General features: G+C 39.7%; 1 long non-coding RNA gene across 3 annotated transcripts; it reads right to left on the bottom strand.

Moving 5' to 3' along the window:
• Positions 1 to 5778: 5778 nt before the first annotated feature.
• LOC141278558 (uncharacterized) lies at positions 5779 to 98050 on the bottom strand. 3 transcript variants are annotated; one of them, XR_012331393.1, is made up of 4 exons: positions 98002 to 98050; positions 72258 to 72367; positions 50157 to 50285; positions 5779 to 5814 (listed from the first exon to the last, which is right to left on the bottom strand). It is a non-coding gene; the product is annotated as an uncharacterized lncRNA (long non-coding RNA). The 3 variants fall into 3 exon arrangements; XR_012331392.1 differs by lacking the exon at positions 5779 to 5814 and having other exon boundaries at positions 40498 to 50285; XR_012331394.1 differs by lacking the exons at positions 5779 to 5814; positions 98002 to 98050 and adding an exon at positions 73811 to 73906 and having other exon boundaries at positions 40498 to 50285.
• Positions 98051 to 123871: the final 25821 nt, after the last annotated feature.

Raw genomic sequence — 123871 nt, 5'->3', positions numbered from 1 at the left:
TCTAGACACTAGTGATGTCTAGATACCTAGACACCTGGGCAGCCATGCTTGAAGGCAGATACCCTTGGCCTTTTCAGTAAGGTGTGAACCAATACATTTCTTTTTTAATTTGTCAGTAGGAACTGGGTTCTTTTATCTGCAACAGGAAGACTTCTGATTACTACAGGCAATAGAAGTTTGTGAGCAGGGTTTTATGAAGATTAATCGAATGGCAAACAAAGTAGAGAAATCAAGATGCTGGTAGTGGAAATAGGAAGGAGAGAAAAGTACAGAGGAAGAATTCAGAGGGCTTGTTGACTAGAACAGGAAGAGGAAGCAAAAATGACTGGAATTTGGAGACTAAGTGAAATGATGGAACCATGTTCCCCCCTACACCCTCAGGAGTAAGTACATTTATCCTTCGGCTTTCAGTTTGAGGTGATGACAGGGAAATCAAGTGGAAATATTTAGCACTTGGTTAAAATGTAGAATTAAACCTCAGGAGAAAACTCAGGATCCAAGATATAATAAGTATATGTGTTGGCAAGATGGAACAATGTGATGATCTGAGGGGAGAGGGAAGTCTGTAATAGTAGATTGAGAAACGGGTTGATGGACAGGAATGTCAAGAAATACAAGGCTAGGAATGAATCAGGCCCTTTTCCCCTGCCAGACATCTAGTCTCCACCTGCTGCAATTCAGGGAGCAAAGTCTGTGAAAATGAGGACATGCCACTCGGGTAGGCACAGCTGCTTCAAAGTGCCTTGCAAGGCGAGAATTGAGTGAGTGTGGGTGAGATTTCTGGAGGAGTGGTTGTGGAGAAGAGAGTGATGAAGAGCAAAAGAAACAGAGATGGGAGGATGATTAGAAAACTCTCTTGGAATTCAAAGAAAGAGAACCTCTCAAAAAATGGATAGTCAGCTGTGGAGAGATGAGGTGAAGATCACAGGAGATTGTAGATTCGCTGGGCTCTAGAGGTGGAACTAGATTAAAGTGAGTGGTTAATATAAAAGTGGAAACGGTGGGTGGAGACCAGGAGTTTGGCAGAGAAAGGAAGGAGAGGGGCAGGGTAGCTTACTAATGAAGCGGCTTAGCCAAGGCTTTTTGTTTGCTTTGTTTTATATCTAGGACAGAGGAGGCTTGTTTCAGAGGGTAGACAGAAGAAAGGGCCAGTGGATTAGTAGGGGGTGAAGAAGATAGAGAGAGAGGATTCAACTGAACAGGGAAGGAGGTAAGACAGACAGTGGTGGAAAGAGCAGATGGGAAAGGAAGCAATACATTCCCCATCTGAGACTGGTGGGGAGGCTGAGAGAAAGAGTGTAAAGAGAGATGCTTGGAGGAAGAATGGAGAGAAGACGAGGCATCTATCATGTGTGTCCAGGATCGATAAGACAGTAACATGAGGTGTCTGCTGCATTCAACAGAGTCTGTGAATCAAGTTACAGTGGGGATGTCCAAATTGCTTTTCTCCCCAGGAGACTTCACAGAAGATTATATTACTGTAAACTGATGTGTGAGCTAGGGAAAAAACAAAAAGGGATACAGAGTCTGTATCTTAGCTTTGTAGCTTCCAGTGAAAATGGGGTAATTGTCTGTCTTGTCATGACAAGAAGTAGATAATGCAACCTCATCATGACACAATACAGACAACTTGTCATCAGTTATACGAGGTAAAAGTACAGATGTAATTGGAGGTGACATAAATTTTATAACTGTGCTGTGGAATATATACTCCTTTCTCTGAGAGGATCCCAGACAAGCCAAATAACAAGTTTGGTGGCTGTGACTTATTGTGGTGAGTAATAAACTCATCAAAAGAAGAAGAAAAACTTGCTCTGAATCAGAGGCAGAGCCATGAGGTAGTCTATCTTTGGTTCTTACTATCAGATCAAAGTACCCAGTGCCAGAAGAACCTGAGAAACCTGCAGGGGAGGAGCGAGTCATCGTGTCTTGTTGGATAAAGTTTGCTGCATTCTGTCTGTCCGTCTCTCTCTCTCTGACAAAACTGGACTATTCTTCAAGGCAATGGCTTTTGCCGTGAAAAGGTAGTGTGTGCCAATGGTGTGATGGTGATGATGGCCCTTACTCAGATCTTCCTTTTTTGAACCAGTCCTGTGGCATGCAAGCCACTCTAACCCAGCCTCTTCCTGGCACCCTCTGTGCTCCTGGGCACACCCCTCCTTGGGTCTATATAAGGAAATAAACAGCACAAGTGGTGGCAGAACTGGGCGGGCAGGTGAGCGAAACAGGGCAGGACTCTCTCATTAAGACCTTCTTACTTAATGACAATTACTTCAGAGAAGTGTGGGCCTAAGGGACTTGGCCAAAAAGTCCAAGCAGTTGCTTGTAGGGGAAAAGAGTGTGGGAAAACATAATTATTTCTTGCAGAATAAGTAGCTAGAACCATGTCAGTATCATGGACTTGTGATGACATAGTTGCATTAGGCCATATGACTGTAATAGACAAGATTCCCTTGAGTCAAGGGGCCCTAATAAACGCACAATTCGTGGATCTCTGCTAGGGTGGGTCAATGCTCCCCAAGGGGTGTTTGGAAATGTGAGGGGGTGTTTCTGGTTGTCACAATGATTAGGATGAGACTGGTGTTTAGTGGGGGTGGGGTACAGTGATGCTTACCATCCTGCACTGACTGCCCAGAGAGCGCAGCACAGGGAAGAATGGCCCCACCGAACATGCTGACATCACCCTGATGAAAAACACCAAGTTACAGGTACCAGAGAATGCTCCCTGGTGGAACTAGACTGTATAGCTTTTGATTTAATGAATCAAATTCTTTGAAAACAAAATCCAATTAAGTTGAATGTTTTGGACATTGATTAATTTCACTGCCATTTTCAAATATAAAGGATAAATACCAAGGGATGAAGCCTAAGTTTGTGGAGAATGAATAAAGTTGTTTGGATCTATGTTCAAGATACAGTATAAATGGGAGAGGGAGATGGGGAATTAGTGTTTAATGGTTAGTGTCAGTTTTGCAAGATGATAAACCAGAGATCTGTTGGCACAACAATGTGAATATACTTAACACTGCTGCACTGTACACTTAGAAACGGTTAAGATGGTACCCAGAGTCATAGAAAACAAACTATGGTTACTAAAGGGGAAAGTGGAGGGGGAGGGATGAACTAGGAATTTGGGATTAATAGCCACACACGACTATATATAAAAGAAACAGGGAACTATATTCGATATCTTATAATAAACTATAATGGAAAATAACCTAAAAAGGAATATATAGGTCTTCCTTGGTGGCGCAGTGGTTGAGAATCTGCCTGCCAATGCAGGGGACACGGGTTCAAGCCCTGGTCTGGGAAGATCCCACATGCCACGGAGCAACTAGGCCCGTGAGCCACAACTACCGAGCCTGCGCATCTGGAGCCTGTGCTCCGCAACGAGAGGCCGCGATAGTGAGAGGCCCGCGCACCGTGATGAAGAGTGGCCCCCGCTTGCCGCAACTAGAGAAAACCCTCGCACAGAAACGAAGACTCAACACAGCCAAAAAATAAATTAATTAATTTAAAAAAAGGAATATATATATAATATAGATGTATATATTATATGTATATATAAAACTATATCACTTTTCTGTACACTTGAAACTAACACAACATTGTAATTCAGCTATACTTCAATTTTAAAAAAAGGTTAAGATGGTAAATTTAATGTTATGTGTTTTTTTTCCATTAGAATAATCAGCAAAATAATAAAATTTAAAAAAGATATAAATGGCTTGAGAACTGGACAGACCCCTCATTTTAAACCTTTGGAACAGAATTTCCGTATAGGAGGGACAGACCTAGGGAAATCATGGAGAACTTCGTATTTAGGGTCCTTGATCATCAACCTTTTTGTTCCTCTCTCTCTTTCTCAGCAGGAATCCTCTCTGTCATCCCTCCAGGAAGCCATAATCTAATGATAATCCCTTAGCTTGCTACAGCTGAGCAATCCTTTTCACATATGTTGTCTCATGTGTCATCCTTGATTCCCCCCCTTTCCCTCGTCTGTCCCATCTCTCCGCCCCAATCCAGCCTTGCCCAGGATTCCAGCAGTAGCCTTCAACCCAGTCTCCTGCATCCCTGCTAGCCCTTCCCTCCACCCCCAATTCATTCCCCACACACCAGCCATAAAGATCTCTTTTAAACATTATTCAGATCATGTCACTCCTTAGCTTCAAACAAGTTAATACCCTCCTTTGCGCTAAAACTGAAAGCAACCTTCTTACACGCCTCTCTCCTTCCTTGTTTCAACCTCTGGCCCCTTGCTCACTGTGCTCTAGCCACACTGGCCTTTCTTCCCTTCCTCACCTTCCTCAAATGTGCTCAGCTTGTTGCCACCTTGGGAACTTTGCACTTGTTCCCTCTTCCTGGAATGCTCTTTAGATGGCTAGCTGTTTCTTATGCTTTACAAGTAGCTAAAGATGTCACCTTTTCCAGATTCCTTCTTGGTCCTCCCCCACCCCTACCCTCATCTCCATCCTCATCTAAAGTTGCCTCCCTCCTGCAATTATAATATTTATCTCAATCTGAAATCATCATCAATCATTTATTTGTTCACTTTCATTGTTTGTTTGTTTTCCTCTATTAGGATATAAGCTCCATGAGGACAAGGTTTTGCCTATTTTGTTCACCATTTTTTTTTTTTTTTTGTGGTACGCGGGCCTCTCACTGTTGTGGCCTCTCCCGTTGCGGAGCACAGGCTCCGGACGCGCAGGCTCAGCGGCCATGGCTCACGGGCCCAGCCGCTCCGCGGCATGTGGGATCTTCCCGGACCGGGGCATGAACCCGTGTCCCCTGCATCAGCAGGCGGACTCTCAACCACTGCGCCACCAGAGAAGCCCCTTGTTCACCATTTTATTACCAGCATCCAGAACAACACCTTTCACAGAATAGGCACACAACAAATATTTGTTCAATGACAACCTAAATGGGAAAAGAATTTGAAAAAGAAGAGATACATGTAGGTGTATACTGAATCACTTTGCTGTATGCCTGAAACTATCACAACATTGTTAATCAACTATACTCCAATATAAAATAAAAAGTTAAAAGACAAACATGAAAAACTGCAAGCTTAAACCTCCCTCCAACTAACTAGGCTAGCCTCTCACTCTCCTAAATAAAAAACAAAACCAAATATTTGTTCAATGAATGAATAGGTGAAAGAATGAATTTGATTTTCGTAACGGTCCTGCGAGACAGAGAAAACATTCTCAGTCCTATTTTACCAACATATTTTACAGAGTAACTGTATTGCCAAAATCACATAAGTGATTTTGTCTTCTAAGTCCTCTATGCTGTACTCTATTTGATGGCTCAGAAGCAGTTAATCTTAGCCATCTTAGAGGATGGAAGAGGAAGGAAGTGGGGCACTTGAAGAGATTACAAGTCATATTACATACACATTCTTATTCATAAAATTGTAGCCACAGATAGAGAAGGAGATGGGGTCCTACCTCCTCCATCTCTCTAGTGAACCCATGCATAGCACAGCTGGATGAGCAGGAGAATGTGGTGGTTCATTGCAGGCGCTCGGAGGGAGATAGACCTGGGTTCCACTTTTAATTCTACTACTTACTGGCTGTGTCTTTACATAAGTTAGTTATCTTTTTCTGAGACTCAATCTCCTTTCTTGTAAAATGAGAATAACACCATTGACCTTTTAAAGTTCTCTGGGGGATTATTAAATGAGAGAATATCTGATGTTTGGTGTATGGTAAGTGCAGGATAAAGAATAAAGAATACGGTGTCAGAGTGTTATAAAGATGGGATTGAACAGGCTTACCAGAAATTTAGCTTTCCAACACCACTCTCTTCCACCTACAGACACAGAAGGGAAGTTAATTTCTAGCACTTAGAACTGACAAGCTGTCGATAATCATTGGATGATCCAAAATCATCCATAATTTTGCACTCTGAAGAAACTCAGGGTCAGAAGGTGATGACCGGCCTGGGTGCCCTAGGCCACTAGCAATGGAATTGGAGATGGAAGAGGAACCTGAATGAACTGACTCCTGTTTGTGACTCTCTCTACTCACTGTTGATAGCACAAGGCATGGACATCTCCATCTGTTCCCTTCCTTGGCCAACGTACACAACTGAAGCCAGGAGGGTCCCCTTAGGGCAGATAGGATCATACAGATAGGGGCAGGGGCTGAGGAGTCTTGGTGCTTTCTCCAAAGCCCAATTACTGGCTGTGTGACTTGGGCAGTCACGTCCTTTCACTGAGTCTTAGTTCCATCCTCTACAAAATAGGGATGATAATAGTACCTCTTAGGATTGCCATAAAAATTAAATAAAACAACCCATGTAAAACTGCCTGCAACACAGGAAACAATAATAGATCTATTTCTAAACTTGTATTAAAAGTGATTTAAAAGTGCCTGTTGTGGGAACTTCCCTGGTGGTCCAGTGGTCAGGAATCCACCTTCCAATGCTGGGGACGTGGGTTCAATCCTTGGTCGGGGAACTAGGATCCCACATGTCATGGGGCAACTAAGCCCGCGTGCCGCACCTACTGAGCCCACGTGCTCTAGAGCCCGTGCACCACAACTAGAAAGCCCGCACGCCTCAACTACGGCGCCTGCGTGCTCTGGAGTCCACACGCCACAACTAGAGAACAGCCTACGTGCTGCAACGACAGATCCCACGTGCCAGACCCGATGCAGCCAAATAAATAAATATATATATTTAAAAAAAAGTGCTTGTTGACGGGGGAAAATATAGTTTTGTTCATATGATGCAATATACAATATATGATAATTTTCCACTAACCTTGGAAAAATATAAAATACATCGTTCTAAAGAAATATATTGATTATCACTGAATATTGGTGACTAGAAGAAAATAAAACATCACAAACTGACTGGTACATTAAGCCCCCTACCCTACACATCATACTGTAAAAGCAAATAATGAGACTGTATTTTATTAAATGTTGGTACCAATAAGTGAGTTACAACATGAAATACATTAGAATAAATTTCTGCATAGTCTATATGGACAGAGTAAATATATCAGTAAAAATGGGCACAAAGCAAGCAGCAACATAAATCTGAATGAATTTCTATACAGGGAGTCGCAGCACATGTAGCTAAACAAACATTCCACTAAACACTAGCACAAAATACAGGAGCAGATTATCGCACTGGAAGGTATGTCAATATCACAGTTATGTGGGCAGTTAAATCAAGTAATTCACAGAAAATTAGTAAACAGAAAGCAACAAAGAAACAAACTGAATTCCAGCAGAAATCATGTGATATCCCCATTAACAATGAGCAGAAACAAGACAAAAAGGCATCATAGAGGTTTACTTTTTATCTTCAGAACCTACGAAGCCTTCTCCTTTAATTCCCACCAAACATCAAACCCAAACCCTCTGCCACTGCTGCATCCTGATGGGTCTTTTCATCATTAGGTGTCACTACACTAAAAGTAAAGCCAACGTCCTTCAACAAATCAGTAAATCCACATTTTTAGACTGATTTCACCATTATCTGTTGCTCTGTAACAGTGTGTTTACTATCAACCCAATGCTTCTCTCCTTGTTTTCAAGTTTTTGTAATTTTCTTGGTTGTCGCAAGATCTGAATAGCACCTGGCAACACTATTATGGTCTTTTCTCTCTAAGTCTTAAAACATTAAGCCTGACTCTAATGTTAGAGAAAAGTTTGTATTGCTTTTGAGTCATGAATTATTTTTAAAAAGAGAAAAGTATAATGTGAAATAGAAATTATTACAGGAATAATATAAACTCTACACCCATCAATTTGGGGACCTATGACATACTTTTTTAAGGTAACTCCTAAAGGGTGCTGCACCCCACCAATAGGAGAGAATCATAATTGCTATTGCTTGGTCATCCGTTATATTCCTTGCCTCCTAGTTTTGAACTTTTTATTGGTAGCACTTAATTCAACATGGGATGATTTTTAGATAACTCTTTCAGTGGGAAAAATACATAGCATACATTAACTAATATGATCATTTAAATCATTTATGCACATATACATCATTTAAATCTCAGAAAACTATGTTTCCAGTAGTAGCCTAGTAGCCTGAGCACTGCTATAACGTATTTCAGTGCTTCTTAAAATGTGGTCCATGGACCACCTGCATCAGAATCCTTTAGGGTGTTTGTTTAAAATGCAGATTCATAGTCTCTGTCCCTTGTTTTCCCCCAAAGTCTACTGAATTAGATTCTCATTTTTAACAAGGTTCCCATGTGATCCTGGGTCCAGTAAAGTTTGCCAGCCCGGGCATTTCACCTTGGAGTTGGTCTTCTTGCCCCCATGTCTCAGTGAGCATGTAAAAGCTAGCTGAAGGGAACAGCCCTCCTCTCTCAGGTATTTGCCCAGGTGGCAGTTACAGCTTTGCTGGAATTCACAGGCTCTTTAAGCTTGGATTTGAACTGTGACTTGTGATATTTACTGCAGACCCTCTTCTTTGTTTGATTACCTCCTTGAACAGTCCTCTCTAGATAATCACCCTTTTCCTCCCCCCATTCTCGTACCCTCAAGGCCACACACACAGCACCGGCTGCTTTGCCCAGTATGTTGGGTTCATTCTGACCCATCTGTGGTCCAGGAGAAAGAAATCCCTGTTAGTGGGGTCATGCTACCAGGACAGCCTCTCTCCTTGGCTCAGACAAGCCACAGAGAATGGGAAATTTACAGACATTATAGAGAGCCATCTCACTCAGGGAGGTAGGCTTTAGACATTCTACAGGACAGACAAACCTAAAGGTACTTGTTCCTGAAAGAAAACATAAATTAGACTTAATGAGGCAGAGGGTTGGATGCACTTTGTGACTGAATGATTTCCTATAAATTCAGGGCACCCTTCCCCAAATTCAGCACAAGTTCTTTAAAACCAAAGTTTAAGCGAAAGTCTGAGTTCCTATGGTATATTCTTCAATTCAGCACTTTTTTTTTTTTTTTGCAGTATGCGGCCCTCTCACTGTTGTGACCCCTCCCGTTGCAGAGCACAGGCTCCGGATGCGCAGGCTCAGCGGCCATGGCTCACGGGCCCAGCCGCTCCGCGGCATGTGGGATCTTCCCGGACCGGGGCACGAACCCATGTCCCCTGCATCGGCAGGCGGACTCTCAACCACTGCGCCACCAGGGAAGCCCCAGGACCACTTTTAAACACACTAGCTATGGGAATCAGAACATTTAGGGAAGAGCTAGGCAAATGTTCCCCGGGGATCAGAGTGCCACCTGGGCAGGAAGGGACGTGGGATTCTGTTTGGCCATGTGGAAGAGGCTGTAGAGTCTCCTGAATATTTTGTCTACAGACGCAGTAATCTTTCATAATAGGCCATTCTAATCATTGCTGGCGTTTTCTTAGATGTTGATAAATGAGTCTGGGTATACACCAGTGGGTCTGTATCGTAACCGTAACTGCACATGACAGTGGTCTTCCAGGTGGACTGTTCATACAGGAATGATGCAAGCTGACTCATTCAAATATGGAAAGAAAATATTAGAGCTTCTAACTGTAAAATATTGCATTATAAATGTTTACGTGTGTGTGTGTGTGTGTGTGTGTGTGTGTGTGTGTGTTCTTCCGCGCCTGCGCAGCTTGTAGGGTCTTAGTTTTCCGACCAGGGATTGAACCTAGGCTCTCGGTAGTGAAAGCTCAGAGTCCTAACCACTGGACCACCAGGGGAATTCCCTGTGGGCTTTTTCTATGAATAGTTCCTGTATACAGTTTATAAAAATAAATATACATTTATTGAAGGTGTGTGCTCAATAACTTTTTATTGACTAGGATGCATAATCAAAAAAATTGGAGGGCTTCCCTGGTGGCGCAGTGGTTGAGAGTCCGCCTGCCGATGCAGGGGACACGGGTTCGTGCCCCGGTCTGGGAGGATCCCACATGCCGCAGAGCGGCTGGGCCCGTGAGCCATGGCCGCTGAGTCTGCGCATCCGGAGCCTGTGCTCCGCAACAGGAGAGGCCACAACAGTGAGAGGCCCGCATACCACAAAAAAAAAAGAAAAAAAAAAAAAAGTTAAAAAAATTGGAGATCACTGTCCCACAGGCAACCGGTTAGGTGTACAAAGCAGAATAATATTTGATTTTAGTTTGCTGAGCAATTTCTCAGTTGTGTGCTACTTACTTGTCATTTAGCCACTGATTTGGTAGCTAGGATTGTAACTAGGGAATAATCTGCTGCTGGTAATTAAGGAACTCCAGAACAAACCACTGAGTCGTGGCTATGGTCAGTCTCTGCTTCCCACTGTACTGTTTCCCATTGTTTTCCCACTGTACCCCTCCTCTCCTTCCCTTAGGTGGAGGAGTACAGTGGGAAAACAATGGTTTGGGCGTCAAACACACCCGTCTGACTAGTATGACTCTAAACATTGCCTCTTATTAACTTTATGATTTTGAGAAAGTAAATCAACCTTTAAACTAGTTGAGCCCCAATTTCCTCACTTGCATGATGTGTTTGTTATAAAAACAAAATGAAATGACATAAGCTAGCAGAGTGCCTGGCACATAATAAGCACTCAACAAATGTTGGTTCCCATGCTTCTCGAATCTCTTGCTTGTAGACCAAATCACATATACTGAGAGAATTGCCAAGTCTATAAAGTAGGGCCAAGTGAAATACGTGAACAACATGGCCTGGGAATTACATGACATAGACTTGCCAAACTAAAGAAAAAAATCCACCCTGCCAATACTAATGACAGGGCACCATGCCAGATGGTACTATCTAAACAGGAGCTCCTTATCTACACAGAGGGCCTGGTATCCCACCCCTAGCCAAGGGAGAAGAGAGTGTGTAGTCCCAACCTTTGGTGCTAGCCTTGGCGGGCCTCCAGGTCTGTACTCCAGAGGAAAGAAACACCTCCCATGCCTCTGCTGGAGTTCTACTGCCTGCCTGCACACTTGGCATTTGCAAAGAGCCCCACCTGGGCAGGCAAGGCACAGGTGACAGAGCAACACTTGCAGAGATTCTGATGGATCAGCAGCCTTTCCCAGGCTTCATGAAGACCACAGCTATGGCAGGGTGGCAGGCGAAGCTTCCCTTCTTGGCTTGTAGTAGCCAGGATAGGGTTATCTTCCTATTCTGTTGGTTGTAACCCAGGGTGAAATAGGCTATGGGAGAGCCTGGGTGTCAGGGACAATTTATTTTCAATAGACTTGATGATTTTAAAAGTCACTGGAGGGTGGGAGGGAGGGAGACGCAAGAGGGAAGAGATATGGGAACATATGTATATGTATAACTGATTCACTTTGTTATAAAGCAGAAACTAACACACCATTGTAAAGCAATTATACCCCAATAAAGATGTTAAAAAAAAAAAAAAGTCACTGGACTCTCCTCCGTCTCCAAAGCATAATTTGTAGATAAAACCTGTGGTAAACTGAACAATGGTGCCAAAGACAGCCTAATCTCTGGACTGTGCAAATGTTATTTTATATGGTAAGAAAGACTTTGCAGGTGTGAATAAAAGATCTTGAGATAGGAGATTATCCAGGTGAGCCCTGAATGCAATCACAGGTGTCTCTCTCTCTCTCTCTCTCTCTGTTTTTAAAATTGAAGTACAGTTGATGTACATTATATAAGTTACAGGTGTACAATATAGTGAGTTACAATTTTTAAAGGTTCATAGGTGTCTTTTTAAGAAAGAGGCAAAGGAAACAACAAGGTACTACTGTATAGCACAGGGAACTATATTCAATATCCTGTAACAAACCATAATGGGAAAGAATATGAAAAAGAATAAATGAGTCACTTTGCTAGACAGAAGAAATTAACGCAACATTGTAAATCAACTATACTTCAATAAAATCTAAAAAAAAAAAAAAGAAAAAGAGGCAGAGAGAGATCTGACATAGAAGAAGAAGGCAAGTGGACACTGAATCAAAACGCCACCCTGTAGGCTTTGAGGACGAAAGAAGGGGCCATGAAATGGAATGCAGCCTCAAAGTTTGTAGCAATTTGTTACAGCAGCCAAAGGAAACTAATACAGAACCTTATATGCAATGAAGTTTTGGGTTTTTTTTGGAAGCTTTTCTGTACACATAATCTCATTGGATCCTTACAATGATTCTATGGCTTATAGCCATAGTTCTGTAGATGGGGAAATTGAGGTTCAGAGAGGTTAAGTAATGAATGGCCCAAGCTCATCGAGCTAATAAGTAGGGGGGCATTGGGATTTGAACCCAGTTCTTCTCATGTTAGAGATTCTGTCCTGTTAACGACCGTGCACTTTTGCATATTGTTATGTATTTTAGGGTTGAGAAACAAAGAAGTTAGCAGTTGCCTGATGACATAAGCAAATAACAGGGCTACAGGTAGAAGTTAAGTCACTGATTATTTTCTAGTGTCTTAACCAGCATATGCAGAGTAAGGAGAGTAAGGAGAGAACATGGGAACTAATTTCCTTTCCTCGAATTGTTCTATTTCCGAAAATCAGTCACCTCAGTCTTGTAGGTTGTTGTGGGGTGGTGGATTCCAAGTTTTTTCTGTCTCCAAGTTTCAGTTTTCGTGTTTGAGTCATAGACCAAAATCAGGGGTGACTCCTTTCTCTGGGCTGCTGATAGTTTGTAAGCATTAGGTGGAAACTTCAGAGCACAGAGTGAATCAGGCCAAGGGTTATTTGCCACTCGAGGGTCCATTTAAACCAATGCCCAACAATGGTATGATATTGTGTTTTAAAGCCCCTGCTTGTGAGACCTTGTTTTTTTTTTTTCTCCTCCTCCTTCTTCTGAATGTTTGAGAAGTTTTAATCCTCAATTTTGGGGTCTGAGTGGAGAGAGGGCTGGGTACTCTCTAAGAAGCTGTTTTGGAGAAGGGAGCTCTTCCTCCTCTCTCACTTCCCTTTGGGAAGACATGATTGGCAATGTTGACATTCAATCCTGATCCACTCCCTCAATGCAGAGGTCCTTCTGAGTATTTTAGGAACAACACGAACATAAATGCTTCTGGCCCAGGTAGGTAGCCCTGCCTCCCCCTCCTCCCTGCCATCAACAGACACTCTGAATCACCACAATATTGGCGGGGGAGGGGTCCAATGCTCCATGTGTGGACTTTCAACCAATTCTGTTTTCAGACTTCCGTAGCATCTCCCACCTTCTGTGGCTCCTGATACCACCAAATCCTTAGCTGCCCAATGGTTCTGCAGGGCACACTGGTTTGCTCTCCACGGGAGCCCCTTCTACGGACAATTTTCATAGCTCTCTCCCCTTTTCTAATGAAACCGAGATCCCCTAGAACCGACTTCCCCTGCCAAGTTTCTGATCAACCTCTCTATCCAAAACTTTATTTCCTTTCTTGTCCTGCACCTGTTCCCTTCAGGATTGAGGAGTATCAAAGAAAATGGGGGATTGAAACTAAGCAGGACCCTCCGGCGCCCTCCAGGGTAAAATAGCCTCTCTGAGCGCTTCCCTGGTGGCGCAGTGGTTGAGAGTCCGCCTGCCGATGCAGGGGACACGGGTTCGTGCCCCGGTCTGGGAGGATCCCACATGCCTCGGAGCGGCTGGGCCCGTGAGTCATGGCTGCTGAGCCTGCGCGTCCGGAGCCTGTGCTCCGCAATGGGAGATGCCTCAGCAGTGAGAGGCCCGCGTAAAGCAAAAAAAAAAAAAAAAAAAAAAAAAAAAAAGCCTCTCTGTGTCCCCCATTTCTTGTTTGTAGAAAAAGGCTTTAGTCTTTTAGGCGTCCCTAAGTTCCAAAGAGCAGGCCCAGGCAGTTACTAATTAGGGAAGTGAAGAAAACTCCTTCAGAAACAAAGAAAAAGCAGTTAAACAACAAAAGTAACGACAATACTTCAGTGATAAAGCAGAGTCCTAGTTCCTCCTCAAGGGATACACATAACAATCTGATGTGTATCTTTGAAGTTGTTCTTCAGGAAATAAAACCCTCACTCAGGCAGAGGATGGTGACTACTGCTGAACATAAGCACTAGACCCATACTGGATGGAACCAGAAGGTTAATGATTGAGATTCCTGAAACATCACCGTTACCTCACCACTGACCCATCAGAAGAAAAAAGTTATGAATCCTCCAGCCCCTGCACCCAAATGTTGTCTTTTTTTTTTTTTTGTGGTACGCGTGCCTCTCACTGTTGTGGCCTCTCCCGTTGTGGAGCACAGGCTCCGGACGTGCAGGCTTAGTGGCCATGGCTCACGGGCCCAGCCGCTCCGCGGCACGTGGGATCTTCCCAGACCGGGGCACGACCCCGTGTCCCCTGCATCGGCAGGCAGAATCTCAACCACTGTGCCACCAGGGAAGCCCCAAATGTTGTCTTTAAAGCCACTTCCCTGCAAACCATCAAGGAGTTTAGGCCTTTTGAGCATGAGCCGCCCACACTCTTTGCTGGACACTGCAATAAGCGCTGTACTTTCCTTCACCACAACTGGTATCAGTAAATTGGCTTTTCTGTGTGGTGGGTATGTTGCAGGAAAGAAAGTGGGGTGCAAAAGGATGGTCATGTCCCAGGTCTCAGGTGAGTCCTTGGGACAGCCACCAAGTGTGGGTTCTTGGCTTTGTGCAGGAAAGCAAGAGTGAGCCATACTAAAGTGAAAGAAGGTTTATTCAGGGAGATACACACTCCATAGACAGAGTGTGGGCCATCTCAGAAGGCAAGAGAAGCACCAGGGTACGGGGTTGTCAGTTTTTATAGGAGTGGGTAATTTCACAGGCTAATGAATGGGAGGAATATTCCAGTGATTTTGGGGAAGAGGTGGGGATTTCCAGGAATTGGGCCACCGCCCACTTTTTGACCTTTATGGTTGGCCTTGGAACTGTCATGACACCTGTAGACGTGTCATTTAGCTTGCTGATGTGTTACAATGAGCATATACTGAGGCTCAAGTTCTAGTGGAAGTTGACTCTTCGCCATCTTGGACCTAGTTGGTTCTAATCAGTTTATGTCATTCCTTTAAAGGTTGTGCCCTGCCCCCTTCCTGTCTCAGGCAAGCAGACCCAAGTTTGGTTTGGTAACAATAAGACAATCTACTTTTTGTGTCATAAAATTTTGTTACATTTACTGATATCTCTTCTTCTATTCTCTTTGTTATAATAGAATTATACCTTTTTCTCACGGACGTTTTGGTGAGGACTTGAATTGGAAAGGATATGTGATCAGTCTATTTGTTTAACTAGAAATCAGCCTTTACATTGAGTGGTTCAATTTGTTTTCAGTCATGTCTCTTCAGGGCAACAAATGATGGAATTAAAAAATCTTTTCCAAAAAAAAAAAAATCCTTTCTGTGATCCTTTTAATTTTAAAAGGCAAGTTTTGCAACAGGGAAGAACAAAATCTGACTCCATGTTGGATCTGTTTCTTTTACTTTGACTTTGCTTTCCATTGCTTTTATTCTGTCTATAGCTATAGGCATACATAATGGCCTGCCTTGGGGAACCCTGCCCCTCTGCCTGAATGTTAAACTAAAGTGCCTTTATTCAGCTCACAGGGAAACATCCTGACCCTGCCCACCTGTGAATGGCTGCAGGAAAGAAGAAAATAACACATCCCATTCCTGAGGCTGGCCAAAACCAGGAGATATTTTGCAAGACTTATGGCCTTTTTACTTTACTTCCTCATCTCCTCCCCCTTTCTGTTCTGTAAAAGAAACTAGCATTCAGACCCTGATAAGATGGTACTCTAGGACACTAGTCCACCATCTTCTCGGATGCCCAGCTTTCCAAATAAAGTTGCTATTCCTCGCCTCGTTACCTTTTCTTCCAATTTATTGGCCTGTTGTACAGTGAGCAGAGTGAGCTTGGACTCAGTAACAGTTTAGAGCTTGGACTCAGTAACAGTTTAGTTCTTTTAATGTCTTCATTGGTACATTTATACATTGTTTTCTACTGAATCCTTTTGGTTATGCCATTTCTACAGCACATTTTAAAGTCTTCACTTAATTCCATGTAGATGTTACCGAACACAAATTCATGTGTCCAATGCACAGTGAGGCCAACAAACTGAAACGTCCAAGTTTGGAGCAGAGAAAGGTTTATTGCAAGGTCAAGCAAGGAGAACAGGTGGCTCATGCTCAAAAAATCCCAAACTGTCCAATGGTTTCCAGGGAGAAGTTTTTTAGGCAAAATTTGGGGTGAGGGCTGCAGAGTGTGTGACTTTCTTCTAGTTGGCTGGTGGTGAGGTAACAAGGCAGTGCTCCAGGAATCTTGTGCTCTGCCTGAAGTTACCATCCTCCACCTGGGTGGGGGCTTTAGTTCCTACAGAAGACTCGAAGATATTGTTATGTATATTCCTTGAGGAGGAACCAGGACCCTGTCCCATGGCTGTACTATTGTTTCTTGACTATTCCTCCCCTGTTTTTTCATTCCCTCCCTTCCCTGATTAGCAACTGTTTGAATCTGCCTTTTGGAACTCATGGAAGGTCAAGGAGGTTGAATGAAGTCCATTTCCTACAAACAAGAAATGAGGGACATGGAAAGGATTTGTACCTGGGAGGGCCCCACAGGATCCTGCTCTGTTTAATAGATGACTATCAAATGTTTTAAATCCAGTTCTTTAGCTTTAGTCTTCTAAATGCTTTTATTCCATAACCCCGAATTTGAGTTAATTATCTTTAAGCCCTCCCTGGGGGGCTTGTCAGTATTTTCCAGTTGGCTAAATTCAACTTTGAGGCATTTGATCCTTCCTAACAAAAACAGTAATAATATCCATCTGGAAATTTATTGTTTTAAAAATATCTTCATGCATACCATACAATTTTCTTCTCCCAATAACCTGTAAGGGAGGCAGTGAAGATAGTTTCCAAATTGACAACAGAGGAATAACCAGGGGTTGGGAGGGGTGACTTAGTGACTCATCTAAGTCCCCACAGCTAGTGGAGTTGAAACAGGAGGGAAGGGGGCAGGGCACAACCTTTGAAAGAATGACATAGCCCGAGGACATGACATAAACTGATTAGAACCAAATGGGTCCAAGATGGCGGACAAGTTGACTTCCACTAGACCTTGAGCCTCAGTATGTGCTCACTGTAACACATCAGAAGCTAAATGACACACCCACAGGCACCATGACAGTTCCAAGACCGACCATAAGGATCAAAAACTGGGTGGTAGCCCAATTTCTGGGAATCCCCGCTCCTTCCTGAAATAGCTGGAATATTCCTCCCACTATTAGCCTATGAAATTACATACCCCTATAAAAACTGACAACCCCATACCCTGCTGCCTTTCTCACCCTCTGAGATGGCCCACACTCTGTCTGTGGAGTGTGTTTCTCTCTAAATAAATCCACTTCTTACCTATCACTTTGTCTCTCACTGAATTCTTTCTGCAATGAGACGTCAAGAACCTGAGCTTCATTAAGTCCTAAGTGATCTCAGTTGGAAGACTGCAGGTTTTGGCCAGGTTCGAGTCCCAGCAGCATGGGTTCAAGTCCCAATTTGAGGTGCACGGTTTCAGAGTCACAGCCAGTCCCAAGTCACCCCGCTCTTTAAGGTGCTCTTTCCAATTCTAAACCTGCTGACATTCATTTCTCATGATAACGAATTAATATCTCACACACATTATTCCCTACTGTACTACCACAAGCCAAACCCTTGAAACCTCAAGTTCAGTTTACTGACAGTCTTTCTTCTGTCCCCCTTCCCCCACTCTACATCAACACATTGAACTTCTTTTTTTAAAATTAATTAATTAATTAATTAATGTGGTTGTGCCAGGTCTTAGTTGCGGCTCGCTGGCTCCTTAGTTGTGGCGGCAGGCTCCTTAGTTGTGGCATGTGAACTCTTAGTTGCAGCATGCATGTGGGATCTAGTTCCTGGGCCCCCTGCATTGGGAGCTCGGGGTGTTAACCACTGAGCCACCAGGGAAGTCCCCAACACATTGAACTTCTATTGTGCTTTTGCCTTTGTCCTACCTTCCTAAGTATATCTCCTTGTTACTTACCACTCAAACTTAGACTGATTTTCAAAGCCTTCCAAAATCTAACAGCTACCATTATCTGGTGCTTCCTGTATGTCAAGTACCATACTAAAAGCTTCACACATACTAATTCATTTAATTTAGTTACCAATTCAGTGGGGTAAGCACTACTATTATATTACCATTCTCACTTTACAAAGGGGGATAGTGGGGGTACATAAAGATGAAGTAATTTGCAAAGCTAGCCACACACCCAGTGAGTGCTGGAGTCAGGGTTTGAAACCAGGCAGTCGACCTCTGGAGCTTCGCAGATTCCATAATCTCACTTTGGGATGACTTCTAGCTGTTAAAGCCCATCATACAAAAACTCCGTCTCCACCCCAGCCTGAAATCCAGCTGGCAAAAAGCAACTAGTTCACTTTTTTCCCCCACATCTTAGACATCCAGTAATTCTTGTGGGTGCCAAAGGCTGACCTAGGATTTTCCACTTTTTGCTCACCATCTGACTTCCTAAGGAAGTGCTCAGGGCTGTTTGGACCCTGCGGCCAAGTCGTCGCAGAAGTTGAGATTGAGGTTAAAGTTCTACTCTTACCTTCTCCATCTATCTTGCCCTCTTGTTATTCACAGCACTAGGCATGTTGTGTCCCTTGGAGCACATGCTCAGTGAGTCCCAAAGTCACACGTTTCTAATTTATTTCCTTAGCATGAGCTTGATTATTGGTCCATTTCCTACTGCCTCTCTATACTATAGACAGGACTTCTTAAATTAATTTGAAGTAAATGCATCAAAATGTTGATGGTTAAATATTTTTGTTTGTATTTTTTCTTTTTAAAAATTAAAAACAATTTAATTGTAGTAAAAAACTCATAACATAAAATTTACCATCTTAGCTATTTTTAAGTGTATAGTTCAGTAGTGCTAAGTATATTCACATTGTTGTGCAACATATCAATAGTTAAAACACTTCTAAAACAATAAAATTCTAGGTGGATATTATTGTTTTTGTTAGGGAAGGATAAAATACCTCAAATATTGTGAAGGTAGCCAGCTGGAAAATATTGGTACTTGATAGAAATAGGAAATTTGGGAGGCTGAAATCTGGGGGAAGAGTTAATGGTTATCTCTGGGTTGTGGTATTATACATGATTATTTTCTTCTTAGTATCTGAAATTTGATGGTTTTCCTACACTGTGCATGTGTTACTTTTTGTTGTTGCTGTTACTTTTTTTTTTTCACGAATGAAACAAAAGAAACAAAGGAAAAACAGCACAGCTTCCTGGCAGGTGTCAAACATGTATGCCCCAGTTTGATATCAGTATATTGGAAGGCTACTTTTAGGCATACTTTTGTAGGGGAACTTTCCTGGTCTTACCCAAGATGAAACAATTTCAGAAGTCTGGGCATAGAAGGTTGAAGGAAGCTGCTGATAGCTGGGGCTCCTTGGGATGCCCAAGTTAAATTGGAAGTTCTTGCTGTATTCTCAGACTTTCTGATTAGATTGGAGCATTTTGTCCAGTGCATAAAACCACAGATTAAAACATCCTTTGGCGCCACCTTATGCTAAATTGAACGAATTGCACCTATTTAGACCGGTTTCACTGTATAGTTTCAGTAGCTAGACTCTCCATGAATTGGAGAGATAAGGAACTTAGAGAGATAAGGAACTTATTTTTGCAACTATACACTGTTAATTTCTTTCCTTTTTCCAAATTTACTCTTATGTGATGTGATACTTGAATTGCTTGATACTAGGATTCACGATTCAGTTAAACATCTGTTTGGACAAATATCTGTGTGGAATTTATACATGTTTGTATCAGGTTCTCCTTCTGCTTGTGTCACAAAGATGTCCTAAGACTGGCTTGGGATGATGTACCTGAGGTCACTTCATATATGATATGATTGCCAGGGGAGGACAGAGCTAGGAGTCATGGCTAAATTGAAGGAGGAAAGTGCTTTATAATTATGGCAAGATCGGTCATTAACAACAATGACAGTCAACATGCATATGGTGCTTTTGGTGCCAGGCCCTGATCTAAGCACTTTTTATGTATTAACTCACTTAACCTTCCCAACAACCCTACGAGGTAGGTCCAATCACTATCTCTCCATTTTAAAGACCAAGAAATGGGGGCACACAGAAATTTAGTAACTTACTCAAAGGTCACACAGTTAAGTAAGTAGCCAAGCCGAGATTTGAACTCTGAACTTATGCATTTTGGCTGCAGAGTCCATAGTCATTAGGGAACACTGTCTCCAACATTAAGATGCTAGAAGTTACAGCTCCCACCTTTTCAGCAACTACTGAAACTGAGCAGGACCCTGTGGGGCTCCAGGGCACAGAAGCCTTTCTGTCCCCCATTTCCTGTTTGTAGGGAATAGACTCCAGCCTCCACGACCTTCCCTGAGTCCCAAAGGGCAGATTTGAACAGTTGATAATCAGGGAAGGGAGGGCATGCAGAGAAAAGGGAGAAGCAGCCAGGAAACAATAGTGCAGCCTTCCTCCTCAAGGGATACACAGAACAGTATCTTTGACCTCTTCTGGAGAACTAAAACCCCCAACAAATGGAAGATGTTAATGATTTGATGAAGCATTCTTCATTCCAGAGAGAAGGTCACAGTTTGATAACCTTGAGAACCACAGAAGCTCATCAGGAGACCACCTGAGGCCAGATTAAATGAATGCAGGCCCTGCACACTCCCTGATCCTTATCAGTAACCCCACCCTTGAACCATTGCTATAAAAATCCTCACCAAATCCCCCCTGGTACGGACACACAGTTTTGAAGGCATGAGCCTGCTGTGTCCCCCTTTACCTGGCAAAGCAATAAAGCTATTTTTTTCTACTTAACCCCAAACTCTGTCTCTGAGATTTGATTTGGCACTGGTGTACAGAGGCCGAGTTTTCAGCATCATTGGCTTATTATAAAAGGATATAACTCAGGAAGAGCCAGATGAAAGAGATGCACAGGGCAAGAAAGGCATAGGGCAAGGTATGCATATGGCAAGGTTAGGGTACAGAGCTTCCATGCCCTCTCCAAGGCCACTTTCACAGCACCTCCATATGCTCACCAACCCAGAAGCCCTCTGAGCCACGTCCTTTGGGGTTTTTGTGAGGCTTCATTCCATAGGCATGACTGAATTAATCGTTGGCAGTTGGCAAATGATTCAACCTCCAGCCCCCTCCCGGGAGGTCAAGGGTGGGACTGAAAGTTCTGACCCTCTAATCACTTGGTTGGTTACATTCTTTCCAAAAGTCACCTCATTAACCTAACAAAAGACACCTTTGTTGCTCTCATCACTTAGGAAATTCCAAGAGTTTTAGGAGCTCTGCGCCAGAAATGGGCACGAGGACCAAATATATCAGCAAAGCTGATCTACTGACACTGACCTGTAGTGAAAGAAAGTACAGTGTTTATTGCTGGGTGCTAAGCAAGGGAGAGGAAGACAAGGCTCAGAGTCATTCCAACTTGGTCTTTGAGTTAGGACTTTTTTTTTAAGGGGAAGAACAAAGAGGCTGGAATTAATCACTGTCTTGTGACATTTCTTAATCATAGTTTTGGGCGTCAGGATGTCTCTGGTTTATGATTCTCTGGCCTGGTGGTCCATGGCTCAGGGGTCTGTTAGTCTGTCTTGCCCTGGGGAAACAACCTGAGTTTGTACGTTGGTGATGATATATACAATAGCAATTGTAGTCATCTGACTCTGGTTGAGTAGTGCTCAATTAGCACAGGATTGAGGTCACAGGGGACAAGAAAGGGAATAAAGTTTTGGATAGAGAGATTAATCATAAACTTGGTAAGGGAACTTGGTTTTAGTGGGACTCAGTTTCAGTATTACTTGATCACTTTTGTTGCTGATTCAGTGAAGGCAGCCATGAGGCTGAGCTGAGCTCTCACTGAGTTAGGGGGTGTCAGAATTGGAATCCAGGCATGCAAAGGGTGTTCATCCCGATAAATGTACTACCACAAGCCAAACCCTTGAAACCTCAAGTTCTTTCTGTCCCCCATTTCCTGTTTGTAGGGAATAGACTCCAGCCTCCACGACCCCCTACTCCTTGGACTGGGAACATGGCAATAAAAAGGAACTGGAAGTAAATCAGATCTTGTACAGTCTACACCTTCCCAGTTGTATGGAAAGCCCGCCTAATCGCAAACAAGGTGATCCTGATTGCTACTGCCTCCAGGTGCCTGAATGAAGCAAATAAAAATGACATCTGGAAGATTAAAGTCCTACAGTTGGTTTTCAATTATTTCTACACATTTTTATGTCTAATCCATTTTGTAAACTGTAGGGTAATCACTAAAACAAACAAACAAACAAACAAAATAAACACCTAAAAAGAGTGTATATCTTTCAAGCTAATAGGGAAATGGCACATGCAAACAAGAATCACTACACAGAGGGCAAGAGAGGAGAGAAAAATGAAAGAGTTGGTAGACAAATAGAAAGCATGTGGTAAGATGGTAAATATAATCCCCAAACAACAGTATTACGTTAACCAGAAATGGACTAAATGCCCCAGTTAAAAAGCTGTATGTGTATAATGTATAATGGGAGATCTATCTATCTATCTATCTCGCTGCACCAGGCGGCTTGGGGGATCTTAGTTCCCTGACCAGGGATTTAACCCCAGGCCCTAGGCAATGGAAGCACAGAGTCCTAACCACCGGACTGCCAGGGAATTCCCTATGTATATTATTTTTTTTTAAAAATTTATTTTCAAGCAATATACCTAAATGAGAAAGATGATAAAGATATAGAAAGACAGTAAGGAAAATATTAACCTCCTGTCCAGTTTGTTTTAACATTGGAGCAGATACGTTAATATCAGATAAAACAGAATTTAGGAAAGAAGCATTATTAGAGTTAAAGGGCTTTACTTCATAATGATGAAAGGTTAAACTCACCAGGAAGATACGGAAATTCTATATTTGCATGCTTTTAATATGAGAACAGCAACACATATAGAGCAAACTCAGGCAGAACTACAGGAAAAACAAATTCACCAACATAGGGAAGACATGATACACTATACTGAGCTGTAAAGAAAGTCTTAACAAGTTTAAAGAACTGAAATCATATAGACTATGTTCTCTAACAGAGTGTGTTTATGCTAGGAAGCAATACAGAGATAAATAAAGAATCCCCATATGTTTACAATTTAATCAGTATGCATCTAAACAACACATAAGTTTAAGAAAAAAATCACAATGGAAATTAGAAAATATTTTTATCTGTATAACAGTGAAAATGCTACAAATTACATCTCTTAAGAGAGGGTTACAATGCTCAAGGGATCAATCCAAGAAGAAGATATAAAAATTGTAAATATTTAGGCACCCAACATAGGAGCACCTCAATACATACGACAAATGCTAACAGCCATAAAAGGGGAAATCGACAGTAACACAATCATAGTAGGGGACTTTAACACCCCACTTTCACCAATGGACACATCATCCAAAACGAAAACAAATAAGGAAACACAAGCTGTAAATGCTACATTAAACAAGATGGATTTAATTGATATTTATAGGACACTCCATCCCAAAACAAGAAAATACACTTTCTTCTCAAGTGCTCATGGAACATTCTCCAGAATAGATCGTATCTTGGGTCACAAATCAAGCCTCGGTAAATTTAAGAAAACTGAAATCATATCAAGTATCTTTTCCAACCACAGTGCTATGAGACTAGATATCAATTACAGGAAAAAATCTGTAAAAGACACAAACAAATGGAGACTAAACAATACACTACTAAATAATCAAGAGATCACTGAAGAAATCACAGAGGAAATCAAAAAATACATAGAAACAAATGACAATGAAAACACGACGACCCAAAACCTATGGGATTCAGCAAAAGCAGTTCTAAGAGGGACGTTTATAACAATACAATCCTACCTCAAGAAACAAGAAAAATCTCCAATAAACAACCTAACTTTATACCCAAAGCAATTAGAGAAAGAAGAACAAAAAAACCCAAAGCTAGCAGAAGGAAAGAAATCATAAAGATCAGATCAGAAATAAATGAAAAAGAAATAGGGACTTCCCTGGTGGTCCAGTGGTTAGGACTCTGTGCTTTCACTGTGGCAGCCTGGGTTCAATCCCTGGTTGGAGAGCTAAGATCTCACAAGCCACGGGGTGCACCCCCCCAAAAAATTAGAAAAAACAGAAAAGTAAATCCACATAAATTAGAAGGCAGGAAATAAAACAAATGATAACATGAACTAATGAAATAGAAATCAAACATTCAATAGAAAAGATTAACAAAAACCAAAATGCAGTTATTTGAAAAGACTAATGAAATTGATTAACTTCTGGTGAACGTATCAAAAAAAGAGAGAAGGAACAAATAATAAATAATCAATACATGAAAAGATTATAAGAGAATAATATGAACAACCTTAGGTACCCAAACTGAAGATTTAGATGAAATATTTAGATTCCTAGAAAAAGAGCAAACTTACCAAAACTGACATAAGAAAACACAGAAAACCTAAATACTCTATAACTATTAAGGAAATAAAGACCCTTATTAAAGAGCATCCTGGGACTTCCCTGGTGGTCCTGTGGTTAAGACTCCGAGCTCCCATTGCAGAGGGCCCAGGTTCGATCCCTGGTCAGGGAGCTAGATCCCGCAGGCTGCAACTAACAGCCCACGCGCCACGACGAAGATCCCGCGTGCTGCCACTAAGACTGGCACAGCCAAATAAGTTAAAAAAAAAAAAAAAAAGCATCCTGAAAAGACAATTTATGGTCTGATTGGCTCAACTGGAGAGTTCTACAAAACAAGGGGGGAAATGCCAACAATTTTATGGTCTTTTTTTTCTTCGGTTAATTTCAGAAGGCTAGCATAATCTTGTACTAATATAATAGATACTGCACACACACAAGGAAAAATACAAATTTCATTTACGAATATAGTTGCAAAAATTCTAACAAAATGTTAATAAACCAAATCCAATAATACATAAAAAAGAACACATCATGACCAAATTGGGTTTATTCTGGGAAGTAAAAATATAGCTTAACATCAAAAGTTCAATAAATGTAAATATTCATATTGACAGATTATATGAGGAAAGTCATATAATCATCTCAATTGATTCAGGAAAAACATCTGATAAAATTCAACATCTGTTTATAACTAGGAAAAAGTACTGTTGGCAAACTAGGGATTGATGATATTTTTAAGGATAAAGGACATCTACAAAAACAAAACAAAACAGGGAACTAATGGAACATTCGAAGCTTTCTCTTTGAGATCAGTGTATTAATCATGTTTTATGTTTTCTGTATCTTATGATGTTTTGACCTCTTAAAAATCTTAATGGTCGAGCAGAGGCTGGCTTCCCAGGGCTAACCAATTCCTAAAATTAGTAAATACTTTACTTGAGAGCATGTCTCTCACATGCAAGCCAATCACCTCCTTTATCTAATGCTTACATACTAAGTCAATATTTCCCCTGGCTAAGTCATCCCAGGGCCAGAACCAGGTAGCTAGAGAGGAATCCATAGCCCAAAGCCCACCATTTGTTATTCAAATTAGCTAATCCTAAACTGTTTACTCTGCCCTGCCTTTCCCACAGAAACTCTAATAAGGGCTCTGGGTTTAGGCTTTTCCCTCCCTCCTGTTCTGCCCCCTGACCACACTTGCTGCTCCTCATGTGGTCTGTATGATGTGATGTGGCCTCTTCTCTAGGAGATGTAAGCAATAAATTCTTATTTCAATGGCATTAACCTTTGTGTCATCACTTAGTCACCTCCATAAGTTAAAATCCCACAGTTGCAAATCAGACAATCAGGAAAAATACAAGGATGTCCATTATCACTATTTTCACTCAGAATTTTAGCTGAGACCCAGTCAGAGCCATTAGATAAGAAAAAGAAATAAGAATTATAAGGATTGGAAAGGAAGACACAAAACTGTCACTGTTTAAAGATGACATGATTATGACAAAATCCAAAATCACCTGTGAATACAGTATTAGTTTATAACCAAATGGAGCAGTGGATACAAAATCAATATAAAAATTAATTGTATTTCTATATATCAGCAGCCAATAGTTAGAAAAGGAAATAAAAGATAACCATTCAAAGTAGCTTAAAAAGTCATGTCCCAAGGTATTAAAAAAAAATGTGTAAGACTTTTGTGAAGAAAACTGTAAAACTTAATGGAAGAAAATAAAGGCAACTTAGGGACTTCTCTGGTGGTCCAGTGCCTAAGACTCTGCACACCCAGTGCAGGGGGCCCAGGTTGCACCCCTGGTTAGGGAACTAGATCCCACATGCCGCAACTAAGAGTTCTCATGCTGCAACGAAGATCTCGAGTGCAGCAACTAAGACCCCGTGCAGCCAAATAAATAAATAAATAATTAAAAAAAAAAAGAAAATAAAGGCAACTTAAATGTACCATGTTTATGGATCTGATGACCCAACAGCAACAAAAAGAAAAAGGAGGAGGAAAGGAAAAGAAAGAAAAAAAGGAGAGAAATTGGACCCATAATCAACAACATGACAAGTCAATTTTAGGTAGAAAATAGATCTCAATGTCAAACACAAAACTATAAAGATTTTTGAAGATAATCTAGGAGAATATCCTTATGCTCATGGGCTAGAGAAAGATATTTTAAAATAAACTATAGGAAATAATGATTGCTAAATTTTGCTACATGTGTCAGACGACACATTAAGACACATTAAGAGAAGGAAAAGGAAAGTCACGGAGAGGAGAAAAAACACTTGCAGTACATCTAACAAGAGGCTCACATGCAAATATAAAAAGATTCTACAATTCAATAAGAAAAAGACAAATAACCAGATAGCTCAATAGAAAAATGGAAAAGACTTGAATTGACAATTCACAAAAGAGGATGCCTAAATGGCCAATAAACATATCTAAAGACATCCAGACTCATTGGCAATCAAGATCACGCAAATTAAAACCACAGTGAGAGGGCTTCCCTGGTGGCGCAGTGGTTGAGAGTCCGCCTGCCAATGCAGGGGACTCGGGTTTGTGCCCCAGTCCGGGAAGATCCCACATGCCGCGGAGCGGTTGGGCCCGTGAGCCATGGCCACTGAGCCTGCGCGTCCGGAGCCTGTGCTCCGCAACGGGAGAGGCCACAACAGTGAGAGGCCTGCGTACCACAAAAAAAAAAAAAAAAAAAAAAAAAAACCCACAGTGAGGTACAACTACCTATCACATTGGGTAAAATCTAAATTCTAACCATAAGAAGTGATGGCAAAGATGTGGAACAATAGGAAATTTCATATACTGTTAGTCAGGTAGCAGGTGGTAAACTGTTTCAACCATTGCATAAAACTGACTTTATCCAATAAAGTTATAGATTTACATGTCCCTTGACACAGAAATTCCTCTCCTAAGTAATAAACCCTAAAAAGTGTGTGCCTATGTTCACAAGGATACGTGTACAAGAATATTTAGAGCAGGATTAATTGAAATAGCTCCAAATTGAAAAACTATAAAGTAAAGCAGGGGGATAATTACTATAAAATTCAAGAGAGTTGTTAAGGAAGGGGTAAGTGATGGGGTCAGGGCATTCCTCGGATTTGGCCAGGGTCAAGAAGGTAGCTAGCTACAAAGTTTATTTGCATCCACACCTACATTGATGATTACAACAGTGTGACAACTCTAAGGGTTATGGAATGTAATTCTCTTTTGCAACATAAAGTAAAACGCTGAGGCAATGAGATTCAGGGCAGGTAGGGAAAGAAGGATGAGTGGAAATAATCTGGAGCAGAAAAGGATCTCTCTTGGGAGGCAAAGGGCAGCTGAAGGAGAGGCTCTGTCCAGTCAAAGGATGACATAAGGGTCTCGAAGGGACACAAAAAAGGGAGCCATGGTGTAGCCATGGCACTGGATAAAACATTATGCATCTCATAATTTCTCCTCAGACTCATCTTACATAGGAAGTAATCATACAACCTAGATATTTTAGGATACCGTGGATTCCAAGTGTTCATGTGTTACCTGAAACAGATATATCACTCACTGAATTGTATAGTTATTTTGTATTTCTCTTCATACAATTTACAGTCATTAAATGTACATATAAATGACATTTATTTGTATCCCTGGAATAATTTCCATGTAAATAAATTCACACTTGAGAGAAAACTCTTTGACAGATCATGGCATTCTGATTGTTGGTTCAGGGACTTTGATCAACCATCACCACAGCCCTGAGGGTCGTGGCTTTGGTCTCTTCAGGCGGAACAATTTCCTCAGCTTCAGTGAAACCGGAGCCCTGTATGACCTCTTCCTAGCCACAAGAGCGCACAAGTCATGCACATGAAATTTTTGAACCTGCACCTGTGCTGTCCACAACCTGAGACTTAATGAAAGGGTTAAATCAAAGCCAAGGGCGACATGTATGGGAAACGACTTTAGTTTGGCCACAAGGCTTACGGGATCTCACTTCCCCGACCAGGGATTGAACCTGGGCCACGGCAGTGAAAGCGCCAAGTCCTAACCACTGGACCGCCAAGGAATTCCCGGTAAACAACTATTTAAAAGAACTTTTTGGTTATAAGTTTTGAAGAAGATACCTCATCAATGTTGCTAAAATAACTGGCATTTTCTTTTCATTTTCTCTTTTACTGATTTTTCTCCTTAGTTTCCCCAAGGCCTATAATATCCTGGGGGCTTCAGAACAAATAGTAAGAAACAATTTGGCGCCGCTTGGGTGGGTGGGTGGGTGGGTGTGACGCTGTGGATGTGAGAGGGAAGAAGAAAACGCTCACCTGGATATGGCTATTGCTGCAGCTCAACTCAGAAACGATGACAGAAATAATGAGGAAAATAATAGTGGTTTTAAAAACGATTTGGCAGCAATTTTATTTGTTGTGCAAAAAAATGGTTGGCCTGTGGCTGTATACGTAGGTTTAGAATAAACTTTCAAAGCATGCTCAGGAGGTATGCACAGTAATCCTATTAACTGATAACAGGATTTGTGCACATACCTCCCACATGCAGCATCAGTAACCCACCCTTTTAGTATGCTGTGAAATGCAATTTGTGTGCAGATGAAAAGTTTACAGAACATGGGCCCATGCCATGAAGCTCAACAAGGCTAGCACACTGTGTGGCAAGGTTCCTGAACCCAACCTCTGTTGCTCCTGCTGTCTCCCTCCTTATTGATTTCTGTCCCTTGGCCAAGCAGGCTTTGTGATGGTCTGCATCGACCCTGAAACTTGCAAAATGAGCTAATCAAATAGGTGCAGCAGAAACCAATCCTGAATTTCTGGGAGGCTTTGGAGTCACGCCATACATGGGAGGTGAAGAAATGACTGGGTCAAACAAATGGTGGCAGAATGTATGGGGTGAGGCATGAATTTTGGTTAATCATTTTTACAGAAACATCCACAGAAATAGGTAAAGCAAAAATTAGAGGGTAATGCTTGATGGACTAAGTCTTAGTCTGCTAGAGCTGCCGTAACAAAATAGCACAGACTGGGCGGCTTAAACAACAGGAATTTATTTTGTCACAGTTCTGGAGGCTGGAAGTCCAAGATCAAGGTATCAGCAGATTTGGTTTCTCCTGAGACCTCTCTCCCTGGCTTGCAGACAGATGCCTTCTGGCTGTGTCCTCACATGGACTTTTCTCACCAGACCCCTTGGTGTCTCTTCCTCTTCTAATGAGGACACTGGTCATATTGGCTTTGCGCCCCACCCTTATTATCTCATTTAACCTTAATTACCTTTTTAAAGAACCTATCTCCAAATACAGTCACAGGGAGGGTTTCAACATATGAATTTTGGGAGAACACAATTTGGTTATCACAGAAAATGACATAAGTAGTGCTTTAAAAATAAGCTCTTGCCATACACATGGCCAATAAGCATATGAAAAGATGCTCAACATTGCTAATTATTAGAGAAATGCAAATCAAAACTACAACGAGGTATCACCTCACACCGGTCAGAATGACAATCATTAAAAAGTCTACAAACAACAAATGCTGGAGAGGGTACAGAGAAAATGGAACCCGCCTACCCCGTTGGTGGGAATGTAAATTAGTGCAGCTACTATGGAAAAAAGTATGGAGGCTCCTCAGAAAACTAAAAATAGAGTTGCCATATGATCTAGCAATCCCACTCCTGGGCATATATACAAAGAAAACTCTAATTCAAAAACATACATGCACCCCAATGTTCATAGCAGCACTATTTACAATAGTCAACACATGGAAGCAACCTAAATGTCCACTGACAGGTGAATGGATAAAGAAACTGTGGTAGGGACTTCCCTGGTGGCGCAGTGGTTAAGAATCCTCCTGTCAATGCAGGGGACATGGGTTCCATCCCTGGTCCAGGAAGATCCCACATGCTGCAGAGCAACTAAGCCCATGAGCCACAACTACTGAGCCTATGCTGTACAGCCCATGAGCCACAACTACAAGGCCCGCGTGCTGCAACTGCTGAGCCCACATGCTGCAACTACTGAAGCCTGTGCGCCTAGAGCCTGTCCTTCACAAGAGAAGCCAACACAAATGAGAAGCCCACACACAGTAACGGAGAGTAGCCCCCACTTGTTGCAACTAGAGAAAGCCTGCACACAGCAATGAAGACTCAATGCAGCCAAAAAAAAAGATGTGGTACATATATACAATGGAATATTAGCCCTAAAAAAATAAATAATGCCATTTACAGCAACATGGATGGACCTAGAAATTATCATACTAAGTGAAGTCAGAAAAAGACAAATACCATATGATATCACTTATATGTGGAATCTAAACTATGACACAAATGAACTTATTTACAAAACAGAAACAGACTCACAGACATAGAAAACAAACTTATGGTTGCCAAAGGGGAAGGGGGAGGGATAAATTAGGAGATTGGGTTTAGCAGATACAAACTACTACATATAAAATACATAAACAACAAGGTCCTACTATATAGCTCAGAGAAATATACTCAGTATCCTGTAAAAACCATAATGGAAAAGAAAAAAAAAGGTCTTGCTAGTCATATTTTAAGGTTTTTGTTCAACATGTTCTACCTATCTTCCTGATGAAGCTTATAATAACTGGTGTATATTTTCATGTGAACATCATATAAAGAGCAGCAGATGTTAGTAACAGAAGCTGCTGTGAAAAATATGGAAAAGAATAGACTCATTACTTCCACTGCTTATGAATGAGAAAATACAGATTCACACTTTTATTTTCTTAACAAATGATTATACAGTAAATTCACATATTGGTATATGAATTTCTTCATTCTTCCCAACAAGCTAATTGAGAAGGGAAAGTTATTTTAATAAAATGTATTTATGTTAACCATTGCTCTTAATATACTGTGACTGCATATGGTTTAAAGAATGTATAATCATTCAATATACAATAGATTAAACAATGAGTACAAATAGGACAAATAGATTTAGTTGGGGGAAAGTTCTAAACCATTAAATAGTATGAAATTTGGATATAGGGACTCTGCTGGTGGCTGGTGAGGAAATAGGTTATTCTAGGTCTTTTCTTTTCCATATAAATTTGGAATCAGCTAATCTATTTCTACAAAAAAGCCTGCTGGGATATTGATTGGGAATGTGTTGAATCTATAGATCCATTTGGCAAGAATTGATATCATAATAATACTGAATATTCTGGCCTGTGAGCTCAGTACATTTCTTTAATTTTTCTTAGCACTGTTTTATACTTTTCAGAGTTTACGGCTTTTGCACTATTTTGCTAGATTTATTCCTAAACATTTCAAGTTTTTGATGCTATTGTAAATAATTCTGCATTTAAATTTAAATTTCCAATTGTTTTCTACTAGTATATAGAGTTACAATTGACATTTTTTAGATTGATTTTATATCTTTCAATCTTACAAAACCCATAGTTCCATCTTTTTTTTTTTTTGGTATATTCTTTAGAATTTACTACACAGAAAATTATGTCTTCTGCAAATAAGGGAAGGCTTATTTCCAATATGTATGCCTTTTATTTCTTTTTCTTGCTTTATTCCATTGGATTTCCATTATGATGTAGAATAGCGAAATGATAGTGGACATCCTTGTCTCGTTTCTGATCTTGGGGGAAAGCATTCAGTCCTTTATCACTATGGATGATATTAAATGTAAGTTTTTTTGTGGATGTCCTTTATCAGCTCCTTCCTTAAGAAACCAGAAAAAGAGGCAAAAATCAAGCCCAAAGTAAGGAGAATAAGGGGGAAAAAATAAACATAGCAGAAATCAGTGAAATAGGAAACAGAAAACAATAGAGAAAAATCAATTAAATCAAAACTGGTTATTTGAGGAGATCAGTAAAATTGATAAACCTCCAGTTAGACAGAGAAAAGCAGAGAGAAGACACAAATTAACAATGTATGGTGTGAAAAAGTGGCATAAATACCAACCTTAGGTGGTTACTCAAGAGATAACAGTTACTTGAAACATTAAATTTCTATGTAACTTAGTAGTTCTCAAACTTATGCACGCATTCAAACTTGAGAGTATGGATTCAGAATTGCCTTGAGCATTTATTAAAACACAGATTGCTAGGTCCTGGGTTTCCGATTTAGCAGGTCTGGGGTGAGGCCTGAGAATCTGCATTTCTAACAATTTACTAAGATGTTAATGATGCTGACCTAAGAGGTACACTTTGAGAACCACTGTCTTAGATACAAAGGTTTTAGAACACTTTGACTCTGTTTTTCTCGACTTCTGCACTATTTCTGCAATGTATCAATTTAACACCCATAAGGCAATGTTCTTCTTGCTTACATAGAAAATATTCATTTATATTTATCCACACATTATCCTCTCTGTTGTTCTTCATTTTTTTTTCCTCATCTTTAAGCATCCATCTGGGACTATTTGCTTTTCTGCCTGAAGAACTGCCATTGACATTTCCTTTAATGCAGGTCGGCTAGGGATGAATTCACCCAATTTTGGTATGTCTGAATCTAAATTTATTTTGCTTTCATCTCTGAAGGATATTTTTGGTCAATATAAAACTCTAAGTTATTGTTATTCTCTTTTAGCACATTATCTTCTGACTTTTACAGTTTCTGTTAAGAAGATGGTTGTTCATCTTACTGTTGCTCCTTTGCAGAGAATGCCTTTTCTTTCTGCCTGCTTTTATTTTATTAATTTAGTGTTTGTGAAACTACTGTTTGTCTTTTTTTCTATTTTATTTGTTTTGTTTTCTTTGCGGTATGTGGGCCTCTCACTGTTGTGGCCTCTCCCGTTGCAGAGCACAGGCTCCAGATGCGCAGGCTCAGCGGCCACGGCTCACGGGCCCAGCCGCTCCGCAGCATGTGGGACCTTCCCGGACCAGGGCACGAACCCATGTCCCCTGCATCAGCAGGCGGACTCTCAACCACTGCACCACCAGGGAAGCCCTCTATTTTATTTTTTAACTAAGGTATAATTGACATTCAACATTATTTTAATTTTAGTTGTACAACATATTGTTTTGACATTTATGCATATTTTTAACATCTTTATTGGAGTATAATTGCTTTACGATGGTTAGTTTCTGCTTTATAACAAACTGAATCAGCTATACATATACATATATCTCCATATCTCCTCCCTCTAGCATCTCCCTCCCTCCCCCCCTCCCTATACCATGCCTCTAGGTGGACACAAAGCACCAAGCTGATCTCCCTGTGCTATGTGGATGCTTCCCACTAGCTATCTATTTTACATTTGGTAGTGTATATACGTCCATGCCACTCTCTCACTTCGTCCCAGCTTACACTTCCCCATCCCAGTGTCCTCAAGTCCATTCTCTATGTCTGTGTCTTTATTCCTGACCTGCCCCTACGGTTCTTCAGAACCATTTTTTTTTTTTTTAGATTCCATATATATGTGTTAGCATATGGTATTTGTTTTTCTCTTTCTGACTTACTTCACTCTGTATGACAGTCTCTAGATCCATCCACCTCACTACAAAAAATTCAATTTCATTTCTTTTTATGGCTGAGTAATATTCCATTGTATATATATGCTACATCTTCTTTATCCATTCATTTGTCGATGGACACTTAGGTTGCTTCCATGTCCTGGCTATTGTAAATAGTGCTGCAATGAACATTGTGGTACATGACTCTTTTTGAATTATGGTTTTCTCAGGGTATATGCCCAGTAGTGGGATTGCTGGGTCGTATGGTAGTTCTATTTGTAGTTTTTTAAGGAACCTCTATACTGTTCTCCACAGTGGCTGTAATCAATTTACATTCCCACCAACAGTGCAAGAGGGTTCCCTTTTCTCCACACCTTCTCCAGCATTTATTGTTTGTGGATTTTTTGATGATGGCCATTCTGACTGGTGTGAGGTGATACCTCATTGTAGTTTTGATTTGCATTTTTCTAATGATTAGTGATGTTGAGCATCCTTTCCTGTGTTTGTTGGCAATCTATATCTTCTTTGGAGAAATGTCTATTTAGGTCCTCTGCCCATTTTTGAATTGGTTTGTTTTTTTGGTATTGAGCTGCATGAGCTGCTTGTAAATTTTGCAGATTAATCCTTTGTTAGTTGCTTCGTTTGCAAATATTTTCTCCCATTCTGAGGGTTGTCTTTTCATCTTGTTTATGGTTTCCTTTGCTGTGCAAAAGCTTTTAAGCTTCATTAGGTCCCATTTGTTTATTTTTGTTTTTATTTCCATTTCTCTAGGAGGTGGGTCAAAAAGGATCTTGCTGTAATTTATGCCATAGAGTGTTCTGCCAATGTTTTCCTCTAAGAGTTTTACAGTGTCTGGCCTCACATTTAGGTCTTTAATCAGGTTTGAGTTTATTTTTCTGTATGGTGTTAGGGAGTGTTCTTATTTTATTCTTTTACATGTAGCTGTCCTGTTTTCCCAGCACCACTTATTGAGGAGGCTATTTTTTCTCCATTGTATATTCTTGCCTCCTTTATCAAAGATAAGGTGAACATAAGTGCATGGGTATGTCTCTGGGCTTTCTATCCTGTTCCATTGACATATATTTCTTTGTTTTCTGAATTTTTGAACTTTATTTATTTTTTATACCACAGGTTCTTATTAGTTACCTATTTTATACATATTAGTGTATATATGTCAATCCAAATCTCCCAATTCATCCCACCACCCCCTTCCCTGCTTTCCCCTCTTGGTGTCAATACGTTTGTTCTCTACATCTGTGTCTCTATCTCTGCCCTGAAAACGTGTTCATCTTTACCATTTTTCTAGGTTCCACATATATGCATTAATATACGATATATGTTTTTCTCTTTCTGACTTACTTCACTCTGTATGACAGTCTCTAGATCCACCCATGTCTCTACAAATGACCGAATTTCATTCCTTTTTATGGCTGAGTAATATTCCATTAAATATACGTAGCACATCTTCTTTATCTATTAGTCTGTTGATGGGCATTTAGGGTGCTTCCATGACCTGGCAATGAACATCGGGGTGCATGCGTCTTTTAGAATTATGGTTTTCTCTGGGTATATGCCCAGTACTGGGATTGCTGGGTCATATGGTAATTCTATTTTTAGGTTTTTTTTTTTTTTTTTTTTTGGCACGGTACATGGGCCTCTCACTGTTGTGGCCTCTCCCGTTGTGGAGCACAGGCTCCAGACATGCAGGCTCAGTGGTCATGGCTCATGGGCCTAGCCGCTCCACGGCATGTGGGACCCTCCCGGTCCGGGGCATGAACCCATGTTCCCTGCACTGGCAGGCAGACTTTCAACCACTCGCCACCAGGGGAGCCCTCTCATTGTAGTTTTGATTTGCATTTCTCTAATAATTAGTGGTGTTGAGCAGCTTTTCATGTGCTTCTTGGCCATCTGTATGTCTTCTTTGGAGAAATGTCTATTTAGGTCTTCTGCCCATTTTTGATTCGGTTGTTTGTTTTTTTAATATTGAGCTGTTTATGTATTTTGAAGATTAATCCTTTTTCCATTGATTCATTTGCAAATATTTTCTCCCATTCTGAGGGTTGTCTTTTCATCTTGTTTGTTGTTTCCTTTGCTTTGCAAAAGTTTTTAATGTTTCATTAGGTCCCATTTGTTTATTTTTGTTTTTATTTCCATTACTCTAGGAAGTGGATCAAAAAAGATCTTGCTGTGATTTATGCCAAAGAGTGTTCTTCCTATGTTTTCCTCTAGGAGTGTTATTTTGCCCAGTTTTACATTTAGGTCTCTAATCCATTTTGAGTTTATTTTTCTGTATGGTGTTGGAGTGTTCTAATTTCATTCTTTTACATGTAGCTGTCCAGTTTGCCCAGCACCACTTATTGAAGAGACTGTCTTTTCTCCATTGTATATCCTTGCCTCCTTTGTTATAGATTAGTTGACCATAGTTGCGTGGGTTCATCTCTGGGCTTTCTATCCTGTTCCATTGATGTATATTTCTGTTTTTGTGCCAGTATCATATTGTCTTCATTCCTGTAGCTTTGTAGTATAGTCTCAAGTCAGGGAGTCTGATTATTCCAGCTCAGTTTTTTTCCCTCAAGACTGCTTTGGCTATTCGGGGTCTTTTGTGTCTCCATATTCATTTTAAGATTTTTTGTTCTAGTTCTGTAAAAAATGCCACTGGTAATTTGATAGGGATTGCATTGAATCTGCACATTGCTTTGGGTAGTATAGTCATTTTCAAAATAGATTCTTCCAATCCAAGAACATAGTATAGCTCTCCATCTGTTTGTGTCATCTTTGATTTCTTTAATCAGTGCCTTATAGTTTTCTGAGTAGGGTCTTTTACCTCCTTAGGTAGGTTTATTCCAAGTATTTTATTCTTTTTGTTGCAATGGTGAATGGGATTGTTTTCTTAATTTCTCTTTCTGATCTTTCATTGTTAGTGTATAGGAATGCAAGAGGTTTCTCTGCATTAATTTTGTATCCTGCAATTTTACCAAATTCATTGATTAGCTCTAGTAGTTTCCTGGTGGCATTTTTTGGATACTCTATGTATAGTATCATGTCATCTGCAAACAGTGACAGTTTTACTTCTTCTTTTCTGATTTGGATTCCTTTTATTTCTTTTTCTTCTCTGATTGCCTTGGCTGAAACTTCCATAACTATGTTGAATAATAGTGGTGAGAGTGGACATCCTTATCTTGTTCCTGATCTTAGAGGAAATGCTTTCAGTTTTTCACCATTGAGAATGATGTTTGCTGTGGGTTTGTCGTATATGGCCTTTATTATGTTGAGGTAGGTTCCCTCTATGCCCACTTTCTGGAGAGTTTTTATCATAAATGGGTGTTGAATTTTGTCAAAAGCTTTCTCTGCATCTATTGAGATGATCATATGGCTTTTCTTCATTAATTTGTTAAAATGGTGTATCACATTGATTGATTTGAGTATATTGAAGAATCCTTGCATCAGTGGGATAAATCCCACTTGATCATGGTGTATGATCTGTTTAATATGTTGTTGGATTCTGTTTGCCAGTATTTTGTTGAGGATTTTTGCATCTATATTCATCAGTGATACATTGGTCTGTAATTTTCTTTTTTTGTAGTATCTTATTCTGGTTTTGGTCAGGGTGATGGTGGCCTCATAGAGCGAGTTTGGGAGTGTTCCTCCCTCTGCAATTTTTTGGAAGAGTTTGAGAAGGATGGGTGTTAGCTATTTTCTAAATGTTTGATAGAATTCACCTGTGAAACCATCTGGAAGATTGTTAGTTGGAAGATTTTTAATCACAGTTTCAATTTCATTACTTGTGATTGGTCTGTTTATATTTTCTATTTATTCCTGGTTCAGTCTTGGAAGGTTGTATCTTTCTAAGAATTTGTCTATTTCTTCCAGGTTGTCCATTTTATTGGCATAGAGTTGCTTGTGGTAGTCTCTTAGGATGCTTTGTATTTATGCAGTGTCTGTTGTAACTTCTCGTTTTTCATTTGTAATTTTATTGATTTGAGTCCTCTCCCTGATTTTCCTGATGAGTCTGGCTAAAGGTTTATCAATTTTGCTTATCTTCTCAAAGTACCAGGTTTTAGTTTTATTAATCTTTGCTATTGTTTTGTTTCTATTTCATTTATTTCTGCACTGATCTTTATGATTTCTTTCCTTCCACTAACTTTGGATTTTGTTTGTTCTTCTTTCTCTAGTTCCTTTAGGTGTAAGGTTAGATTGTTTGAGATGTTTCTTGAGGTAGGCTTGTATTGCTATAAACTTCCCTCTTAGAACTGCTTTTGCTGCATCCCATAGGTTTTGGATTGTTGTGTTTTCATTGTAATTTGTCTCTAGGTATTTTTAAATTTCCTCTTTGAGTTTTTCAGTGATCTCTTGGTTATTTAGTAATGTATTGTTTAGCTGCCATGTGTTTGCATTTTTTACATATTTTTTCCTATAATTGATATCTAGTCTCACAGCATTGTGGTCGGAAAAGATACTTGATATAATTTCAATTTTCTTGAATTTACCAAGGCTTGATTGTGACCCAAGATGTGATCTATCCTGGAGTATGTTCCATGAGCACTTGAGAAGAAAGTGTATTCTGTTGTTTGTGGATGGAATGTCCTATAAATATTAAGTCCATCTTGTTTAATGTATCACTTAAAGCTTGTGTTTCCTTATTTATTTTCATTTTGGATGATCTGTCCATTGGTGAAAGTGGGGTGTTAAAGTCCCCCACTATTATTGTGTTACTGTCGATTTCCCCTTTTATGTGTTAGCATTTGCCTTCTGTATTGAGGTGTTCCTATGTTCGATGCATAAATATTTACAATTGTTATATCTTTTTCCTGGATTGATCCTTTGATCAATATGTAGTGTCCTTCTTTGTCTCTTGTAATAGTCTTTATTTTAAAGTCTATTTTGTCTGATATGAGAATTCCTACCCCAGCTTTCTTTTGCTTTCCATTTGCATGGAATATCTTTTTCCATCCCCTCACTTTCAGTCTGTATGTGTCCCTAGGTCTGAAGTGGGTTTCTTGTAGACAGCATATATATGGGTCTTGTTTTTGTATCCATTCAGCCAGTCTATGTGTTTTGGTGAAAGCATTTACATTTAAGCATTTACCTTTAAGGTAATTATCGATATGTATGTTCCTATGACCATTTTCTTAATTGTTTTGGGTTTGTTATTGTAGGTCTTTTCCTTCTCTTGTGTTTCCTGCCTAGAGAAGTTCCTTTAACATTTGTTGTAAAGCTGGTTTCGTGGTACTGAATTCTCTTAGCTTTTGCTTGTCTATAAAGGTTTTAATTTCTCCATCGCATCTGAATGAGATCCTTGCTGCGTAGACTAATCATGGTTGTAGGCTTTTCCCTTGCTGCTTTTAATATTTTTCTTTGTATTTAAGTTTTGATAGTTTGATTAATATGTGTTTTGACATGTTTCTCCTTGGATTTATGCTGTATGGGACACTCTGCACTTCCGGGACTTGACTGACTATTTCCTTTCCCATATTCGGGAATTTTTCAACTATAATGTCTTCAAATATTTTCCCAGTCCCTTTTTTGTTTCTTTTTCTTCTGGGACCCCTATAAATCGAATGTTGGTGTGTTTAATGTTGTCCCAGAGGTCTCTGAGATTGTCCTCAGTTCTTTTCATTCTTTTTTCTTTATTCTCCTCTGTGGTAGTTATTTACACTATTTTATTTTCCAGGTCACTTATCCATTCTTCTGCCTCAGTTATTCTGCTTTTGATTCCTTCTAGAGAACTGTAAATTTCATTTATTGTGCTGTTCATTTTTTTTTTTTTTTTTTTTTTGCTCTTTAGTTCTTCTACGTCCTTGTTAAATGTTTCTTGTATTTTCTCCTTTGTCTTTCCAAGATTTCCGATCATCTTTACTGTCATTACTCTGAATTATTTTTCAGGTAGACTGCTATTTTCTCATTTGTTTTGTCTGGTGGGTTTTAACCTTGCTCCTTCACCTGCTGTGTATTTCTCTGTCTTCTCATTTTGCTTAACTTACTGTGTTTTGGGGTCTCCTTTTCACAGGCTGCAGGTTCGTAGTTCCCATTGTTTTTGGTGTCTGCCCCCAGTGGCTAAGGTTGGTTCAGTGGGTTGTGTAAGCTTCCTGGTGGAGGGGACTGGTGTCTGTGTTCTGGTGGATGAGACTGGATCTGTTCTTTCTGGTGGGTAGGACCATGTCTGGTGGTGTGTTTTGGGGCGTCTGTGACATTATGATTTTAGGCAGCCTCTCTGCTAATGGGTGGGGTTGTGTTCCTGCCTTGCTAGTTGTTTGGCATAGGATGTCCAGCACTGTAGCTTTCCGGTTGTTGAGAGGAGCTGGGTCTTAGTATTGAGATGGAGATCTCTGGGAGAACTTTCGCCGTTTGATATTACGTGGAGATGGGAGGTCTCTGGTGGTCCAACGTCCTGAACTCGGCTCTGCCACCTCAGAGGCTCAGCCCTGACACGTGGCCGGAGCACCAAGACCCTGTCAGCCACATGGCTCAGAAGAAAAAGGAGGGAAAAAAAAGAAAGAAAAAATAAAGTAAAATAAATTTTAAAATAAAAAAAATTATTAAAAATGAAAAAGTAATTTAAAAAAAGAAAAAAAAAAAGAAAAGAGCAACCAAACCAAAAAACAAATTCACCAATGATAACAAGCACTAAAACCTATACTAACAAAGACAAAAAAACACAAAACAAAAATGGACAGACAGAACCCTAGGCCAAATGATAAAAGCAAATCTATACAGACAAAATCACACAAAGAAGCATACACATACACACTCACAAAAAGAAAAAAATATATATATTTAAAAAAAGAGAGCAATGAAATCAATAAACAAATCTACCAATGATAATAAGCTTTAAATACTAAACTAAGATAAATATAAAACCAGAAACAAATTGGATGTAGAAAGCAAACCCCAAACCTACATTTGCTCCCAAAGTCCACCACTTCAATTTTGGGAAGATTCGTTGTCTATTCAGGTATTCCACAGGTGCAGCGTACATCAAGTTGATTGTGGAGATTTAATTCGCTGCTTCTGAGGATGCTGGGAGAAATTTCCCTTTCTCTTCTTTGTTCGCAAAGCTCCTGGGGTTCAGCTTTGTATTTGGCCTCGCCTCTGCATGTAGGTTGCTGAGGGCATCTGTCCCCCACCCAGACATGACGGAATTAAAGTAGAAGCTGATTAGGGGGCTCTGGCTCTCTCAGGCCGGAGGGAGTGTGGGGTACAGAATGCAGGGTGAGCCTGCAGTGGCAGAGGCCAGCAGGACGTTGCAATAACCTGAGGTGCACCGTGTATCCTCCTGGGGAAGTTGTCCCTGGATCACAGGACCCTGGCAGTGGCAGGCTGCACAGGTTCCTGGGAGGGGAGATGTGGATAGTGACCTGTGCTTGCACACAGGCTTCTTGGTGGCTGCAGCAGCAGTGTTAGCATTTCATGCCCGGCTCTGATGTCCATGCAGCTCATACCTGTCTCTGGAGTTCATTTAGGTGGTGCTCTGAATTCCCTCTCTTTGTGCACCCTGAAACAATGGTCTCTTGTCTCTTCGGCAGGTCCAGAGTTTTTCCCAGACTCCCTCTCGGCTAACAGTGGCACACTAGCCCCCTTCAGGCTGTGTTCACTCAGCCAACCCCAGTCCTCTCCTTGGGATCTGAGCTCCAAAGCCCAGCTTCCAGCTGCCACCCGCCCTGGTGGGTGAGCAGACAAGCCTCTCAGGCTGGTGAGTGCTGGTCGGCACCGATCTTCTGTGTGGGAATCTCTCCGCTTTGCCCTCTGCACCCCTGTTGCTGCGCTCTCCTCTGTGGCTCCTAAGCTTCCCCCCCACCCAACCCCCATCTCCACCAGTGAAGGGGCTTCCTAGTGTGTGGAAACTTTTCCTCCTTCACAGCTCCCTCCCAGAGCTGCAGGTCCTGTCCCTATTCTTTTGTCTCTCTTTTTTCTGTTTTCTTTTGCCCTACCCAGGTACGTGGGGATTTTCTTGCCTTTTGGGAAGTCTGAGGTCTTCTGCCAGCGTTCAGTAGGTGTTCTGTAGGAGTTGTTCCTCACGTAGTTGTAGTGATATATCTGTGGGGAGGAAGGGGATCTCCACGTCTTACTCCTCGACCATCTTGAAGGTCTCTCTCTGCCTGGTTTTAAAATTTGCTCCTTGTCTTTTGTTTTTAGATCTTTTGCTCTGATATGCTGGTTATGCTTTTCTTTGTAGTTACTCTGATTAGGATTCATAGGACTTCTTGAAGGTGTGATTTGAAGTCTTCCATCAAGTTTGTATTATGGTCCCATATCTTTTCAACTGTATTGTTGCCAGAGAATATGGTCTTTATGATACTGATTCTTTGAGATGTGTTGAGACTTGTGTTATGGCTGAGTGTGGATTTTTAGAAATACTGCTGGTGAGCTTAGAAGAATGTGTATTCTCTACTTGTTAGATGTGTAATTTTAAATGTTAATTATAGAATTTTTATTATATTTGTTCTTTATTCTTTATCCAAATTAATTTGTTGTCTTCTAGACCACCAATAATTACTAGAGGTGTGCTAACATATGCTATGATGATTTTGAGGCAATTTTATTCTGTGCATCCAAGTTTAAAGTTGTTATAATCATATAGTGAATTGAAAACTTTTATTATTATATAGTAATATTCTCTATTCCCAATAATGCTCTTTGTCTTATATTTTATTTTATCTAATATTAGTATAGTGATCTCTGCATTGTTTTGGTATTTTTCTGCTATTTCTTTTTTAATCTTTGTTCTTTTAAACTTTCTACATTTTAATATTTTAGATGTGACAATTATAAATGGTTTAGCTAGATTTAAAAAATGGACTTTTTCTTTTAACCTGTATTTAATTCATTTATATTTATTGTCATTATTGTTATATTTGGACTTGCTTCTATCAATGTAAATTTTCCTGTTTCACTTGCTTCTTTCCTTCCTTTGCCTTTTTAAGATTAATTCATTTTTTAGTTTAAATTTTTTCTTAACCATTTCCCCCCTCAACCAGTTAAAAATAATATATCATATTCTTTTAGTAATTAATATTGAAATTTTATCATACATATGAAATTTAAGTTTAAAGTAAGTTAATATGTTAAATGAACTCCTGAACAATGCAGGGATCTTAGAACACTTTCCATAAGCTACTCACTTCTGATTAGTGAATTAAAACCAAAATTTGGAGACTGATGAATCTCCAAATGCTACTGAAGGCAAGAACTTTAGTTCTATACTTTATTGTTTAAACACTGTAAATTAGAATACCTCCTCCCCTTCCTCCTTTCTTTCTAATCTTCTTCCTCCTTGCCCCTTTCTTTCTCTTTTTTATGCCTATGATGTCATTTAAAATTATCTACAACTTTACCAATTTGTTCACTATTAATTTGCCTTTCAGACTTTCCTTTAGCAATAATTTTCTTTCTTACTGAAACACATTCTTTAGAAGTTCCTATGGTGAATATCTGTTGACAAACTCTCTAGGTTTTTGTTCAGCTGAAAATGTCTTCATTTTATCATTATTTCTGAAAATATAGTTTTGCTGAATACATAATTTAAAGTTGACAGTTCATTTTTCTCAATTAGGAAGTTATTATTTCCTGTCTTTTTGCTTTCTATTGTTACTGTTGAGAATCTAAACATCATTGCTTTTCTTTCAGGTTGCTTTCAAAATCTTTTTGTTCTTTGTGATCTGCAATTTCATTACAATGTATCTTTGTGGGTTTCTTTTTATTTATCTTGCTTATTATATACTGACTTTCTTTACTTAGGAGCTTATGTATCTCATCAGTTTTGGAAAATTCTTGATCATTTTCTCTTCAAATATTGCAGTTCCTCCATTCTATTTTTTTCCTTAGGATTCTGACTGGATGTATTTTAAAGTTTTTCATTTTATCCTCCGCAACTTTCAATCTCTACCTTAACTTTTATCTCCTTTTTTCTCTAAACTGGATCCTGGATATTCTTTCCGATGTATCTTCCAGTTCATCAATTCTCTCTTCATTCACATCTAATCTGCAATCTAAACCATCCATTAAGTTTTTTTTAATTGTTAATTAATTTTATTTATTTTTGGCTGTGTTGGGTCTTCGTTGCTGCATGCGGGCTTTCTCTAGTTGCAGTGAGTGGGGGCTACTCTTCATTGTGGTGCACAGCCTTCTCATTGTGGTGGCTTCTCTTGTTGCAGAGCACGGGCTCTAGGGCACGCAGGCTTCAGTAGTTGTGGCACGTAGGCTCAGTAGTTGTGGCGCGCGCGCTCTAGAGCGCAGGCTCAGTAGTTGTGGCGCATGGGCTTAGTTGCTCCGTGGCATGTAGGATCTTCCTGGACCAGGGCTCGAACCCATGTCCCCTGCATTGGCAGGCAAGATTCTTACCCACTACACCACCAGGGAAGCCCTCCATTATTAAGTTTTCTTTTTCAACAATTACATTTTTTATTTCCAAAAGTTCCTTTTGTTTTTATTTTTTCAAATCTGTGGAATATTTTTGATAGTCCCTTAACAATTACTTGTTCTGTGAAAACATCTTTAATTATCTGAACAGATTATATACAGAAATATTATATTCTGTATCTGACATTGCCAAAATATGAATTCCCTGGGGACTTGAATCTGTTTGTAGTTAGTGATGACTTGCAATAATAGTGTCTTCTTTCCACATGTACTTTCTGATTTTGATTTTGAGCTCATAACTGCTTGCTCTTAATCTGTGGGAATCTTTTGGTAATACAGTGGGGTGGTTTTCTTCAGAAAACATTTATTTGTACTTTTGCTAGGAAACAGGGAGAGTATTGACCTGGAACATTTTACCTTCCTTTAAGAAATGTCAGCTTAATGTGGGACTCTCAAGTTCAACTTTTGTACTTACTTCTAGCCCAAGACTTAGTTCAGCTACCTCAGCTCTAATATTGGCTTGTGCCTTTAGGCCACTCTATCTTTCCCTTATTATTACTGCTCATCAGTCTGCATTTTTGAAATTTATTTTTGGAGAGAGTATCCTGAAAAATTACCCTTTTTCTTATGCTTTCAGACATGCAATAAAGAATGTTTTATCAGGATCTATCTGTTTTTGTGGTGGGAGGACTTTTCAGAATATTTAGTTCCTCTTACTTCCAGAAAAGGAAATCTGATACCTTTTTTTCAAGTGTCTCTTTAATAAGGTTTAAAATATTTACAACTAGATCTTCAGCTGAGTTTAAAAAAAGTAATTCAGACATCAAAACCTATCTTATTCACCATGATCAAGCAGTGTTCCTCACAGCTCCAGTTTTATGATCTTCCTATTCACTTTGTCTTGCATGTGGAATGTAAACTTGCCATGGAAGGTTTGATTTAGAATGTTCAAATGAGCAATTATCTTTTAACACCAACACAAGTCATGCATATAATTTGGCAGAGTGAAGATTACATACAGAAAAGACTTGGCATTTCTTACAAAACAAATAGAAGAGTGAGAACATTTCTGAGTGAAGGCCAGTGAGCTCCATCTCTCTAAAAAGATAGATAAAACAGCAAAGAGATCGATGGCTTGATATTAATGAGATTGACAGTCTTTAAAATTTTATAAAATTTTTCTCTTAAATCTTCATACATATCCAGAGCAGTCACTGTTTTTCTGTGAATGCAGCAGTGTGTAAATTTGACTATGTAGAAGTTTCACAGGTATCTCTGAATCATATACTTAAAGTTAAAAATGTACTGTTTAAGGTAGACTACCACTGATAAATCAACTATAGTCTTATTCTGAACAATAATCTTGGTGAAATCATGAGCTTGATATACCAGTTATATTTTTCTACAATATACAATGTATCCTTTGATGTATGTGTATCTCAATTCAGAAAACACCATTTTAAGGCAAGAAGAAGCTGTGAGTAGCAGATTGAAGTGAGCTTACTTTCTGAAATTGCACCACAGAGTCTTCATGGGCAGGGTAGGCAGGGGCAAGTTGGGCTGGAGTGGTGGAAGCTCTGGGTAAGACTTTGATTTTCAGGTGCTATTTGTTGACAAATAAACAAGTGTGGGCATGCAGAGGCTTGATCCTCCTTCACATTTTAAAGTGTCTCTTCAACTCTCATAAAATGAAATTTGTGTTCATCCCCATCTCTGGGTCTTAGTTAGTTCCCCAGTACACTAAAGAGGCAAGACCAAGTGTTCTCTAAGGTTTCTCCTAGCACTATCAGTCTGGTGTAATATGTGAAGGTGGGGTACATGTTAGTATTCACCACAACCTCCTCTCACTACCACACTAAATAGTGTGCAGTAGATAAAGGGAGGACATTAGCCACAGCAATTAGACAAGAAAAATAAATAAAGGTATCCAAACTGGAAGGGAAGAGGTAAAACTGTCACTACTTGCAGATGACATGATACTCTATATAGAGAACCCTAAAGACTCCACACAAAAACTATTAGAACTAATAAATGCATTCAACAAGGTATTAAAATACAAGATTAATATACAGAAATCTGTTGCATTCCTTTACACTAACAATGAAATGCCACAAAAAACAACCCATTAAAAATAACATCAAAAAAACAACAACAACAAAAAACAGCCTAGGAATAAACTTAACCAAGGAGGTGAAAGACCTATACACTGAAAACTACAAAACACTGATACAGAAATGGAAAGACACCCCATGCTATTGTATTGGAATAAATAATACTTTTAAAATGGCCATACTGCCCAAAGCAATCTACAGATTTAATGTGATCCCTATCAAAATACCCATGATATTTTTCATAGAACTAGTACAAATAATCCTAAAATTTATATGGAATCACAAAAGATCCAGAATTGCCAAAGTAATACTGAGGAAAAAGAACAAAGCTGGAGGCATAACTCTTCCAGACTTCAAACAATACTGAAAAGCTACAGTAATCAAAACAGCATGGTATTACCACAAAACAGGCATATAGATCAATGAAACAGAATACAGAGCTCAGAAATAAACCCACACACCTACAGTCAATTAATCTTCAATAAAGGAGGCAAGAATATACAATGGAGAAAAGACAGTCTCTTCAACACGTGGTGTTGGTAAAGCTGGACAGCTATATGTAAATCAATGGAATTAGAACAGTCTCTCACACTATGTACAAAAATAAACTCAAAATGGTTTAAAGACCAAAATATACAAAATGACACCATAAAATTCCTAGAAGAGAACACAGACAAAACATTCTCAGACACAAATTATATCAGTATATTCTTAGGTTAGTCTCCCAAGGCAAAAGAAATAAAAGCAAAAATAAACAAATGGGACCTAATAAAACTTAAAAGCTTCTGCACATTCAAAGGAAACCATCAACAAAATGAAAAGATGATCTACAGAGTGGGAGAAAATGTCTGTAAGTGATGTGACTGACAAGGGGTTAATATCCAAAATATACAAACAGCTCATACAATTCAATATCAAAAAAAAACCCAATCCAATCCAAAAATGGGCAGAAGACCTAAACAGACATTTCTCTAAAGAAGACATACAGATGGACAACATGAAAACATGCCTGACATCACTAATTATCAGAGAAATGCAAATCACAATCACAATGAGGTATTACCTCACACCGGTCAAAATAGCTATCATCAAAAAGTCTACAGATAATAAATGCTGGAGAGGGTATGGAGAAAAATGAACTCTCCTACACTGTTGTTGGAAATGTAAATTGGTGCAGCCAGTATGGAAAACAGTATGGAGTTTTCATAAAAAACTACAACTAGAGCTACCATATGATCCTGCAATCCCACTCCTGGGCATATACACAGAAAAGACAAAAGCTCTAATTTGAAAAGATAATGTACCCCAATGTTCATAGCAGCATTATTTACAATAGCCAAGACATGGAAACAACACAAATGCCCAACAACTGATGATTGGTTTAAGAAGATGTTGTATATATATACAATGGGATATTACTCAGCCATAAAAAAGAACAAAATAATGCCATTTGCAGCAACATGGATGGACCTAGAGATTATCATACTAAGAGAAGTCAGACAGAGAAAGAGAAATATTACATGATATCACTTATATGTGGAATCAAAAAATAATACAAATTAATCTATATATAAAACAGAAACAAACTCACAGACATAGAAAACAAACTTACAGTTACCAAAGGGGAAGCGTGGGGGGGAGGATAAATTAGGAGTATGGGATTAACAGATACAAACTACTATACAAAAAGTAGATAAGCAGTAATAATTTACTGTATAGCACAGGGAACTATATTCAATATCTTGTAATAACTTATAAGGGAAAATAATCTGAAAATAATGTAACTCAACTACTTTACTGTACACATGAAGCTAACACAATATTGCAAATCAACTATATTTCAATAAAAAAAAAGAAAAGAAAAAGAAAAAGGGAGGACAGTTTCCTCCATCATGGACCTAAACAGGCTCTCAACAAAGTTGTTTTCCTTAAACACTGTTTAATCTGTAGATTATTTCATGAAAAAATATCTTGATTCAAACAACTTTGTTACTTTATCTCTTATTCCTTCTTAGAGAACATTGAGTTACCTCCTTCACATAGCTATGATAATGTTGGTGATTTCATTAATTCACTTCACTGTCCTTAACATGAAGACAGTACCTGTCAAGATAAAGCAGAAAAATGGAAAGAAACTAACAGTTTGGTGACACTATTAGAGCCGCTGGATTAACCCTTGCTTAAAGCTTGAACTGGAATTTTCAGTTATATGAACCAATGCATCATCTTCATTGTATAAGACAGATGTGGGTTTTGGTTACTTGCAGTTAAAAGCGTCCTAATGAAAATATCTCCATTTAGAGTATAACTTGAAAATATGACTCAGATAAAGGTTCATTACCTCTGAGGGAAACCAAAGTTCTAGGTCACACTTTCTGCTTTAAGAAAACCAACTCTACCAAAATCCAGATTTATAAAACAGTAAATTATTTGCATTTTAAAAGGAGTTTAAAAATTCTTATAGGAGGCTCACTACAAGGTTTCATTATTTAGCCATTCTCTCCAGTGAATTTAAAATGTGATTTCCCTGATGTATCACCTAATGTATACTTTTTCAGGGACATATAGACTGTGTAAAGTAGAAGCATGCTGGTTCCAAGGTTCTGGGTAATTAAGTGTCATCTCTGTACTCAACCTCTGACGGTACAGTAGTAGGCAATCTTCTGGGCAGATATCTCAGTTTCCTCCAGGAGTTAGTTGGAAGCTTGCAAAGAGTCTGGGATTAGTCATTAAACATTTCTGCTGTCAAGCAAATAAGAGTGATGACCAGGCAGCACATACAGTTTCTGAAGATTTACTGAGGGGAATTCATGGAGCTGTGAGCTTAGCAGGTGTGTGGTTACCCAGTTGCTCACCACATTCTAGGAGTACACAGTGACCCTGGCCCTTGAACTTTAGGGTTTACAAGTAGGGTGACTACAAGTTCTGATTTGCCCAGGACAGCCCCAGTTTATGCCACCATGATTATTAATACCCGCCTCTACCAGATCCTACTTATAAGCTGCATGACTAGGGGAACACCAGCACAGAGAGGCACATAGATCAAAGTAGTTTGAGGAATAGAACATCACAAGAAGGACTGAACAGGTCAGCATCTGGAAAACCAGGGTAGAGGCTACAGCAATAATTATGTAGGGAGAGCTTTTTAATTATTATCACATAAATAAAAATGAGGTTTATTGTTTGGCAGGGTAAACAGTAAATATACTGTTTTGTTTTTGAGATGAAAACAAAGACTGACATAGGCTAAATAAACTCAGTGACCATTAGCCAATGGCTAGCAGTGTTATAGATCAGTTATACAGGTTTCAGCTCCTAAGGCAGAGAGTGATTAACTTCCTTTTTGCATCATGCTCACGCATCACATCACCCTTCCTTTTGAGCCAGCACCTGGCCTCAGACTCCTTCTGTGGCAGCCACTGCCAATTGTTGAGAGCTGCGACACGAGATCACACCTATTTGTGCTCCTTGTCATTTCATTCTACCTGCTCCGAAATGTCATAATGGGTACTAACACAGCTCTGGGTTTTGCAAGAAAATAAATGCAAAGCTTTTGGAAGAGAGACCAAAGGATTCATTCGTCCATTCATTCCTTTTTATAAACATTTTTTGACATGCACCATTTTTAAAGTCTTTATTGAACTTGTTACAATATTGCTTCTGTTTTATGTTTTGGTTTTTTGGCCGGGAGGCATGTGGGATCTTAGCTCCCCTGACCAGGGATCAAACCCGCACCCCCTGCATTGGAAGGGGAAGTCTTAACCACTGGACTGCCAGGGAAGTCCCCGTCCATTCATTCTTTTCAACAAATATTTATGTTTCATGGAAGAAAAGGAGTGAGACTGAATTCACAGATGTTAACAGTAAAGTAACATCCGACCTCATGGTGGGCAGAGGTGAAGAACTATAAGGTTTCCAAATCAGCAGCCAACTATAAACTCACCTGGAAGAAAGAAATTGTAGTGCACATCTCCTTCCACAGCGGGGCACTCCAAGCTCATCACTGAAAACGCCCGCAGTGTTGCTTCAGCGAGCGGTTGGAGAACAAGTGCTTCCCGTCTTTTCTCCATACCTATAGGGATTATTAAGTGGGTAAAATTAAAAGTACATTGGCAGGGCCCTGTGTGAATGAGGCGAAACCATTTTAACATCAATCCCTATGGTTCCAGCAACTTATTCTAAATTAATTCATGTTTAAAAATCTGACAGAAATGTGTTAAATTTGAGAACAAATTGGACTTCAGATCTGTTTGGGTCTCCATTATACAAAGATGAAATAATTATATAAAAGATGGAAAAATTTGGGGGCAAAATAATTCTCATTCAAAGCTTTATTATGGTTTATCAGAAAACTACAGTCAGCTTCACCTCAAACGCTCATGCCTTCACCAGAATGGGCAATATAGAATTCAAATTACATTTGGATAAGCAGAATTTTAGATAAATATGAGTCAGGTCTCAACACTTATTCAATATCTTTATCCCTGTGTCTGGGACAAAAATCTTTCAATATTTCCAAAGGCCCGATAGCATTTCCAAATCAGCAGTGGATCAAGCTGGGACCGCGCGGCTCTGATGATGCAAATACAAGTGTATGGGGTGGCCCTTATAACTTGTTTTTCGCATTACAAAATGAAACCATTAAAGGGGCGACCCTTACCTTTTCTAGTAAATAAAAGATTTTGCGGCCCAAATCCTGGAAGGCTGGCATCAATGACGCCGGGCGTGCTGACCCCCTTCCGAGCAGCGAGCGCGGCGCCCGGGAGCCCACGAGTTTCCGCCGGAGAGGGGCGCGCTGAGCGCTCCCCACCGCTCGCCCGGGCAAACGGAAAGGGCTAATTGGTTTGCAACTGAGCAGCGTATTTAAAAGGCAGCATTAAAAGCCCAAGGGAGCAGAAGCCCAGACTGTGGAGCCGGCAGAGCGGCGGGCTTTGAGGGTCCCCGGGGCGAAAGAGGAAGGGACGGCGCGCCCGGCCGCGGGCAGATGGATCCCGGGCTCCCGCGGCCCGCGCCCGGGGGTCGGCGGCCGCATCAACATCTTCCCACTTGGTTTAAGTTTATTCTGGGCCGCCGCGAGCTGGAACAGGAAATGTTCAGTCTTTCATGTCCGTTGGCGGGTTGCACTTTTGCACCTCCCGGCGAGTACTGATTAGTCAGTTGAGTTCTACCGCGTTTGAAGTTCACCATTTATTATTAAAGAGAAGTGGCAGTGATTAGTTCTGAGTCCTCGGAGAGCTAAATAAGTATTTACCAAATAACAAGATTCAGCCCTACAAAACCAGCTCGAACAGGTTTCTGAAATCCCGGCGAGGGCCCGAAGTTCCTCCCACAGGCAGGAAGTGGAGCTGCGGCCTTCCGGGCAGAGGCAGCCCTCTGCAGAAGTGCCAGTCGCTGGAGACCTTTGAGAGTCCTGGCAAAACGGAGAAAATCCCAGTCCTAAGTCCAACTCGGTGGTCTGAGGTTTTAAATGATTTTAGGCATGACCCTCCCTGGTGGCGCAGTGGTTAAAAATCCGCCTGCCAATGCAGGGGACACAGGTTGGAGCCCTGGTCGCGGAAGATCCCACATGTCGGCGGAGCAACTAAGCCCGTGCGCCAAAACTACTGAGCCTACGCTCTAGAGCCCACGAGCCACAAGTACTGAAGCCGGGGCGCCTAGAGCCTGTGCTCCGCAACAAGAGAAGCCACTGCAATGAGAAGCCTGCGCACCGCAAGGAAGAGTAGCCCCCACTACTACAGAAAGCTGGTGCGCAGCAACGGAGACCCGATGCAGCCAAAAATAAATAAATAAATAAATAACATGCATAAAAATGATTTTATAGGCTGTGTTTCTCTTATAAAGGCAGAGGTGAATGTCAAGCTAAACTTTGAACTTTCCTTTTAAAACAATTTAAACAATGAAGTAGCATTTTATTGCTCAATTAAGAGGGTTGATTTCTATTGCTTCCAATATTAGGATTTTCTTAGCCCCAGTGAGACAGGCTGGGAACTGGGACCCTTTGCTGGGACCTGGGCCCCTTTGCTGCAATGCTTGCCCTGGACACACTGCTCCTCCAGCCACAAAATACAAAGAAACTGTATGGGACTAAAAATAACTGCATGCATGCCCAATTAGGGCAAATTCTGGACCCAAAATATAGAAAGAGACCAAAAAACCCAACTGCCACTTATGAAGAGCCTGGAGCAAAAGCAGGGTGTTGGGAGAAAAAGCAGCGCACTGAGCATACCTCCTGCACACACCACCACCAGAGGGGTGGGCAAAACATCTAAGCCACCCCTCCAGCAGGACCCCTGGACACACCCCTATCCTCACCCCATATAAAGAACAAGATTGCGCCCCTCCAGGAGCAACCAAGCAAGGGAACCTGTTGTTTGTTCTCACTCTCCGCTGCTGCAGCAGGGGCCCCAATAAAGCCTTGCCTGAATTTCTTGTCTGGCCTCTAGTCAATTTGTATTGATTCAGAAGGGCCAAGTGCCGTGGTCGGTAACACCAGTATGCTCCAAAATATATTCAGATTGTGAGCATTGAAAAGAGCGTATTTAGACGGCTTATTTGGCAAACAACTTACAAGATGGCATCGTTGTCAAAAGCATTCATGGTGGTTATCTTTAAAACCTTTTTTTCCTTTAGTATTAGACGAATACTTTCGAGCATGTAGAATATGCATGTATTCACGCATCAATATCATGCTATCGGTATCTCCAGTTTTGTATCATGATTTTTTCAGCCACACTTTTTTCGTCAGAATTTTCTATTGACACTAAAAATTTCTAGAAAACATTACTAATTGTTGAACATTAAGGTGGTTCCCAGATTCCACTATTCTAAATAGCACAATTAACATAGTTATACATAAGTCTGTTTGCATCTTTCTGATTAGTCCGTTAGGAAAAATGCTCAGGTATGGAATTACCAAGACAAGCATATGAAAAAATTTAAGCTTCTTAGTGTATCTTGCCGAATTTATAGAATGTAAATTGAAGGCATTTAATAGATAAAAAACCATTTTAATTTGAATATCTTTGGTTATGAGTTGGGTTTAATATACTATGAGTTCTTTCAGAACAGGGCCATTTTTTGCTCATCACTGTATACCTGGTGTCTTGTGTAATACCAGGTACATACTTGGTACTCAATAAATATTTGTTGATTGAATAAGTAAAAGATGAATAAATGTTAGCAGGATATTTGAGTTTCTTTTTTTGTCAATTTCTTTTTCATATTGTTCAGTTATCGATTATTGTGACAGTTGTCTTTTTCTTATTAATTTAAACTGTGTTTTACATAATTAGGATTTAATCTTTTGTCACATATGTGGCAAATCATGTGCCCTCCCCAAAGCATAAATACGTGTGTTTGTGTGGGTGTGTGTTTGAGTACTTTTTGATTTCCAGAAGTTAAAAAAAATATAATGTCATAAGTATTTGTGACACCTGTTTTTTAAAAAAATTAATTTAAAATTTTTGGCTATGTTGGGTCTTCATTGCAGTGCGCGGACTTCTTATTGTCGTGGCTTCTCTTGTTGTGGAGCACAGGCTCTAGGCGTGCAGGCTTCAGTAGTTGTGGCACGTGAGCTCAGTAGTTTTGGCTTGCGGGCTCTAGAGCTCAGGCTCAGTAGTTGTGGCTCATGGGCTTAGTTGCTCCGTGGCATGTGGGATCTTTCCGGACCAGGGCTCGAACCTGTGTCCCTTGCACTGGCAGGCAGATTCTTAACCACTTTGCCACCAGGGAAGCCCGACACCCTTTTTTTTAAAAAAAAATTTGTTTATTTATTTGGCTGTGCTGGGTCTTAGTCGCGGCATGTGGGATCTAGTTCCCTGACCAGGGATCGAACCCGGGACCCCTGCATTGGGAGCGAGGAGTCTCAGCCACTGGACCACCAGGGAAGTCCCTGTGACACTCTTTATCACATACACAAATTAATTTGCTATAGCTGTGCAATCTAAGATTTGAGGCAGTTTTATATATTTTAGGCAGCACATTCTCCTTGTTTACCAAGTTTTTCCTTGGCCTTGAAGTTTTTTCCAGGACATAATGCGTCAAGTAAAAGGGCATTGCAATTTTAGTCTTAGTCTGACAAACGCTAGGCTCAAGACCTGTTGTCATACCAGGGAAAGATCTGTCAACTCCTTAGTTCCCAAACAACTATCTAATAAATGCTTCTTACTGCTCTTCCATTTGCCCTTCTGTTTTCTTGTTCATTATTATTAAAGACATGAATAGAAAAAGGATCTTTGCTTCTTAAGGGGTTTTCTGCACATATCTCATTCCAAATGAACATGTAATCCCCTTTGTTATTCCACCTGGTTGTGGTTGAAATGACATAGTGTCAGGGACCGTGGGATGGAAACGGGTTGCAATTATTCCAAGTAGTAATGATTTAAAACTTTGGGAGTATGGATATTTAATGGAGAGAGACATTAAGCCTGAGATTTCTTTTCTTTGCTAAGCATTTCCAGAAATAAAAGCATGATATAGGAGCCAAAAACTTGTCTAAGGCAAACACTACAGTATTTAAGTCACAAAAGCTGACAAGATTGCATATTCTATGTACTTTTGTAAAGTTAGGCTTGAGGCTTAGAGATGGGAAAGGAGCTCACTTGGAGTAGATTTTTTTCTTCTTCTTCTTACATCAGCACCAGTTTGGGTTACCTGAAGCTCTGTTTCATTTTGTCTTTACTCTAGACATAGAGCAGTTTCTACCTGAGACACTGCTGGCCTGAACTAGAAAAACTTCTGTGAACCCAACGCTTGGGTTCAAAGGATACACACCATGTGGGATTGTTTAAAAATAGTTATTCAACAAGCATTTAGCATGTGCTTTCTGGGTTGCTTGTTTGACTTTTTCAGATGCTGAAGGATGTAGGCTTTAGTGGGAAAGACAGTGAAGGAGAATTAACCTGATCAGATTCTGAGTGGTTTACCGCTATCTGTCCTTCGAGGCCCCTTGAGTTCCTGGAGTCTTCTTGGACTCTATAGTCAACACTGACATGTTCCTTTCTGTCTACCTTTCATTCAAAAATATTGAAGCCAAGTATGTATAGTGAACAACAACACGGGCATGGTTTTTATTTTCATACAGTTGACTTTCCAGCAGGAGGAAACAGGCAATAAATAAGGACACAAGAAAACATGGCAATTTCAGATGGTGAAAAGCGCTGTGAAGAAAACGCATGCCAGAGAATGTGGCAGGTGGGGTGAGCGGCTGGCTGATGCTGGATGGTCACGGAAGGCTTTTTCAATGGGCAACACAGGACCCAAGATCCTACTGAAAACAAGCAGCCAGCTGTATCAGGGGAGGGATTGGCCGCTACAGAGGACAGAAGGCAGGTAAGAGCTTGGATGATTGAGGAATAGAAAAGAAGACCAGTGTGTCTGAGGCTAGTGAAAGTGAAGATGTGCGGTAGGAGATGGGGTCTCAGAAGTCAGCAGGCCTCAGGACATCTAAGCCTTTGTGGTACTTTGGTGAAGAGTGTACTTTTTCTTTTTTTCCTGCTAAGTGAAATAGGAAGCTATGAGAAGATTTTCAGTTTCACAGTACAAGCTCTGATTTGGGTTTTCAAGCGATGGTTCAGATTGCTGTATGGCAAATTGACAGAGAACGTGAGAAGTGGAGGCAGAGGGACCAGTTGAGAGTCTGGTACTTCCTCATTTTCAAACTAATGCTCTGAGGGGGTCCCTAGTAGTGGGTTACAAGCTCCTTTAGGATAAGAACATGCTACTTCTCCTCTTTCGATTCCTTTTCCTCATCCTTCTTTCTTTTTTTATTACTCCTAGAGGCTCGAACAGTGTTAGCAACATAATGGGCTCAATCAAAACTTGCAATGATCTGGATGACTTTTCTGCAAATTACTGCCATGACTTTTTGGATGTAGAAATGGCCCGGTGTATTTGCCATTTGCTTTGAATGTGTGGAATCAAGTGATTTCAGCTCCTTGGAAGAAGGTAACTGCATAATGAAGAGGTGATGTTTTCTTTTTTCTTTTTTTTCCTCAGTTCTATTGAGGTATAATTGACAAAAAATTATAATTTATTTAAAGTGTACAGCATGATGAACTGATGGAGGTATACATTGTGAAAGGATTCCCACCTCATATATTTATTTTTTTTCCTTTTTGGTGGGAACACTTAAATTCTACTCTCCTCATAAATTTCAATTATACAATATAGTGTTATCAACTATAGTCACCATGTTATACATTAGATCCTCAGACTTTAATCATCTTAAAACTGAAATCTTGTACACTTTTATCAGCCTCTCCCTATTTCCCCGATGCCCCATATCCTGGAAATCATTATTCTACTCTGTTTCTATGAATTTGACTTAATGACCCTTTCAATGTACTATTGAATTTGGTTTGCTAATATTTTGTTGAGGATTTTTGCATCTATGTTCATAAGGGCCATTGGCCTATAATTTTCTTTTCTTGTAGTGCCTTTCTCTGGCTTTTGAAAGCAAACTAATGCTGACCTTGTAAAATGAGACTGGGAAATGTTTCCTTCTCTTCTGTTTTCTTGGAAGAGCTGGGAAGGGTTGGTATTAATTCTTCTTTAAATGTTTGGGAGAATTCACCATTGCAGCCGTCTGTTTTTTCCTGTGTTGGGAGGGTTTTAAACACTGATTCAATCTCCTTACTAGTAATTGATCATTTCAGATTTTCTATTTCTTTTTTATAAAAATATTTATTTATTTATTTATTATTTATTTGGCTGTGCCGGGTCTTAGTTGTGGCATGCGGGAACTTCACTGTGGCATGTGGGATTTGGTTCCCTGACTAGGGATCGAACCCGGGCCCCCTGCATTGGGAGTGCAGAGCCTTAGCCACTGGACAAACAGGGAAGTCTCTGGTTTCTTTATGAGTCAGTTTTGATAGGTTATATGCATTTAGGAATTTATTCATTTTCTAGGTTATCTAGTTGTTGGCATGTAATTGTTCATAGTAGTTTCTTATGATCCTTACTATTTCTGTGTTATCAGTTGTAATGCCTTCTGTCTCATTTCTGATTTTTATCTATTTGAGTATTTTTTCAGTTTTTCTTAGCTAGTCTAGCTAAACTTTGTCAATTTTGTTTATCTTTTCAAAGAACCAGCTCTTAGTTTCATGGATTTTTTTCTCTAGTCTTTTTAGTCTCTTTTTCATTTATTTACACTCTGCTTTGCTGTTTCCTTCTCTCTGCTAACTTTGGATTAGTTTGTTCTTTTTCTAGTTCTTCGAGGTGTAAAGTTAAGTTGTTTATTTGAGATCTTTATTTTTTTCTTAGCATAGGAATTTATTGCTGTAAACTTCCCTCTTAAAACTGCTTCAGGGCTTCCCTGGTGGCACAGTGGTTGAGAATCTGCCTGCCAATGCAGGGGACACGGGTTCGAGCCCTGGTCTGGGAGGATCCCACATGCCGTGGAGCAACTGGGCCCGTGAGCCACAATTACTGAGCCTGCGCATCTGGAGCCTGTGCTCCACAACAAGAGACACCGCAATAGTGAGAGGCCCGCGCACCGCGATGAAGAGTGGCCCCTGCTTGCCACAACTAGAGAAAGCCCTCGCACAGAAACGAAGACCCAACACAGCCATAAATAAATAAATAAATAAAGCAAAACTGTCAGTAAGTAAAAATAAATAAACACTATTATATAAAAAAAAACTGCTTTAAGTTTTGGTATGTTATTTATTTCTATATTCATTTGTCTTAATTTTCCTTTTGATTTCTTCTTTGTCCTATTGGTTGCTCAGGAGCATGTTGTTAAATCTGCACATATTTGTGAATTTTTCAGTTTTCTTCTTTTAATTCATTTCTAGTTTTGTACCATTGTGGCTGGAAAAGATGCTTGATATGATTTCAGTCTTCTTAAATATATTAACACTTATTTTGTGGCCTAACACATGATCTATCCTGGAAAATGTTCCATGTACACTTGAGAGGAATGTATATTCTGTGCTGTTGGATGAAATGTTCTGTATATGACTGTTAGTTTAGTGTGTAGTTTAAGTCCAGTGTTTCCTTATTGATTTTCTGTCTGGATAATCTATCCATTGACAAAAGTGGGATACTGAAGTTCCCTATATTATTGTATTGTTATCTATTTCTCCTTTCAGATCTGTTAATATTTGCTTTATACATTTAGGTGCTTTGATGTGGGTGCATAAATATTTATAATTGTTATATCCTCTTGATGACTTGACCCCTTTATAACTGTATAGTGATCTTATTTGCCTCTTGTTACAGTTTTAGCTTAAAGTCTATTTTGTCACATGTAAGTGTAGCTACCTCTCCTCTCTATTTTTATTTACATGGAATATATTTTTCCATCACTTCACTTTCAGTCTATGTGTGTCTGTAAAGCTGAAGTGAATCTTTTGTAGGAATCATATGGTTGAATTTTTTTTTAAAATTCGTTCTGCCACTCTTTGTCTTTTTTTTTTTTGCGGTACACAGGCCTCTCACTGTATGCCCTCTCCCTTTGCGGAGCACAGGCTCTGGACACGCAGGCTCAGCGGCCATGGCTCACGGGCCCAGCCGCTCCACGGCATGTGGGATCTTCCCAGACCGGGGCACGAACCTGTGTCCCCTGCATCGTCAGGTGGACACTCAACCACTGTGCCACCAGGGAAGCCCTCTTTTTTTTTTAAATTTTTATTTAATTTATTTTTTTATACAGCAGTTTCTTATTAGTCATCAATCTTATACACATCAGTGTATACATGTCAATCCCAAATGCCCAATTCATCACACCAACCCCCCACCCCCCTGCGGCTTCCCCCCTTGGTGTCCATACGTTTGTTCTCTACATTTGCGTCTCTATTTCTGCCCTGCAAACCGGTTCATCTGTACCATTTTTCTAGGTTCCACATATATGTGTTAATATATGGTATTTGTTTTTCTCTTTATGACTTACTTCACTTTGTATGACAGTCTCTAGATTCATCCACGTCTCTACAAATGACCCAGTTTCATTCCTTTTTATGGCTGAGTAATATTCCATTGCATATATGTACCACATCTTCTTTATACATTCATCTGTCAATGGGCATTTAGGTTGCTTCCATGACCTGGCTATTGTAAACAGTGCTGCAAAGAACATTGGGGTGCATGTGTCTTTTTGAATTATGCTTTTCTCTGGATATATGCCCAGTTGTGGGATTGCTGGATCATATGGTAATTCTATTTTTAGTTTTTTAAGGAACCTCCATACTGTTCTCCATAGTGGCTCTATCAATTTTCATTCTCACCAACAGTCCAAGAGGGTTCCCTTTTCTCCACACCCTCTCCAGCATTTGTTGTTTGTAGATTTTCTGATGATGCCCATTCTAACTGGTGTGGGGTGATACCTCATTATAGTTTTGATTTGCATTTCTCTAATAATCAGTGATGTTGAGCAGCTATTCATGTGCTTCTTGGCCATCTGTATGTCTTCTTTGGAGAAATGTCTGTATAGGTCTTCTGCCCATTTTTGGACTGGGTTGTTTGTTTTCTTAATATTGAGCTGTATGAGCTGTTCATATATTTTGGAGATTAATCCTTTGTCTGTTGATTCATTGGCAAATATTTTCTCCCATTCTGAGGGTTGTCTTTTCGTCTTGTTTATGGTTTCCTTTGCTGTGCAAAAGCTTTGACGTTTCATTAGGTCCCATTTGTTTATTTTTGTTTCTATTTCCATTACTCTAGGAAGTGGATCAAAAAAGATCTTGCTGGGTTTCCCTGGTGGCGCAGGGGTTGGGGGTCCGCCTGCCGATGCAGGAGACGCAGGTTTGTGCCCAGGTCCGGGAGGATCCCTCATGCCGCGGAGCAGCTGCGCCTGTGAGCCATGGCCTTTGGGCCTGCCTGTCTGGAACCTGTTGCTCTGCAGCGGGAGAGGCCGCAGCGGTGAGAGGCCCACGTACCGCAAAAGAAAAAAAAAAGTTCTTGCTATGATTTATGTCATAGAGTGTTCTGCCTATGTTTTCCTCTAAGAGTTTTATAATGTCCTGTCTTACATTTAGGTCTCTAATCCATTTTGACTTTATTTTTGTGTATGGTGTTAGGGAGTGTTCTAATTTCATCCTTTTACAGGTAGCTGTCCAGTTTTCCCAGCACCACTTATTGAAGAGGCTGTCTTTTCTCCATTGTATATCCTTGCCTCCTTGTCATAGATTAGTTGATGATAGGTGCGTGAGTTTAGTTCTGGGCTTTCTATCCTGTTCCATTGATGTATATTTCTGTTTTTGTGCCAGTACCATATTGTCTTGATTACTGTAGCTTTGTAGTATAGTCTGAAGTAAGGGAGTTTCATTCCTCCAGCTCCGTTTTTTTCCTCAAGACTGCTTTGGCTATTTGGGATCTTTTGTGTCTCCATACAAATTTCAAGATTTTTTGTTCTAGTTCTGTAAAAAATGCTATTGGTAATTTGATAGGGATTGCATTGAATCTGTAGATTGCTTTGGGTAGCACAGTCGTTTTCACAATATTGATTCTTCCAATCCAGGAACATGATATATCACTACATCTGTTGGTGTCATCTTTAATTTCTTTCATCAGTGTCTTATAGTTTTCTGCATACAGGTCTTTTGTCTCCCTAGGTAGGTTTATTCCTAGGTACTTTATTCTTTTTTTTTCCAATGGTAAATGGGAGTGTTTCCTTAATTTCTCTTTCAGATTTTTCATCATTAGTGTATAGGAATGCAAGAGATTTCTGTGCATTAATTTTGTATCCTGAAACTTTACCAAATTCATTGATTAGCTCTAGTACTCTTCTGGTGGCATCTTTAGGATTCTCTATGCATAGTATCATGTCATCTGCAAACAGGGACAGTTTTATTTCTTCTTTTCCAATTTGTATTCCTTTTATTTCTTTATCTTCTCTGATTGCTGTGGCTAGGACTTCCAAAACTATGTTGAATAATAGTGGTGAGAGTGGACATCCTTGTCTTGTTCCTGATCTTAGAGGAAATGCTTTCAGTTTTTCACCATTGAGAATGATGTTTGCTGTGGGTTTGTCATATATGGCCTTTATTATGTTGAGGTAGGTTCCCTCTATGCCCACTTTCGGGAGAGTTTTTATCATAAATGGGTGTTGAATTTTGTCAAAAGCTTTTTCTGCATCTATTGGGATGATCATATGGTTTTTATTCTTCTATTTGTTAATATGGTGTATCACATTGATTGATTTGCATATAAGAATCCTTGCATCAGTGGGATAAATCCCACTTGATCATGGTGTATGAACCTTTTAACGTGTTGTTGGATTCTGTTTGCCAGTATTTTGTTGAGGATTTTTGCATCTATATTCATCAGAGATATTGGGTGTGTAATTTTCTTTTTTTGTAGTATCTTTGTCTGGTTTTGGTATCAGGGTGATCGTGGCCTCATAGAATGAGTTTGGGAGTGTTCCTTCCTCCACAACTTTTTGGAAGAGCTTGAGAAGGATGGGTGTTAGCTCTTCTCTAAATGTTTGATAGAATTCGGCTGTGAAGCCATCTATCTGGTCCTGGACTTTTGTTTGTTGGAAGATTTTTAATCACAGTTTCAATTTCATTACTTGTGATTGTTGTGTTCACGTTTTCTATTTCTTCCTGGTTCAGTCTTGGAAGGTTACACCTTTCTAAGAATTTGTCCATTTCTTCCAGGTTCTCCATTTTATTGGCATAGTGTTGCTTGTAGTAGTCTCTTAGGATGCTTTGTATTTCTGCAATGTCTGTTGTAACTTCTCCGTTTTTATTTCTAATTTTATTGATTTGAGGCCTCTCCCTCTTTTTTGTGATGGGTCTGGCTAATGGTTTATCAATTTTGTTTATCTTCTCAAAGAACCAACTTTTAGTTTTACTGATCTTTGCTATTGCTTTCTTAGTTTCTATTTCATTTATTTCTGCTCTGATCTTTATGATTTCTTTCCATCTGATAACTTTGGGTTTTGTTTGTTCTTCTTTCTCTAGTTTCTTTAAGTGTAAGGTTAGATTGTTTATTTGAGATTTTTCTTATTTCTTGAGGTAGGCTATATATTATAGCCTACCTATAATATACCTATATTATATTATATATATAGCTATACCTATATTATATTATATATATAGCTATACCTATATTATATTATATATATAGCTATACCTCTTATTTCTTATAGGTATAGCTATATATTATATATATAGCTATACCTATATTATATTATATATATAGCTATACCTATATTATATTATATATATTATATATATAGCTATACCTATATTATATTATATATATAGCTATACCTATATTATATTATATATATAGCTATACCTCTTATTTCTTGAGGTATAGCTATAAACTTGACTCTTAGAACTGCTTTTGCTGCATCCCATAGGTTTTAGATTGTCGTGTTTTCATTGTCATTTGTCTCTAGGTAATTTTTGATTTCCTCTTTGATTTCTTCTGTGATCTCTTGGTTATTTAGTAATGTATTGTTTAGCCTCCATGTGTTTGTGTTTTTTAAGTTTTTCTCCCTGTAATGATTTCTAATCTCATGGCATTTTGTCAGAAAAGATGCTTGATATGATTTCAATTTTCTTAAGTTTACTGAGGCTTGAATTGTGACCGAAGATGTCATCTATCCTGGAGAATGTTCCGTGTGCACTTGAGAAGAAAGTGTAATCTGCTGTTTGGGGATGGAATGTCCTCTAAATATCAATTAAATCTATCTGGTCTATTGTGTCATTTAAAGCTTCTGTTTCCTTATTAATTTTCATTTTGGATGATCTGTCCATTGGTGTAAGTGAGGTGTTAAAGTCCCCCACTATTATTGTGTTACTGTCGATTTCCTCTTTTACAGCTGTTAGCAGTTGCCTTATGTATTGAGGTGCTCCTATGTTGGGTGCATATATATTTATAATTGTTATATCTTCTTCTTGGATTGATCCCTTAATCATTATGTAGTGTCCTTCCTTGTCTCTTGTAACATTCTTTATTTTAAAGTCTATTTTATCTGATATGAGTATTGCTACTCCAGCTTTCTTTTGGTTTCCATTTTCATGGAATATCTTTTTCCATTCCTTCACTTTCAGTCTGAATGTGTGCCTAGGTCTGAAGTGCATCTCTTGTAGACAACATATATTTGGGTTTTGCTTTTGTATCCATTCAGCAAGCCTGTGGCTTTTGGTTGGAGCTTTGAAGCCATTCACGTTTAAGGTAATTATCGATATGTATGTTCCTATGACCATTTTCTTAATTGTTTTGTGTTTGTTTTTGTAAGTCCTTTTCTTCTCTTGTGTTTCCCACTTAGAGAAGTTCCTTTAGCATTTGTTGCAGAGGTGGTTTGGTGGTGCTGAATTGTCTTAGCTTTTGCTTGTCTGTAAAGCTTTTGATTTGTCCATCAAAGCTGAATGAGATCCTTGCTGGGTAGAGTAATCTTGGTTGTAGGTTCTTCCCTTTCATCACCTTACGTATATCATGCCATTCCCTTCTGGCTTGTAGAGTTTCTGCTGAGAAATCAGCTGTTAACCTTATAGGAGTTCCCTTGTATGTTATTTGTCATTTTTCCCTTGCTGCTTTCAATAATTTTTCTTTGTCTTTAATTTTTGCCAAACTGATTACTATGTGTCTCGGCATGTTTCTCCTTGGGTTTATCCTGTATGGGACTCTCTGTGCTTCCTGGACCTGGGTGGCTATTTACTTTCCCGTGTTAGGGAAGTTTTCGACTATAATCTCTTTAAATATTTTATTTGGTCCTTTCTCTCTCTCTTTTCCTTCTGGGACCCCTAAAATTCAAATATTGTTGCATTTAATGTTGTCCCAAAGGTCTCTTAGGCTGTCTTCATTTCTTTTCATTCTTTTTTCTTTATTCTGTTTTGCAGCAGTGAATTCCACCATTCTGTCTTCCGGGTCACTAATCCATTCTTCTGCCTCAGTTATTCTGCTATTGAATCCTTCTAGTGTAGTTTTCATTTCAGTTATTGTATTGTTCACTGCTGTTTGTTTGTTCTTTAATTCTTCTAGGTCTTTGTTAAACATTTCTTGAATCTTCTCGATCTTTGCCCCCATTCTTTTTCCGAGGTCCTGGATCATCTTCATTATCATTATGCTGAATTCTTTTTCTGGAAGGTTGCCTATCTCCACTTCATTTAGTTGTTTTGCTGGGGTTTTATCTTGTTCCTTCATCTGATACATAGCCCTCTGCCTTTTCATCTTGTCTATCTTTCTGTGCATGTGGTTTTTGTTCCACAGGCTGCAGGATTGTAGTTTTTCTTGCTTCTGCTGTCTGCCCTCCACAGCAAGATCTTTTTTTGATTCACCAACATCTCATTGTGGCTTCTGTCTTTGGGTGTTGGGTATCTTTTTTGGTGAGTCCCAGTGTCTTCCTGTCAATGATTGTTCAGCAGCTAGTTGTGATTCTGGTGTTCTCACAAGAGGGAGTGAGAGCACGTCCTTCTACTCTGCCATCTTGGTTCCTCCATGAGTCTTTTATCTATTTCCCACATTTGCTATCTTACTCAGTGATGATAAAGATCTCAAAAAAAGTGATACACTTTAGTTGATACACTAAAAATACTTTTCACTTTTTCATATTCTATTTATATGGTTGTAATTCTGGAGTCTCTTAATTCGTTAGCCCTAACCATAGAAGTGCTTATGTAGGTCCTGAGATGTTTATGGTAATCTTTTGTGATATTCTGTCCCAGCTTACACTAAGTGAAGACTAAGGGGTGATGTTGAAATCACATCACTCCAAATTCATATGTTGAATTAAACCCTAATATGAAAGTATTTGGAGGTGGGGCCTTTGGGAGGTGATGAACTCATGAAGGTGAAGCCCTCATGAATGGGATTCATGTCCTTATAAAAGAGACCCCAGAGAGCGCCTCCTCACCTTCAGCCATGTGAGAACACAGTGAGATGTTGATGAAACACTAAGCAGGCTCTCATTAGACACCAGATTTGTGCCTTATTCTTGGACTTCCCAGACTCCAGAATTGTGAAAAACAAATTTCTGTTGTTTATAAGCTATCCAGTCTATGCTATTTTTGTTATAGCAGCCCAAAATGACTAAGACAATACCTCAAAATGTCTCTTTGAGAATTAAATGAGATGGTATATATAAAGTATTTGGCATATTGTTAATGCTCAGTAAATGTTGACTATTGTCACTAGGTCATTTTCTTATTATAGTAGTGATACCTATTCATTACAGCCAGTTAAGAAAATACAGAAAAACAAATCCTCCTACACTGTTGGTGGGAATGTAAATTGGTGCAGCCACTATGGAAAACAGTATGGAGGTTCCTCAAAAAACTAAAAATAGAGTTGCCATATGATCCAGCAATCCCACTCCTGGTCATATATATTTGGAGAAAACTCTAATTCAAAAAGATAACAATCTCCAATGTTCATAGCAGCACTATTTAAAATAGCCAAGACATGGAAGCAACCTAAATGTCCATCAACAGATGAATGGATAAAGAAGATGTGGTACATATACACAATGGAATATTACTCAGCCATAAAAAAGAATGAAATAATGCCATTTGCAGCAACATGGATGGACCTAGAGACTATCATATTAAGTGAAGTAAGTCAGAAAGAGAAAGACAAATACCATATGATATCACTTATATGTGGAATCTAAACTATGACACAAATGAACTTATTTATGAAACAGAAACAGACTCACAGAGTTAGAAAACAAACTTATGGTTACCAAGGGGGAAAGGCGGTGTGAGAAGGATAAATAAGGAGCTTGAGATTAGCAGATACAAACTACTATGTATAAAATAGTAAACAGCAAGGTCTTACTGTATTGTACAGGGAACTATATTCAATATCCTATAATAAACCATAATGGAAAAGAATATGAAGAAGATATATATATATGCATGTATATATATATATATATATATATCTGAATCACTGTGCTGTATACCAGAAACTTATACAACATTGTAAAGCAACTATACCTCAATAAAAAAGAGAAAGAAAATATAGACAAACAAAAGGAAATAAAATGATGCATAATTCCATAATCCAGAGATAAACAGAGATATCTACTCTCAATCATTTTCTCTGTATATATTTTTATTTCACAAAATTTGATTTTATCATATTGCACCTATTGTTAACAGCTTTGTACATCATTATATAATCTTCTGAAAGCTAATCAAGACTAGATGAATAAAATTCTATTGTATAAATGTACTGTACTGTAGTTTATCCTACCAAATCTCTTCTGTTTGATCTTTATAATTGTTTCCAATTTTTTTGCTGTTGCAGAGAGTCCTGCAATAAGCATTCTTATACAAACTTTCCCCCCAGATATCTGTGAGAATTTTGTTGGTTCGATCATAAAAGTATAGTTGCTCAGTTGAATAATATCTATGTTTTTAGGATTTTGGATCCTTACTAATTGGCCACCAGAAAGTTGTTAAAATTTATATTTTAATCAGCAGAATATGAGAGTAGGTGTTGCCCTGTACCTTCATCAACACTAGGCATTTAGCTTTTAGAACAAACTTTCACTCATTTCCTTAATACTTTCTGAGGCACTATTCTAGGCATGAGGGTACAGTAGTGAAGAAAACAGACAAGAATCTCCCTGTTCTCATGAAGCTAACATTGAGTATGTTAGATGATGTAGTTGCTGTAGAGGAAAATAAAGCAGAGCAGGAAGAAACAGAATGTCTGTTTTGTGGGGTTGGGGGAAGTGCAATTTCATGCAGGGAACCAGTGAAGTTCTCACTGAGAGGTGAATTTGGGCAAAGACCTGAAGGAGGTGAGAAAGTGGGTCTTGAGGATATTTAGAGGGTGAATTTTCCATGCAGAGGGAAGAACAAGTGCAAAGATCCTGAGGCAGAAGCATTCTTGGCATGTTTATGAAATACTAGGAGACCAGTATAGTTGGAGTGAGATGCATAAAGAGGAGAATAAAAGGTGATGAGGTCAGAGTGGTAGCTGAAGCTTAGGTCATGTAGGGAACATTACACCATTATAAGGACTCTGAATGTCACTCTTCATGAGATGGGGAGTCATTGCAGATTTTTGAGCAGGGAGAGGCATCATCTACCTTACATTTAAAGGATTACTCTGCCTGCTGTGTTGAGAATAGATTGAAGGGTGACAGAATGAAAGTAGTAGGGAGGCTGATTAGAAGGCTATGGCAGTAATTTAGAAAATAGAGGTTGGTAGCTTAGACGAGGGTAGTAGCAGTACGGTTGATGAAAAGAAGTCCAGAAGTAGGTGCAGTGAAATGGCGAGAGATTTGCTGATGAGACAAAGAGAGGAGGCAAGATTTTTGATTTGAGCAGCTGGAAGGATGGAGTTACCATTCACTGAGATGAGGAAGACTGGAAAAAGAATAGGTATGGGGGTAGATTAGGAGCTCAGTTTGGGTATGTTACCTTTGAGATGCCTTTTAGACGTCCATGTGGTGGTGTTACATGGAGAGTTGAACACACGAATCTAAAGTTCAGGGGAGAAGTTCAATGTGGAGGGAGTAGTGGTTTAGGGAGGTGCGTGGGTAAGGTTTAGGGATAATTTTTTTACGGTGTGATAGATTATACTGTTTGTTTGTTAATGGAAATGATCCAATAGAGAAGGAAAAACTGATGATACTGGAGAGGAGAGAATAATTGGTGCAATGTCATCAAGTAGGTAAGAAGGAATGGGATCTAGAAGACAAGTAGAAGGGTTGTCTTTAGATAGCAACAGAAACAATTCATCTGGAGTAACGGGAAGGAAGGCAGAATGGTTGAGTGTGTACACAAGTTTATGGCTAGACATGGTGGCAAAACCCTGTGGAATTTCTGTTTAATTTGATTTTATTTTCTTGGTGAAATAAGTAGTAAAATGGTCAACTGAGAATGAAGGAGCTTGGACCAACCCACTGAGATCTATTGAAAACACATCACTCTTGCAGCAGTGTGGGGGATGGGCTGCATGGGGCAATGCTGACCTGAAGAGACCACTGCAGTCATTCTCAGTGGGAGATGATGAGAACCTGGATAGGGAGGTGGTGCTAGACATGGAGAGAATGCATACATTCTAGGTATGTTTTGGAGATAGGACACTCAGAACTTATTGATGGATTGGGAGTGGGTGCGAAGGAAAGGATATCAAGCATAATACTGTTTTGAAAAGCATTCTAAAAAGCCAATAAATTACAATGGCTTCTGTTATATGGAAATGAAGGCCTGGGAGCTCTTAGTATTTTGAGTCAACTAGAGCACACTACAGATCTTTTCTTTTCTAAAAACCCTCCTAACATTCTGATAATCTTTGATTTTTAACATAGTATGATTAAAAAAAACAGCACACATGATTTAGAGAAGTTGTTGGTAATCATTGGGCTCGGTGAGTGGGTAGTATATCCTTGTTTTGCAGGTGAGGAAACTGAGGCCCAGAAAGGTCAATGAAGCTAATTACAAATGTTGGGGGGGGATTAAACAAAAAGTTCTTATTAATTTAGAATAATGAAAAGCAATTTACATCTTAAATTGCAGATATTAACTACATGCTTATTTTGTTTTGTATAATGCCTAGGACAGAATCCCATGCAAACAGGTGCTTAAGAAATATATTTGACAATGATTCTGCATGATGTATTAATTGCCATTAATTGTTCAAAAACAATAAAAAAAATAAAAATATGTATAACATATCTCACAATATTGGCAGCCTCTTACATTAAGGTTATACGATTCTCTAGCTCTTCCTGGAAGCAAGAGAGATGGGAACTTAGGTGTCCCATAGGTAAGATATTCTTTCTTAGATAAAAATGTGAAACTGAAACTGAGCAGACCTATGTAGAGGCCTTCCTCGTGACAGAACCCCAGTGCGTGTTCTGCTTATCAGTGATGAAGAAAAAGACTGTGGAAATATACTGTGGCCTTCTATGCCCTCCATGAGTAGAGAGAGAAAGAAACAGGCCCTAGCAGTGGATGACTGGAGAAGCTAAGGAATATAGAAATAAAGATAGGTCAGTCAGGCAGAGAAATAACCATAACTTAAACAATAAATCAGCCTCAAGGACTCTCAGTTCCATTTTAAAGGTGATAAAGTCTAATGCACATTCCTCAGTTGTTTTACAGAAACCAGACCCCAACCAGACAGAGAATGATGACCATGAGCACGTAGCCCCCAGACTGGCTGGAGCCTGAAGACTGATAACGTGATCAATCTCTGTGACCTCACCTGGTTACCTCACCACACACCAATCAGAAGATTGCATGAACTGATCACATTCCCCATGACCCTCATCCTCACTTTGTCTTTAAAAACCCATCCCTAAAAACCATTAGGAAGTTCCGGTCTTTTGAGCATTAGCTGCCCCTTCTCCTTGCTTGTCACCTTGCAATAAATGCTACACTTTGCTTCACCACAACCTGGTGTCAGTAGATTGGCTTTGCTGTGCATTGGGCAAGTGGACCAAAGTTTGGTTTGGTAACAAAATTGAATGTTTGTTATGTCCTGAATCTCTGCTTTCAGCAGAAAAGTAAAAAGTAGACAGTAACTTTAAAACACTGATTTGGGCTTCCCTGGTGGCTCAGTGGTTGGGAATCCACCTGCCAATGCAGGGGACATGGGTTTGAGCCCTGGTCTGGGAAGATCCCACATGCCGCAGAGCAACTAAGCCCATGCGCCACAACTGCTTAGCCTGTGCTCTGGAGCCCGCGAGCCACGGCTGCTGAGCCTGTGTGCCACAGTTGCTGAAGCCCGCGCGCCTAGAGCCTGTGCTCCGCGGTGGGAGAAGCTGCTGCAATGAGAAGCCTGCGCAGTGCAACGAGGAGTAGCCCCCGCTCGCCTCAACTAGAGAGGGCCGGCACGCAGCAACAAGACCCAACACAGCCAAAAATAAATAAATAAAATAAATTTAAAACACTGATTTATTGAAGTTTCACATAGGATCCTAATTTTTTTGGTTTATACCTAACTCAAATTTTGAGTGTTTGATACTGGAGTTTCAATTCTATGTTTTAAAAGAACTATTGCTGTGCCAGTCACCCTTGTTTCTGGAATATGGTAACTTCCCCTAAAAAAGCAAACATTGGCAAAGTACTATGGTATAATATAGTTCATATTTTTTTATTTGTTGCCTTAGAATTTTTCCTTCACTAACTTAAAAATATTTTTAGTAAGCACTCTCTAAATGTCCAGTTTCTTGGGGCAAGGCTTTGTGTTTCCAACTTGAATATCAGCCCTTTGAGGGTAAGAAAGATTCTCTATTTCTGAGCATGCTTCACATAACACAATAAATAGTAGCTATTATGAATGTTACTTCAATAAAAAAATAATTGAAATCCTTAAACTTTAGTTTTTCATTTAGTAGATATGTTTTAAATTGTCACTTTTCCCTCTGTGTACAAACACGCATGTAAAGAACCACATTGTCTTTGGATTCATCTACCTCTGACAATTAATTATGTAATTAATTAATCATCTGATAATTAAAATGACCTCCTTTTGGCTGATATCGGATCCCAAGAAAGGTTCAAAAGAAACTTGACACATCATGTTGTGTCATGTTCCATTGTGAAACACCCCTGCTGTTTCTCATATTATGTCATATCTGATCACATGGTGGTAGCATTAAGTTGAACAAAACATGGTGACATATCAGAAAACAACCCAGTACATTCGATTTATGTGAAGTCACTCATTCTTCACTCTTTCAAAATGGTAGAGTCACTAGGCAAAGTTGGCAAATTTAGCATGTTTTAACCATCAACAAATCTAGGACTGCTATTTGTCAAGCAATTCATATACTGGACTTAGCCCTTTTCTCAATTTCGAATTCAGGATTTTGATTATGGCCCTTTGGACAACATATGGGTTTATGTGGCTTACAGTTCTTGCATGATCTTGTATTTCTGTCTACAGAATTCTTAAGTTAGCATTAGTTCTCACAGTGGAAGAAGTAGAGCTTTTCAGTGGATTTGGGACGTACCATCTTTCTCCCTCTGTCTCCAAAAAAAGTGATTAACAAGAATTATTAGACTTGAAATGGAAACTCTGCAGGGAAATTCTGATTTCATAGTTTTCATCTGGCATTCTATATTCACGGCAGCCTCAGTTAGGGCAGCATTATTGCCTTTATATTTATGGAAACATTTTTGGTTAAAGGTGGTGTGCCGATTTCCAAAATGAAACTAGGATTCCATGGCCTGTGGAATACATTGAGCCCATGGAGGTATAATACATCTTTAGCATTGTATGTTAAACATTTTAACATACAGTACTCATGAGCCTTAGCTCAAAACTCCAATTTTCACTTACTGTGATTAATGTATTGTTATTATGGAGTAATATGGAATTTAGGGAGGACCTACACAGTAAAAGTGACCTATGACTGACACACTGTAACAAGCTACAGATGACATGGGTCTCTTCTCAAAGGGGATATTGGCTTTCTGTATATAATTAATAACAAGAAAACTGTATCTTGACTTTACGGTCTGCAGTAGCATCCTGGAACAAAAAGGGCCATAAATTAACATCAATTATGCATTAAAGTTCCAATTAACCTGGCTGACACTGATATACTTTAACAAGGCACATTTAGATAAAAGAAGAAACTCTCTAATTACTTGGAACAGGACCTTATGACCCATTCTGCTCTTTTATCCCAATTCCAACCTAATGAAGAATGAAGAGAGAGGGAGAAAGTTCTGCAGAAGGTGACAATGCAGCACCAGAACATATCCTCTGGGATACCATTTTACCATCAAAAACTCTCCACCATGAATATTCTATTGTATTTGTATTCTTAAAAACAAATACCCTCATTGAAGAAGAAGGGTATTATAAGGTTGAAAATGGTGTCATCCTTTGAGATTTCCCAGCAGAACCCATTGAGCATATTATAAACTTGAAACGGAAGCTCCCCATTCTGCCTGGACCTGCTTTAGATTCATTCTCTAGGAGAGGAGTTCATTGGTTACTATTCCCTCTGCATTGCTCACTCTCCCTGTCCCTCAAATCTTTGGACAGCCTGCCTGTTTCCATTTCATCTGGGGAGAGCATTCTGATCCCTGTTCCCCATCTGTTCTCCAGGTGGTTCTTTGATTTTTGTTCATTTTCGTCTTCTGTCCACTCCCTGGGCATGTTGCCCACTTACTTCTCTAGGTTTCCGTGTCCCTCCTGGTGTCCCTTGGTCAGTTAGCTTCATCCAAAATTGCATATGCACCATCTAGGCTGCACATTACATGCATTGAAGTATTTCTTCACCTGAAAACACAGAAATAGCAGATGAAGATGTGTTTAGAATGGATGGGAAAGAAAATGTGGTGACTGGGCTACAGGGAAAGTATGGGAGCAGGATGTATCCCAGTAACCTGAGGAGCCAGAGGAGGGAAGGACACACAGAATAAATTAAGAACTTATTTGTCTTTGTTGCACATTTATCTTTTTGTGGATCATTATCAAATGTTATCCTTTGCTTTCCTGCAGTGATCTCCTATTACATACCTGCTCATTTCTTCTTACAGTTCTTTTTTTTTTTTTTTTTGCGGTACGCGGGCCTCTCACTGTTGTGGCCTCTCCCGTTGCGGAGCACAGGCTCCGGACGCGCAGGCTCAGCGACCATGGCTCACGGGGACCCATGTCCCCTGCATCGGCAGGCGGACTCTCAACCGCTGCTCTACCAGGGAAGCCCCACCCTGCTCATTTCTTGATTTTTCCTGGAGCCTCTGCTCTAACACACCCTCCACAGTAGATGGAGGAGCCTTGTCTCACTTACCCTGTATTCAATCAGGCTTCCCTGCTCATCCCCTTTCCTCCTCCCACCAAATAGCCCAAGGCATAAATACTTTCTTCAAGGCTCTTCCCTGCCTACATCCAAAATGAGACTAACTTTTTATAGATATGAACTCAGCTTTTAGCCAAATAGGAAATTAAAAAAATCAAGAAATGCATCTAAATAAAGCAGAATTTCTACTTATACATTTGAATAAATATATCCAAGTTCTTTCAGGGCCACAGATATACGTGAATAGATACGTAGATCTAAGTGTGAAGTAAGTATCTAGAACAGATGCTTATGAATAGAGATGAAAGTAGGCATATAGAAATTAAATGTTGACAACATATGTGGCCAATGAAATTATCTCCAAATATAATTCTGACCACATTTTTGTGTTTTCTGTTTTGTTGGCAAAGGAAAGTGATAGTAAAAACATAGGACCAAGGATGTTAGTCCAGCTTGGAGGCTGGGATCTAGGGTTAATTGATTTGAGCTGAGGCTGGTGGGGGAAGGGCAGCCACCCTGCAGCAGGTAAAGCAGGCCCCAGGAATGACTTCATTTGAAAGCTGACTTTCTACCCCTAACCCATTTGCCTATGTGCTCAGGTCCAGGGCTTCCAATAGTTTTCCTGTCCACAGCTTTGGGTTCTTCTGAACCTGATTTGACAATCCAGCTCTGTCCTCTGGCACCCCCGCTGAGTATGTCTTTAGCCTGCTTCACTGGAAATCTTAGTTCAAGGATAATCAGGAAAGTCTTACAATCTTCCAAACAGAAAGAACAAGTTATGTAAACAAGTAAAAAGAGTCAGACTGGCCGTGTTCTTTTCCTTTGAAACATGAAATCCAGAAGACAGTGAAATATAGCATCTACGGAAGACTGTGATAAAATTATTGTAATCCAAGTCATATGAGAGGAAAAAAGAAACCAACCTGTGAACCTCTGTCTCAAACTGGTCCAGGCCACCCAGACCTTTCACCTGGATTACTGCAGTAGCCTACTCACGAGTCTGCTCTCCACACAACTGCTGGAAGGATTCTAAGACTGCTCAGATCACACCACTTCCATGCGCAGACTCCTTAAGTGGCTCTGATCTCAGCAGCCTTCCCCTTTTTCTCTTACTTCATCTATGACCCGCCCCCGTTCACACCTCTTCAGTCACAACGGCCTCCTTGCAGTCATCCTGGGACTCACTTTACCAGATTCTCACATGGTTCCCTCCCTTCCTTCAGGTCTTCCTTCAATTACTGTTTGATTAAGGAAACCTTCTCTAACTCCATGTATTTTAATAAAACGGCAACCCCCTACCTCAACTCCCAGTCATTCTCTATCTTCCTTATTCTTCTTTATTTCCTACCTAGCACCTATCATCTGCTTTCCTGTGTATTTGTTTATTGTAGGTTTCCTCCTACTATGAGCAACATGAGGGCAGAGGATTTCTGTGTTCATTGTTACCACATAGAACAGGGCCTTATAAGCTTCCACCATTTGTGTAATGAGGGAAAAGGTGCAAGATACTGTTCATGGAGGGAAAAAAAAGACATTTTTTAATATGTAGGGTCTCAGAGACTAGATTACCCCAAAACACCAGTTCTTGAGAGAGATCTTGGAATTACCCAGAAGGCCTGTTAAAAAAGAATATATTTTAAGGCCCCAAACCAGATCATCAGAATCAGACTTTTCTGAAGAAAAACCTAGAATCTGAGTATTGAAGCTACTAATTGAATATTTCCAAAGGGCCTTATGTAATTGATAATAAAGTATATAGCCCAAGTTTGGAAAACTCTGTGAGTCTATCTTAAAACAAATGAATCTGAGTAGACTTCAGTAGCAGTAAACTTTGCAGTGTGTGTCTGAGTGTATATAATATATAACTCTTTATCTATCCTCTATCTATCTATCTATCTATCTATCTATCTATGTATCTAGAGTTTAACTAGAAATTTGCAGTATAAATCCTATATGAGGATTCTTGAAATAGAACAGATTTTTATCTGACCCATCCTTTATATTGCTCATTTTTCAATATCATTTCGATTAGTTAGCCCAGCTGTAGTGCTTCAGTCCTAAGTTCCTTTTAGTAACAGACAGATACAGCTGGAAATGCATACACATGATACTTGTACTTGTAAAAATGAGCTCATCTGTCCATCTTAATGGGGGGGAGGAGAGAAAAAGAATCAGACACATGAGTCTCCCTGTTAATACTTAATTTAAGACACACTAGGATTCTGTGGCTGATGTTTGAGATAAGGGAAAATTCTTCTATACCCTAATATTCTCTGAGAGCATCACTATGTTATAGCACTGTATCATAACTGATACTCATACTGGTAACACATGTTAGAAAAAAAGTTAATTATGTTCACAATACACAATTTAAGATGGCAGGGAATTGTTAAAATGGCTAAACGTGATTAACACAAAATACTGTTTGATATTTAAAGCAAACAATTGTTTGGAAAGTACAACTATGGAAAAAACTGGATACCAGATAAGTAAGGTAGTATTGCATAAAATAAGATCCTTGAACACAAAATGCTCATAATCTCGGTGGAGAGACAAAGCATGTAAAGACATGAAATAATTAAAGAGTAAAGAAACAGTGCTATTGTACAAGCTACTGATCACTCTGGATCACACAGTAGACTCATCAATGAAATGGATATAATAATGTAAGTCTCCTAGGGAGGTTTGAGGATTAAAGGAGATAATTCATGCCCCTGATAAGTGGCATATAATGCCACTAAGTGAGCAATGACAAAGGTCCAGAGAAAAAAGTGATGGCTGAAGATCAATGTAGGCAGGGAAGCCTTTATAGAGATGGAGAGACTGAAACTTGCTCTTGAAGAAAAAGGAGAATTCTAGGTAGGAGGATCAATGTAAGCAAAGGTGTGGAGAAGGGAAAGATCATGGTATTTTGGAGGGATGATGAGGAGACCATCTGACTGAAGGTGTGGGTCATAAAAGACAAGGTTAACAAGGTAGATGTACTTCTTCAAAGTGGAAAATAAACATAAACAAAGAGAAAAGAACAATGTACCATGATTCTACCCCCCAGAGATAACTACTTTGCTGTATATACTTCCTTCTAGTTTTGTCCCTATGCAAATACTTACTCTTATAATTAAAACATACAATACTATATATACAGTTTTATAACTTACTTTTAACATTACATTCTCAGCATTTTCCCACGCCATTACATATCTCTTAGAAACATGTTTTCTATGGCCACGTAATACCAAATTTTGTGGTCTTGCTGTAAGTTAATCAGCCTATTTTTTTCTTTTGACTTTTAGGTTGCTGTATTTTTTTCTCTTCTAATATATAACGCTACCATGAGAATAATTTTTTAAAAAGCTGATTTTTTTTCCATAAAATGAATTACTAGAAAGGACACAACTTGGTCCAAAATATATGAATATTTTAAAAGTGACTGATATATTTTGTTTAATCTTTTGAAAGCTTGTGCCAGTATACATTTCCACTACCAGAATATGAGAGTGTGAATTTCATTCCACTCTTGGCAAAGAAATTTGGATTCCGTAGAATTCTTCATCAGAGGAAGAGCAGCCTGGCAGCAGTACATGGAGGGATCAGGGGAAGAGATGCTGGAGCCATACAGCAATGCAGAGGTGCCATGATCAGGTACTGAGTTGTAGTGGTCCCAGTAAGAATAGAGAGGAAGGAGTAAATTGATGAGATTCTCCCTTCTTTCTCTTGTCCCTTTCTCCCTCCCTGTCTTTCTTATTCCTTGCCTTCCTAATAACTTGCTTTTTCCCTTTATTAAAAAATATATACCATGGTTTCCCTGGTGGCACAGTGGTTGAGAGTCCGCCTGCCGAGGCAGGGGACACGGGTTCGTGTCCGGTCCGGGAAGATCCCACATGCCGCGGAGCGGCTGGGCCCGTGAGCCATGGCCGCTGAGCCTGCGCGTCCGAAGCCTGTGCTCCACAACGGGAGAGGCCGCGACAGTGAGAGGTCTGCGTACCGCAAAAAAAAAAAAAAAAAAAAATATATATATATATACCATAGTAGAAAATTGATAAAATACAGAAATGTAAAAAGTTAATATTTTATTATATGTCTTTTCAGTCTTTTTCAGTATATCAATCAATATATTTAAGAAGGATTTTCACAATTAAACATTCTTTGCAAAAATGAAAGCATTTCCTTTCATGGATATAACAATCTATTCATTTGCCATTGATGGATATATGTGCCAGAGATTTTCTGTCTTTGCTCAAATTGTCTTTATTTCTGATTTTACTCTGGCAGAAAGGAATTGCTGAGTAAATGGTATAGATAGATTTTAGATTTAAGAAGTATTTTAAAGCATCATGAACAGGTTTCATTACATGCACACACACACACACAAAACTAGGGCAAATACAAAATGGGCTCTCTGTTTCTAAACTTGGAGAATGAACAACAACATAGAAATTCCAAGTAAGAACTGGTTTTGGAGGGAAGTTGACAAGCTCAGTTTTGAACCTAAACTGAACAAATAAACATATATAAATGAAGGTGAAAATGAGGATGGAAGTTGTTTAAAAAAGTGAAGAGTTGATGTAGTCAATAAATCTTATTTCCAATATTGACATTTTGTATCTTATAGTATATTAACCAAAATCATAAGAAAAATATAGAGATAGCCACACACTATTTTATATCTTCCACACTGAACCATTATATCTGCAAATAGCTCCCAGTAGAAAAGCTGAAGAAGAATATGTGAGATTTTATCCTCCTTAAAATTTTATGCTCACTCTATCTTTTTGCCCTTTTTATATGTAAATGTTACTTAATCATTACTTTAGCATATATCCTTTTGTTTGTGAATGGAAGAATAACTATCTTTTTCTATATAAAGTATACAGTTAGGAAGATTTTCCCAACCAAGAATAGCACGTGAAACTGATCTATCTGTTCCAAAGCTTTCTGAGTGAGTTGGTGTAAAATTCAGTTTACTTTGTCTTCATGTAACTTGGTTGACCCTATCTTATTTAAGGCTGTCTTGACTCTCCTTTTCTTTCTTTTTCTCTCCCTATATTTTTAATAAAAAGTAAATACTTCCTCCAGAAGTAAGAAAGAATAAAAATTTAAAATTTTCTTTGTATTATCTTAGATTATAGAGTCACCTTACCAAATTACAGTTGTATTGTCACTGTGATTGTTTGGTTGCCACGACAAAGCTTATAAATAGATTGGCTTACTCACTAAGACCTGTTTCTTTTTGAAGGACTAAGTTTGAGTCAAAGAATGGATTAGAGCTTTGCTAAAATACGATATCTCTATCCTCTCCAGTGCTTTCTCCTGCTGTGGCAGTTGAAGGTGTCTCAATATTTTTATTCTAATGTGCTTCAAAGATATATTTTAATCTGGCAGAGAATTTTAAAAAATGTTTTTTCCTTTGTCCATTACTGAATTAATGGTGCAGTCATTTTTTTTCACGGTTTTGAAACAAGAGTTGATGATCATTTTCTGGTGCAGTGTAAACCTTTAGTTAGCTGGTAGGAGCTATACTTCTTTATCGCTCACTTGCTCTGAACGCTATGAATATATTCATTAAGAAACATTTATTGGATGCCTTCCATGTGCCAGACATGTGTATTAAGTATCTGCTAGGTATGTGATATTGAAAAAAACCAGACTTGGTCCTAGACCTCATGGAACTTACAGTTTATAGGAGAGAATAAAGTATTGAGCACAGAAATCAACACACAATTATAAATAGTGTTATGAAAGAAAGCAGGATGCTTTCTGAAGTCCTGAATGATAGATTAAGAGTGAGAGACATGAGGAATACAGTTAGGATGCTATGGCAGTATTCCAGGTTAGTAATTTAAACTGCTATTGAAAATTACCTTTCAGGACTTCCCTGGTGGCACAGTGGTTAAGAATCCACCTGCCAATGCAGGGGACATGGGTTTGAGCCCTGGTCCGGGAAGATCCCACATGCTGCGGAGCAACTAAACCCGTGCGCCACAACTACTGACTCTGAGCTCTAGAGCCTGCAAGCCACAACTACTGAGTCTGTATCCCACAACTACTGAAGTCCGCACACCTACAGCCTGTGCTCCGCAACAAGAAGCCACCGCAATGAGAAGCCCGTGCACTGCAACGAAGAGTAGCCCCCGCACACCGTAACTAGAGAAAGTCTGCGTGCAGCAACGAAGACCCAACGCAGCCAAAAATAAATAAAATTTAAAAAAAATTACCTTTCATCCAAGATACTTATCTACAAGATGGAGTAGATTATTAATATTTTAAAATTTTATCCCAGTTTTGGATATGTTTTGGCATTCTGTATCCGGCTTCTCTGACATACTATACCACTATATGATAGTGAGCCAGTATAGGTTTATCTTCTCCAGAGCAACTAATTATATTGACCATTTGCATAGGGCAGTTTTGGTTTTTGTTTTAAACAGAATCTCTTGAATTGGCAATAACTTCTGAATATACCATAATTTGCTAATTTCTCCATGTAGTTTTATCAGTATTTGCTTATGTATTTTGAGGCTATTTAATTGGGTGCATATATATGTAAAATTGTTATATAATTCTGAACAATTGAGTATTTTATTATTATGTAGTAAACTCCGATTTCTAATTGTGCTTGTCAAATTCTATTTTGGCTGATAATATAGCAACTCCAGATTTTTGTTTTCCAGGAATAATTGATTTCTACTTTATTTTTAGTGTGTCTCTTGTACACAGCATATATCTGGATCTTTGTATTTCAACCAATATATCACATTCTGTTTTTTTGTCTTTAAATTGATAAGTTTAGTCTACTGAAGGTTTTATTTGAAAGTTGTTGATATATTTGGGCTTTTCCCCATCTTTCTTTTGCTTTTTTCCCCTGCTTTGTTCCCTTATACTACACTAAACATGTAATATTGTTATTTTATCCCAGTGATTTTCAATCCTCTATCAATCAGAATCACCTGGGAGATTTTTAAAAATATTAATATTCAGACTCCACCACTAGGGATTTTATGTGAGGTCTGGAGTGGGGCCTGGACATTGGTATTTTTGAAAAGTTCCCTAGGTGATATATATTTATATTACAGTTACTTTTGGATATTCAAAAGTTTCTATCCCCTTCCAACATCACATCATAACCACCTATACAATATGTGGAGAAGCTACCTTTCTTTAATTATTCTAATGAAATTCTAGAAATAATCTGGCTTGGGGTGGTATTCACACTATTTCCACCCTGTTCTCATGGAGCTGTCTCCGTGACTTGATTCCCATTCCCCACTGCTTCATAGCTCCTGGACTCCCACCCTCAACTCATGACAGAGTCAGGTATTTCAGGTATTCGGAGTTAGGTATTGTTTAGATCTGGTCTTTTGGCTGTTAGATCCTCTAATGGAGTTCAGAGTTGGGGTCAGTTTAAGTTATAGTGTTGACTTGACCCTGTTAGTTTCTGTTAGATTCCTTCTTCTACTCAATTGGAATTACTCCCTAATCCCTCAGCAGATTCCCCTTTTGCTTGGCTCTGGCCTACCAACCTGTTTCTGAAGACGCTAATAACAACATCATTGAAATATTTACTGGAAAACCATAGATCCTGATAGTTCTGGGATATGGAATTTCTTCCATCTGTTAAAGCTAATAGTGAACAATAATGTTCTCTAGTTCTCAAAGTGTCATCCCTGGACCAGCAGCATCAGTATCAACTGAGAACTTGTTAGAAGTACAAATTCTCTGGTCCTCTCCCAGAACAACTGAATCAGAAATACTGGAGGGTGGGGTCCAGCAATCTGTGTTTTAATAAATCTGATAGCTGATTTGATGCTCAGTCAAATCTGAGAGCCCTTCTGTCATCCAGGAGGTTTTCAACGTTCAATTTAATTAAGAACACAGGAAAATTCTCTTTACAGTGGTAACTGGTTAATTAAATAGGAAATCAAGAATAGTATGACCAAGACCCAAAAAGGGAATAAACTATTCAGTGGGTAGTACTGTATTTTCTAATTTGGTATTTTAACTTACTTTGAACATTACCCCAGTATTTAGGCTAAACTTCATGTTAATCTGCTTTTCTTGAAATTGAAAGTATATGTATTTAGTCAAGTGAGAGGGTCAAAGCATGAATTGTGAACAAACCGTGTAAGTGGAATGTGGACTTGGACCAAATTATTCATCCAACCCTCCTGTACAGAAACAATTATCATGATCTTTTAAAATTTACAGCACAAAAAATGTAGCCAACTTTTTATAATATCTTTATATGGAATATAATCTATATAAAATATTGAATCGTTTTCATCCCTTTGCTGTGTGCATTGCTTCTCTTCAAGGGTGGGTCATCAACAAGCTTTGGATTGAGGCAAGGAGGTATTTTTGCTACGATTACTAGTAATACTGAGTGCTTTTAAAATGCGTACTCTGACCGCTAAGTGTACACACTCTCACCTGATTTTCGCAGCCACCTTATAGGGTGGTCCATACTAGTGCTTTCACTGTACAGATGGGGAAAGTGAGGTTCAGAGAGGCTCAGTAAATTGCTCAAGGTCACACAGGTAGCAAATGGCGGGGACTCACATCCACGGGGTCTGCATCCCACCCACCCGCTGCCTAGACCACTCCGTCTTCAGGTCGGCGCAGGTAGCTAGGACCATCCCGGGGGAGAGGCGGGGCTACCGCTCCTGCCGTGTCTGCGGGTGACAGCTGGGGACCACACGCCTCACCGCGCACGCGCTCTCAGGTTCCGGTCTGGGCGCGCTGCGGGAGCAGGGACGGCGGCGGGGAGCGTGTGTGCGATGACGTGCCGGGCGCCATGTTGGAGAGCTGGTGGTAGCAGCTCGGGGAGGTGCTCGCTCTCTCGGTCTTGCTCTCTCGCTCGCTTCCCCCGGCTCCCTTTGGTGCCCCCCCCACCACCCGCCCTGTCGCCTGCGTGCCGGAGTGTGTGCAAGGGAGGGGGAGGGCGTTGGGGAGTGGGGGGAAGCTTTACAATCCCCGGGAGGAAAAAAAAAAAATATTGAATCACTATGTTGTACACCTGAAACTAATATAATATTGTAAGCCAACTATGCTTCAATAAAAAATAATGTTTAATATGGAGTCAAGTTCATTTCTTTTGGAATTTTATTTATTTTTATTTTTTTATACAGCAGGTTCTTATTAGTCATCCATTTAATACATATTAGTGTATATATGTCAATCCAATCTCCCAATTCATCACACCCCACCCCCACCACCTATCACTTTCCCCCTCTGGTGTCCATATGCTTGTTCTCTACATCTGTGTCTCTATTTCTGCCCTGCAAACCAGTTCATCTGTAACACATTTCTAGGTTCCACATACATGCGTTAATATACCATATTTCGTTTTCTCTTTCTTACATACTTCATTTTGTATGACAGTCTCTAGATCCATCCATGTCTCTACAAATGACCCAATTTTGTTCCTTTTTATGGCTGAGTAATATTCCATTGCATATATGTACCACATCTTCTTTATACATTTGTCTGTTCATGGGCATTTAGGTTGCTTCTATGACCTGGCTATTGTAAACAGTGCTGCAGTGAACATTGGGGTGCATGTGTCTTCTTGAATTATGGTTTTCTCTGGGTATATACCCAGTAGTGGGATTGCTGGATTATACGGTAATTCTATTTTTAGTTTTTTAAGGAACCTCTATACTGTTCTCCATAGTGGCTGTATCAATTTACATTCCCACCAACCATGTAAGAGGGTTCCCTTTTCTCCACAACCTCTCCAGAATTTGTTGTTTGTAGATTTTGTCATGATGCCCATTCTAACTGGGGTGAGGTGATACCCCATAGTTTTGATTTGCATTTCTCTAATAATTAGTGACATTGAGCAGTTTTTCATGTGCTTCTTGGCCATCTGTATGTCTTCTTTGGAGAAATGTCTATTTAGGTCTTTTGCCCATTTTTTGATTGGGTTGTTTGTTTTTTTGATATTGAGCTGCATGAGCTGTTTATATATTTTGGAGATTAAATCCTTTGTCTGTTGATTCATTTGCAAATATTTTCTCCCATTCTGAGGGTTGTCTTTTCGTCTTGTTTGTAGTTTCCTTTGCTTTGCAAAAGCTTTTAACTTTCATTAGGTCCCATTTGTTTATTTTTGTTTTTATTTCCATTACTCTAGGAGGTGGATCAAAAAAGATCTTGCTGTGATTTATGTCAGAGAGTGTTCTTCCTATATTTTCCTCTAAGAGTTTTATAGTGTCCAGTCTTACATTTAGGTCTCTAATCCATTTTGAGTTTAATTTTGCATATGGTGTTAGGGAGTGTTCTAATTTCATTCTTTTACATGTAGCTGTCCAGTTTTCCCAGCACCACTTATTGAAGAGACTGTCTTTTCTCCATTGTACATCCTTGCCTCCTTTGTCATAGATGAGTTGACCATAGGTGCGTGGGTTTATCTCCAGGCTTTCTATCCTGTTCCATTGATCTATATCTCTGTTTTTGTGCCAGTACCATATTGTCTTGATTACTGTAGCTTTCTGGTATAGTCTGAAGTCAGGGAGTCTGATTCATCCAGCTCCATTTTTTTCCTCAAGACTGCTTTGGCTATTTGGGATCTTTTGTGTCTCCATACAAATTTCAAGATTTTTTGTTCTAGTTCTGTAAAAAATGCCATTGGTAATTTGACAGGGATTGCATTGAATCTGCAGACTGCTTTGGGTAGTATAGTCATTTTCACAATATTGATTCTTCCAATCCAAGAACATGGTATATTTCTCCATCTGTTTGTATCATCTTTAACTTCTTTCATCAGTGTCTTATAGTTTTCTGCATACAGGTCTTTTGTCTCCCTAGGTAGGTTTATTCCTAGGTATTTTATTCTTTTTGTTCCTATGGTAAATGGGAGTGTTTCCTTTATTTCTCTTTCAGATTTTTCATCATTAGTGTATAGGAATGCACGAGATTTATCTGCATTAATTTTGTATCCTGCAACTTTACCAAATTCATTGATTAGCTCTAGTAGTTTTCTGGTGGCATATTTAGGATTCTCTATGTATAGTATCATGTCATCTGCAGACAGTGACAGTTTTACTTCTTCTTTTCAGATTTGGATTCCTTTTATTTCTTTTTCTTCTCAGATTGCTGTGGCTAGGACTTCCAAAACTATGTTGAATAATAGTGGTGAGAGTGGACATCCTTGTCTTGTTCCTGATCTTAGAGGAAATGCTTTCAGGTTTTCACCATTGAGAATGATGTCTGCTGTGGGTTTGTCATTATGGCCTTTATTATGTTGAGGTAGGTTCCCTCTATGCCCACTTTCGGGAGAGTTTTTATCATAAATGGGTGTTGAATTTTGTCAAAAGCTTTTTCTGCATCTATTGAATGATGATATGGTTTTTATTCTTCTATTTGTTAATATGGTGTATCACATTGATTGATTTGCATATATTGAAGAATCCTTGCATCCTTGGGATAAATCCCACTTGATCATGGTGTATGAACCTTTTAACGTGTTGTTGGATTCTGTTTGCTAGAATTTTGTTGAGGACTTTTACATCTATATTCATCAGAGATATTGGTGTGTAATTTTCTTTTTTTGTAGTATCTTTTTCTGGTTTTGGTATCAGGGTGATGGTGGCCTCATAGAATGAGTTTGGGAGTGTTCCTTCCTCCGCAATTTTTTGGAAGAGTTTGAGAAGGATGGGTGTTAGCTCTTCTCTAAATGTTTGATAGAATTCACCTGTTAAGCCATCTGGTTCTGGACTTTTGTTTGTTGGAAGATTTTTAATCACAGTTTCAATTTCATTACTTGTGATTGTTGTGGTCATATTTTCTGTTTCTTCCTTGTTCAGTCTTGGAAGGTTATACCTTTCTAAGAATTTGTCCATTTCTTCCAAGTTGTCCATTTTATTGGCATAGTGTTGCTTGTAGTAGTCTCTTAGGATGCTTTTTATTTCTGTGATGTCTTCTGTAACTTCTCCTTTTTCATTTCTAATTTTATTGATTTGAGTCCTCTCCCTCTTTTTTGTGATGAGTCTGGCTAATGGCTTATCAATTTTGTTTATCTTCTCAAAGAACCAGCTTTTAGTTTTATTGATCTTTGCTATTATTTTCTTTGTTTCTATTTCATTTATTTCTGCTCTGATCTTTATTATTTCTTTCCTTCTGTTAACTTTGGGTTTTGTTTGTTCTTCCTTCTCTAGTTCCTTTAGGTGTAAGGTTAGATTTTTTATTTGAGATTTTTCTTGTTTCTTGACGTAGGCTTTATTGCTATAAACTTCCCCCTTAGAACTGCTTTAGCTGCATCCCATAGGTTTTGGATTGTCGTGTTTTCATTGTCATTTGTCTCTAGGTATTTTTTGATTTCCTCTTTGATTTCTTCAGTGATCTCTTGATTAATTAGTAGTGTATTGTTTAGCCTCCACGTGTTTGTGTTTTCTACGTTTTTTTTCCCTGTAATTGATTTCTAATCTCATAGCATTTTGGTCAGAAAAGATGCTTGATATGATTTCAATTTTCTTAAGTTTACTGAGGCTTGATTTGTGACCCAATATGTGATCTATCCTGGAGAATGTTCCATGCGCATTTGAGAAGAAAGTGTAATTTGCTGTTTTTGGATGGAGTGTTCTATAAATATCAATAAATCTATCTGGTCTGTTGTGTCATTTAAAGCTTGTGTTGTGTTATTAATGTTATGTTTGCATGATCTTTCCATTGGTGTGAGGTGTTAAAGTCCCCCACTATTATTGTGTTACTGTCGATTTCCTCTTTTACAGCTGTTAGCAGTTGCCTTATGTATTGAGGTGCTCCTATGTTGGGTGCATATATATTTGTAATTGTTATATCTTCTTCTTGGATTGATCACTTGATCATTATATAGTGTCCTTCCTTGTCTCCTGTAACATTCTCTATTTTAAAGTCTATTTTATCTGATATGAGTATTGCTACTCCAGCTTTCTTTTGATTTCCATTTGCATGGAATATCTTTTTCCATCCCCTCACTTTCAGTCTGAATGTGTGCCTAGGTCTGAAGTGTGTCTCTTGTAGACAGCATATATATGGGTCTTGTTTTTGTATCCATTCTGCCAGTGTATGTCTTTTGGTTGGAGCATTGAATCCATTCACGTTTAAGGTAATTATCGATATGTATGTTCCTATGACCTTTTTCTTAATTGTTTTGGGTTTGTTTCTTAATTGTTTCTTAATTGTTTATGTGGGTCCTTTTCTTCTCTTGTGTTTCCCACTTAGAGAAGTTCCTTTAGCATTTGCTGTAGAGCTCGTTTGGTGGTGCTGAATTGTCTTAGTTTTTGCTTGTCTGTAAAGCTTTTGATTTCTCCATTGAATCTGAATGAGATCCTTGCCAGGTAGAGTAATCTTGGCTGTAGGTTCTTCCCTTTCATCACCTTAAATATGTCATGCCACTCCCTACCGGCTTGTAGAGTTTCTGCTGAGAAATCAGCTATTAACCTTATGGTAGTTCCCTTGTATGTTATTTGTCGTTTTTCCCTTGTTGCTTTCAATAATTTTTCTTTGTCTTTAATTTTTGTCAGTTTGATTACTATGTGTCTTGGCGTGTTTCTCCTTGGTTTTATCCTGCCTGGGACTCTCTGCGCTTCCTGGACCTGGGTGGTTATTTCCTTTCCCATGTTAGGGTAGTTTTCGACTATAATCTATTCAAATATTTTCTCGGGTCTCTCTCTTTTCCTTCTGGGACCCCTATAATGTGAATGTTGTTGCGTTTAATATTTTCCCAGAGGTCTCTAAGGCTGTCTTCATTTCTTTTCATTCTTTTTTCTTTATTCTGTTTGGCGGCAGTGAGTTCCACCATTCTGTTTTCCAGGTCACTTATCCGTTATTCTGCCTCAGTTATTCTCTTGTTGATTCCTTCTAGTGTATTTTTCATCTCTGTCTGTTTGTTCTTTAATTCTTCTAGGTGTTTGTTCTTTAATTCTTCTAGGTCTTTTAAAAATATTTCTTGCATCTTCTCGATCTTTGCCTCCATTCTTTTTCTGAGTTCCTGGATCTTCTTCACTATCATTATTCTGAATTCTTTTTCTAGAAGGTTTCCTATCTCCACTTCACTTAGTTGTTTTTCTGGCGTTGTATCTTGTTCTTTCATCTGGTACATAGCCTTCTGCCTTTTCATCTTGTCTATCTTTCTGTGAATGGAGTTTTTGTTCCACAGGCTGCAGGATTGTAGTTCTTTGTGCTTCTGCTGTCTGCCCTCTGGTGGATGAGGCTATCTAAGAGGCTTGTGCAAGTTTCCTGATGGAAGGGACTGGTGGTGGGTAGAGCTGGGTTTTGCTCTGCTGGGCAGGGCTCAGTAAAACTTCCATCTGCTTGTCTGCTGATGGGTGGGGCTGAGTTCCCTCTCTGTTGGTTGTTTGGCCTCAGGTGACCCAACACTGGAGCCTACCAGGCTCTTTGGTGGGGCTAATGGCAGACTCTGGGAGGGCCCATGCCAAGGAGTCCTTCCCAGAACTTCTGCTGCCAGTGTCCTTGTCCTCACGGTGAGCCGCAGCCACCCCCCCCGCCTCTGCAGGAGACCCTCCAACACTAGCATGTAGGTCTGGTTCAGTCTCCTATGGGGTCACTGTTCCTTCCCCTGGGTCCCAATGTGCACACTACTTTGTGTGTATGCCCTCCAAGAGTGGAGTGTCTGTTTCCCCCAGTCCTGTCAAAGTCCTGCAATCAAATCCTGCTAGCTTTCAAAGTCTGATTCTCTAGGAATTCCTCCTCCTGTTGTCGGATCCCCAGGTTGGGCAGCCTGACGTGGGGCTCAGAACCCTCACTCCAGTGGGTGGATTTCTGTGGTGTAAGTGTTCTCCAGTTTGTGAGTTACCCACCTAGCAGTTATGGGATTAGATTTTATTGTGATTGCGCCCCTCCTACTGTCTCATTGTGGCTTCTCCTTTGTCTTTGGATGAGGGGTATTATTTTGATGAGTTTGTGTCTTCCTGTTGATGATTCTTCAGCAGTTAGTTGTGATTCCGGTGCTTTTGCAAGAGGGAGTGAGCGCATGTCCTTCTACTCTGCCATCTTGAACCAATCTCTGGAGTCAAAGGCTTTTGTTTCTGCTCTACTACCCGTGTTTTCTAAAATAGGGATAAAAAAACTCTGTTAGCACTCACGAAGTAAGTATACACCAGTACAGAGTGCTATGTTACAATGAAGGTGTACAGTAAAGCCTTTTCCTTGTAAAATTTTGTCCTTCTCTTTGAAAAAAATTAATTTGGAGCTGGAAAAAAGCATTTGACATCTAGGGTCTGCAATATCACACACTTGCTTTAGCTTTGAATTTATTTAAAAAATCTACTTTTATTCCATTTACTAGTTTTTAAACTCATTTTCCTTCGTTTAGAGTACCTTTTAGCTATCCAGATAGCTTTTAATGGAAACATTTTCTTTTTCACCAGCAGTAAACTGAAGGAAAATAAGATAATTCAGCCATTGAAATTTTTTCACCAAAATCTAGGTTTCATATGTGTAATTGCATATTATCACTCTTAAGGAAAAATAACTCAGATTTTGCATTTACCTTAATGAGCCTTAACAGGGCCATTAAGGTTGTTATTGGTAGGATGGTGGGCCATGTGCAGGAAGTGCCATGGCCTCTGTAGCCACAGTGTGATGGGAGGTAGGAGATGGGGAGGGAGACACGTGATACCCTCCACTGCAGTAGCATGGCAGATCACACACTGAGGAGATCACGGAGCCAGAACAAGCATTTGTAGAGCCACGGAAGCAAGCACTTGGCCATTTCTGGGATGGTTAGTGCTTGTGGAGGGTATTTTTGCAAATATTATTGGGGAAAGTAAACATTTCTTTAGAGATATATTTTATCAAACTCTGTAAATAAACACCAGATTAAAGGAACCAGGGACTCCTGTGGGTGACAATAACCTCACTGCTAGAGCTTCCTTGGATCTGGAGTGACCTTGCAGTTCAGACCTTGTAATTCCCTGAGCCACGCAGTTTGATTATTTTAGGGTCCCAGGAGGTCTAGCTACATGTTCAAGTTTCTTATTTTCCTCCCCACCCCCAATAGGTATAAATGAAAATGAAACAGGAGGTTATTGTGCTTGAAAGGGGGACCAAGCTTAACAAACTGCTTATCAAAATACTCCTGAATCCTCAAATGCATCTGCAGATAAACCAGGAGTCCAGTAGATGTTCTATGTAGGGTCAGATCAACCTCTTCACATTGGAGGCTTCAACCCCTTCCAAGTATGGCCTGCTCTGCGTTCTCCCATCTCCCTCGGCTTCGCTGTAGCCTCAGACCCTCAGGCCTCCCAAGCAAATGTATCCAGGAACCTGTCAAATCATCTCAATCTTACCCCTGAGAAGTCTCTTAGGCTGTTATTTCCTGTTTACACTACCTTCGCCTCACATGCTCATCAAATCACCCTGCAGCCAGGGTTTGCTGGAATGCCCAATACTGTCATGATATCATCCTGAATAGACTTGCAACAGGTCACAAGCTCTTTCAGGCTCCAAGCTGTCTGCATAAATAAACCCCATGACTTTTCTCCCCTCTTCTACCACTTACACTGTGTAGTAAGTGGAATTAAAGGAGACGTGTTAATTTCTTTGGTTTATATGTATCTGATTGTTCCTGTGCCACTTGGTTTAGTTGTGTTAGAGTTGTCATTGATTATAAGGACCTGAAGTTCAGGATATATGTTCTATCTGGTCTGAATGGTGCTCATCTTGGACCACATGCAGCTGGGTGCTTCATAGTGATGAGAGGATGAACATTTCGCTTTTGGGTCTGACTCGCATTGTGCTGAAAGGCTGAGGTCCAGCCCCTCAGGTTGTGGACATATCTATCTTGGCTCTAACACAATAGCTGGTTGTTAAATCCCTTTCTACAGTCTATAGAATTTATATATTTGTTTTCCTCTCTAACATTCAATTTTGGGTTTATAAAATGGTATCCCTCCACTACAAAACCCTGTGCAAAGGGTAATATTCTTCTGTTTTGTCTGATGACAAAACCTTCTACCATAGCCACTCAAGCATATTCAAAATGGGAAAGGAAATACCTTCCTTTATAGAATAAGAATTTTAGCTTACATTTTAACACCATGGAAACTAGGCATTGGGATAGGATCTTTTCTGTCTAAACATACCCTTGGCTTTCAATTATACTTTCTATTTCACCAGAATGGCTTTAAAAATTCTTCCATCTTCACAACATTTTCCTTTATGTTGGGTTGGCAGGATCACCTTGAGCCCATCCCTCAGCTCTCATCAGCAAGTATTATCACTTCAAGAGAAGCATAAATTCGGGCAATCTGAGTGCAAAGGAGTCTCTCCGAGAAACTATTCTGATGCCACAGGAATGCGGTTTAAAATTAAAGCACATAGATAAGGGGTGGCCACTTTTAACTCTATAACTTATACAAGAAATAGAATCCTAAATAAAAAGGATAAGGACCTTCCTTTGAGAGTGAAGAATCAGGCCCTCCTCCAGGAAACACAAGCAAGATGCTGTGGAAGAACCACGGTTAGACTGCCAGATACTTGTGACTTTGGAAAATCATTTTGCTCCTCTGGGTTTCAATATCCCCCTCTGTGAAATGAGGTGTTTTTCTCTGGAGATTTTCTAAGGTTTTAAACTTATTTGTCAACAAATATTTATGAGAACCTACTGAATTCCAGGCACTCGGGATGAAATGAAAACAATGGAGATGGAGTTTCTAGTCACCCAGAACTCAGGGATAGTTTTGTATTTAATAGCCTGTCTATGGAAGGAAGATTGCCAATTATATTTAATAAGGATTTTATTTTAACGTTAGCCTTTGAATTGTACAATCTTATTCCAAGTCATGCTTCTTTTGTCCTTTTTCTACTTGCTGGTCTTCCTCAATAATTCCTAGAGAGATATGACATGGCACTAAATTAAACACTTGTCTAATAAGATGTGTTGAGAAAACGCCAGATGTATTTTATTGGTCAGAATTTGTTTTGATGAATTGTGGTTGATATTTCCTGCATTCATGGGTGTGGTTTAGAGAAAGAGAACAGATATTGTGCCCACATTTGGGTCTTACTGCTGTGTCATAATTACATAGCTGTATGGATAAAATATAGTTCAGAATAAAACATAGCTGAAATCTCTTCTCTTCTTAGCCTTATAAAATCACTCTACACAAATTTATCTATTGCTTTTAAGCAGTGGGTTTATATTTTTGAGAGCCAATATGTGCTGTTTCCCTACACAAACAGCTATGCTTAAAGCTTAATGAAGTAGGAAAGGCATTCAGGAAGAGCTAGAGCCAACATCTTGTATATTTGAACCCGTCTGTTCTGTCAGTGACCCATAGAGTGAAGAGCTGTGTCAGCTAATCATTTAGCTGACCATTGCTGACAGACAAATACCTCATGCTGAGCTGGGAGGGAATGTCACAAAAACATCAGAAGTCAACAAGGTGACACAATTCCTGTGGGGTCCTGTGCTTATTTTTGCCTTTGCTTGGAGCTGAGCAATGGCACATAAAAACGCATCTTATCTGCAAATAACATACACATTTTAAGACTTTAAATTACTTTGTTTTCAGTGGTGTTTTTGAAACTACTTGGACACATATTTTTCCATTGATGATAATTAACTGATTAATAATATCATAGTCATCAAAAGAGATTGCATGTTTTCAAAGTCATGTAACAATAGATGAGCTCTTACATGGCTTTAACTGGAACACCTAATAATTATAACCTTGTAGATACAAGGGAAGAAATGTTTTCAACTGTAAACACAAACACAGAGAAACAAAACAAAAATTTGTCAGCAGAAGACCGCCTGCTCATAAGACTACTATGCCAGAAAGCAGCTGTTTATTTAATGTACTGTTTCAGGGGACATAGTACTCTAATGAAACTATGGAAGTAGTGGTTTCCAACACTGTTAATAACAAAAGTCCTATCATCCACCTGCCCCATCATCTGCAAATTTCGAAAGATTTTTCCGCACAAAATTGTATTTTGTAAATAATTATGGGTTTTTCCATTTTTTTCCCTATCTTTTGGCCGCACCACATGGCATGTGGGATCTTAGTTCCCTGGACCACCAGGGAAGTCCCCTGGGTTTTTCCATTTTAATACGCAAAGACAATTTTAGCTACCAGTTAACCATTATGATGAATATGAAACAACAGATATTCAACACTGAATTTCTATAATTCCCACCCAAACCAAAGAAACTTGTAGATATCACAGACTCCCTTATGGTGACCAAGTATGTGATTTTTTTAGACATTTAAAAATCTTGAAAATGGTACGTGAAACCCATTGCTAGTTTCTAGGAAGTTTTAGAGTTTTAGAGCTCTCTTACGAGGAAACTCAACGATGCATAAAAATTATAGTGTGAATTCAGCTGTGTTTGATGCATTTAAGAGTTCTTTTTCTAAGAATGTGAAGAACCAAGCTATGTTTCCTAGCAGAATTAAAGAAACTTTCTCTCTCATTGCAAGACAAATTTGATGGGTCCCCTTATAGCTGAGTCTTTTTGTAATTATCAAAAGATGTATGGCTCAACGATGGCACTGTCTATTGTTCTTGGCAGACCTGAATGGGCACAATATGAAACAGGCTGGATGCAAAGAATGGAATAAACTAACTAAGGATTTTTCATAAAAATGTGGACTACCAATTCTATTGTGAGATGGTGGATATTGCAAGATGTGGAAGAAGATAGGAAAATATTTTTTTCTCCTTACTAGTTATACTGCCTCTGAGAATTAATGTTGGTTCTTGGGAAGTGTGTGTGTGTGTGTGTGTGTGTGTGTGTGTGTGTGTGTGTGTGTGTTACAACAGCTATCTACTGAACAGACTGTATAGTGGACATGTGATACCAAATGTGTTGCTTAGACCCACTCTAGATTGTTTTGTGATCTTTGAGCCTTAAAGGTATATCTGCATCCCCACCACAACCCTACACTATTTTTTAGGGCCTGATGTGTCAAATGCTACCGAGTCTGTTTCCTGGAGCCCTGGGAATGTTCTCTTTTAAACTGAATACTTCAGGTTCTGGGAAAGATATTTCTGGGGGAAAGAGGAAAGATACTTGAGGTGAGATCCCTTCTAGAAGGTCAGGGGTAGGATTTGCTGAGAGTGGGAGGAGGATTGCACAACAGAGATGCTCCATTAGAGAGGCATGGTTGTAAGTACAGGGGAGCAAACTTAGGAGCTAGGATGCAGGTGACTATGAGGACGCTCCTTCCATCATAAATTATTTTCTTGGATGGTCTATCCTTGAGCATGAGAAAGGTCACATGAAGTTTTATGTCCGTCAATCAACCCTCTGCCCATTCCACCCTCCTATGGTTTTTCCCCCAGTTTTATCAAGAAATAATTGACATACATCACTGTAAAATTTTAAGGCATACAGTGTGATCGTTTGATTTACATATATTGTGAAATCTCTATGGTTTATTATTTTTAGTTACTGCAAATCATTCTGTCAAGACTGTTGTGTCTGAATAGGTTTGTGTGACGGTGTTATGGAGGACAAAGATGAAGCAAAATGACAAATGACCTTTGTTTTATTTTTTTATTTAAGTATAGTCGATTTACAATATTGTGTTAGTTTCAAGTGTGTAGCAAAGTGATTTGGTTATACATACATACATATATATGTATATATCTATATTCTTTTAAAATTCTTTTCCATTATAGTTTATTACAAGATATTGAATATAGTTCCCTGTGCTATACAGTAGCTCCTTGTCATTTATCTATTTTATATATGGTAGTGTGCATCTGTTAATCCCATACTCCCAATTCACCTCCCCCACCTTCTTTCTGTCTTCCTGTCTTTCTCACTGTCTTTCTGTGTCTGACTACTTCACTTAGTATGATAATCTCTAGGACCATCCATGTTGCTGCAAGTGGCATTATTTCATTCTTTTTTATGGCTGAGTAATATTCCATTGTACGTGTACCACATCTTCATTATCCATTCACCTGTTGATGGACACTTAGGTTGCTTCCATGTCTTGGCTATTGGAAATAGTGCTGCTGTGAACATTGGGGTGCATGTATCTTTTCAAATTAGAGCTTCTGCCTTTTCTGAATATATGCCCAGGAGTGGGACTGCTGGATCATATGGTAACTCTATTTTTAGTTTTTTAAGAAACCTCCATATGTAATTGGTTGCACAGATTTACATTCCCACCATCAGTGTTGGAGGGTTCCCTTTTCTCCACACCCTCTCCAGCATTTGTTATTTATTGACTTTTTGATGATGGCCATTCTGACCAGTGTGAGGTGATACCTCATTGTAGTTTTAGTTTGCATTTCTCTAATAATTAGTGATGTTGAGCATCTTTTCATGGGCATATTGGCTATCTGTATGTCTTCTCTGGAGAAATGAAATGACTTTTATTTTAAATCTATTAAAAATCTATTTTTAATAATCTATTTATTTTTAAATCTTTTATTAAAAATCTATTAAAGAGGAAGATGATGCTTACTTCAAGGAGGGTGGGCTGACAACTGAGCTTCCCCTTCACATTTCCTCCTACAGGGTTCCCCAAACAGTGTCTCAAACCATATTAATAGGTGTTCCACCCCAAGAAAGAGTTCTAGAGCCAACTAAGTTTGGGATATGTTGTGTAGGAGATTCACAATATACATTAGGAGATTCACAATATACATTAGGAGATTCACAATATACATTAACAGTCTAAAAAAAAAATCTGAGAAGTCCTGCAGTAGAGAAAATTATTTAACTTTACTTAATCCAGTATTTTCCACTGAATTTAACTCTAGACTCCATTTTTCATAGGATGTGTTTTTCATGGAACAAGATTGACATATGGAGGACACTACCACATCTTCTTTCTTGAGACAATGTCTTCCTTTACTTCTATGACATCACACTCTTGGTTTTCCTCTTACCTATCTGGGTCCTTCTGCCTCCTTTGGTGGGTCATTGTCTTCTGCTTGGTCATCAGACATTCGATTTCCTTAAGGATTAGTCCTAGCCTTCTCCTCTTTTTGTTCCCGGTTCTCCTCTTCCTTCACCCATGCCTATGGCTTTAATAACTGCCTCATGAAGATGTCTCACAAACCTCACAAAAATATCTCCAGTCTAGACCTCTTCTCTAAAATTCAGACCTGTGTATTCATCAGCTTACTTGACATCTCTACTTGGACGTCTGAAAGGACTTCCAACTCAATGTTAAATCAAGATTGTTGTCTTCCTGTCTTTGCCCAGTGTTCTCGCAGTCTTCCTTTTCTCAGGAAATGGTATTATAATTTATTCTGTTATGCAATCAGAAACTTGGAATCATCCTTGACACCACTCTCCAGTATACTCAGATATGTATAATATCCTTGACACCACCCTCAGATATACATCAAATAGGATAGGATACTTCCTTTTTTTTTTTTTTTTTTTTTTTTGCCATGCTGCACAGCTTGCCGGATCTTATTTCCCCCACTAGGGATTGAACCTGGGCCATGGCAGTGAATGTGCCAAGTCCTAACCACTGGACCTCCAGGGAATTCCCTAGATGTTACTTCCTAAGAACCTTAAATCCATCCACTTCTCTCCGTCTCCATTTCCCCTGATTTGGTCATGTTACCAACTTTTCACACCTGGGATCCTACAAAGGCTTATCTGGTTTTGTAGCATCCACTCTTGCCTTCTTTAATCCATTGTCCACACTACAGCCCAAGTGATGGTTCTTATCACAAATCTAATAACACCTTCCGCCTTAGAAGACTCCATTGCTCTTAGAAAAAGATGAAATCCTTAAGTCACGAAGGCCCTGTGAGATTCGACCTCTATCTCTTGTTTCAGCCTCATTTTGCACTACTCTACTCATAACTCTCTTGTCCTGATTTTTCTTGTTTTAAAAAATTGAGATATCATTCACTCTTTTTGGTACTCACTTTTTATGGTATATCATACTATAAAATTCACTCTTTTGAGGTGTACAGTTCAATCATTTTAGTATATTTTCAAGGTTGTGCAACCATCACCACAATCTAATTCAACTATTTTCATCCCCTCGAAAAGAAATCTATTAGCATTCATTCTCTGTTTCCTTCTACCCCAGGCCCTGGCAACCACTAATCTATATTCTGCCTCTATGGGTTTGCTTATTCTGGACATCTCATATAAGTGAAATCATGTAATGGACCGTGGCCTTTTGTGTCTGTCTTTCTCTTACTTTGCATACTGTTTTCAAGGTTCATCCATGTTATAACATTTATTAGTATTTCATTCCTTTTTTTTTTTTTTTTTTTTTTTTCAGTACTGGGGCCTCTCACCGCTGTGGCCCCTCCCGCTGCGGAGCTCCGGACGCGCAGGCTCAGCGGCCATGGCTCACGGGCCCAGCCGCTCTGCGGCACGTGGGATCCTCCCGGACCAGGGCACGAACCCGTGTCCCCTGCATCGGCAGGCAGACTCTCAACCACTGTGCCACCAGGGAAGCCCCTATTTCATTCCTTTTTATTGCCACATTGTATGTATATAGTATATTTTGTTTGTTCATTCATCAGCTGGTGGACATTTAGGCTGTTTCCACTTTTTGGCTCTTATGAATAATGCTTCTATGAACATACATGCACAAGTTTTTGTGTGAACATATTCTTTTGGGAATATACCTAGGGGTAGAATTGCTTGGTCATTATGGTGATTCTATGTTTAACTTTTGAAGGTCTGCCAAACTGTTTTCCAAAGTGGCTGAACCAGTTTTCATTCCTACCAGCAACGGATGAAGGTTCCAAGTTTTCCACATCTTTGCCAACTTGTTATTGTCCATCTTTTTGATTACAGCCATATTAATAGTTATGAATTGGCATCTCATTGTGGTTTTGATTTGCATTTCCCTAGTGACTAATGCAATTTCTGTTTTACATTTAATTTCTGAAATGCATCATATTCCCTATTGCTATAGGGTCTTTTTGCATGCACAGTTCCCTTTTCCCCAATCCCTTAACCTATAACTTGACTCTTCCATCTGTTCTCTTTATGCAGATTGCAATTGTCATTTCCTTAAGGAAGTATTCTCTGATATTTCTAGGTCAAATTCACTGACCATAAGCTCTCATAGGTTCCTGTGATTCTCACTCATAGCACTTACCACAGTTGTAACTCTACATTTATATATTGTGAGTTTAGATTAGTGTCTTCTCTACTAGACTATGTTTCATGAAAGTAGGAAACTTGTTTATATTACTCCCCATTGCATTTTCATCACAGGCAATGCCTGGCATATAGTTGTTAATATAGTCAATCAATATTTTAGGAATGAATGAAAGAATAGATTGATTCTGTGTTACAGAAGCATCTTTAATAAAGGCATTCAATGCTGCTGTGTATCCCTGTCTTCTTAGAAGACAGTTTAAGGTCACAAATCCTCTCTCTATGTGAACATACTTTGGTAAGTTAGAAAAGATAAATGGGAGGAGAAAGTCAGGGCAGAGAGAAATGTCTGTAGGAATGAAGGATAGGCACTTTTCATCAGATTACTTTTGCATACCCTTATGAATTAAAAAGTAATGGGTTATTATGATTTTGGACAGCTGTGGAAATCAACTCATTTGTTTTTTAAGCTAATTTCCTCATGAATTGGTTTCCCTAAAATTGTTAAAATGAAAATTCAGTTTCCTTTCAGTGCATTGACGCTTTTTCTGCTACTTGTCTTTGCATCGGCCTATAGGCACTATTTGCCAGGCCTTAGACTTCTTAAAAAAAGCAAAATGGAGGAGTTCTAGCAACATTTATCCACTGACACAAATTATCTCCATTGGTCATTTCTGTCTGAAACCCAAGATTCTTATTCATTTCAGTTGAATGCTTTTGCTAAGCATTAGATGACATTTACTTCTACAAATGAAAGCTAGAATTTCAGGAAAATCTTTTCTAACATCCTCTAGCATTTATCATTTCAAGTGACCCACAGTAAAGAGTAGCATGCACACCCTCGCACTCTGACACTCAGTGGAGATATCAGCTGGCAGTTAGGACCCTTTACTCAAATGCATTGTATCTAGCAAAGGAAGAGAGTGACCAGTACTCCATACACATCAACAAACAATGACATCCTGAAGCATAATGACCAGAAGCATGGTAGCCCCCGCCTCACCTGTGGTCAAGTGTAGCCTTGGGTAATAAAGATGGAAAACAGCAATACTAAAGAAAACATACCTGTAAAGAGGCTTTTCCTAAATTGCTAAAGGTGCCAAGCTTCTTTTCCTCCTCCCTGTTAGTAAACTCTTCATGGTTGAAGGCATGGAGGCCTAATGACAGGAGATGGACATGTCATAGACAGAAGTGGCCCTTGGACCCTGGAGGTCACTGTGTGGTGGTGTGTGTGAAGGAATGTGCATCCTTTTCACGTCTTTGTTCCAGCGGACATGGTCCACTGGCAAATCCTGTTGCACTAAGATCGGAGGGTGCAGATAACCCAAACATAATCCAGACATGTGGACATTGTTTCTGTGACATGGCATTCCGAATCCAAAGTGCACCACCCCTCTCAAAAAACAAACAAGGCTTTGGTTTCTTCCTGCCTGTAGAACTCTGGATCTCTAAGTCCCTCATTTTCTCGATCGCTAACTCTTTCTCTCTCTGTGTATCTGTTGCTTTCAGTCTCTTTCTCTTTGTGTCTCTCGTCTTATGTCTCCATTAACTAAATACTTATACTTCAGATGTGTTATGTATGTCTCCTAGATATTGCGTGTTCAATACCTATAGATACAGTTGACTATTTAATATACATAAAACATGTAGCATGTTTGCACAAATCATATATATATATATATATATATATATATACCCCAAATACTTACAACTCCCAATTAAAAAGGAAAAAGGAAACCCTCAAGTCAATCTGGCACTGAATGGGCAAACATAAATGATCTAACTACATTTTACAGGGGAAAGACAATTTATCTTTGTCAGAAATAGTGTGAGGATGAACTAGAGTTTATGAATACTTGTCCAAATAGACTCAGTGCCCTTACCTGGGCTTCCCTGCCTATGGGCTCAGCCACAGTCACTCTGTCAACAACTTGGGTTCTCTGTATCAGCTCTTGGGCTCCACCTGGGCTCCTTCTTTGGAACCTTTCCTTGGTACTCCTGTTATTTGTTGTTAACTTCGCCCTATGGAGTCTGTCCTGTTCTCTACATATTCACCTGGACCTAGCTCTTTGTATTTGCTTTGGCTCCCAGATCCTTCTTCCCCTGGAGTACTGATCCTAATACCCTGAAGCCACAGGGAAGTAATGTCAGACACTCATTCCCACAGACCTTGGTGTTTCCAGGTGGTTCCTTCTGGCCTCTGCTCTGGGATCTCTGCCCCCAAGGGCCTACCCAGTCCTTTAGAGCCACAGCAGATTTTCAGGGAGCATGGAACCCTTGTTGGGTGGCTTCAGAAAGTGTACCTGGGCCCCAGTGCCTGGGTTCTCAGGACCAGGTGCCTCAACTCTAGGCCTCTGAACCCTCCAGAGGCTACAGAGTGACATGCAAGGCCGGCAGTGAGCCCCATGGCCTCCTCTTGCTGCAGCCAGGAAAGCTCATGTTCTGGTACATGGCCTAGGACACTTGGTTCTGTTGGCATTCCTTCTGCCCCAACTGTGTAACGGCTGCAATGGGAGCAATGCACCTGCAACTCAAGGACATTGCTGTGCTCTTGCCTGCAGGGGCAGTTATATCAGGACACGTGGAACTCCAGGTCCATGAGGAGTAATGTGGTTTTGCCTTGTATTTGGTAGAAGAAGCAGAGAGTTAAATAGAACTTTTCATCCAGATTAGGAAGCCTCCATTATAGGACTTCTCAAATGTTCTAGCATCATTAAGGCACAAATTTGGGGCTGTGCTTGGTGTAAGTTGGCCTCAAGATTATCATGGTTTTGCCTAGAGGTGGGTAAATGGCCAGCGGTACCAGGTAGTTTCAGAATAGAATGACCAAGCCTTAGGACTTAGTTTTAGGAAGAGCTAAGGGTCGTGATTTTTGATGAACTGGTATGACTCCCTTCCCTTCTTTCCCTTATTCTAATCTCTGACCAAAGTCTCTCACACTGACTGAATGCTGTGAGGTAGAGGATGTTCTCGTGAAGATTACGCTCATCACCCTGTGCCGCCCAACCCTGCTCCCGTCTGCATCCAGCCTCATTAGGAGGGCAGGTTCTGGATTCAGGCTCCCCAGACTGGATTCTAGTTCCACCTCCACTGTTCACTTTATGCAAGTCACTTTACCTCTGAGCCTCAGTTTCTACAAAATGGCAATAATAACAGTAGGTTCTAGTAGGTTAGAACAGTGCCTGGCATGTGGAGAGACTAAAAAGTATTAGCTATTGTTACCACCATTGTCATTATGTGTCTGCCTTCACACATCACCCAGAGTCCTAATGTGTGACTCTCACTGGTCCAGACTCTTGAACTCTGTCCACCTGGATAATCTACACTGACAATTGCGTAAAACAGCCTCCGGGAATTCTAAGAGGGCCTGCCTTGATATACCTATATAGACATACCTCACCACAGGGAAAGTCACACACGGGGAAGAACTGAACTTCTATCAGAACATCTGAATTTGGGGCAATTATGGCATTTATCTCTGCCACCTCTGGGCACCTCTGCACTCTTCTGGCAGTGTCATCAGGGCCCTGGCAGTTGACTCGTATCTGATATATTTTATGGACCCCCACAGGATGCCTTCTGGCCTGCCAAAGCCAAGACCTGAAGCATGTTCTCTAGCACTGGGACTTTCAGAACACTGTCCAAGAACAAACAATGCCTGACTCCCCTACTGTTTACACACCAAGAAGCTGGAGACCAACTTCTGGGGATCTTTCAGGTAGATAGTGACCACCGGAAGTTGTCCTCATTTTTCATTGCCTTCAAATAGAACAAGATTTGACCCAGCAGGACCAGATTTCCACCTGTGCCCTGGTGACTTGTTCCAGGAACCTTGAACAAATATGAGGAGTGTTGTATAGGAAATGGTGGACCTAAAATAATCCCACGGTCAGCTTCTATATCCAGTCCTTGGACGAAGGTAACCGAAGGAAGCCATCAGAGAAACCCATCTCCCACCTGTGAAGAAATTTAACTTACTACCAATCAAATCTGATTATCCCTTTGAGCCATGGGTTAATGGCAGAAGGGAAACTGAATGAATAGTGCACTTGATATTGTATCAGTGTGATTTTCGCTTCTTTGAATCCAGATGTTTCTGACTCTAAAGCCCAGAACTCTCTATCACACCTCACTGCCTTTTTCTAATGGTACAGCAGACGCCCACCCTCAAAGAGACCCACCTCCTAAAAGGACATAAGAAATAGTATCTATCAGGACTTCCCTGGTGGTCCAGTGCCCCCTGCACTGGGAGCGTGGAGTCTTAGCCACTGGACCACCTGGTAATGATGTTGTGCAATACAGATGGATTAGAGGTAATTTTTTCTTCTTTTCTATAATTTCTCCTGTGCAACTTGCATGTCTTCTGGTCTTGCCTGTGAATCAGTTCACCGTGTCTCATACTATCTCTGTGTCACTGTCACTGCTCTACTCCAGGTCCTCCCTCATGATCCCTCTGCCCTGCTGATGTCATTTGCCTACAAGCCATGCTTCTGTTTGCTCTGTCCAGTCTACTTCCTCCAGAACCGCTGCAAATCCTATTACCCAGGCCTCAGCTGATCTGGGCACCCTGCTCCCCTCGGCACTCTTCTCACTGCTTGTGACCCTGACAACGACTTCCCTCACCTCCCCACCCCAGTCCCCACCCCATCTTGCCACCACACTGCCTGCTCTGATCCTCCACTCGTCTGGCCATTGCACCACCCCGTGAGTCTCTTTGGAGTGGCCCCAGACACTGCTGCTTGGGGACCAAGGTCCCTCGGCCTCCACTGAGGATTAAGAGCAATAGCCTCACAGCCTGGGCTTTGCTGGACTGAGTACAATGTGGAAAAATGTGCTCTCTTAATTCCTTATAAAGATTGTGCTGATAACACATATATATGGAATCTAAAAAAAAAAAGAAAAATGGTCATGAAGAACCTAGGGGCAAGACGGGAATAAAGACACAGACCTACTAGAGAATGGACTTGAGGACACAGGGAGGGGGAAGGGTAAGCTGGGACGAAGTGAGAGAGTGGCATGGACATATATACACTACCAAACGTAAAACAGATAGCTAGTGGGAAGCAGCAGCATAGCACAGGGAGGTCAGCTCGGTGCTTTGTGACCACCTAGAGGGGTGGGCTAGGGAGGGTGGGAGGGAGACACAAGAGGGAAGAGATATGGGGATATATGTATATGTATAGCTGATTCACTTTGTTATAAAGCAGAAACTGACACACCATTGTAAAGCAATTATACTCCAATAAAGATGTTTAAAAATAAAATAAAGGGGCTTCCCTGGTGGCGCAGTGGTTGAGAGTCCGCCTGCCGATGCAGGGGACACGGGTTCGTGCCCCGGTGCGGGAAGATCCCACATGCCGCGGAGCAGCTGGGCTCGTGAGCCATGGCCGCTGAGCCTGCGCGTCCGGAGCCTGTGCTCCGCAACGGGAGAGGCCACAACAGTGAGAGGCCCGTGTACTGCCAAAATAAATAAATAAAATAAAATAAAATAAAGATTGTGCTGAAAAAACCAAACCAACCAACCAAATGAATGACAAACCGTACCCATGGCCACCTTTCCCCAGGGCATCCACACAAAATTAGGGTGGATGAATTGGGTGGTTTCAGTGCCTACTCTGTGCCCAGCCACTGCTATGCCAGGTGCTGGGACACACAAGACCGGAGGATCCAAGTTCCGCCCTCACAGAGCTCACGTGGCAGTGGGGACTGCACATAAACAAGTCAACCAGCAAACATAAATACTGTAATTTCAGGTGGTGATAAATGTTGTGCAGTAAATGAGTTAGGGTGGGAAAGTTAATGGTCAAAGCAAACACTTATGAGGGAAGGGATCTCACCCTTACACACCTAATCTCTAGCTGGAGAGGCCTTCTTTAATAAAAATATAATGAAAAAACATTTTATATTGCAATTGGTAGAATATTAGTTCATCTCTGTGAAATTGAAGGTAGAAGTGTTGCAAATATTTACGCTACTTTTACGTAAGGACCCCTCTTGGGAAAACTTGGTGTCAGTTCCTTACAAGTTATAATCTGGCAACTTAGATACAGAAATATAAATTATAAAGTTATTGCCTTGGAATAATTTTAAAAGCTAATTTACTGTTGGAATTCTAGATTCACAATATCCCTCCCAGGGTCTGCTGAGTACCCGCAGTCCATGCTCATTACCTTGCGGTCTCCTGTGCGTTAATGATTGTGGTAATTACCTGCAGGTGTCTTTAGTTCCACCTTTAAGGGATAAGGGTTTCACCTGGCTTAATTCCGATTAAAGTATTTACCTCTCCTCTATGCAAATTCTCCCCGCAACTGGAAGTATTCAAGTAAATCTTGCTGCCAGTTAAGACTGTGCTGCTAAGATAATATTGAGATTTGAGGGGATAGTTTTTGCTACCTATTGTTTTGCATTTTACTTTATGAGGGCAACAAACATAGTTTCAAGATGATTTTATTAAAACTAAAAAAACCCCCAATGATGATGATGATGATAATGGGAAATATTAGTCTAGTGCCTTTTAGTTAGAAACTTCCAAACAAAAAATAAAGTTCAAAGGTTGTTCTTATGATAGATATATATCCCCTCCATAACTGACAGAATTATCTATAAACATATACATTTCTCCTCCAAACTGGCTTTTCTTAACATGGGTCATTTACAAGGAGATTATAAACCATTTAGGGCCATGCTTCAAAAAAATTGAGGTAAAAGTTACATACAGTTAACTGCACAGGTCTTAAGTGTAATATTCCATCAGTTTTGATAAAGGTATTCACCTTTGTGACCACTACTGTAATTAAGAACATTTCCATTACCCAGAAAATTCCCTAATGTCAGTACGGCAGACAGATTTGGCTATAAAAATAATTGCAGCCTGAAATCTGGCTTATTCTCGTTAATACATTTAACCAGGATATTAACCAAATGAGTCATTTTCTTTAACACCTGCTGGCGATTAAATATTGCTCATTGCCCATGGGCTTATCAGCAGTGCCAAATCATTTAGGGAAAACTTTACCCCTGAGGCAGCAAAAGTTTGCTGATTAATTTAACAACGAGCTAATTGTAAGAGTTTCTTACAATTAGTTGAAGGTGGGAGGCTTCATTTCATTTACATCAAACATGTCCATTATCAGTGTCTTTTGGGCCCAGAAAGCAATCTCAGTTTTCCTGTTGAAATGGACCAGTGCCACCTGAAGAGATATGGACTGAAGCAGGACTGCACAGATTTTATTTTCATTAATTCAACAGATTAACCTCTTACTATGTTCCAGGAATTGTGAGGTACTGGGGTGATAGCAGGGATCAAACAGACAAAATCCCTCTCCTCACAGAGAAAAGTGACCAAAAAAAAGTCACCCCAAATGAGTCTAATAATATAATGTTAATGTAGGGGGCTAGGGAATGATGGGGCCGAGGGTAACAGTATTATTTTAGTTAGATCATGAAAAGCCTCTCTGAAAAAGTGATATTTGAGTAGAGGTCTGAGGAAAATGAAGGAATGGGACCACGTAGGACTCTGGGAACCGCAAATACATAGGCCCTGAGGTGAGAATGTGCTTGAAGCTTCCAAGAAGAGCAAAAGGTGATGGGAATGCCTGAGGAGGAGGCAAGTATGCTGGAGGGATCAGAGCAGTCAGATCATCAGATTATATAGGACATTCTAGGCCATGGTGAGCATTTCTTTGAAATTGGGATTGTGGGAATTATGCGAAGTCTTTTTTATTTTTATACTAGAAGTGAGTAAATTTTATTCTGGAAGTATCTTGGTTACCTCAAAATGATAAAACTAATAAGTTCCCCATCATTTATAGAAACGGGGTTTCAAACAACAAAGTTGATTACAGAAATATAAAGAAAATTAAATTTCTGCATGAGTTTTAAAAACAAACTCTTATTTTGGAATAATTTTAGATTTACAGAAAAGTTGCAAAGATATTACGGAGAGTTGCTGTATATCCCTTATCCAGTTTCCCCTATGTTTAACATCTTAAATTGCAGTGGGTAACAGGTCAAGACTAGGAAACTGACATTGGTGTAGTACTATTAACTAAACTCCAGATTTTATTTGGATTCATTAGTTTTTCTCTTACTGTCCTCCTTCTGTTCCAGGATCCAGTCTATAGTAACACATTGCATTTAGCTCTCATGTCTCCCCAATCTCCCCTGGTCTGTGACAGTTTCTTACTCTTTCCTTGTTTTTCATGACCTTGACTGTCTTCTCTGGAGTACTGGTCAGGTATCCTGTAGAATGTCCTTCAACCTGGGTTAGTCTGTTGTTTTTCTTGTGATTAGACTGGGTTTATAGGTTTTTAGAAAGTATACGACAGAAGTGAAGTGCCCTTCTCATCACATCATATCAAGGGGTACCTGATATACATACGACCTCACTGGTGATGTTAACCTCCATTTTTTGGTGAAGGTAGGTTTGCCAGGTTTCTCCACCATGAAGTTACTCTTTTCCCCTTTTCCTACTTTGTTCTTTGGATTCTAGCTCACCCTCAGGGAAAGGGGACTGGTGGGAATTAAGCTTCTTTGGAGTGTTTTAAGCAGAGGAGTAACACAATTTTATTTACGCTTTAAAATATGGAATCTAAAAAAAAAAAGGTACCGATGAACCTAGTGCCAGGGCAGGAAAAAAGATGTAGACATAGAGAATGGACTTGAGGACATGCGGTGGGAGGGGGAAGCTGGGGCAAAGTGGGAGTAGCATCGACATATATACACTACTGAATGTAAAATAGATAGCTAGTGGGAAGCACATAGTACAGGGAGATCAGCTCAGTGCTTTGTGACCACCTAGAGGGGTGGGATAGGGACGGTGGGAGGGAGGCTCAAAGGGGGGGGATATGGGGACATGTGTATGCATATGGCTGATTCACTTTGGTGTACAACAGAAACTAACACAGTATTGTGAAGCAATTATACTCCAAAAAAGATCTATTAAAAAGTGTCACTCTGTAGGGAATAGACTGTAGGCAGCATGCAGGTGAGAGATGGCAGCATGCAGGTGAAAGATGGTGGCTGGGACTTGGGTGAGAGTTGTGGAAGTAATGAGAGTGGTTGACACCTGAGGATACCTAGGAGCTACTGCCCACAGGTCTTATATTGCCTTTCTACCTTCACTGCCATGAGGGTAATGACAGATATTATCTTGTTTTACTAATTACAACATCATTTCCTGGAAGGACAGTGCTCTCCTTTTATAATTGTTGGGTATTGTAACTATTGTTGATCTACTTGTTTGCATTCCCAAAGTAAACCTAACTGGTTCCTTTAGCCAAGCTACAAATAGTACAGATTTGAAAGAGAGAGAGGTATTCGTGTAAAAATTTAAGGTAATCTAGGCTAGGGAATCTAACTTCTTCAAAACCTTTTATATGCTAGGCCCCATTTTAGGTGCTTTGTATTTGTTGTATGAGTTTCAAGGCTCACAAAAAGCAAGAATATAACTTTATTTTTCTATAAGTGAACTTAAACTTTATCTTAAACATTTTTTTGACATAAAAAATTCAGGCCAGTTATAGCTATGTCAACTCAGTCCCTTTGGCGATTACATTAGTCATTTCATACTTAAACCCATGTAAATCTGGACTTCCCTTCTTCTTCTCTTTCTTTCTGATATTAATTCTTAAAACTGCAGAGATTTGTGAATATGCTGCTGTAGATGTGAAGGAGAGGAAGGTATATTTTTCTTGATCCTGATCTGTTGAGATCTTGCTCCATCTCCCATGAGCTAATAGTTGCTTGGTTTGGTCTTTGGGCATGTTCTTCTCCACGCTGCCAATCTCTTAAGAAATAATTGTATTCTCATTAGCTCCCCTGAGAGATTGTACATGCTGTATGTTTCCTTCAGTGTGTCTTAATTCAGCCTTGAGACCTCTTATGGGTTTGTCAGCAGACCCTCTCAGAGCAAGTGAGATTCAAGTCCCCTCTCTTCAGGGATCCTCGAACCTACACCTCCCTCCTCCAGCAGTGCCTCTTCTTACTGGGACTTGGCCTAAGGGTGCAGGATCTTGACCTCTAAATCAGCATATAACTTGTTCTTATCACTTCTCCCAGCCTGTAGATGCTCTTGTTTCTGAAGGGTTTGGAGGCAGAAGTGGAGGAACTAGAAAGGGGGGCACACCCAGCCTGTAGTCTTCCCAAATCTATTGTTTTTTAGGAGCTAGGCCTTTGGAAAGATAAAATGAACAATTCACTTACTTTGTGTGCACTAGGCAGTGATAACTGGGAGGCTGCGTCAGAGGCTGGGGTACAGTCAAGGCCAGGATCTCATTTCAAGAGTTAGGTGGAAGAGCGCAGAAGTGAAAAACCAACTGGCAGGGCAATGCTTGGGCTAACACTTCATATATCACCTGCCACGTGATGATTTCATTTGCTCTTTATATTGTTTCTATGAGTTTTATCTTCTTATTGCCATTTTGCCAATGAGAAAATTAGTTAAGAGAAGTTACAAAAAATTGTCCAAGTCTGTACAGATTGTGTGTGTTGATAGAACCAGGAGTCAAAACCAGATCTGTTCTGACACCAAAACCCATAAGGAGCTCATAATCAAACTCATAGATTAACATTTTCCTTCCATCTGAATGAACCAAAGCATTCCAGGGTAAGCAAAGAATGGGCGCAGGTTATGGGTAGGAACTACTTATTGAGGGCACCTACCTGGTAAGTATGTGTCTAACATCTCCCTTTCTTTTTTCAGATTTCAACCTTCAACCAATAATTATTGAGCGTCCATAGTGTGGTGCAGGGATACAACAGTGAACAAGCCAGTTCTTGCTCTTAAGGAAGTTAGAGCCAGGGAGAGGAGAGAGACAAGTCAAAAGATACTTAAAATACAGCATCGTGAATTGCTACCAATGAATTGAAACAGCTTGATAAGAGAGACCCAGAAGGATCCTCTGACCTGGAGGATGTGAAAAAGCTTCCTGGGAAGAGTGGGATGTCGAGAACAGAGCTTTAAAGAGGCTGTGGGATGTGGGGTGGTGGAGGATGAAATGTGATAGCCCATTACAAATCTTCTGGGTCTTTTCCTAAGTGATGTTCTCCTCTGGCTCCTTCAGAGCAGGGTGAACTGAGCTCCAGTTGAGGCAGGGGCAAGGGAGGCCATCTATTCGTGGGCCCACCCCCTAAGATAATGAAGTCCTTGTCCTTAGCCAGAGGTTGGCTGTCCCTTGTGCCTAGTCTAACCATCCCTCAATGAACACTGCATTCTCTGTAGCCAAAGCTACCACTGCTTCTTACTGATTGCCTCTGAAAAGGCTTCCACTGTTTGGCATCCAGCCTGCTCACCTTCTAGCCCATGGAGTTCTTTTCACTGGCTTTCCTCCCCTCTGGCCTGAACTAGGCCGCCTTTGGTGAGGTAAACACCACCAGCGCAATCAAATGCCACAGAAAAACAGCAGAAAGATGCAAAGCAAACTACACCATTTCTTCCTCCCAGGATTTAGAGGCCCTAGGAAGAGCCGAGGGGAGGATGCTCTTGGAGACTGCTTATTCTTACTTGAACAGGCAGTGTTTAAAAGAAAGAAAAGAAATGCGCTTATTTTCAAAATTTGGCCTTTTCCTTCCATTCTCTCCCCACTACAGGCTTCTATTCAGAGATTCATTTTCTCCCTCAGACATTTCAGCTTCTGAAATTATTTCACAAAAAGCATGATATATATTTTTTCCTTATATGTTTTTTGAGGTGATGGTGAATTTCCCCAATTTCCAGCATTTTCTGCCAGTTGCTTCAGCAAGGGAACACAGAACACACTTCTGCAGCTGCATCTGCCGGAATGAAGCCCCAGGGCCGGTGGCTGGATGGCGATGTTTGTCCTCGGGGGCTTAGATGCTCTAGGGGAGCACCTTACCCTGTGTGCAGACGTTTATGCTTCTGGGGACAACGGAGTCCTTGGCGCCTGGGGAAGAACAGAGTGTGATCCGATGGCCTGCATGTTGGGCTGGGCTTCACTTCCTGAAGCCAAGGGTCTGGTGCTGCCCTGAGGAGGGATCCTGGAGCAAGTCCCCTCCTTCTCTGGCTGTTTCTGGACAGAAGATTTGAGCAAGCCACAGTTATATACTTTGTTGTCTTCAGAAATACAGTGGGGATTTTGTGCCCTCGACCCTCCTACCTGCACACTTCCCGGAGGCTATACTTTAAGCAACCTACCTTAAAAAACCCCAAACAGAAAATCAGAATTTGTGAAAATGATGGTGGGAGAGAAGGGAGGGGCGTGTTGAATATTCATGCTACCACATTTGTTCTTTATATACCAACATCTAAATGATTCAATTTAAAGAATGAATGTGACATACACCTTCTTCATGAGCAGATACATGTAGTTGACAGGAGAAAGGAAACACAGAATTTGTTGAGTGACGTTTGTCTTCTGTTACCTCATTGAGTCTTCACAACAACTGTATATTGCAGATAGCATTATTCCTATTTTCGAGGTGAGGAATTGAGGCAGAGAGGTCACATAATTAGCAAATCAAGTAGCTAAAACTGAGCAAGCCTAGAGTCCAACCAGGCACTGTGAGATGCCTTAGGGTGTCTGCCATGAGTCAGGGTCCCCTGCTAGTGCCCTTGGCAGTCACTTCCCTCCTCAGAGTCTGATCCTCAGGAGAATCTCGTCTTTGCGGCTTCACAGGGTTGTTGTGACAGCCATGACCTCGAGGCACTGTGGCAAAGTGATTCGTAAATGACGATGCATTCTACAAATACCAGAGGGAATTGGTATTACCTCACTGCCACTGAGTAAGGCACACCTATTGCTGAATTCCTGAACTACTTGGCTAAAGGACTTGTTGTGTAGTTTTGTCTCCTGTAGCAGAATACTGACTGAGGCTTCTTGTCACCTGGACACATGCCCCACGATGCTTTGTTGGATACACACCGATGCAAAGTGCAGGCCTTATGGAAGGCACTTAATGCCCATGAAGAGGGTATGTGGGGTTATCCTTGAAAGCAGGGCTGCTGGAGCCAAATTGCCTGTGTCTGCCGCTTGCCGGCTTTGTGCCCTTGGCCAAGTTACTTAACTTCTCTGTGTCTTAGTTTTCTCATCAGTAAAATGGGCCAACTAACAGCATCTATCTCATATTGTTATTGTGAAGATGAAATGAGTCAATCCACGCACAGCTCCTAGCACAAGAGTGGAACATGGTAAGTGCTGGGGAAGGGCTGGCTATTCCACTTGCTAGTTGATTCTGACCGACTTGATAGCATTTGCAGGAGGCACACGCTGGTGGCAACAGTAAGCTTCCTGGTAGAGTGCTACACTGTGGAAGGCTCCAGATCGGGGGCTTTCCCTATAAATATTATTCCCTAAGACTCACAAAGAAATGGCTTCTATGACTAGTACTTCCCCCGGAACAAGAGCTGTGGCAGCCTGGTTAGGGTCTAGGTGTGACACTGCCTGATCTGACTCACCTTTCCAGCCTCACATCCTGCCGTATCATCCTGGAACTTCATATCCACCCATGCTGTACCCTTTTAGGTTTTAGAATGTGACATGATCTCTTCCCTCTCAAACACGCTATTCCTTCTATATGCTTGGAATGCTTTTTCTTTGCTATCATAGCCCCAGACCCACCTGTGAGCTTGCTCACATCTCTCTACATATCCCTAAGGTCTCGGTTTAGATGTCATTTTGGGGGGATGTTTGTCCTGATGGCCTTAGACTGGTTTGGAAAAAAGTATTAGGATGCAGTACAGTCTCTAATAATTATTGAAATGAAAACTGTGACCCTGAAAACTCTGTAAAGTAATGGCATTTGCTTAACCAATTATACATTTGTTTTATGCAAATAGCAAGCTATTTTAAAAATATCAACTGCAAGTAATTTATATGTTATATCCTTTGCTAATTCAAGGTAGTTTAATCATGTTCTGAATTATACAAATTTCCTTTTTTCTTCTGTTTTTTTTTTTGGCTACCTATCTCCTTGTGCTACCTCTTGACAAAATCAGGATTGATTCCTCCCACCCACCCTCCTTTTAAAGAAACAGTGAATTGAAACTTTCATACCACTGAAAAATCTAGAAAATGTCAAATGGCTTCTACCTTTCCTTTTAAAAATTTATCTGAAATACTACTGTACAACATTCAGATATTGCTCATTGGTTTCAGCCCTCATTTTGTAAACAAAAACAATAGAAGAACGACAGAAAGCTTTATACCAAAGCTTAACAGTGTTATCTGTGAGAGGTAGGTAAAAGTGGATTTTAGTTTACTCCTTTTGTTTCCTCTGTATTCTCTAAATTTCCTAAAATTAATGTATTTTGCAATAACAAAAAGTTATTAAAATTTAAAAACAAAAACAAAGACAACTTCAATGTTCTCTAAGTTCATTTTCAATTGACAAGATTCAATAAACAATGACTGTTGGAATATTTTTAAAAAGTGGACCATTTTCCTGCCTTCAAGGAGATGAACATCCAGAAGACTAATTGATCAGAGAGGAGCGCTAAGAAAGACACTCCTTCAGCTGCTGTACTGAATTCCACTCCCCCACCCCCACCATTTTCTTCTTCCTTCTAACTTTCCCACCCCTACTTCTACTTTCTTAATATTTTTTTAATTACATAAGTTGCAGGTGTACGGCATTATAATACAACATCTGTATACACAAAGTGATCACCACCACAATTCTAGATACCACCCATCACCGTACAGTTGACCCTCTTTGCCCATTTTTCCCACCCCTGCAACTCCTCTGCCCGCTGGTAACCACCAGTCTGATCTCTGTCTCTATGAGTTTGTTTTCATTTTATTTTGTTTTTTCATTTGTTTGGCTTTTTTTTTTTTGCGGTACGTGGGCCTCTCACTGTTGTGGCCTCTCCCGTTGCAGAGCACAGGCTCTGGACGCGCAGGCTCAGCGGCCATGGCTCACGGGCCCGGCCGCTCCGCGGCATGTGGGATCTTCCCGGACCGGGGCACGAACCCATGTCCCCTGCATCGGCAGGTGGACTCTCAACGACTGCACCACCAGGGAAGCCCCGGTTTGGCTTTTTTAGGGTTCCACATATAAGTGAAATCACATGGTATTTTTCTTTCTCCATCTGACTTACTTCACTTAGCGTAATACATTCAAGGTCCATCCATGTTATCACAAATGGCAGGATTTCATTCTTTTTTATGGCTGAGCAGTATTCCATTGTGTATATATACCACATCTTCTTTACCCATTCATCCACTGATGGACATTTAGGTTTTTCCATATCTTGACTATTGTAACTAATGCTGCAATGAGCATAGGGGTGCATATATCTTTTTGCATTAGTGTTTTTGTGTTCTTTGGATAAATACCCAGAAATGGAATAGTTTGATCTTATGATACTTTTATTCTTAATTTTTTGAAGAATCTCCATACTGTTTTTCATAGCAGCTGCACGAATTTATAGTCCCATGAACAGTGTGTATAAGGGTTCTGTTTTCTCCACATCCTCTCCAACATTTATTATTTCTTATCTTTTCAATAATAGCCATTCTAACACGGGCAAGATGATATCTCACTGTGGTTTTGATTTGCATTTCCCTAATAACACTTATGTTGAACATCTTTTCATGTGCCTGTTATTCATCTTTATGTCTTCTTTGGAAAGTTGTCTATTCAGATCCTTTGACCATTTTTAATTAAGTTTTTTTTTTTATTGTTGAGTTGTAGGCATTCTTTAAATATTTTGGATATTAACCCCCTATCAGATGTACGATTTGAAAATATCTTCTCCCATTCAGTAGGTTGCCTTTTCATTTTGGTGATGGTTTCCCTTGCTGTGCAGAAGATTTTTAGTTTGATATAGGTCCATTTATTTATTTTTGCTTTTGTTTCCCTTGCCTTTGGAGTCAGAGCTGCAAAAGCATTGCTAGGACCTATGTCAGTGAGGTTACTGCCAATGTTTTCTTCTAGGAATTTTATGGTTTCAGGTCTTACATTCAAGTCTTTAACCCATTTTGAGTTAATTTTTGTGTATGGTGTAAGATAGTGGTCTAGTTTCATTTTTTTGCATGTGGCTATCCAATTTTCTCAACACCATTTATTGAAGAGTATCTTTTCTCCATTGTATGTTCTTTGCTTTTTTGTCATAAATTAATTGCCCATAAATCTGTGGGTTTATTTCTGGGCTCTCAGTTCTGTTCCACTGATCTGTGTGTGTCTGTTTTTGTGCGAGTACCATATTGTTTTAATTACTATAGCTTTGTAGCATAGTTTGAAATCAGGGAACATGATACCTCCAGCTTTGTTCTTCTTTCTCAAGATTGTTTTAGCCCTTTTTTACATCTTTCTTTATTACTTTTTTTTTTAAACCTACCATATCTGCCTTCCTGACCTTTATCTCAGTCCCCCTATTCCAGTTATACCCTCTTCAGAGAAGATTGTTCACCCTTCTTTCCATGCCTTCCTCATTACAATATTTTCTCTCTGTCTTCCACTTAGTTACTCCTGACTTTTTTTCAGTGATGGGGGCAAGGAAAGCATATAATATTAAATTCTAAGATATTTTTAGTTAGTGCTTAGAGTTTTTCCTAAACAAAACTTTTCACATAAGCTTTTCACAGACATCAAAATAGAATTGTAGTGTTTTTTAAAAATTTTATTTATATTACAAGCAATATACAAGAGAAATTAGCTATTGGAAATTGTGTTGTCAGTGACCCTTGGCTAGATTTCCTGTTACAGGCCTAAAGGGCCCTGTCACTTACCATACATTTTATGATATTTACCTCTCTCTTGCAAAGATCTGGAAGTAGGAAGTTGTGACTCTTATCTACTATTTTAAAGTATGTCTAACCAATATCTATCTGCACCTTTCTCAGAAAGATAAATTTTACATTTCAGGAAATAAAATATGTGATGCTTCCTTGCAAGAAATCTCTCTGCAAAAATCAGCTTCTGGTCTTTACTACAACTGAAGACCAGAAGAGGGTCTGTCCAATGAACCCATCTCAAATGAGTAATCATGCTATGATTGCACTTCTCCACTGCCAATCATTCCTGTCTAAAGAGAGGTTGGGAAGGAGGTCAGAAATCCTCTCCCCCTGAAGCAAATACCCTTGTATATAAATTTCATTGTGTCTGTTCCTCAAAAAAAAATGGGGATCCAGATCGGTTTGGATATTTGATTTAAAAAATAGTAGAAACTAGCATTATAGGCACAACATACTATCTCATTATTGTTTTAACTGGCATGTCTTTACTTGTGAGTCCAAACATTTTCCCATATATTTGTTGGATATATATGTATATATATATCTACACATATAGCTTAATATATATCTCAATATAAATATATATAATTTTGAATATTTTCTATGCATCCCCTTTGCATTCTTTTCTATCGCTATGATCGTCTCCATATTGATTTATATGAACTCTTCATACATTAAGACACTATCCTTTTGTCCCATGTGTTTCAAACAACATTTTCCAGTGTATGTGCCTTTTAGTTTTGTTTCTTATATGGAAAATAGAAAAAATATGTAGTTGAATCTTGATCTTTTAAAAATGTGTCCTAAAAATTATTTTTTGTTTTCCCTGTTTCTGACACATGAGAGAAAGAGAGAGAGAGAGAGAGAGAGAGAGAGAGAGAGAGAGAGAGAAAGAGATAAAGAGAGAAGTAATCCAGTGTTTTCAGTGAGTTAATAATCAGCCTCTAAATGTTACTGAATCTGAGGGTTAGAAATCAGTTATGTCCCATTTACTTATTTAGAAAAAAAATCAAGTGGTGGGAGGAGAGGAGGAAACATAAATTGGTATTAATTCTGAAGAAAAATGGCTGTGGCTGTGCTCACTGACTCTCCCTGTTTTACCATGCAGAATGGAAAGGGACCTCAGGGTCAGAGGTCCTTTCATCCCCCCCATCCCCACCTCCCATCCAGTCAGGAATCCTGCCAGTAAGATTTCCACCATCTCCTTGACAACAGCCAGAATAGTTCAACGCTCCCACTACAATTTTGGAGGTCAGCTGGATATACCTTCCTTATATTTTGCTGAAATTTGCCTGCCTGTAAGCTCTACACACCAAGCCTAACTCTGCTCTTTGGAGGCACAGAGACAAAGTTGGTCTAGCTGGGAAAACGTCAACAATTCAGAGAAGGCTGATATCACATCTGAGATGCCTCCTTTCTAGGACACTATGAAATCTTTTCTCTGTTCCTCTTCCCACACAGCGTGGGACTCCCCTTTAGCCTGTTCGCCATCTCCTGGACACATCCCAGTGTTCGTCTGTCTCTTCTCTTGCGGGCTCCCCCCATCCCCAACTGAATGCAGAATTCTGTGTGAGCTGAATGGGGGCAGAACTGGTGAAAATATGACATTCTCAAGTCCCTTCTCTCTGCTCATCTCCTTTTGCTGTTTTTTACTTTTCCAGCCACTCTCTCTGTGTCTTAGAAACCCTAGAGCAGGTGACCTGGGCACCTTGCCTTGCCTTTGCTCCATTCTACCCTTATGTGGAAGTTTGTTTGTTTTTGTTTGTTGGGCTTGTTGTTGTGAACAGAACCCTGATAAACTTCTTACTTAGCTGCCTGGCAAGAGCTTGTTGGGGAACACTTATTTGCTTCCACTTCCCTTTCTCCTAGTTTGCAAGCCCCTGCCTTTTGCTGGCAAGAGCAGCAGGTTTCGTCCTGGGTTTGTGGGTCAAGGCTTTGGTTTTGGCCCTTGGCCTCACTATCCAGTTGGTCTGGTGTTCAGGACTGGCTTGTCTGGAGCCTTCTACCGAGACTTACCTAGGGTGCCTGGGGATGCAGGGCGGGGAAGGGCAGGGCTGGGGTAAAGCAAAGGTGGGGTGAATAGTGGCCGGTGGGGCTGGGCTGCATGGGAAACCAACTTCTTTCTCTAAATCAGTTGGGTCTGGCAATGGGAGGGCTGGTAGGTGGCAGAGGTGCACACTGGCTGGCAATGCCAACTGCTGCTTTTCATCAAGCACTGACCCTGGCAATGTGCAGCTAACAGCATTACAGGCATTGTCCCATTCAATTACAGCAGCAAACTCAAGAAGAAGGTCCTATTCCTGTGCTCATTTTACAGAAGAAGAGATAGTAACTTAAAGAGGTTAAATAACTTGCCCAAGGCCACAGTGTTTGTAAGGAGCTAAGCTGGGATATGAACCCAGGTAGTCTGGGTGCTTGTGCTCCTAACCACGGTGCTATGCCCTTCTTCCACCCCTCCCTCCGCCACCAATTCTGCTCAGTTCTATGGCCTGTCGTGGTTCAGCAGCAGCTCTAAGAGCTGGGGAGGACCATGTTCAGGCCATTTTTCATTAGTTGGCAGCAGCATCCTGGAAACCTGTGAGTTTATGCTCCTCAATTTTCCACCTCTGAGCTAAGGCCACCTACACTCTCCTAACGTGTGCAGGCAGCAAACATTCAGGTAGCAAGAGAACATTTCTGCCAGAAGTGTTTTTATGTCAGTTTTGCTATCAGCTTCTCCATATTCAGGGATAAAAACCCAGTAGCAAAACCAAGTATGAGTTTCCCTTGAATGGGAAGCCTCTTTAAAACATTGCTATTAATTATTCAAGTTGGCTGAGGTTGTTTACTTAAGATATTTTTTCTTCCAGTAGACATAGGAAAAATTAAATGCTCTGGCCTTTTCTCTGTGATTTTTGATGTCTTGGCATGCCAATGCCTGAGAAAACTTAACCCACAGCATGAGTAATACGCTGTAGCTAAGGGCAAGTGTTTCAATTGCCCAAGGTTGTGGAAATGTTATTGCAACATGGGAATCAGACCTTTAGAAGGAAAGAGAGAGATAGAGAAGGAGAGAGGAGGAAGAAGCCTGCCATCCTCTACTGAAAAAATTCTTTCCTCTTTAAGGGTTTTAATTTGCCTTTCTTCAATGCGACATAATATTGTAGTTATTACCTCCTTGGATTTACCCATTATATTGCCAGGGCTCAGTGATCCTTGGGTTTGTGAGTGCTCTCCTAGGAACGGAGCATTTTCACATTTATTATCACCGCGTGTGTTCGTGTGTGAGAGAGAGCCAGGATTAGAAGTGTGTCCACACGGAAAGATAGCAGATCTGAGGTATCAAGAATGGCCAGCAAAGTGGTGAGGGACAGGAGAAGAAACGAGAGAGCTTTTTTTTTTTTTTTTAAATCTTGGCTGTGCCCTGTGGCTTGTGGGATCTCAGTTCCCTGACCAGGGACTGAACCCAGGCCACGGCAGTGAAAGCGCAGAATCCTAACAACTAGACCATCAGGGAACTCCCCAGAGAGGCTTATTTTTATAGATTCATGAACTCTGTGCCTTACAGACAAGGTGCAACTTTCCAAGAAAAATACCTAAAGTCTTGGCATAAATACTACATGGCACATAGTAGGTGTACTCAATACATGTTAGTTCTAGTCTCTTCCCCTCCAATGATATAATCGTATTTACCATAGACTTGCCGCTTCCATAACAACTAAAATGAATTGGTGCTGTCCCACAAAAGTCAGGTTTCTGTGTCTCTGTAGTTGTTTACTTTTAAGGTATTTTGATCCCAATTACATCACCAGGAACCCTCCAGCAACATTTATCTAAATATGGTTCTAGCTTACATGGCTTCGCCTGTGTTCTCTCTCTCACCTGTTTGTACCGGGGTATAACTTAATCTTCTGCCTTTTTGTTTTCTTTCTGCCTAAGTGAAAAGCAAGAATGCCGAGATTGCTCCTTGACACACCTGTGCACTGTTGCAGAGCGACTGATCTTGAGGGAAGGCTGGTTTTGCCACACAGGTGGTGACTGGGAGGCCTCAAAAAGCCTCCAAATAAAGAGGGGAGAAAACCAAAGCCCGCATAGGTGGAGGTAGGGGCTGGGACGAGGGAAGGAACACCTTTGACAGGGTATTTAGCAGATGTTGCTTAATTACTCTGGGTGCCAAAATAGAATTAGAAAGCCAAATGTCACAGGGAAGTAGAATTTTAACATGTGTGCATGTGCACACACATCTACCACCCCCTCCTCCCCCTCCTGTCTGAGGTGTGCCCTTTCTACATTTTCTTTCTCAGGTGGCTCCTCTTCCTTGACACTGTCACAGAAAATGAAAGATTGAGAGACTCCATCCAGTTAACCCCCTGCACTGTTAGAGACAAGGGTCAGAGGTGGACTGCCCCCAGATGGAGCTAATTTTTCTTTGGGGTTGAATCACTTTTTTTCTCTCAACCCAGAATATAATGTTTCAGTATTTTCACCACACACTAAAGAAGAACTGAATGAACATAGCACACGGTTACTATTGGCATTTTAGGTGCTGGTGCGGCATGCAAAACAAGGGGTTTAGATTTTGCAGTTTTGGAACACAGACTCAAATGCTTTGTCAGTTAGAATGTTTTTTTGTTGTAGAATATGTGGTGTTTGTGAGAATGTGGGTATGTTGAATCAACTTTTCCCATAAGCTATATTGTCAACATATTTCAAAATTAAAAATGTCATGCATTTGGATGACCCCTTTTCTAGAAATTTATTCTCAGGAGAAAATTAGAAAAGTATTCAAAGATATATTTATTAGATTGTTCATCTCAGCTTTATTAAAAAGACTGAAAAATGGGGAATAAGCTACATGCCCACTAATAGGAAATTATTTAAATGAATTACAAAATGACCCCCAAATGGAATAAATACTCAGTGGCTGTTCAAAAGGAGGATGTAACTCTGTATTTACTGATATAGAAAGGAATCTAGAATATATTGTTAAGTGAAAAGTAAATCATGGGAACTATATGTTTAATATTATTCCAATTGGAGGGATATATTTATATTTATACATTGATTTATATTATATACATGAAGAATTTATTTGTGTATAATGGTCTTTGGAAAAGGGGGGTATTGTAGAAGGACTTTGTATTTTATACACTTCTGACTTGCTTAAAAAATTTTTTTTATGATGAATGGTGTTATGTTTCATAATCAGCCAAAAAAATAATAATAAAGAAGAAAAAAGAACCCAAGGGGCACTCAAATGAAAGAAACCCTGAATTCTACTGCTTCTACTAATTTCTCTCATTTGTAATATGACCATTGAATTGGATACGCTCAACTGCTGATCAGCTAAGTAGGTACATGGGCCTAGGCTATTTACAATGGACTAAAGAAACAGTAAAAGATAAACAAGTATAAGATAAACAGTATGAAAATATGATATAAATTGGTGGGGACTGCCATAAATAACACACTGGTCTATTTAATGAAATAATATATGACAGGCACCTGATGAGCTTGTGAATTGAATATCATGTGAAAATAAGGTCACTGGATGTTACAGTAAATGATAGGGGCCACCGCCGGGCGATGATAGGCACTGTATTCAATGCTGTGGGAAGTATGATTCTCTCTCCAACCTCTTTTCTTTCTGAGAGACCCAGCGGTGGGCATTAGAGACTTTCAGTCTACTTTGCCTTTATTTTGGACTGAGACTTAGATGTTATCATGTAAAAATATCCCTGCTAATGCATATTCAGATGTGACATGCTTCCTTTTTTTTATTTTGTATGCCTTTGTATCATTAACCTGAGAGGAAAAAAAAAGAACTCATATCCCTACGTGTAACTAAAAACCTCCCGGTGGGATTTGTTTAGTGTGAGAGCGTGATTAGTAATTTTTAGTGATTAGTAATTTTCTCCCTCAGGTGGTTTTTCTGCATTCCTGTAGAGATCGTGTACACAACAGGGCTGCCAAGTGAGAAGAAAAGGCTGAGGCAGAAAACATCACACTTTAGAAAACAGTATGTGTGTGTGCGTGCGCATGTGAGCGCGTGTGTGTTTTAAACAACTATTTCAGTGACTTTGACAAATGAAGTGCTTTGATTTGGAATATTGCTTTTATGTCATATATTCTCTGGTCTTGCAAAAAGTTCCATTATGCAATAATTTTATACAAGGGAGTTATACCTGTATTTCTATCCATTCGCAACCCATCTCCCTCACACCCGTTCTATCCCACATTGGTTTTGGAGAGTAAGCAATTCTAAAAATCTTAGCATAAAGGGCTGCCCTGGTGGCGCAGTGGTTAAGAATCTGCCTGCCGATGCAGGGGACACGGGTGTGAGCCCTGGACCGGGAAGATCTCACATGCCTCAGAGCAACTAAGCCTGTGCGTCACAACTACTGAAGTCCCCGTGCCTAGAGCCGGTGCAACAAGAGAAGCCACCGCGATGAGGAGCCCGCGCACAGCAATGAACAGTAGCCCCCGCTCGCCACAACTAGAGAAAAGCCCGTGGGCAGCATCAAAGACCCAACGCAGCCAAAAATAAATAAATTTATATATATTAAAAAAACCTTAGCTTAAGGAGTCCTCAGGGTTTTTTTTTGTTTTTTTTTTTTTTGCAGTTTTTTGTAGGGCCCACTGTGGAAATCATGGGATTGAGGCAGGAGTTTAGTTTTTTAATTAACAAAAGGAAAAAAAGACTGCAGAGGTCTGCAGTAAGAGCTCCAGGAAGGACAGCCATTTTTTAGTGTCTCTCCAGGTCAACCCCAATCCACTTTCCCAGTAAAGTTGGCATTCACATGAACTCACACACACCCCGACAGTTGGGTTGCTAGCAAGAGTGAGTAGTTGTTTTTCTCCCTGCCACTCCCTGGGGATTGAAGTTATTTAGCACAAAGATTAAGCAACCTGTGTGGCCTCAGGATTTTCCCACTTGCAGCTTTCATAATCTTATTTTTGCATATCCATAGGCACATATACTAGGCCCAGAGACCTCTTTGGTAACTGCTAGCTCCTCAGAATGTTGCTCTCTGAACCCATGCAAGTGATACACTGTGTTTGGGTTACTCTTTGGTTTCTAAGGCTGAAGTTGGCACTTAGGACAGTAAATGAAATAAGCTTTAAAGCTGAGAGTTAATGCATCTGCAGTGTAAACTAGGCATTCTCATACGCAGTACCTCACGTATTCCTTACAAAATCCCTACTAGATGGATACTCTTGTGTCATTTAGTAGAAAACTAAGGCTTTGGAAGACTAAATGAGTGTCCCAAGCCACTGATGGAGTGACTGATGGAACTGACATTCATACCTGGGTCTGCTTGAAAATCTCTGCCATTCAAGACAACAAGAGAGCAGGGGCACTGAAAGCAGAAGCACCAAACAACACACGTCTTCCTTAACATTTTGCTCAAGGCTTTCTTTGAACCTGAGAAAGGAGTCATCTGCATTCTAACATAATACCCTCAGAAATTATACATCACTCACATTTAAAAATATCTTTACTCCTGGCTGTACACGTTATCTATGATGATAAAATCACAGGAAACAGGAAAAAAATGGATACATGAACTCTTAACACTATCTAACACCTCAGATTCACCAATAGTTTCTCAATAATTTCAATTTACACACACACACACACACACACACACACACAGAGGTCATAGGGGAGAAAAGAAGCATAGGCACAAATGCTAAGAAATATAGAACTAAGTTAACCACTATTTCATTTCATCTTCTCATGAAATACATGGGCCAAAATGGCAGAAGGAAAGAGAACATATTAGTGCTATAGATGATCAGCTAACTAGATAATCATCCTATTCCATTTCTTCTCTCCATAGATATCCATTCTTAACTATTTGGTGTATATTTTCTAGACCTTTCTCTATGCAAATATACACAAATATGAATATATATATATAAATATAGACAAATAGAAAATACATACATATAAGTATGTATACATTCATGATAATATATATGTGCATATATATGCAACAGTGTACATTTATATATGATAATATGTTACGCATATACATGTACACATATATATGCATATACATACACTTATATATAGGCTTTTTAAAAACAGTTTGATCATACTAAGCAAATTATTCAGCCCCTTGCATATTAAACATAAAAATATATCCTGAATTTCCCTAATTCCTTTGACTCGAATAATATTCTACTGTATGGATACATTATAATTTATTTACCAGTTTCTTTGTTAATGGCCTTACAATGGCTTTTTTTTTTTACAATCACAAATAATGTGTAACTAAGCGTCTTTGCAATTACACCCTTGCACACTTATGTATCTGTAAGTTAGATTTCTGGAATTGAAATTACTGGATCAAAGTGTTTACACTTTTTTTTGATAGATACTGCCAAGTTGCCTCCAAAAAACTAAATTTTTCAGCCATAAAAGAGAACAAAATAATGCCATCTGCAGCAACATGGATGAACCTAGAGATTGTCAAACTGAGTGAAGTAAATCAGACAGAGAAAGACAAATATCATATGATATTGCTTATATGTGGAATCTAAAAAGCACAAATGAACTTATTTACAAAACAGAAACAGTCACAGATGTAGAAAACAATCTTATGGTTACCAGGGGGATAAAGGGGGAAGGGATAAATTGGAAGATTAAGATTGACTACTATATATAAAATAGACAACTGATAAGGACCTACTGTATAGCACAGGGAACTCCACTCAATACTCTGTAATGGCCTATATGAAAACAGAATCTAAAAAGAGTGGATATGTGTATTTGTATAACAGATTCACTTGCTGTACACCTGAATTTAACACAACATTGTAAATCAATTACACCCCAATAAAAATTTTAAAAAATAGGGCAAACCAGAGAATAAACGCAGCATTGCTACCACCAGGCAAAGCCAATTACCAGGTTATAGTAGGTTTATCCACATGAATTATTAAAAACAACTCCAGTTGTTTGGATACCTAGATATGACCTAAAAGATTTTCCGTGAATCACTAATAAATGATTGGTTAAATATGCCTAGATGCTACAAAAGCACAAACAATATGTGGATTTCTTTGGTTAGCCAAACGTTCTGCTTTGAATGTGAAAATGTTAGGTTAGAATGATTAAAGGAGATTTCATGTTTAATCTGGTCTGGTTCACCAGCATTTTACATATAGTCAACTAGAGAAATCCTGCTTCCTCCCATTCTCCCACCTTAGCGTTTAAAGCCAAGGTTAATAGTGAAAATCAAATATTCTGGGTTTTTTTGCATACTGAATTCCTTTAAAAGAAGTCTGAAGCGGTCAATTGACTGTTTTAACTAAATTGAACAGTGTTAGAAAGATTTTTTTGAAATATAATTAGTTTTAGTTTGACAAAGTCCATGTGAAATATAAGAATATTTTGAATGTAAAAATATTGCTTTGGCAACGTAGTCATACTTGTATAATGTCAGAACTTGCAGAGTAGTTTATAACCCAGTCTGTAGTGTTTGGGGATAAATTTCTCTATGGTTTCCAAGTACAATTACACATGGTCTTTCTGCTAACTCTTTTCTCGTTCTCTCTCCTCCATTTCTTTTCCTCTTCCCATTCTCCCTTCCCTTTTGTGATAGATAACTTTATAACACCAGACTTCAAAAAGGGAAGCATTAAAAATTGAATTTAGAATGCCACGGTCCTTCTTAATGGTGGTTTTCATTTCTTTTTTAAAAAATTAATTAATTAATTAATTTTTGGCTGCATTGGGTGTTCGTTGCTGCGCGTGGGCTTTCTCTAGTCGCCGCCAGTGGGGGCTGCTCTTCATTGCGGTGCATGAGCTTCTCATTGTGGTGGATTCTCTTGTTGCGGAGCATGGGCTCTAGGTGTGCGGGCTTCAGTAGTTGTGGCACATGGGCTCAGTTGTTGTGGCTTGCGGGCTCTAGAGCACAGGCTCAGTAGTTGTGGTGCACGGGCTTAGTTGCTCCACAGCACGTGGGATCTTCCCAGACCAGGGCTTGAACCCGTGTCCCCTGCATTGGCAGGCAGATTCTTAACCACTGCACCACCAGGGAAGTCCCATGGCTTTCATTTCTAATAAGCAAAAACTTGGATTTAAGATGATCATCACATCTGGCAAATAAAACACCAAACAAATAAAAATTAAGGAGTCCTAAGTCCTCAGAAACCAAGTAGTAGTGCCTTCCTGAGCTGATGGTCTGGGCAGTCAGGGGCCCTCACGATTTCATCAGATGCTATGACAAACTAGAATAAGCAGGTGAACT

This window comes from Tursiops truncatus, chromosome 4, assembly GCF_011762595.2.
Source record: "Tursiops truncatus isolate mTurTru1 chromosome 4, mTurTru1.mat.Y, whole genome shotgun sequence".
Lineage (NCBI taxonomy): Eukaryota > Metazoa > Chordata > Mammalia > Artiodactyla > Delphinidae > Tursiops > Tursiops truncatus.
This window is presented reverse-complemented; position numbering and strand designations above follow the sequence as displayed.